At 37.0% G+C, this 144179-nt stretch overlaps 13 protein-coding genes and 1 pseudogene across 21 annotated transcripts; 5 read left to right on the top strand and 9 right to left on the bottom strand.

Moving 5' to 3' along the window:
- Positions 1-10137: 10137 nt before the first annotated feature.
- LOC121795901 (protein ALWAYS EARLY 3-like) lies at positions 10138-20028 on the bottom strand. 7 transcript variants are annotated; one of them, XM_042194564.1, is made up of 22 exons: positions 19846-20028; positions 19424-19595; positions 18959-19082; positions 18449-18547; positions 18139-18201; positions 17398-17475; positions 16828-17014; positions 15996-16261; positions 15555-15918; positions 14940-15014; positions 14242-14516; positions 14105-14161; positions 13654-13953; positions 13395-13570; positions 13008-13290; positions 12539-12763; positions 12017-12166; positions 11753-11896; positions 11445-11663; positions 10947-11051; positions 10761-10865; positions 10138-10640 (listed from the first exon to the last, which is right to left on the bottom strand). In XM_042194564.1, exons 3-22 carry the CDS (start codon positions 19061-19063, stop codon positions 10476-10478), a joined length of 3441 nt encoding a protein of 1146 aa, XP_042050498.1. In that variant the 5' UTR covers positions 19064-19082; positions 19424-19595; positions 19846-20028; the 3' UTR covers positions 10138-10475. The 7 variants fall into 7 exon arrangements, with proteins under 7 accessions (XP_042050498.1, XP_042050499.1, XP_042050493.1 ...); XM_042194565.1 differs by having other exon boundaries at positions 10761-10856; XM_042194559.1 differs by having other exon boundaries at positions 10761-11051.
- A 7496-nt stretch (positions 20029-27524) lies between these two features.
- Positions 27525-32115, top strand: LOC121795915 (zinc finger CCCH domain-containing protein 34-like). Its single transcript, XM_042194584.1, has 7 exons — positions 27525-27902; positions 28009-28154; positions 28638-28703; positions 29536-29655; positions 29766-30098; positions 30169-30486; positions 31144-32115. Exons 1-7 carry the CDS (start codon positions 27809-27811, stop codon positions 31540-31542), a joined length of 1476 nt encoding a protein of 491 aa, XP_042050518.1. The 5' UTR covers positions 27525-27808; the 3' UTR covers positions 31543-32115.
- Positions 32116-32535: 420 nt separating this feature from the next.
- Positions 32536-33456, bottom strand: LOC121796978 (ethylene-responsive transcription factor ERF086-like). Its single transcript, XM_042195727.1, has one exon. The coding sequence runs from the start codon at positions 33454-33456 to the stop codon at positions 32536-32538; it is 921 nt and encodes a 306-aa protein (XP_042051661.1).
- Positions 33457-49284: 15828 nt separating this feature from the next.
- Positions 49285-53127, bottom strand: LOC121795907 (GTP-binding protein OBGC, chloroplastic-like). Its single transcript, XM_042194577.1, has 7 exons — positions 51942-53127; positions 51179-51452; positions 50657-50939; positions 50394-50553; positions 50171-50279; positions 49844-49980; positions 49285-49641 (listed from the first exon to the last, which is right to left on the bottom strand). The coding sequence occupies exons 1-6, from the start codon at positions 53087-53089 to the stop codon at positions 49906-49908; spliced, it is 2049 nt and encodes a 682-aa protein (XP_042050511.1). The 5' UTR covers positions 53090-53127; the 3' UTR covers positions 49285-49641; positions 49844-49905.
- Positions 53128-53301: 174 nt separating this feature from the next.
- Positions 53302-59017, top strand: LOC121795912 (anaphase-promoting complex subunit 7-like). The gene is made up of 18 exons (XM_042194581.1): positions 53302-53465; positions 53580-53648; positions 53717-53767; positions 54430-54576; positions 54663-54725; positions 54914-55029; positions 55458-55542; positions 56358-56417; positions 56619-56664; positions 56898-56971; positions 57184-57234; positions 57312-57512; positions 57587-57631; positions 57714-57807; positions 57938-58083; positions 58290-58519; positions 58590-58650; positions 58731-59017. Exons 1-18 carry the CDS (start codon positions 53397-53399, stop codon positions 58815-58817), a joined length of 1695 nt encoding a protein of 564 aa, XP_042050515.1. The 5' UTR covers positions 53302-53396; the 3' UTR covers positions 58818-59017.
- A 2623-nt stretch (positions 59018-61640) lies between these two features.
- On the top strand, positions 61641-65145 carry LOC121796977 (protein FAR1-RELATED SEQUENCE 5-like). Its single transcript, XM_042195726.1, has 3 exons — positions 61641-61722; positions 62641-63373; positions 63804-65145. Exons 1-3 carry the CDS (start codon positions 61641-61643, stop codon positions 65143-65145), a joined length of 2157 nt encoding a protein of 718 aa, XP_042051660.1.
- A 6614-nt stretch (positions 65146-71759) lies between these two features.
- LOC121796976 lies at positions 71760-77078 on the bottom strand (annotated as a pseudogene).
- Positions 77079-81162: 4084 nt separating this feature from the next.
- LOC121795940 (monothiol glutaredoxin-S4-like) lies at positions 81163-81746 on the bottom strand. Its single transcript, XM_042194621.1, has one exon. The coding sequence runs from the start codon at positions 81644-81646 to the stop codon at positions 81338-81340; it is 309 nt and encodes a 102-aa protein (XP_042050555.1). The 5' UTR covers positions 81647-81746; the 3' UTR covers positions 81163-81337.
- A 16673-nt stretch (positions 81747-98419) lies between these two features.
- LOC121795914 (serine/threonine-protein kinase PBL27-like) lies at positions 98420-103513 on the top strand. Its single transcript, XM_042194583.1, has 5 exons — positions 98420-98954; positions 99315-99505; positions 99674-99863; positions 102121-102512; positions 102588-103513. Exons 1-5 carry the CDS (start codon positions 98813-98815, stop codon positions 103200-103202), a joined length of 1530 nt encoding a protein of 509 aa, XP_042050517.1. The 5' UTR covers positions 98420-98812; the 3' UTR covers positions 103203-103513.
- An 80-nt stretch (positions 103514-103593) lies between these two features.
- LOC121795902 (ISWI chromatin-remodeling complex ATPase CHR11) lies at positions 103594-111283 on the bottom strand. 2 transcript variants are annotated; one of them, XM_042194566.1, is made up of 25 exons: positions 111006-111283; positions 110150-110278; positions 109941-110047; positions 109193-109305; positions 108867-108964; positions 108590-108769; positions 108277-108498; positions 107824-107958; positions 107185-107467; positions 107001-107074; positions 106643-106863; positions 106467-106554; positions 106290-106383; positions 106014-106202; positions 105894-105925; positions 105733-105809; positions 105555-105644; positions 105403-105472; positions 105266-105320; positions 105134-105192; positions 104848-105013; positions 104510-104688; positions 104207-104422; positions 104015-104122; positions 103594-103933 (listed from the first exon to the last, which is right to left on the bottom strand). In XM_042194566.1, exons 1-25 carry the CDS (start codon positions 111198-111200, stop codon positions 103916-103918), a joined length of 3198 nt encoding a protein of 1065 aa, XP_042050500.1. In that variant the 5' UTR covers positions 111201-111283; the 3' UTR covers positions 103594-103915. The 2 variants fall into 2 exon arrangements, with proteins under 2 accessions (XP_042050500.1, XP_042050501.1); XM_042194567.1 differs by having other exon boundaries at positions 104015-104119.
- An 888-nt stretch (positions 111284-112171) lies between these two features.
- LOC121795933 (probable inactive protein kinase DDB_G0270444) lies at positions 112172-113421 on the bottom strand. Its single transcript, XM_042194612.1, has 3 exons — positions 112697-113421; positions 112529-112617; positions 112172-112430 (listed from the first exon to the last, which is right to left on the bottom strand). The coding sequence occupies exons 1-3, from the start codon at positions 113319-113321 to the stop codon at positions 112377-112379; spliced, it is 768 nt and encodes a 255-aa protein (XP_042050546.1). The 5' UTR covers positions 113322-113421; the 3' UTR covers positions 112172-112376.
- Positions 113422-129661: 16240 nt separating this feature from the next.
- LOC121795932 (E3 ubiquitin-protein ligase MIEL1-like) lies at positions 129662-132571 on the top strand. Of its 2 annotated transcripts, none has more exons than XM_042194611.1 (11): positions 129662-130122; positions 130749-130836; positions 130951-131007; positions 131125-131157; positions 131242-131319; positions 131401-131437; positions 131525-131572; positions 131717-131799; positions 131893-131984; positions 132068-132137; positions 132214-132571. In XM_042194611.1, the coding sequence occupies exons 1-11, from the start codon at positions 130067-130069 to the stop codon at positions 132379-132381; spliced, it is 810 nt and encodes a 269-aa protein (XP_042050545.1). In that variant the 5' UTR covers positions 129662-130066; the 3' UTR covers positions 132382-132571. The 2 variants fall into 2 exon arrangements, with proteins under 2 accessions (XP_042050545.1, XP_042050544.1); XM_042194610.1 differs by having other exon boundaries at positions 129667-130122; positions 131401-131444; positions 131532-131572.
- Positions 132572-133578: 1007 nt separating this feature from the next.
- On the bottom strand, positions 133579-134987 carry LOC121795935 (transcription factor TT8-like). Its single transcript, XM_042194615.1, has 2 exons — positions 134679-134987; positions 133579-134197 (listed from the first exon to the last, which is right to left on the bottom strand). The coding sequence occupies exons 1-2, from the start codon at positions 134943-134945 to the stop codon at positions 133796-133798; spliced, it is 669 nt and encodes a 222-aa protein (XP_042050549.1). The 5' UTR covers positions 134946-134987; the 3' UTR covers positions 133579-133795.
- Positions 134988-135450: 463 nt separating this feature from the next.
- Positions 135451-137870, bottom strand: LOC121795944 (CASP-like protein 1E2). The gene is made up of 2 exons (XM_042194625.1): positions 137550-137870; positions 135451-135876 (listed from the first exon to the last, which is right to left on the bottom strand). The coding sequence occupies exons 1-2, from the start codon at positions 137816-137818 to the stop codon at positions 135540-135542; spliced, it is 606 nt and encodes a 201-aa protein (XP_042050559.1). The 5' UTR covers positions 137819-137870; the 3' UTR covers positions 135451-135539.
- Positions 137871-144179: the final 6309 nt, after the last annotated feature.

Here is a 144179-nt window from a genome sequence, read left to right as displayed (position 1 = left end):
TGCTGGACGTGTTTTCACGTCTGAGAGCAGTGCTGAAGGCAGCCGCAAAATCCGAATTTTTGAAACTGATTCAGTTTCGGTTGTTACGTAAATTATGGAAGATGGGTTGTTTTGTTGCGTGAATGAGAAAGAGTCTCCAACGTTTTTTTAAGAAACTAATTACGTGAATATCATTAATATATTGATATGTTTATAATTTAGTGATATGTTTTACGTGAATGTGAATGAGACACCATGTCTCGTTGGAATTAGTTTTGGTAATTTTAGTTAGCATTGATAATATTTTAATCGGTCAAATGCTATGGAACTAAAATCAAAATTAATTTTTATATGGAATATCATTAAATTAATTTATTGTGATTTGACATAGGTTTGATCTTTAATCTATATCTTAGGGATTTTGATAGATTGTTTCTATCTAGATATATCCTAGTTAGAATAGATTTGGTTGTTCAAATAAATCCTATAAATCTAGGATTCCATATTTTTTTTATGGAAGAAATAAATTGGAATTTAATGTAGATTATGTCCATAATATATACTTATCGTGATATAGATAGGTTTGAATTATTATCCTTATCTATAAGATATTGATAAATTTTATTTATCTAGAATATATCTTAAGATGATTTGGATGAGTATTTTTCGACTAAATCCTATTATATCTAGATTTCCTAAATCTAATGGAAAAGGATGAGTATTATAACTAATATTATTATTATTTAATAATAATCGATTAATATTAATTAAAGAAAATATTTGATTAATTATTTATAATTTATTAATTATTAATTAATCAAATTATTTAATTATCTTAGTTTAATTTCATGGATTTAATAGAACTACCTATTAATTTGAAATTAATATAAGTGAACTTTCTGCCTAATTCACTTAAGTGATAATTAAAAGAAAAACCATACCTTAAAATAACTAAGCGATAATTACGATCCCTGTCGTATATGGTCTCCAAAGAATTAGTCTATGTATGAAGCAGTTTCTAATATTAATGCGACTAACCTTAGTGGGAGCCTTAATCCTAAGAAATAGCAAGTTCATTGGTTAGACTTCTCAAAATAAAGTTAAATTTTATCTAGACGTGATTTTCAATATTATCGCGACCCACCTTAGTGGGAGCTTTAATCCTAAGAAATTGCAGAGTTTAGAAGATTAAATTAACTTGTGAGATAACTGTAGAATTTTGTTTGTGGCGTGCGACCTTCCCTAGAAGGAATATCAATACGGAAACGAAATCCTTGGGGTGAATATTCAATGGTACAGGCTTAGGCAACGTTTGGCGGCCATGCCACCTTAGTGGTCTCTGGACTATTCGTCGATGTTGTGACCAGAGTTTTGTTAAATATGAATCGTTTACTTGACCTCCCTAGAGGCGTACTTAATTCTATTTAACTGTTGTGAGAATCTAAACTGTTTTAATGGTTTTTACTCTTCAGAATCTTACATAGTTTGTAACAATAAGCTATTCATTTTCTCAGCTAAATCCAAATCAAGATGTCGTTCAATCCTCTTTCCGCTATTCTTAAAGAACACAAACTCGAAGGTCATAACTATATCGTATGGAAACAAAACTTGGATGTCGTTCTCACTGCCGAAGAGTACAAATATGTGCTCACAACGGAATGTCCACCCGAACCTGCTGCAAATGCTTCTGCAGCAGTGAAAGAAACATACAGAAAGTGGCGTAAAGCCAATGAGATGGCGAAGTGCTACATGTTGGCTTCTATGTCAACAGTACTTCAACATCAGCATCAAGGCATGAACGCTGCTACTGAGATTATGAACAATCTTAATAACCTTTTTGGTACTCAGAATCGAGCGGCTAAATCTTTAGCCTTTCGGAGCATCATGACTAAGGTTATGAAGGAGGGCACATCTGTGAGGGACCATGTCCTCGAGATGATGAGCCACCTCAATCAAATTGAGGTTTTGGGAGGGATCATTGATCCCGAGTCCCAAGTAACTATAATCCTTCAGAGTTTGCCAGCTAGCTATCAGCAGTTCAAGCTCAATTTCGAGATGAACAAGAGGGCTTACACCCTAGCTGAACTGTTGACTGAGTTGCAGTCAGCGGAGGATCTTATGGTCCAGACAAAGGCTGCTATGATGAGTTCTAGGCCGTCTTCCTCAGGCTCTAAGCCAGGTAAGGGGAAGAATAAAGCCCAGAATGTTGTAGCACCAAAGATAGCTAAGGGCAAAAAGAAACGGGTGAACACGAACAAGAAGCAAAGTGGCAAGTGTTTCAAATGCGGCGAAAAGGGGCATTGGAAGCCGGATTGTCCTAAAAAGGTCAATGGCTCAGGTATGCACCAAGCTTTTATTGTTGAATCATGTTTAGCAGTTGTATCTACTCAGCAATGGGTGGTTGATACTGGAGCTACTGATCATGTTTGCTTTGATCCTGATTTAATGCAGGTAACAAGGCAGTTGAATGAAACAGAGATCGAGATCCAGCTGGGCGATGCTACGTGAGTGGCAGCCGTTGCAGTGGGAGACGTTTATTTACGTTTTTCTAGTGATAGAGTTTTAGTGTTGAACAATGTTTTGTTGATACCTTCGTTTAGAAGAAATTTAATTTCAGTTTCTAAACTTGTTTATGATGGATATTCGATTTCATTTTATGATTCATGCATTATCAAGAAATGTGGTTCTTATATCTGTCGTGGTATCATGGAAAATAACCTTTACACTATAATGTCTACACAGTATATGCAACATAAAACTGAATCTAACTCAACATCGAAAGTTTCTCGAAAAAGAAAATCTCATTCTGTTTCAATGAACGAAACGTACTTATGGCACCTTAGACTTGGTCATGCTAACCCTACTAGGATTCAAGCGTTGGTAGACCAAGGTCTACTTAAGGATCTAGAAATAGAACCTTATACAACTTGTGAATCATGTTTGGAAGGCAAGATGACTAAGAGACCATTTAAGGTCAAGGGTAATATGGCCAAGGAAGTACTTGAGCTCGTTCATTCTGATGTGTGTGGTCCAATGACTACTCAAGCTAGAGGCGGCTTTCAATATTTCATCACCTTTATTGATGACTACTCGAAAGTTGGATATGTCTATTTGATGCGTCACAAGTCAGAATCTTTTGAAAAGTTCAAAGAATTCAGGGCACTTGTGGAGACGCGACATGGTAAGACAATCAAGGCTCTACGGTCTGACCGTGGAGGCGAGTACCTTAGTAGTGAGTTCTTGGACTACTTATCAGATGCGGGAATTGAATCCCAATTGACTGCGCCTGGCACACCCCAGTAGAACGGCGTAGCTGAACGAAGGAATAGAACCTTCTTAGAAATGGTTCGATCGATGATGAGTTATGTTAAGTTACCTATTTCGTTCTGGGGACAAGCGTTGCTCACAGCAAGCTATACCTTGAACAACTTACCATCCAAATCAGTACCTACAACACCACATGAGTTGTGGACTGGACGAAAATCTAGTCTAAGACATCTCAGAGTGTGGGGTTGTCCAGCACACGTGTTGGAGAAAGATCCAACGAAGTTGGAGTCTCGTACTGAGGTATGTTTGTTTGTAGGGTATCCCAGTGGAACGAAAGGCTATGAATTCTATAGTCTACGAGATAAGAAGGTATTTGTTAGCACAAATGCCAAGTTCTTAGAAGAAGACTACATGATGAATCATAAGCCCAGCAGTGAAGTAGCTCTTGAGGAACTAAGAGATACTTCAGTTTCCACAAGCAAAGAACCAATAACACAAGTACAATCTATACCTGAGATATCAACTTTTGTACCACAAATTGTAGAGCCGCGTCGCAGTGGGAGGGTTCCCCGTGAACCAGAAAGATACATTGGTTTGGGTGAGTCATTTGACTTAGACTCAGACGGCAATGTATCAGACCCATGGAACTTTAAAGAGGCGATGGCAGATTCAGATAGTCATTCCTGGAAAGAAGGAATGGATTTTGAATTACAATCAATGATAGACAAAGACGTTTATGATTTACTAGTCCTACCTGAAGGTTGTACTGCCATTGGGAGCAAATGGATTTACAAACACAAACGAGGACCTGACGGACGAGTCAAAGTCTTCAAAGCAAGACTAGTAGCTAAGGGTTATACCCAGAGAGAATGTATCGATTACGACGAGACCTTTTCGTCAGTAGCTAAGCTCAAGTCAATCCGAATTCTTTTGTCTATCGCAGCCTACATGGATTGGGAGGTATGGCAGATGGACGTCAAGACAGCTTTCCTAAATGGAAGTCTTGAGGAGACCATCTACATGGAACAACCCGATGGATATGTAGTCAAGGGCAAAGAACACATGGTGTGGAAGCTTAAGAAGGCAATTTATGGCCTCAAGCAAGCATCCCGATCATGGAACATGTGTTTTGACCAAACTGTTAAGTCTTTTGGCTTTGAGCAGTGTCCAGATGAGAGCTGCGTGTACAAGAAAGTTGAAGGTAACAATGTAGTGTTTATGGTACTCTACGTAGATGACATACTGTTGATTGGAAACAGTAAGAAAATGTTGTCAGAGGTGAGAGATTGGCTTTCAAGTCAATTTGAGATGAAAGATATGGGAGAAGCTGGACACATCCTAGGTATTAAAGTTCTTAGGAACCGCCAAAAAAGGATGTTGTGCATATCTCAAGAATCTTACATCGATACGATAGTTAAACGCTTTAGTATGCAAGATTCCAAGAAAGGTTTTCTACCTTTTAGCCATGGAATCACCCTGTCTCAGGATATGTGTCCCAAAACACCTATTGAGATAGAAGCTATGAGAAAGATCCCTTATGCATCAGCTGTTGGGAGTCTCATGTATGCTATGTTATGCACAAGGCCCGATATTTGCTTTGCCGTTGGCATGGTAGCAAGGTATCAGTCAAACCCTGGTCAAGGACACTGGATTGCGGTAAAGAAAATACTCAAGTATCTGAGAAGAACTAAGGAGTATTCTCTAGTTTACCAGGCATCCCAGATACATCCTTTGGGTTACACTGATTCAGACTTTCAGTCTGATCGGGATTCGAGAAAATCAACCTCTGGATATGTGTTTACTTTAGGAGGTGGAGCCGTAATTTGGAAGAGTGTGAAGCGGAAATGCATCGCAGACTCTACCATGGAAGCTGAATATGTGGCAGCATCAGAAGCCGCAAAGGAAGCAGTATGGTTCAGAAACTTTCTTATTAATTTGAATGTGATTCCGAGTATGCCCAAGAGCATCACTATTTATTGTGATAATTCTGGTGCTGTGGCAAACTCAAGGGAACCACGAGCCCACAAGGCAAGCAAACACATAGAAAGGAAATATCACATCATTCGTGATATAGTGCGGAGAGGAGACATTGAAGTGGTCAAGATCGCATCAGAAAACAACTTGGCAGATCCATTCACAAATGCTCTTCCAGCCAGGACGTTTGAACGTCACGTGAAATGATTAGTGTTCGATTGACCTAGACCCGCTTTCAGTATAAGTGGGAGGATTTTGCAGTTTTGGTATACTTTTGAGTATAAGTGGGAGATTGTTAGAGTTTAGTATACTGAAAGCATCTTTGGAATGCTTGTATATGTAATAACTCTTTTATCCATTTGTTACCATTTTATGAGAAAGAATATTTTGTTACAATGTATTTTGCTTAGGTATTGCTTATGTATTTATGAGATGTTGAAATGTGTTTTCCATTTAAATACATAGTTTAAGCAAAATGAGTCTAAGTCTTCTGCATAGTAGACGAGTTGTGAGCAGCGTTCACAGTAGGTAACTTGTCGGTTCTTGCTGAAGGAAAATTGTTTCACAACCTAGATAGGCTTTGACTACCTATCGTGAAAGGTTGCGACGTCAGTCCGAAAGTTTCCTTACCTAAGGAAATGAACGACGTCGGTGTGGTATAGCACTGAAAGGATCAAACAGTGAGATAAGTCTTTCTTGGCTATTTACTGAAAGACGAGGTCTCGGTGATTGTCATTTCTTAATCATTGTTGACATAACATTGAGCATACGATATTAATTGAAAACTACATTGACTTATCAAATGGTGAGGGAATTTCGTTGCCCAAGAATCCTGATAGATTGGGTAATGATCATTAATGTCTAAGTGGTGCTAGTATTGTTATTGCAATGAATCGTGTGCTGGGAGAGGCCAGTATGATGATATCCTCAAGAGGTGTTTAGAAAAAGGTTTTATTATTCAGAAAACTGGCCAGTTGGAATTTATTCCATGAATAATAAATAATGTTTCTAAACTAGACCACTCCTGGAAAAAGAAATTAATTAATAATAGTCAGATAGCAGACTTGATATTAATTAATGGATATTTATATCTTTAACACGGGAAATGATTTAATTAAAGAGGAAGTCCCGGAATACTCGTAATTTCGGTTTGGACGGGCAGTCAATATTATATCTATAGTGGATGATAATAATATTTAAGTTTGGGCTTGAATTAAATTGATTTTAATTTAATTAGTGAAAGCCTGAACTGTGGCCCAATCCAATCCTCCACAGATCCCTGATCTGGCCCAAAATAATTAACTTAATATAAAAGGGAGAAGAAGATAAGACAGATTAATTGATTCTAACGTAAAAATTCGATCTCTACAATCTGTAGAGAGAAATTATCGATTTTTTTAGGGTTCTTCTTCCGTAGAGATTTCTGTCTTCAATTCTTCTCCAGCTTTTGAGGATTTGACAAGCTTTGCCCACACAAAGGTCAAATTCGAGTTAAAAGGGAACAGATCAGAAGATCCGTGGTAGAGACGATTGAAGGAGGAGTTCGAATTCAATTACTTGAATTCATACGGTAAATCGTTGTATTTAATTGCAAAGATATTCAATATGATCTGAGATTATATGTTTATAAACATGTTTCTAGTTTACAATTGGGTTAAAAGCATGTTTAGATGTAAATCGTTCAATCAAACTAAATTGATTTCCGCTGCAAAACCAACAGACAAAACACCATACTGATACCGTATCGAATTTTTCGGTATACCAAAAAATCGGTTAGGTAGTTTTTGATATCGTTACCATACCGTGTTTTCGGTATACCTTACTTTTGTGGTATACTGAACTGTGGTACGGTATACCGTTATAACTGTTATACCAGAAAAAAAAAATCTATTATACCCAAAATATTCAAAATACCGTTTAAGTTTGATTCTTTTTTTATTTTTGTATAATTGAGAATTCTATATTTAAATTTTAGTATAAATATAACATATATATATATATATATAATAATCAATCGGTATACCATGACATACCGAAGCGTCGGTATATATCGACGATTCGGTATGTCGGTATATACCGGCATACTGAAGATTCGGTATACTGCGGTATAACGTAATATAGGAAATCTAATACCGTTATCGTTACCGTACCGTTTTCATTTCGATATTTTTTCGGTCCGGTAAGTCTGGTATTTCGGTATAATTCCCCACCCCTATGTAATGTTGTTCACACTTGACTCGGCGCGAATTTTAAGAAATGTAAAGAAAAGTGAAAGGATAAAGTTAGTGTAATGTAGATTCCACACTTATATACTACTCCCTCCGTCCATGAAATATTGTCCAAGTTTGACTCAGCGCGAGCTTTGAGCATGGTGTGGAATGGTTCCATGGCGTCAAGCTTTTCTTCTATGGTAAGAGCAAAAATGGTATGCTTGAGTTCTATAAGGTAAGTAGGTATGTGTGGATACTCAACCTTCAAATGACATATTTATAGGTTAAAATATTATGCATGTAATCCTTGTAAAACCTCTCACTCACTCCACGTAGGCTTTTCATAGCATGTTTGCTTGATGTAACTGCAAAATTTAGAGGCTCCACTTAATCACACGTTTTTAGCTTTTAATCAAACGTTTAAATGTTCTTTAATTATACATTTTTAATTTAATATCATTTTTAAAATTAAATGACAATCTTGTAAATTTCTCCAAAACTCCCCTTTAATATATTGTATATCATCTGATAATATTGTCCAACTATGAAGTAAACTTTCAAATATATCATGCATTTTAAGTTTTTAACGAATCTTACTAAAAACACTAAATAATAATAAATAAACAATACAAAACAGATTATGAAATACTCCCTCCATTCATGAATAGGAGTCTCGTTTTCTTTTCCTGTTTTGGCCCGTCCGTGAATAAGAGTTCCAATTCATAATTGTTATAAAAGATAAAGAGACATCACTTCCACTAACTCATTTCAATCATATATATTATTTAAAACTAATATATACAAGTGAAACCTCTATTCTATATATCAAACTTTCTTTCACCAACTTTTCTCAATACGTCTTATAACTCGTGCCGAAAAGAAATGAGACTCATATTGACGTAGAAGTAATAAGATTCGAGTGAGGAATGCAGGGGAAATGGCAATACTCGTCTACTAATAAGAAAAGAGGAAGTCATGCCACGTGTCGATACGTTGTGGTTGGTATGCTCCCTTAATTAATTAGTGGGCTAGAATAAAGGGAAATAAATTGAGCCACTATCTCGATGGTCTTGGATGAATTGAGTTGTAGAGTATTAAGTCCATGGCCATGATTAATTAATTATTAAACTTAAAGTAAATTAATTAAGTTAATACCATTGTTATAATTTTGCCTTAAAAAAGTAATCTATTCTTTGATTTTAAATTTCAATATTTATTTAATTTTTATTGAAATGTAGAAAGTAATCAGATTCCTAAAAATAATAAAGATAGTTCAACAACTTTTCAAGGATTCCGATGGTCCATACCAAATTGGCAATATGATTTGGTGTGACCAACTAATAGTTTTTTGACAAGTGTTATCACTAACCATGTGTATTATGGAAACTAAATACACCTAATATATGGAAGATTTCATCAATTTATTGGCCTTTATTTCTTTTATTGGAATTTTTTATGCATATAAACTTTATTTCTTATTTTAAATTTTTTTTATTAAAAATTGAAATTAATTAATTCAAACTTTATTAGTATAGTAATTAATTATTTACAATTTTTAATATATTTATAACATGTTAAAAATAATTTTTAAAAATTAAGAAAGAAAAAAAATATACAGTAAAATGTTAAACAGGGAAGAAAACTTATTTTTTGATGAATATTAATATTCCAAGAAAATTAAATTATAGTCATAATAAATTAGTATACTAAAAGATATTTTTTATTTTATAAAAAATCTATACAAGTAGTGATAAAATGTGACAATTTGAACTTTTTTATTATATTGATTAATTAATATTAATTTTTAATAACATAAAACAAGTTAATGAAAAGTATTAGAGGTGGGAGAAAACTTTAATTTTATTTTTGCTGAAAAATAAACTTAATATGCACCAAAATATTTAGTCGAAGAAATAAAACATAAAAATGCGCAAAGTACTTTTTATGCATTTAGTTTCAATATTATATATAATTACACTTGTTAGCATATTTATAAATCAATTCCAATAATATTATATATAATTACACTTGTTAGCATACTATAAAAAAATGAAAAATAAGAAAATAAAATTTATGTGCATCAATAATTTCAATAAAAGAAGTAAAGGCCAATAAATTAAGGAAATGTTCCATATATTAGGTGTATTTAATTTCCATATTATACATGTTTATTGATAACACTTTTAAAAAAACTATTAGTTGGTCAAACCAAGTCATATTGCCAACATGGTATGCCAAGACCATGAAAACTCCGCCACCGGTTAGTAGACAAAAATATTAGCAAATGAACGAAAACGATGATACATTTTCTTCTATTTTCCATTTCTTACTCTTTTTTTATTGCTTTTGATACATACAAGCCACAAAGAGCAATATTCTCTTTATCCTTCAATACATCTCCTGTTCTGAAACCACCTAATTTACTCTTTACATTTCCGAGCAACTACGATTTTACAAACTCTTCATATTCCAACAACAATTATAAGTGAGCAGAGTAAACATTTTCCATATTTTGTATGCGTTTTCGACGAATATAAACAATTACTCCGGTGCAACCAATCTATAATGTGCAAAAGAGCAACCTGCAACCTATCTATAATGTGCCCTTTTTCTCTGCTGGTTGAACATGAATGAGAGATCAAACTTCCTCCTAAGAAGTGATGTTCACAACAGGTCCAGTTCAGAGTTTAACCAATGAAGAGCTTCCTAAAAGAAGACCACTGAAATTCATTCATCTTATTGCACTTTCATTGTCTCTCTAACTGATTTACAATCTGTTAATGGCATTCCCTACATAACGTAAAATGCAAGTGATGCAGTCGAAGCGACTGCCTTATAGAGTTGATAGAAAATCATGTACAAATATTTATACCAACGTTCTCCATTCATTTTCCCACAACTAGAAAACTAGCTGATCCTCGTGGAGAAAATACGAAGAACTGGTATGAATAAAATCTAACCTATGAATGCACCGAAGGTAGAGAGCTGGGACAAAAATTACAAGTCAAATTTTAAGGACCTAATACCGTTTCTCTTGTTAAGTGACTAAGTAGGTATTAGAGCCAATATCTGGTTCTTGATGATGCCCACACACTTTTGTATCTCGGTATAAACAGGAAGGTTTTGCGAACTGCGTGGCTGTAGGCTTGTCACAGCAGAATCTAGTATCTGTGCCACGTCAGATGGAGGGAACTGTCTTTCTGTACATTTCTGCATTAATAAAAAAATTCCGAGTCAGCAAATGTAGGGGAAATACGCTATCCCAACTCAGTCAGGAACTTGAGTACTTTCTTGAGAGAAAGACATCTTTGCTTTCTGTTTATATTTCACCTGAATCATTAGCAAAGTTGCTACACATTTTGTGATCAGCTCAGAAGGAATTTGGGTCTCAATATCAGATGCATTTGTAGATTTAGGATCAGTTCTCTGCAACAGCTTACAGTTTAAAAAAAGATCATAATAGTTGAGGCGGCGATACATAGAGAGAGAGTTAGATAAGATAAGTAGAAGATTCACCACAGGAATGCAGGAATCGTCTGAGGGAAGCCGGTCATTTACATAGTCTATGGCTTCCTCAATCTTCTCCATGGTATCCTCCATATTCTTGAGTGATGATATTGCCTGTAGAAGTATGATATATATATATATATTTTTTTAAATTAACTCCTATATAAGAGAGGAAATTACAAATAAACTCCTATACTATAGATAGGAGGAAATTACAACTGATGTCAAGAGGGCTCGAACTCGGCACCTCATGTAGAAGTATGATAGTTCGATTTTTGAATGTGCTCCAAGCAGAAGGATATAATTATAAAAAAGGGTAGGAAATAGATCCAAGTTATTCATTTTTTGTTTTTTTTCATGTTCAAGCAACAATGACATAAACTTTGAGAAATTGTAGTACCAACTTCATGCGAAAGAGAGGGCCCAACTCAAAACGGAAAGTTCGTGGATTTCACTTTTAAGGAGCACCACACATTAAAAAGGGTCACTTGAATTTGACTTGTTTACCTGCAATGCTGCATCCACCATCGTCTGAGCTTTTGTTCTCGAGCTATCCACGATTTCATTCACATGTGATCCCAATTCTTGAGTTTGAAATGCAGAACGGTCAAAAGAATTGAATGTGCTATCCAGATCAGCAAGACCAAGCAGCGGCCTTGGCCATGCAAGTGAAAGTTTTCCTTGATATGTGTTTCGTTCTCTCAAGCGGTGTAAAGCTGAAGAGACCTGCCAACGAAAATAATGAAGCTTATAGTTATATCTAAATGCAACAAAATTTGGTCCATAAGACTCAGTATCTTTTATGGGACCTCTACCTGTTCATTGGCTTCATTCAATTGTATAAGTACCGCGGCATATTGCTTTTTAAATGGTTCCGATTCTTTTAAAGGGCTATCACCATCCTTCCGACTTTGCACCACGTCATCGTTCATACGCCTCAACTCGAGAACAATAGCTTCCTGTACATATTACAAGCAATAAGGCCACGTATGCCCTGTTGTTAAATTTCCAATCACCAAAATGTAACAGCTACTTATATATTCAGAAACAAATCATTAAATAATCCAAGGAAACATTACTTTTTTATCAAGAGCACGAGTCAGTTGTGCAAGAGCTTGAATGTCAGTTTCCTTTGCCTGGATCTGCGCTAGTGTACCGGGCTGAGGATAAGTTTGCTGGTACGTTGCGGTATCACCAGTTCCCGGCCTTGTTGAAACATCAGAGGCAACCTGGAGGATAAAATCTATGTGAGATACTAATGCTTTACAGTAACTTGTCATTCTGCGAGTGCAAACTAGCATATTGGATCGAATAGAACATATAGTATAACCAGATATTTCAGGACACAGTATGAAATAAATCAATGTACCAATCATATGCAGTGCAGTGCGATTAATAGAATATGTATACACTGATATAGGGACAACATATCATCAGAACAAATAAACGATGTAATTCGGTCAACAGAGACGATTAACTTCTTATAGTTCAAAAAAACTTGCAAACGCATGCATCAAGTCTAAAAATTCTAATAAGGATCAAGTAGAAATAACATATAACGCAAACCAATGAGAATGAACAGGAAGGAAGAAAAATAATGCCTTTGATTGCTTCAGGAAACTAGCAGGATTAGCTAATAAAGATAGCCGAAAAATATCATCCATATTATCCAGGTTGGTGTTAGGAGAAAGCTTAATATACTCCTTTGCTCGTCCATTCTCTTTCAGTTCATTGAAGCTCTCAAAAAACTTGTCAACTGTGATTGTGTGTCTGCCTAGTATTGCAGGCATGATCTCAAAAGGATTTACAGGCATGCAGTCAATGTCCTGCACGGGAAAAATCAAATAATCATTAAGAAAATAAAATAAACATAATGGAGGCACAAGGACTTCCTTGTACTTCTTAAGCACATAAACTGAAAATTTCTGAATCAGACAAACAAAACTGTTAAGGAAACTTGCATTTTAGGAATGTATGCAATTTCACTACCTAAAGTGGACATGCTGATACTACGACATATCTGAATGGTATCAAAATTGATATATGAAAGGATTAAATAGCATAATTCACCATGACAAATTCAACCCCTAGCTCTTGACGGTCAAATTGAACCCGGCACTTCAAGTGATCAACAGTTAACACACTTCCATCATGAATCTCCCTTGTTTTTGGATGAATAGCAATGACACGCTGACCAACTGATAAAGGCCTTGCAAGGTCAGTCGGTAGTCCGTCCCTTAGACCTTCACGGAGCTCAGTGTAATGTTTTCTGACAGACTCTCGATACTGATTAAGCTTATCTTTTTCTTCCTTCAGGAACTGCTCTGAAAACCGCCGTGGTTTACCAAGTGAACTGCTTGAGCAATAGAGAAACTAGTTATCAGCCCAGTGTTGGTGCAGAACTTGGGTGACCAAAAGCACAAAAGTTTTGCGCAATCGGAAAATGAAATAACAAACCTTCTTATGACACCCCACTCTACACGAGTTAATCTCGGTACATGACCCAATCCAACATGATACAGATATTCAACAAACTCCCTCTTTGCAAACCATGGATAATCAATGGCACTGTAGAACCATTCATAAGTGCACCATCTCCTCAGACGTTGATTCGATAAACAATTAGACAGGTTCTGCTTGCCATAAAATGGACAAGGAGAATGAGTATTTAACTTATATAAGAATATGGATTTAAAGGAATTAAAACAAGCCAAACCTTAAATCTAGGCACTGTATCATGGAGCAAACCAAGTGACAGATTATTCTCATCGTTTGAGATCTTTTCAGATAACTTCAGGTCTTTCTTGGCCAATGGTTTTTTAAGATTCATCTTGCGCCGGCTCAGCATTTTAGTAGGTAAGTTATTGACCGTGACCTGTGTGGCTGATTGGGCGGAGTCACTTCCTTCTTTCTGCAAATCAGTACCAGAAGAGTTTTCTGAAATTTTCATCACTCTCGGGGAACTGCTCTGGGAAGATTTTTTACTCCTCATCAATTTCTTGCCTACATCTCCAACCTAATAAAAAAGCATCATTACTGTTTGATGAGCTCTCAACTAGAGAAGGAGATGAATTTAAGGTTGCATACTTGTATTATACCTTCCAGTAGTCATACTGTGTAATAAATGTCAAAAAAAAGAAGAAATTATACAGCTAAAATAAGAGTACCTCAATCCCTGGTGATCCACTAAGATGAACATCAGCATGAGTTTCAGGCTTTTGACTCTGCAAGAGGTAAAAACCATGCCAAAATTAAATGTGTGAGAATAATCAACAATGAAAGATGAACAATATGCCTTTCTCACCTTAGAAACTGGCGTCTTTTGTTTTTTTCTTGCTTTAGTGGTAGACTGATGGGAATCCTGGTATTCTTCATGAACAGAACCACCATAAAAAACTGAACCTTTTCCAGGTTTTGATGTTTTGCTAGAAGCAACTTCAAGACTCGATGCTAGATGTCCTTTCGTTCTTACCCCTGAGGGTCTACGTTTCTCTCTTGGCTGGTTTGCTGGCGGAGATTCTAATGGCACAGACTCATCAACATGATCATGATGTTCATCTTTAAACAGCACCACTGAATCTGATGTAAGAAAATCAACACTTTGTCAATCTTCATCTGATTATTTTATTCTTCATATTAGTTAAATCATAAAGTAGAATGAATGATAAAGGCGATGCAAATTTTCATCCAGTGTGACAGTCAAAAGTTATTTTCCAAATAAACTGAATATTCCGAAATGAGATGCTGGTTTAGGACAAAAATATTTAACTTCAATTTTACCTCATAAAACTCGTGAACTGCTTGATTTTAAATCAGAATACTTGGATATGACTAATCAACATAATCTTAAGAGTTTGTATGCTAAGAAAGTAGTAGTGACACCTTTCTTGTAATCTACACGAGAAGGTAATAGCTAGGTGAACGAATTGCTAAATACATTTGGCAAACCATCTTAGTCATCTGAATTTCAGTAAACAAGAAATAGTAGATCTGAACACGTACCATCTTCATTATCTGTTGGCATCATCAGTGACAAATCCGCCAATGTTTGCAAGGCATCAAAAGCAGGTCCTTCGTCTGCAAAGATCCATCATAATCTCAAAGACAGTGGAGAGAGATATAGTTCAGTTAAGCTACCAGATACCATTCCTACAACTGAATTAAGTTTTTGCAAGGAAAAGTAGCCCATAAAATATTATGTTCAAACTCTTGAAGGCCAGACAGTTTTCTGAGACATGAAATGCATCCACATTCAACAAGGTCAAGGTGTTTGATTAATGAATCAATTAACTAGTTGGCATCTTTGCATGATGTTTCTTATTCTATAAATAATAATGGGTAGAGCAAGTCGAAAAAATTGTCCAAAAAGAAACATTATCTAAACTGTGGAACTTACTTATAAAAGCAAGTAAACCCTAATATCACGTTTCAATAAATAATAGCCTGTAATTAGTCAGACAATCTATTGTGAATAAATTTTAACCATTCCTTAAAGATGTAATATGGAATTATTTTCTTTTTATTGTCCAGCATACCAAAAGTGGTGAAGTCCATGATCCGTGATATACTATGATTCAAGGGACAAGAATTAATACGGAAGATATATGAATATCACACCTCTTCCAAAGAGAACCTTTTTGCTCTTCTTCTTATTCTGCATAGGGGATCTGGATACCTTAGTGTCATTGACCTCCACATCAAACTTTCTTCTCATTGCACTCAGCAGTTGCTGACCTTCCTCTGTTCCACTGCATTCTTCCTTGATGTCACCCAAATGACTCTCAATATTGTTATCAACTTCATGTTTTCTCCCTTCAAGTTTTTTTCCCTTCTGTCTTGTTGTACCAATACTTACAGATCCAATCAAATGGGGCTTATACCTAGACAATTCACCAGTGTCAGCTTCTGTGCTTCCTTCTAAATCTTCTTCATCCGTGTCTGTTGCCAACTGCTTGGCATTTGATATCTCTGCTATATTAGGCTGTAACCAACATCAGTTCTATAAGGGAGGGGTAAGATATATTGTTTCAATTTCACTAGACCAGGTCAAACTATTACCTTTCTTTGAGCATGCCTAAAAGGCGATGACATTACACTTTCAGCTCTTCTATTAAGTGTACCAGAAACCTGGGGGGAACCACCTCTCTGTGATGCCTCCGCCAAAGCTATGGCTATCTCATGAGCCACTTCATCGTCATCAGCATTGGACTTTAATTTCAGCCCCTGCCTTGTTGGAGAAAAAAATTTCTCCCCATTGATATTTTCATATGAAAATGAAACAGGGAACCTTGGAGTTCTTTTTCCAACAGGGCGAGGTCTGCTCCCTAAAAGAAAATACCATATACAAATTTTCAGATGGATGTCTTGTTGAAGACCAGCATTTAGCAGGCAAAGAGAAAACAGGGGTGTACTTCTAAACTCATGCCAGTTAAAAAAGACGTTAACTGTTGAATAAGAAATAAATTTGCCATAAGGCTCAAGATGTACATTATGCAAAGTACATTCATTATATAACCAATGAAGGGATACAGGGGACAACATCCACATAATTTGGCAAATATTTATTTGAGGGAAAAGAGCTAGTTCAGGGGGGGGGAGGACAGAAGCAAAGTAAGCAATGGAGGCTCTCATGTATAGGACAACTAGATGAAACTCATAAGTACTCCGGAGTAAACATGAGAATGCGCTGGAGAGATTTATACCCTTACATTTTGAAAGCTAAAATACTGTCCACCTTTTCCCTACCTAGGGATCCTACACACAATTAATTCAGAAACTACGCAGCAGATAAGCATAGATCCATAGTTCCAAACAAAGACTGTATATGGAGAATGACTTTCAGCATAGTTACGCACAAAAAATATATTGACTTATCTAGATTCTAACGTACCACCAGAGCGTTTCTTTTTCAATAATGAAAGGCAGCCATAATTTGATGCAGTGATTGGAGATTCTGAAGCAATGTACTCATCTGGCACTTTAGGGGTGGGAGGCTGTACTTTCCCACGAGCACGCTTCTGTGTCTTTTGGGATGATCCTGCTCCATCATTGTTTTCTTGGTCACTATCACTTACTGCCTGTAAATCCAAGAATATATTACATAATTGTCATCATAAAGAAATCAGAAACGGTATCTCGTAACTGACTGATTCATATGATCGAGATATGCTAATACTACCAACATTCCTCAGAAACTGGGTTTTCCATCACCACAAGTCATGAGAATTATGAACAAGTACTTTGTATGTATTGGAATTTAGAGATGGAAGATAAAAATATATACTGAGAGCCAAACCATAAGCGCGCATGTGTGTAGGGGATACCAGAATAACTGGATAATTCCACCTTCTTGTTGTTTGTGTTCTCGCGAATATCAAAATTATGTGAACATTTAATAACATGGAAATGGCTAAAGGGAGCACAAGATTAGATGGCACTGCGAATTAGATTGTAGTCTCACCAGATTGCTATAGTGATCAGTCATCATGGCGATTAACCCAGCTGCAGAAGCAGTTCCATGTGGAAGAGATAAGTATGCCTAAAATTAACAATTATATATGAGTTGAAATTGTTGTTGAAATGGTGCATATCTCAATATGTGTTCTTGGAAAAATCACAACGTCATGTAACACTGTCTACAGAATGACAGCATGGGTTTATATAGATAGTTACTGAAATTTGAAAGAATTTTCTTATAGCATTTGGGGAACCCGTCCTTCCACCAGTAAAGATTCCAGTATACATTTGGTAGTTTGTAGTCAGTAGTCCATACGACCAGTGGACAAAAAGGACTTATACGAACAACTGTCTCACTTTCTTATTTCTAATGAACTGTTGTAAACTTGATGCAATGTCTAATGATACCACAAACCTGAAATCTTATTTATTCATCTGCGACACACTAAGGCGGATTTTTTTCAATATTGCAATTGTTTGAGCAGATAAGCAAATAAGTGAATCAGATGGTGAAATTGCAATGCTCATTGGCCACTATAGATTTAGGGATGAAGGACCTCTAAAAGAAAATAATTTTTTTTTCTAGAGCCACCCCAGCATAAAGCTATTCTATGCGATTAGAACAGCCAGCAATGAACTCCAAAAGGCAAAGAAAAATCTCACTGATGAAAACTAGCTTGATATAAGTGAAGTAAGATCCATAGTAGAAGAACATGGAGTCCATCTAGTCTAAAATCAGAATTACCCGATTCATCGTGTAAAGTGCCTCCACCATTTCTGCTGAATGATTTCTGACAGCACCAGCTACCTGTACACATGCAAAAGAAGAAAAAGAGGCAAGCATTTAGCAATCAACAGATTAGGTCCTAAAAGAACTGTTGCCATCAACTGACTAGTCTATGAGGGATCAAGCCAAACTGGCCGTTGTTTATGATGATGCTATTGTTATCTAGATCATGATGGTCATATTTATTAGCATGTCGGCATGTTGCAGTTATATTTATGGTTATTTTAGGTAACAAATTCCACATTTCACAATATGAGTTTGAACTGACCTTCTTCCAGTCTTTACTGTGCTTGCGGTAAGAGTCATAAAAACGAGTTAGCTCTTCCATGGTCCACCGAGGCCCAAGCATGTCAGACAACTTTCTTTTCTGTGTTTTAAGAAAAGAAAACAATGTGGTCATTGTGTTGATGCTTGATGTGCACATGCATGACCCCAAAACAAAGAACCAAAGAGATGGATTTAAGGATCAACAGTGAGACACTGTACTGGAATCCTGCAGCTTATGATAACAATTCGAGCTACCAAAAACTAAATTTCACTTAGATGAAAATTATTGCACTTAGAAAAGTTTTCCTATAAACTTGAACAGCTTGTTCCTTTGGTGTGAAAACATGCATGGCAAGAAACTATGAAATAAAAGGTTCTGTTTCACGCTTTATGAGTCGGGAAAAAGAAAACAAGAATAATACCATGAGATAAGACAAAGGTCAACAGCAAGAAGTGAGTTATCAGAAAACGTGGTAGTAAAAGAAAAGAAACTAATTCACCATAAACTCACCCGACTGTTACTTTTTTTAGAACTATCTCCATCTTTGCTGGGGGATACCTCGGGGATATCAGAATAGCGCTTATTCACACTTCTCGACTTTCTCGTGGGCCCCATAATGTGCTAATATAAGAACCTAAAATAGCAACTAAATATCATGAGATCAAATTGTTAGTCATCATAAGACTGCAGAAACTCTTTAAAAGGTATTTATTGAACAACAAGTACTTTTAAATCTGGAGAAGAATCTTCTAACTCCTCTCCCAACTACAATGAGAGCCCATACCCACTAAGTATATATTCAAGAGGTTCAAATAAACTAACAATCGGAATTTAATATTATAGCCACAGAACAGAAAGTGAACATTCAAATTCCCATTTTGACAATTAAAATATCTTGACATGTATTACAGCAGAGTCCGATTAGCAAACACAACCATATGTGTCTTGAATCATAGAGAACAGAAAAATAGTAACCCGGATTATCTTAAAGTATACGCTCTAGAAATATTAACAGCATCAACTCATATGAGACATCTCTAGCTCGGCAGGCGCGCACAACTTCACTCAAATCCAAGCAAAAAGGATCCTCAAAAGTGCAAAATTAATCGCATTAGAAAAACTCAAATTAACGATCTTCAAAACAATCCTGAAAAGAAAGGGGAAATAAGAAGAATCTCTGAGTAACTCAAAAAATTCAACCAGACGAATAAAAACCGACATTTATCACTGATAATCAGCTAGACCCGCCAGAAAACAAATCCAAAATCTTTCACTTTAAACCCTATCCATTCGGCGCTCAAATCAGACAAAAGGAAACAAAAAAACAAATTGAAACACAAAAAAACAGCAAAAGAGAGAATATAAAAAAAAGAACTCGCCTCTTCTCCCCCCCTCACCTTTCCGATGAATTCAATTCACAACGTTTGAGGAAAGCTCCAGATTTGAAATTAACGGAGGATTGGTGGCAAAAGGGGTGTGATTACGAATTTTCTGCGATGTAGTGAGACTTTAGAGAGAGAGAGAAGCGAGCGTTTTAGAGAGAGAGAGGCGAGGGAAGAAGGATGAATTTATGATTTTAATTTTTATTTTATTCTGTGAGAGTAATAACCGCGAAACGCTACTTCTTTGTATTTGTATTTGTGCGACGAATAAATCTGTTTAAAAGATTAGCTTAATTTCACTTGAGTCCCTCTATTAGTTTATTTTCAGCTTTTTACCACGAATGTTTTAAATTCAGTTCCCACTGACTCAACTCTAATATTTTCCATTTCTTATAAAGTACTGTACTATTTTAAAATAGAAAATTCAGTTTCCCATAAATAAACAATATTAATATTTGAGAAAATATTTTATTTATATCATTGTTAATCATTTTAAATATATACAGAGTATGTTCTATCATATGAATAATTATTATTCCGAGTATATAATGCTAAACAATGTCAACTTCGGCCCAATTGCCGACGAATCTCAAAAAATAAATTCAAAAAATAAAAACTTACTCTATATGTTGAGGTTCTATTGGCTTTGTTCGCAATGAGGATTCACTTATTTTATTTTATTTTTTAATTTTTGAATGTATAGTTTATTATCAATTCGCTTATAGTAACATATATAACGATGGGTACAAATTATTAACAAAACAAAAAACCTTCAAGTTAAATATTTGTTTTGTTTAAGTGTAATTACGTAAGTTGACTAAAACTATAAAATTTAAATAGGGTTCAGCTGGTACCGGATTTTGAGACTGCTGGGCCGAAGAAAAACATTGATTCAAATTTAGTGATTTTATTTGTGAAAAAAATTAAATAGGATTCAATCTTACATTTAATTATCAAAGGAGAAGAATCTCCTATTTCACTTCATATTTATCGCCACCATCATCATCCCTAAATTCTTTACACTAAAACTCAACCGGTTCACAAAGCATCCATCGTCTTACCTTCTTGTGTTTAGATAAGGTGTGTGATGTCTCTGTTATGATCAAGAAACTCCAAATCTTGACACTTGAGAGAAGATGGTGCCTAAATGCGCATTTATAGTGTTTTGGAGTATAAGGGACTGGTCGGCGCAGGTGGGTTGCCGTAGATGTTGGAGCATTTAAGCATCTTGAGTTCGGAAATTTGGGCGGATTGGGTTGGGTCATTATAGGGTAACTCCAAATCTCCAACCCAAATTAACCTAAAATCGTTGAGTTTTTATTTTATCAACCCAATAAGGTGTCAAACTCATTATCTTTGTACGTGTTCGTGTTGAATCGAAAACTTGAAGCCCTATTCGTAATGATATGATACAATTCAAGTTGACAAATACGATAACAACCTAAACCTGACATTACATAATAAAATCCTACGGAGTATTATACAATTAAAATATGATATAATACGATTAAAACCATATCACAATTTATAAAATGAATTAAAGTATGATATTTATTAAAAAATAATTATAATAATAAAATTTTTTTTAATTGGTTAACCGAATCATCATGTTCTTATTGTGTCATCCGTTAAAGATGTGGGTGTCAATCCTCATCAAGGGGCAAGTGTGTTCCATGTGGGCGGCTGACTAGGCCTTTTATGTGTTGGGCCAAAGAACACTTGGGTCACGATTGGGCTGAACAATTCTCACACATTTATTTTGAAAATACCTAATCCTCTTTTTTATTCTATGCGAACACCTTAGTATTATAAATGTTCAATATAGTTAGTAGGGGTCCCTTATATGCACAACACCTTCTTAGTGTAAAACTAGAGACCAAATATTAGCCATTGGATCTAATTTTTTATGGATGAGATGAGATATTGTACAAATAATTTCCGTCATTCATCCTAAGAGCATTTTACTTCATACCAGGGGCTATTTAGTCATAATACATTATTATAAGTTATTTTCATTTCTCGGGTGAAGTTATTTGATTATAAGATGAAACAATGTAATTATAAGATGGAGAAATTATATCATAAGATGAAGTTATTTATTTTGGACTGTTCAAAATTTGGCTCATTTTAACCGAAATGTTTCCATTTCTCGTGTGAAGTTATTTCATTATAAGATGAAGTACAATGATTATAAGATGAAGTGATTGAACGACGGTAGTGTAGCAACGGCGGTGGAGGCACACTACATCGGGGCCGAGTTGCGGGTGAAATTCAACCCGAGACTGACCTCGAGTCGGTGCCTGAACAATAATGTTGTACCACGAGTGGGGAGAGTCGAGACGCGGCGTTGGGAGCCGAGCTATGGCGGTTACCGACACCGGATATCACGAAACAAGGGTGGCTATAAGTTGCTGAGAGGGGAGATTGATGAAGAGGATTTTTCGGATGGCTATGGTTCGAAATTTGAGACGGGGATGAGTGTGAACGAGTTTGAGCAAGAGCAGATAGTGTGAGAGAGAGAGAGAGAGGCCACACGTGAGTGAGAGGGGGAATGAAGCTGCCACTCGTCGGCAAAGGCATAGGCACTGGAGAGAGATGCAATGAGTGAGATGTAGAAGATGGATGAGGAAGGTTTTAATCGAAAGTTTTCCATTTCTCGGGTGAAGTTATTTCATTATAAGATGAAATACAGTTATTATAAGATGAAGTGATTGAACGACGACAGTGTAGCAGCGGCAGTGGTGGCACACTACATTGGTTCATTTTGAGCGAGAGAGAGGGGGGATGACCGGTGGCCTGCCGCCACTCGCCGGCGAAGGCAGAGGCACAAGAGAGAGAGAGAGGCAGTAAGCGAGAGGTAGGAGATGGAGGAAGGAGGTAGAACAATTTTTGGGGTGAATCACGTATAGAAATAACCAATCTTGCATGTTGATTTCCATTAATACCCTTAAGCAATTATTTTGTGAATAAAATAATGAAATTATAGTAAATTATATTTGACCACAAGATTATATCAGTCAAAATCATATTATAAAAATGGGTGTACATGATTTGTTCTCTAGTTCGGCATTTAAAATTGGTTCGACATTAAATAAAATCCTAGTTAGTAGTATATCATATTTTATGATTTCACTTTTGAATATACGGGATTAGCGTTTAGTTATAATATTCTGCTTCTATTTCATTTCTCAGGCCATCCACGATGGGGCGCCCTAAGGCGCGCCCTATGCACCGTCACGTCAGCATTTTATCCTTCCGCCCTTCCACTTGCAGTGGGGCGCCCTAAGGCGCGCCCTAAGCATTTTACTATTGTTTTGTTATTTAATTTAAATATTTTCAAATATATAAATGCAAACTTATTAAAAAACACAACGATTAACTAAAAGAATGACAAAAAATTCATTGATTTTTAAAAAAAAGTTATACGAGTTAGAAAAAAAAATGACTATCCTACAAAAGCCCCAACTTCCGGCTCAACTCATCGCTCAACCTCTGGAGGCGCTCGGCTTGGGCCGGATCCGTACACTTCATAAGGGCGTTGTGCGTATCTAACAACGTCCGCGCCATCGAGTTTGTTGCCAAATCCGCGTAGACAAGTGTCACCTGGATCGTCGCCGGGATCGAGGTCGGAATCGACAATGGGGGGCAGCGGCCGAGGAGGATGTCGCCTTCGTCTTCTCCTTGTTCTTCGCAGCCTTGACGCCTATGGGACGCCGCCGGGAGGACATCGGTGTGTCGGAACTCTCTTCCTCCGTGCACGTCTGGTTGAGGTCCACCAGACGAGTTCCACTTTCGCTGGTCGTGTAACCACCAGTGTCTGTGGTCTTCATCCTCTTCGCCGCACCGGTGTGCAGAATCCCGCCTTGGAATTTCTGCTTGTCGCTCAAGAACGCCCAAATGTTGAAATGCTTGAAGTCGCCGTACATGGATTGGTACGACGGGAAGCGGCGGCAGGGCGAGTTGGAGACGGCTCCATGTCGGAGAAACCGTACGAATCCGTACTGAAGTCTGGATCGTACTGTGTGTTGGCGTTGAACGACCGATATTCGCCAGGTTGTGTACCCGTCCACCGTGCACCATCTCCAAACATCAGGCTACTAGGACTTGAGTATCCACCGTAATCCATTTTATAGCGTAATTTGAGAGTTTAAAAGTTAATCGAAAAGTTACAAATGAAAAGTGAAGTTGGGGTATATATATAACAAAATTTTTGAATTTTAAAAATTAAAAAAAAAACTAAAACGCGTTGCATCGTCCGTGTCGCCCACAGTGGGCGGACGATGCCCTATCGTCCATGCTTCGTCTGCGGACTAAGCGTCGGGCGCGGACGATGCATCGTCCGTCGTCCGCGGTGCCACAGTGGCGGACGATAGCCTCATTGTGGATGGCCTCATAAGACCACCCGCAACGCGTCACGCAGGTGGCCCGTATTCCGTCACGAATGAACGAGACGACGGCGTGACGCGTTGCGGCGCCCCATCTCATCCCCAGCCCGTTCAGCGTTCCGTCACGCTGTGACGGTTGGCGAGACGTCTCGCCACGTGCCGAGGCGATGTGGCGCACCCTGGCGCCATGCGTGACGCCCACTCGCCAGCCCGCTAGTGGGCATCGTCACGCTGACGCAATAATTCATTTTTAAAAAATTCGAATTAAATAAAAAAATAAAAATTAAAAAATAAAAAATGGTAATATTACCGTTTATAGCCGTTTTTTATTATTTTTTATTTTTTATTTTTTTACTCTATAAATATTCCTAATTCATCATCATTTCACACACAACTACACATCTATTCTTCTCAAATCATCTCCATTTCCTCTCCAATTTTCATCTAACATCTCATCACAAAATGTCCGGCGATGTAAACTCCGGCGGTGGCAGCTCCGGCGGGTGGGATCTCAACGCATTCGGCGATTGGGGGAGCGTGTACAACATATTGGGTGGTTCTGGTTTGTCGACGCCGGGCACCCAGGGTTCGTCGACGCCGGGGGTACCAACCATCCAATTTTGACGTGGATGCATACGTCTGTCCCTCCGCCTCGCGGTATTCGCAGGGATTATCCCAGATTCAGGAGGATTATTCCGTTGAACCCATTCCGGAAGAAGGCCGAGGTGATGGAAGCTCCAGGGCGGAGGCGGAGGCGGACGAGGAGGAGGAGGAGGATCTAGGCCGGCATCCGTACGGCCCCAAAGAAACACCGGCGGTGTACAACTCCTGGATCAGCGTCTCGTACGATCCCATCGTCGGGAATCAACAACCCCGGAAGTGCTTCTGGGAAAAGGTCACCGAGGCCTACCACCAGATTAAGCCGAAGGGGTCCCGCCGCCGCACATATAAGATGCTTCACGCTCACTTTGACCGAGTCGACAGAGAGGTCAAACGATTCTACGCCATCCACAAGAATGAAGCGGCTCATTACCAAAGCGGAGCCACGAGAGCTGACATTCTGAGGTCGGCTTTGCGGGTCTACTTCGACGACACCTGCAAACAATTCAAATATGTCAATGTTTGGGAGGTCGTCAAGGACGATGAAAGGTGGGCCGGCGGTGTGCGGTCCAGCACGGGCTCGACCTTGAAGCGCACGAAACACACGGCGAGTGGCCAATACTCGTCTGGTGAGGGCGGTTCGGGCAGCGGGCCACAAGAGTTTGCCTCGCAGGAGGTTGAGACCCCGACAAAAGATGCCGGGAGGTCCTCCCGTGGGCGCCGTCGGCCGCAAGGGAGAAATGCGACGAAGGCGGCTAGAGGGAGAAGGGGCCGAGCCGAATCAAGCCAGGCGGGCTCGGGTTCGGGGGGACCCCCCAACTCCCTTATGGCCATGTCGGACACTTCCCGCATGACGCCCGCCCAATACCAAGCCTGGCTTAATGGAATTACGTTTATGGCAGCACAACTTGACATTCCGCCTTCTCACGGCTTCAGTGCACCTCAACCGCCTTCGGGGGATGATTCACCGGCAGAGTAGTTTTTTTTATTTTCTATAAAATTGTATTTTAAATTATGTCATTTTTATTTTTTTAGGATTTAAATTATGTCTTTTTTTATTTTTTTGAATTTTAAGTTGTATTTTTATTTTATGTTGTAATTTTATTTTATTTTATTTTTAATGAAGTGTGTTTTTTTAATTGAATTTGGTTGGAAATAAAAATAAAAATGAAATTGAATGAATAGTAAGTTAAAGGACGGTTAAGGGACGAAGAGTTGCAGGTTCCGTCCTTTAGTTAAAGGATGAAGTAAAAAAGTATAGTGGGACCCGCGAATAGTAATTTAAGGGGCGATTTAGTGACAACGTTATGGATGGCTTAACTATTGTCGTGTATATCGGAGCAATACAAAATTTAATATCTTTTCTTATTGTGTCTGCGAATTGAATATGGAGAACCTATAATCACGTGCTCTGCACGCGCGCAATCTGAAGACTTACTTCAGTGACACGTGCGTGTTCCTTAGTGGGTAGAATCTTGTAAGTGCGCAGCTGCTCCTTTATTTTCTTCTTATTCATTTTTCATTTAGTCCAAAATGCATTTTTTGTACTACATTCCACTTCATAATAATTCATAAACGCCCCTCGAGTTTAAGGAAATATCACAACAGACCAGCCAAATATCTAGCCTAATCAGTTCAGTAATATGAATATCTGACAAATTATATGACTCATTATTCTGTTCAATCCACAGTTAATCCTTCCACAATACATTAATCTTTTCCGCTCTTTCAAATTTATTTGGAAATCTCATTGGGGATGTAGACAAAAATAATTATATTCCATATTTTATGCATCCAAGTGCATGAAACTATTTTTTATTAGTACTATGTATTTTTAGGCAAGAATGGCGTGGGAGCATAACCGGTTCTGGTAGAAAAACTTTTTGTGAAAATAATTTCTGTATAATATTTTTCCTGTTTTTCTACTATAAATACAAATCTTGGGTCCACAACTCTCTCACTTTCTCAGTATTCTCTGCTTGAGTCTATAAATATAACTGTGGCTTGAGTAATTGGGATTAGTATTATTATGAATAAATTGTAAAAAAAACACCCAAAAATCCTAAATATATGCATTGAATGCTACCTATTACAGGGATTCATTAGTCAACAAATAAATACACAACTTTATGGCTATTTTTATCAACTTTATGGCTATTTAAATGTGATTCACTTGGTCTTATTCCTAATTAATAGTGCATGTGTCACAGACTCGCAAGCAACCACATTCCAATTAATGTTGAATTAATGACAATCTATTATATATTCTAATGTTATTAGAATAGAATAGAATAGAATGCGTATGACTTTCGGTCGCAGTTATACAAGAAGACTTTTTATATTTTTTCAATATATATTAGCTTTCTTATTTATTGAAAATAATATGATCGACACATAAGCTTAGAAAGTACAATTTTGGGACAAAAAAGAACCCACACATGATTAATGTACACGTAAACTTCAATGCTGGCAAACTCAATGGCCAAAGCAATCTTTCAAATAAAAAAACTGTAGAAAATTAGAAATAATCCATAAGATCCAACATCCATAGAATAATAAAAAAGGCCGAATAAAAACTCAAAAAAAAAGAGACCGAATATTAAAAGAAAATAAAATGTTCAAAAAGTGCACAAAAATCAACAAACACACATTGAGTGTGAAATATATATACAAGGAGAGGAGTGTGTTAAAAAGCAAGCTGAAGCACTCTCTCTCTTTCTCTCTCCTCTTCCCTCCTCTCATTTTCTCTCAAACCACCAAACCCCCTCTCGATCAAAAACCACCCTTCTCTCTACCTCACTCACAAACAATCACATGCTGCTATGTGTTTCTGTACCTACAACGTATACATAGCTCTGTAAATATCTATCTCCGCACACTGTTATGAAACATTTCTGCTGTGTAGTGTAGATACTGTATATATTTGTAGAGAGAGAGAGAGAGAGAGAGAGCGTGTGTGTGTTGAGAGAGTGTGCGCTTGTGTGTATAAAAATATGGAGAGATACAGCGGGATCCAGGCAATGGAGGCAGTACCAGCGGATCCGGTGGCGGAATGGGCGGCAGTGGGCGGAGATACCGGGCTCGAAGGTTGAATTTCATCTGAATTTCACTTGAATTTCAGTCGAATTTTCCTGAATTGGGGGCGAGTTTTTGTAATGTTGAATTCGTGTGGGGTTTGGTTGTTTCAATGCAGAGCCTATGTGGCAATTGGGCCTTGGTGGAGGGCCCGAATCGTACCCGGAGAGGCCCGATGAGCCCGATTGTATCTATTACTTGAGGACTGGTTTCTGTGGCTACGGCAATCGCTGCCGGTTTAATCATCCCCGGGATCGTGGCCCGGTAAATTACGTTGATTTTTCAAGCTATGATTGTTGTGATCATTTGGTAAAGAGCACGATTTAGTGGTGGTTTTGTGTAGATTTGATTCTAATTTGGGAAATTTATACTTTTTCTTGTTTGGTTGGGGGGATCTATTCTGGTTTCTATCAAATATCAGTTATAACTAGATTGGGGAAAGAATTTACATTGTGAATGATCGTATGAATAACACGGGTGAAAATCGAGTCTATTAGTTTGTAATGGTTTTGGTGAAGGCAATGTTGTGAATCGGGTACACAGGTATTCGGTAGAAATAGTAGTTTCCTATATCGATTTGATTTGATGGTAAGTCCGGTAGAATTGGAGTCTATGTTGTGTCGATGAAGTTCATCGTTGTTATGATTATGGTATAGAAATAGTATAAAGTAGGTAAAGATTTTTATTCACTGATCACCTCAATTTGGTGTATACGCACTATTCATTTTTTTTTTATCACTGTTTTAGGCTATGGGAGCTCTCAGAGCTGGTGGAGGTGAGTACCCCGAACGTGTTGGCCAACCAATCTGTCAGGTAAAATTTATAGATAGTGAAATTTGTTTATAAATTAACGTAACGTAAATGGAAAAAAATATTTAACATTTACCAGATAAAAAAATTTCAAAGAAAATTTGATGTCAGTGAGGTGCATTGTGTAAAGTGTAAGCTTTTTTCTAAGATTTAAAATAAAGGTGTTGATGAGGTCAGGCTGAATTTGTACTTTCTATATTGGAAAAGTGTATTTGCTATTGCATGCTAATTTACTAAGTTTTCAGCTCATGCCCTATTTAAGGGTTTTGAGCTGCTGAATGGCAAGAAAAAGCCTTGAAGTTGGCTGAAATGCATGTGCGACATAATGCTCTGAAAGAAATTGTCAACTTAATTTTGTAAAGATTTCTAGCATTTATCAATGAGTTTGATCTCTGACATTAGCCAAAGTGATCTACAAACTATGATCCTACTGCTGTTTTTCTTTCCATATGGGGTATCATCTGGTATTGTCTAGCTTGTGTAAATTTCTCCGAGGTAGTTTTAGATGTTGAAGTGAATGCTGATAAATGTTTACTTACTCTTACCTCTCTCAGATTTCATCTTTATGTTGTCATGCTATAATAAAAACAAAGAAACTTCTTGATTGCAGACTTCTATTTATCCTTTTCTCAGTTGAAAATTTCAAATGATGCTTCTAATGCAAATATCCTTTTTAGATTTCAAATGATTCTGATTGCAGACCAGTAGAAATATTTTCAACCATTTCTCAGTAGAAGCATCCTTTTGAGATGCTCGTGTATTTCATTTGAGCATTATATCTTCTTTGTGAAACTAATCGTTTCGTTCAATTCACGCCTTCACAATGGATTTGTAGTACTACATGCGCACAGGAATGTGTAAATTTGGTGGTTCATGCAAGTATCATCATCCAAAGCAAGGAGTTGGATCTTCAGCTCCTGCAGCACTGAATTTTTATGGATATCCTCTGCGACCGGTCTGCCTCTTTGGATTATATTCATTCTTATATTTTCTATTGCATTATCTACGATTTGTTTAAAGAAAATTATACATCTTGCTAGCTGCTTCATAGTCTTCTTTTGGCAGGGAGAAAAAGAATGTTCATATTATGTAAAGACAGGGCAGTGCAAGTTTGGTGTCACCTGTAAATTTCATCACCCACAGCCGGCCGGGATACCAATGCCAGCCCCTCCTGGTCCTGGGTCTATGACTGCCTCAGCAGCTATGCCGACACCAGCTATGTATCCAGCTGGACCTTCTCCTTCTGCTCATCAACCTTCTCAACAATATGGGGTTATTCAAGGCAACTGGCCAGTTGCCAGGCCTGCTATGCTTCAAGGCTCTTATGTTCCTGGAAGTTACGGTCATATGATCCTCCCCCCTGGAGTCGTTCCTATTCCTGGCTGGACTCCCTATCCGGTAGGTGTTGCCAACAGTATAATGTTTATTGTCCCTACTATTATGCTAAATTCTGGAAGTACATGTACAGGCACCTGTTAGTCCGGCGGCTTCACTAAGTACTCAACAAACAATTGGTGCAGCCCCGATCTATGGGATAACACAGTTGTCTCCTTCGGCTACTGCCTATACAGGGTCATACCTTTCCGTTACCTCTTCTGCTGGCCAATCAAGTGGCAGTCAAAAAGAACAAGCATTACCCGAAAGACCTGGCCAACCAGAATGTCAGTACTATATAAGGAATGGGGACTGTAAATTTGGAGCTACATGTAAATATCATCATCCACCAGAATGGAGTGCGTCTAGGACCAGTTATGTACTTAGCCCAATGGGTCTGCCACTACGCCCAGTAAGCATTCATTTATCTCTTGAAGTTTGCTGTGGTTTTTAATTTCTTACATACGGCATAATAAGATGAGTGGTCACAGTGTGGCTATGCCACTTTTCACAATTATTAACTTTTGCCTTTATTTGAAGCATCTGGGTGTTATATCCTTTTAGGTTGAAAAAAAATCCTTCGATTATATTTTATTTAGGAGGTTTGTGTGATATTAACACTACCATTCTTTTGTTTTCTTGATCTAGTAATGCTTCAACAGAGGCTGTTGCTTCTGATAAACCAAAACCTGCATATGGATGCTCCCATTAGTGCACAGCCCCTTGCTCCAATATTAACTCTGGAAGTCGAGTTGTATGAGTTTTGGTAGATTTGGAGGCTTCAAGCTCATAGAAATCTTTAGTTATTCTTGTCTGCAGACTGTTATAAACTGATTGCAATAAATTGGACAAGTTTCTCTTATTCCTCTTTTTTCTTGATTTTGTCAATTCCTTGGCATGATCTGTTTTGCCTCAGTAAAAATGTTGTTTTTTCTTTGTTGTCAATTCTGTGGCATTCCTTGTTTAATTTGCATGATGGTAGGTGTAAGACACTTTTGATATCCTCCAGTATGTAGAATATAGTCAAGAATCATACCCGTGTTTCTAAATATTGTACGCCATTTCTCAGGGTGCGCCACTTTGTTCTCACTATGCACAAAATGGAGTGTGCAAATTTGGGCCCTCTTGCAAATTTGATCATCCTATGAGATCTTTGAGCTACAGCCCTTCTGCATCATCTCTGACCGACATGCCAGTTGCTCCTTACCCGGTGGGATCAACAACTGCAACTCTGGCTCCATCATCCTCATCATCAGATCTAAGGCCTGAGCTGCTTTCTGGGTTCAGTAAAAACCTGCCCTCGTCACAAATTTCATCTATGAGCAGCTCAAGTGCATCAGTTGGTTCAATATTCTCAAATACTGGGGCTTTTCCTCAATCGTACGTTCAGCAGTCTGGCCAGGGCTCTGTATCTTCAGGTGGTGGCAGTAGTGCAAGTCATGGTGGTGAGACACACGCATCAAGCTGAAGTGGAAGTGCGAGTCTAGCAACTTCCATAAAGCAAAGTTCAAGTTTTTGGTGCCAGTGACCTTCATCCTTTCAGGTCTTAGCACAACCTTTAGCTACTTCCATCATTGTTCATAAATATCACGTGGCCGCCCCCCTTTTGAAATAAGCCATACATACCCAAAAATCATATTTAGCTTTTCAACTTAATCTTTCAATAACAAAAAGCCCAAATCCAACCTCCCCCTTAGCTTAATTCCCATCCCCTGCTCGAATTTTGGAGCTTGTTGTCTATTTATGCTATCTTTTCCGGAACGGGAAAGATGAGTCCTCACCATTCTCAAATCTGGACATAATTACTGTTTCTACACCCCTTTCGTCCCAACTCGATCTTGGAGTGAGCATTGCTTCTTCTCCCCCTTTTTTGATTGGGGATCTTATTCTCGACCGATAAACTTGTAGAAATACAGAAGCATATAATGCTTCCTTTATATGTATGATTTGTAGTTATGTGGTGAATTATGAATTGTGCTTGAATGGTGCTTCACAAATTATCCATCAAAGAATTCAGAGGAAATATTGTGTTTTTCATGTATTTAGGTACATCATTGCACATTACTTACATGTTTCTCTGTACAAATATTAGCAGGAAAAGTAGACAGCCTATTTTAGACTTTGCAGTAGATGTCTGAAAATATCATCTGCTTAGGAGTTAAGGTTGTACATTTTGAAAAGTACCATGCTTAAATGAATTAGGTCATACTGCAGTGCACATCAAACTAAAGGTCTTATCACAAATTTTTTATGTTAATTAAAAGGATCTTACATTTTTTTGTTAGTCCAAGATCACTTAGTTTTCTAAAGCTGCATGTGTATTTATTTCCCTACGTATATCTGTAACCTATTGCAAATAAACTAAACAAACAAGATAGATATATGCCCACGCAAATATTATACCATTGGACTTGCAAACAAAAAAAGTGAATCTTTAACATAAGACTTGCATAACTACCACTCAAAATAGAGACTGTCCCAAGTCAGCTGAATCCCCAAAACAAGGATAAAAAGATGAGCAACTTGCTGCAGAGTCATTGCTATTATTAGTTGCTGCATTACTCATCATTTGATCAAAATCTCCCCTATTCTCTTCCATATTATTGGGATTGTTAATCATTGCTGAGAGCTCACAAGAACTCAGCTCCCACTGCTGCTGGCTATCCCACAATCCGTAGTCGAATTCTTGGTTGTATGTAGATACATCTGCAGACGCCGAATCAAATAGGTTTTCATGATAATTCTGTGATGAGAGAGAGCTTTCTTGCTTCTTGCTTGAGTTGGTGTTAGGAGAAGGGTTCAAGTAGTTGTTTGGGACAATGCAATCCAAGTAGCCAGAGCTTGTGTCAGATTTGGACAAGTTGAAGAAACTTTCTTGATCATCATTGGGTGATGAAGATTCATGGGAATGACACGCGTTGTGGACTGGGCCCTGAGGAATGTCGAGGCTCGCAGTGTTGGTGATGGCATGGTGTTTGGTAGTTTGTGGCGATGGCTGCAAGAAGGATTGGAGTTGAAAAGGGGTTAAGAGGGAGTGGAAAGTGGTTTGATCAGAGTAGATGAAGTTGGTTCTTGCTTGAGTGCCTTTGATGGAGAGGGCTGCCCTATCATAGGCCAATGCAGCCTCTTGAGCAGTGTCAAAGGTGCCCAGCCAGTGCCTCTCCTTGGTGGTTGGGTCCCGAATCTCGGCCGCATACCGGCCCCACGGACGCCGCCGCACGCCCAGAAACCGCCCCGGCTCCGCCTGTTTCTTGCGGCCCCGGCGGTCGCCTGGCTGCACCACTGCCGCCGTGTTGCGCTGGAGGAGGGTGAAGCCTGTGTCAGTGAGGATGGGCTCAAAGACGGTGAAGGGTTTTTCATGGGAGGGTTTATGTGATGACATTTTTGTTGCAAGAAAATGGGAATGAGTTTTTGTTTGTGTTAGTTTTTGTTTTGGTGGTGTGTTTTAATTGACCTCTCTTTTAAAGGCAGTGGTTTGGAGTGTTGGGAGGGTGGCCACATTCAGTGATTGAAAGACAACAATAAATTATTACTATTTGATAACTTTTTGGATTTTTTTGGAAGTACTTGTTTGGATCACTAGAAAAATAGAGAAAAAAAAGTGACCTTTGCCTTTCCGGAGTATAAGATTTTTGATATTGACTAGGATTTCATGATTCTATTCTCTTGACAAAGGGCCTTTCACCAAAATGTGTTGCATTATTTATGCCACTTTAAAGCTCAAAAAACTTGAATGAAATGTGATCATACATATATTATATTATAGTATAAAGTTGTGATCAATGTCGAACCAATTTTAAATACCGAACTAGAGACCAAATCTCATCCATTAATTTTACAATCTTGTGGTCACAATAATTCATCCAAAAATTATTATTTTATTTATATTAAAATGGCTGAAGGGTATAACTGGAAAACAAGATGATTCACCCTTGCAATCCCATCACCACTACCGAATCCCATCTGCGACGGAATCGCTATGATCGTGAGGAACCTGTTGGCGGAAGAGGCGGAGGTGACGGCGGTGGCGATGGAGTGCGTGATGGAGATCGGATCATTCGGGCGGAAGAAGACGGTGGAGGCGGTGATCAACGGCGGCATGATTTGGAAGCTAGCGGAGCTGCAGAGCTCAGAAGCGGGGTTCACGCAGTGCGTGGCGAAGCTGGCGGTGCAATTGTAGGTGGGGGAAGGGCTGCGGCACAGAGAGAAGGGGGTGGTGAAGCAGCTCATATTGGAGAGAGCTACAATATGAGGGTTGTGTTTCGCAATCGGAATGTGCCACCATTGTTGCCGAGGTTCTTTGGGGCTCTCAAGCATAGAGCTGCAACGTTAAATTATTATATTCCATATTTTATTTGTCCAACCATTAATTTAGCAAAACTTTTAATGGTAATGGGTTATGGGGCCACATGGGAATGGGCTGGAGAGGATGCTGGACGAGCTGTTGTCGGTGGTAGAGAAGATGAAAAAATTACAGAGCAGTGTGGAAATCGTCATTATTTAGATTTCGATTTTACTTCATTCAACTAGGCTATAACTTCTTTCAGTTAGATTATTAGTTCATTCAGCTAGGTTATTACTTCATTATTTAATTTTCTATATTATTTCGTTTGACTAGGTCATTACTTCATTTTTTATGTTCTATTACTTCATTCAAATAGTTCCATCACTTCATTCAATTAAGTTATTAGTTTAAATGATTATGGAGCAGATGAGGAAGAGTGATCACTACTTCATTCATACTTGCATTTACATCATTCAACAAGTATATCACTTCATCAAAATAGATTTTCACTTCATTGAACTTCAAGTGCGTTATTACTTCAGTTCACTCTCTTATTAAGTGAGGTTATAACTTTATCAGTGGGGTTATAACTTCATCAACATTGACATACGAATAAATCATAATAAAGAAAAAAAATACTTCATTTTTAAAACACTCCATACAGTCAATTCGCTTTAAAGTTTGCAAAAAGTTTAAATGATTTTATATTCAAAGTGGAATGAAGTGATTAACTACTATAATGAAGTAATTAAGTAATTGAATGAAGTAATAAACCTACTAGAATGAAGTAATAAACTACGAATATAATTTGATAAAATGACCTTCAGTTGAAGTAAGTTGGCTACCTAATTAATGCGAAAATTTTCACAACATCATGTCATCTCATCTATTAAAATCTAGATATAAGGGCCCTAATTTGATCTCTAGTTCAGTCTTTAAGACTAGATTTGTGAATAATGAGACTCGTACAATATATATATAGGGACACATTAAAGATGAACTACTGTATATGCTAACTAAGATCGAATCAGGACCGCACGATTTTAATAAATGCCTAAAAAATGGACACATGACATATTTTGTTTCTTAAAGTGAATCTGTATGTATATAGCAAATTAAAACTATTTTTAATTATATATATTGCAAAAAAATCTATATATTATTCAACATAATCTGTATATAGTTCAATATGGTTCAGATTAGTTATTAGTTAGGCAGTAATTTTATACTCCGTACTATACTTCATGAGCACATATACATGTACTTATATACACACAAGAACACGTCAAGTTGAGATTTTCGTCTTATAAGAGCATCCACAATGGTGGCGAGCGGACCGGCTAGCCGATCTCCGGCGCTCCCTGGTTCGCTCGCCGAACCATCGCACGCTGATCCGCGAGCGCTGACCGATGCGCTCGCCGGTCCGCTCGCCGCCATTGCAGGCTCTGGACCGGCGAGGATTGCAGGCTCTGGACCGGCGAGGGATTTTTTTTTTTAATTTTCTAAACACTATATATACGCGCTTTGCACGTCATTTTCTTTCGCACCACTTGTTTTAACGAGTACTCTCTCTATCTTAATTTCTGTACAAGATCAACAACGGGAAATGAACAACGTTGGTGGTAGTAGTGGTGGTAGTGGTGGGGATGCTGAGGAGTACGAACGTCGAATGAACGAAGCGTTAGAGGCCTATACGAACCGTGAGATTGATCGGCCGATGCAGAGGGCCTTGCAGCCGGCGGTACCTCGACCACGACCAGTTGTCCACCGCCGAACAGTGATTGATCGTGATCACGTAGCTGCACATCAGCGCCTATACGAAGACTACTTCGCACAGGAGCCGCGGTTCAACGCAAACCTTTTCAGGCGCCGTTTTAGGATGAGCAGGGCCCTGTTTATGCGTATTGTTAACGCCTTGAAGCATCGATATCTGTATTTCCGCTTCAGGCACGATGCGGCTGGCAAACCCGGCCACACACCTATTCAAAAGTGCACTGCGGCAATCAGGCAGTTGGCCTACGGAGGCGCGGCAGACATGTGGGATGAGTACCTCCACATCGGTGAGACGACTGCTCTTGAATGTATGAAGTATTTCTGTCAGGGCGTGATTGAAATTTTCCGTGATCAGTACATTCGAAGCCCTACCCCCGAAGACTGCCAGGATCTGATGCAGATGCACGGGGAGAAGCATGGGTTTCCGGGTATGTTAGGCAACATAGATTGTATGCACTGGGAGTGGAAGAACTGTCCCGCTGCCTGGAAGGGGTTCTACACGACCGACTACAAGGGAAAGAACCCCACGATGATCCTCGAGGCCGTATCTGACTACCGGCTGTGGATTTGGCATGCGTATTTTGGGATAGCCGGGTCGAACAACGACCTCAACGTCCTCAACTCGTCGCTCCTTTTCAATGAGCAGTGCCAGAGCGTCGGTCCGGCCATTAGTTTTGTCGCCAACGGCAACCGGCATGATATGAGCTACTACTTTGCGGATAGGATATACCCTAGATGGCCCGTCTTTGTGAAGACGATCAGATGCGCATCAGATGAGAGGAAGGCCTACTTTGCGGAATGACAGGAGTCGGCGCGCAAGGACGTGGAGCGCGCATTTGGTGTGCTCCAGTCTCGATGGGCGGCAATTAGGGGTCCAACTCGTTTGTGGCATATCGAATGCATTGCTGATATAATGTACGCATGTATTATCATGCACAACATGATTGTCGAAGATGAAGGTGTACAACTGACTAGTTGGGCCAACGACGATAATGAAGCCGGTCCAAGCCACGACATGGCCGCCCCCAACGTACGAAGGGGGTCCCGCACGATGAAGCCGGCCTCCTCCAAGCACATGCCGACATGCGCCAAACGGATGCTCATATTTGACTCAAAAAAGATTTAATTGAAGAGTTGTGGGCGCGGAAGAATGCACAACGTTAGTTTTTTTTTAATTATGCAATTTTTTTAAATGTATTTTTTTAATTTAAATAAAATTATTGGATTTTTCTGTATCTGTGTCGTAAATTTAATTCCGTATTTTGTGTGATTGTCAATTATTTATTTTATATAATTTTGAGTGATGTGGCTAGGCTATTGCTGGGCTATTTGATTGTCCTGATGATGTGGAAGGATGATTTTTAGTGCTGATAATGTGGTAGGAGGAGTTTGTGGGTGAGCTATGGCTGGGCTATGGCCGGGTAAAAACCATTGTGGATGCTCTAAATATAACTTACGCAATGCCCCATAAATTTTACGATAAAATATCCAATGTCACATGGCCAAATTCATTCTTCTTGAAAAAGATAATTTTTTTTTACCTATAGGTATTTCCATGATAGTTCTAATTCCACATAATGTCATGGAAGAATGTTTGGATAGAAACACCAAATACTAATTAAAGACTTGTGATTTTATAAGATTAAATAAAGATTATCACAAACATGGTTTTTTTGTCTGCATACGTTCTCGAGAGACTCAAGAACTTGAAATTTAAGGCACCAATTTTGTGTACTTTTGTTGAGATGTCACATGTGTTAATCCTCGTTCCATGCAATTAATATATATAATCGTGTAATAATTCTGTCTTGTTCTTCATTTTTCAAAGGGGGCAGTTAGGGATCTTCGTTCACCAAAATGATTTATTCCAATAATTAAGTTAGTAGCATAGTGTGAACTAATATAATTAATTAGTAACTGGAATATGTTGGATTTCCTAGACAAATGTGTGCAGTACGTACAACGTATGTGGTTAATTTGTGTAAGTTTCTAGGAAATTACCTTTTGATATTTGTGGATATTACCTATAAAAAAAATTTATATGAAAAAATGCTCTTTATTGTTTAAAATGGTAGTAGTAAAAAGTAGAAATTGAAAACCCAATTATGCGTCATCACAAAATGTCACAAAATTATGTTGCTAACATAAATAAATTAAAAATACGTTTAATGTTGGTAGATTGATTTATCTAGCATTATCATAAATTCGGCCATGAAGTAAATAAATAATTAAAAAAGCAAATTTGGTGAGTCATGGAGCGGTGCCTTGTCTAATTAAAAGTGGCTTCAAAAAGGGAATGCAGTCAAAAGGGTGATCAAAGGCTTAAGAGGAAAAAGAATCATGATAACAATTATTTAAAGAACAATTGATGAAACAAAGTGGGCCACTTAGTTAAAAATAAATATATTAATTATTAGTTCTAAGGTTATATAGGTGAAGCTTTTAGCTTGTTTTTTAATGATTAGTTGATTAAGCATATCACATGCCAAAATGACATTGGAAACAACATTAAACCATATGTTATTACAAAAGGGTCAACCCCTTTTTGTCTTTAGCATTTCAAAATTCCATGATGCCACCCACTTCTCTTTTTCCAGTTTAAAACTTTAAATTAAAGTTTATGACTGCATGTTGCCTCTAATAAACTCTTAAATTGATGTATGCTGATGTCATAAAATACGTAATAGAATTATATAGATTGAATGTACCTAGACGTCATCATGGTTCGGGAACCGCCGGTTCCGGTTCAAAAAAAGCATGAATCTGAACCGGCCCGTCCTAGGTTCGGCGGTTCCGGTTCCTGAACTGTGAACCGGCGGTTCACGTGAACCGCCGGAACCGCGGGCTCCTATCCGGTTCCGGGCCGGTTCGGCGGTTCAAGGTATTTTTTTTACATTATAAATTTGTAATTCAAGTAAAAAATGTAAATATACTTGCATAAATAAAATTAGAATAAAACGATGTACAAATGCAATTTTATTGATACAAATTACAACTTCAAAATTACAAATTACAACTTTAAAATTACAAATTACAACTTTAAAATTACAAATTACAATTTAAAATTTACAAATTACAACTTAAAAATTATAAATTACAAAAGACTTAAAGTCTTGATTACAATTTACAAATTACATATTCGAAACAAAGGGGAGAAAAAAGAAATAAAGGAAAAGGACTTAAGCTCAACTTAAATTTAAAATTTAAGTTGAGATGCCTACGTATCCTCAATGCTCAATTGCATTTTGGAATCAAAGTCCACGTAGTTCTCTTACCTTGCTTACCTATTTGGCTTGATCGGAGGAATTGGTTTATTCTTCTTCGTCGGGGAAGTAGTCTTGGTCGGGTTGTACTACTTGATTGTCCCAATCCGGTTCTTGATCTCTAATTTCGGCGGAGCACCAATCATCAAGTAACATGGTGGCTTCTATGTTTTGCCCGGTGAGTCTACTTCTTCTGTCGTCCAAGACGTTGCCTCCAACACTAAAGGCGGACTCGACGGAGACAGTGGAAGCCGAAACCGAAAAGATCTCCTTGGCCATTGATGCAAGGATGGGAAAATCTTTCTCGTGTGATCCCCACCAATCTAGGACGTTGATTTGTTGGGGAACGGGACCTCCTTCTTCCTCATTGAATGAAAAATGTGAGTCAAAATATAAATCTAACTCACTTACCGAATTTGCCGTCCTTCCTCCGCTGCTAAAGCCGTATAGGTCAGCCAATTGGGATTGGGCTTCGACGTCATCAACTTGGAAGAAGCTAAAGTTATGTGTTTGACGGGGGGTCTAGGTCTTACTTGGTGGGTACTGTTGTACTTGGCTTCGTAATCGTGAAAGAGAGCCCGCAAGTCGAACTCAAAACTTCTTTGCAGGGTTGGGAGGTGGGGGAGGTTTATTTGGAATGTTTGGGCTAGGTTTATGTAGTTGTCGTCGTCCTCATCATTCGATTGCAAAGCTCGCAGTGGTTCAAGATCAATAGAAGCCAAATTGTTGTAATAAAATTCTAAAATTTTTAAAGTACCAACTAGTTTCCATTTTGGATCCAAAACTTTTGCAAGCAAAAAAACCGTTGGGATCTCATTGAAATACTTGAGCCATTTTTCAACCATGTAATATAAAACACACATTAATTCAAGATTATTTGCGGAATTTTTCATTGCAGTTTTAAAACCAAGTGATATGCACATGCAATGTTCTAAAACACGAGCGGATGTGCAATAATACACACCCGATAACTCAACGGTGACATTTCTAAAACCTTTGAATAATTTAAATAAACTCATGCTTTGATCCCGACAAGAAGAAGTTAGATATAAATCATCAACAGAGAAAGTTCTATAAAAATCAACCAAATATTCTATATGCTCTGATGTAAAATGCAACATATCATATGTAGAGTTCCATCTAGTAGACACGTCTAAAGTAAAAGTTGTGTACCTTATTTTCTTCGAGTGGCAATACTTCTTCCACGCCTTGCCAATTTGAGGCTTCCAGTGGATCAAAGATACATCTGTTGTAATAGGTTGAATATGTCTTTTCCATAAAGACAAAGCATCTTGTACACATAAGTTTAAAATATGACAAATACATCATTGGTGAAAATACTTACCACTTATCACCGGGGAGCAAGCCGCAATTAAATCGGGTATACTTGCAGTGTTGGCGGTTGCGTTATCAAAACCAACCGAAAATATTTTGTTGCATAACTCATAATCATTCAAAACTTGAATAATTAAGGATGCAATTGCTTGTGCGGTGTATGGGGAAGGAAATTGTCTAAAACCAATTAAATGTTTATTTAAAGACCAACTATTGTCTATAAAATGACATGAAATTCCCATGTAAGAATTTCTTTGGAAAGAATCCATCCACACATCGGAGCAAATATTAAGTTTGTGCCCCAAGTTGGATAGAAATTTTCCAACTTCTCTTTTTTTTATCAAAAAACTGCCGGTTGTTAGATCTTTGAGCAGTTGAGGGGGGAATTCTTTTTGTAGCAACATAAAAACCGGTTTGCATAGTAACTTCATATTTTTTGTCATTAAAAAAATTAAACGGCAAATGCTTCATTGCCGCCCATCTTACCATAGCATCGGTAACATTTTTGGGATCATATTTAAATAGAGGCGTACCTGTTTGAGACGATGAGCCGGAAGGGAAGTTTATTTGGCTTTGGGACTTAGTATGCCCATATTCCACGGGGTGTTTTGTCTTCAAAAGGGGATGGAGAGTACCATATCCCCCACCGGTTCCAAATGGATAGACTTTATCGCAATAGTTGCAATATGCTTTGAACTCATTTGTCTCCACGGTAGTGGTCGGGTCATTAGGATTTGAAATTACCACCGGGACCTTCTTGTAATGTTTGGGTGAAAATATCGGATTTCAACTTTGGTGGCATCTTCTTCTTTTGTCGTCCTGAAGCAGGAGGAGCATCGGCCTCCTCATCATTTTCGCCAACTTGGCCGGCGCTAGAAGGGGAGAATTGATGCGATCCATCATCGCCTTCGTCCGACGATAGATTCACATCATATTCGAAACGCGAAGCCGAATGTGAATGCCCCCCTTGTTGGTCGTCGTCGGCGAGGGCAAGTAACATGGCCGCATTTCGATCTTCTTCCTCCTACTAAAATTATACAACTAAGTAAAAATACTAATACAAAAATAAAACACATAGACACATAGATTTTAAAAATGAAATTATGAATTTAATAAACATGAATTAACAAAAAACAAAAACATATTAGAACTTACTTGCGCTCGAAGAGCGGCTCGCCTTCCCACCTCCTCCGTAACTTGTGCTCTAGTAGGGGCACGTCGACGACGAGTATCACTTTGATCTTGGGCAATTCCCTTGCCCCGATCACCACCACGACGAGACGAAGACATGATATTTATGGAAAATTGAAAGTGGAGAATAGATAGTAGTGTGATTGTGTGAATATGATAACGTGAACAACCAACGTGAGTAAATTATGAGCGCAAATAAAGTAAACAACTTGAGAGAATGAGGATGGGGAATAGAGAAATTGAGATTGAGAAGAGAAATTCTTATTAACACAAGAATGGAGTGAGTAGATATGAAGAGGAGGGGGTATTTATAGGGGAAAATTGTGATTAAATTAAAAAAATTCAAAATTTCAAAATTTTGAAAATCCGGCGGAACCGCCGATTTTGTGTTGAAACCGCCGGTTTCGTCAACGGTTTTCTGACGAAAAACCGACGGTTTTTGACCCGGTTTCTGAAAAGGCTATGGGTAGGTCGGAAGTAGCCTGAAAAGTTGTCGAAAACCGCCGAACCGCCGGTTCCGGTGAAACCGGCGGTTACGGTTCGTCAAAAAATGAAACCTGAACCGGCACGGCGAAACCGGCGATTCCGGTCACGGTTCGAACTGCCGCCGACGGTTCCGGTTCCGGTTCGGAACCGCCGGTGACAGTTCCGGGCCGGTTCGTCCGGTTCGGTTCGGTTTGGGGACCTATAAATGTACCAAACTACCAATTTGATTCGATCTAGTGGAGACACCTATTGATCTTTATAAGGCGTAATTAAGTTATTCCAATTGATCATTATTAAGCGTAATTAAATTATTTATACAAAATATTTAACAATTATTACCGAGTTGGTATAAAACTATATAAAGTTTATAAAAATAAAATAAAATTTTTTATTTGTGTTTCATTTTAATATTTTCTGTCAGCTATATTTAGATGTTGTCAATTTTTTTACTAACATGAGATATAAATAATGAAACAATGATGAATTTTGTGTATCGACATGCAACAATGACGCAACTATTTGCATCAACAAAAAATAATACGCATGAATTTTTCATAAAACAATGATGGAACTTTTGTACCCACATAACTCAATATTTATGGTATCTAAACACATACAATATGATGAAATGCATTATAATGAAATACGAATAAAATTTTGCACTGCTAGTATTATTTATACAAACTTCAAACTTTTTTTTATCGACTATATAAAATGGCGGAATATCATATATCAATGTTGTAATTACAGCCATTATTAAGAGTATATGTTATAGAGAAATTCATCAACAATTTTATTTGTGATAGTATTGTATCATTGTACTATGAGATCGTATATGAAGCAAGGCGAGATATATATGCATCCAATTTACATTAAATAACATTGTACCAAAAAATGCATCATTGAAATGTTGGATTTTATTATAACTTAATTAACTCATCTCGTGACAAGATTAAAAAAATGTATAATTGAAATGTTGTTTTTTTTAGAATCTTAACTCATCTCATGATAAGATTGAAAGAAAAGATGTAGAATTGGAATGTTGGTTTTTTTATTAATCTTAACTCATCTCATGATAAATTTATTTCAAACTAATACGGAGTACTATATTAGTAGTGTCATATTTTTTAAATGTGTTTTTCCCTAAATTTTCCATGGAAAGTATATATGGCACGGAAAAGATCTATGACCCCTTGACTCCTCCACTATATTGTATATAATCATATGAATGCAATCAACTTCATTTTGCTCCCCATATGGGTGAGTTGCAATGGTGACAAGAGAATTGGTTTAGTTGAGATTGGGATTTTTGCACAATGCCCAAAATAATGGACAAAACTTTTGTGTAAATATATTTAAGGCCATCCGGAATTTAGGGATAAAGATTATGACATTCTAAGGAGAGAAAAAGACCTGGACTTTGACTACATTTTAAAACCAATATTTTCTTTGATGTCTTTGACCCCTCTTACTCGTGATATGCTTTGTTTTTGATAAATTGATTCATTTATGTATAAATTACCAGTATTATTCTATAGTAAATCAATATATAAGAGGTTGGAGGATGAATATATTTTTCCATAATATTGGATTAAGAGGATTTTTGCTATGCGTATAAAATTCTATTGGAATCTATCACAAACGAACGCAGACATTATACTCTTGATTAAGCATACATGTTGAATTATGGTCCATATATTATGGATACAATTATGCTATGCATGTGTATGACAAAGCTATTTTATTGTTTGTTTTAAATCTCTATCCTCACCAAATATAAAAAAATTGGTAGATTCAAGATCAGGCTCATATATTCTAATTCATATAGGAGTATTTACTAATTGTATAACAAATTAAATACTCCGTATGGAGTTGTAAAAAATGATACCTAAGCATTACTATTTGATAACTATTAGATTGTAAAAAATGATACCTAAGCATTACTATTTGATAACTATTAGATGGTTGGATTCAAATATGTAATGGTCTCTAATAATGCAATGTATATTATTTTGATATAAAATGGTATTAATGTCATTTTTTGGAGTAGTACATTATAGTTTATGTGATTCTCGTAATATCAACACAATATATTAAAAATGTCAATCTAAGAGCATCCCCATACATGCTCTTGCCAAAGAGCATGGATATGGTCCCGGGCCCACTTTTATTCATTTTTACTCTTTACTCTTCCTCAAGAGCACAACACCCACATCCATGCTCTTCCGCAAAGACATGCTCAAATGTCCCACCATTCTATTATTCAATTTAAAATAAAAACGTTTCCACAATATTAAAATGCATTAAAAATACCCGGAATACTATTACAAATTACTAAAAAATTAAAAATTACATAATTAAAATCATAAAAATTAAAAATTACATAATTAAAGTCCTAAAAATTAAAAATTACATAATTAAAGTCCTAAAAAATAAAAATTACATAATTTAAATCCTAAAAATTTAAAATGACATAATTAAATTCATAAAATTAAAAAAACCCACTACTCGTGGCCGAATTTCGCCCAAATGTGTTTGATTAGGTCTTCTTGTAGCTCAATGTGGGTTCTGGTATCGCGCATTGTGTGTCTTGTTTCGATCCTCTCGCGCACCGGCGTATGCACATCTCGGCGTGGGGGAGACCTCGCGGTTGAGCTTCCGGCTTCATCCTCGTCGTAAAAGTTAGCCGCCCTCGGTCCTTCGTCAGCTATAATCATGTTGTGCAAGATAATACACGTGTACATGATGTCGGCGGTATTCTTAACGTACCACAGCCGAGACGGGGCCTTTACAATGTTGAATCGGCCTTGAAGGACCCCAAAAGCTCTTTCGACGTCTTTCCGAGCAGACTCTTGACGCTGCGAATAAAGAATCCGTCTCGGGTCTTGCGGATTGCTGAGCGTCTTCACGAAAGTCTACCACCTTGGGTAGATACCATCGGCGAGATAGTAACCCATGTGGTATGCATTTCCGTTGACGGTGAAGTCGATCACCGGTGCTACACCATTCAAAACATCATTGAAGAGTGGTGAAGAATAGAGCACATTCAAGTCGCTGTTGGATCCGGCAACACCGGAATATGCATGTAAAATCCATAGGCGGTAGTCGGTGACCGCTTCAAGGATAAGCGCTGGGCCGCCGCCTTTGTGGCCGCTTAAGTATTGCCCCTCCAAGCATTCAGGCAATTCTTCCACTTCCAATGCATGTAGTCAATGCTGTCAAGCATACCGGGAAAACTGTGGACTGTTTCGTGAAGATGAAGCAACCGTTGACAATCTTCGGTGGTGGGTGCCCGAAGGAATTCCTCACCCAAAGCAGAACGAACGCCGTCGCAAAAATTTTTGAGGCATAGGATTCCAGTTGACTCACCCACATGCAAATACTAGTCGAAGAGGTCAGCCATTTGCCCAGTAGCAAGTTGTCGGATGGCACAAGTACACTTCTGCAATGCCGAGAAACTTTGCCGACCGGTTGCGTCTCTACGTGATTGAAAGTATTCAACACGGGCGGACAATGTGTTGACAATAAGCATAAACAACCGTTTTGACATGCGAAAACGGCGCCGAAAGTAATCTTCCGGAAACCGTGGCTGGTCGGAAAAATAGTCGCCAACGAGCCTTTCGTGGGCTCCCTCCCGGTCACGAGGGATGTAGCGGCGATTTGATCTAGTTGGTCGAGGAGGAGGGGCGGGGGTAGCGGCGGCGACATAGGCTTCATAGGCGGCACGATATTGTTCATAATATTCTTGTTCTTCGCGTTCCGCTTCCGCAATGATATCGTTGAAATCCATTTTTGAATTTTTAGAGATAGTTTATTTGAGAGAAGAAGATGTAGATGAGTTGTATGAAAAAAATATGAATGAGATATAATTTGATGTGAAAAATGGATAATGAATGTGTGTATTTATAGATGATTTTCGGATTAATTTTTTTTTAAAAAAATAAAAAAAATTCAAAAAAACAGTAATAAAAAGGATATATTTTTGGGAATCCGAATTTTTTTTGGTATTATTTTTATTAAAAAAAGAAAATCCAACGGCTAATCCATTGGCGAATAGAAACGCGCCACGTCGCCTGCTCAGCGGCATGGACGTGCTCGATGCATCGAGCAGCGCCGTGCCAGCGACAAGAGCACAGCAGCGGACAGGGGTTGTCGCTCCCGCGGCACGGACGCCGTCCTCCGCAGAGAGCACCGATGCAGATGCTCTAATGACATGTGTATGTCAATCCAATTATATTGACGATGTACATGAATTATAGTGACATTTTATTATATATTATATGTTGATGTCGAGCAGATTATCGAAATATATAAGAAATTCAAATAAAATTTTACTATCCGAACCTATACAATTGAGATTTTATTGAATTCCGACCTTATAAACTTTTATTTGAAGTGGAGTAGTATGTTTTGTGAAAAACTTATATAAATCAATATAGTTGTTAGTTATAGCTAATAAAACTCATTTTCCAATAATACCCTTGTGGACATATTTACGCTGAGTTGACGTAGTATCAAAATTGATCTTGGCCGCCTATCATGAGATCCGAAAGACTAAAATTAATGATAATTATAACACTAAAAAATTATCATCCTAAATTCTAATGGGACCGTTTTAAAAAAGACACATTCCTTAATTATATATTTTTGACACATTTTTTATACCTTGTAATTTACATACTCATTAAAAAAAATTCAAGCATAGTTCACCTTTAGGTCATTAATTAATATAAAAGAAAATAAAGTAAGATAATTTCTCTACTCATAAAAATATAATAAGTTACTTAAAACTTAACTTTTTCTTTTGTTACAACTTGTGTCATATTCCAAGGCCCACTCTTAACAAATTGAAGAGTTATTCGTTCGAATCTCAATCAAATAGGATCCAGAATATTTGTTAAACTTATTGAACTTGAATATGCATAACATTTTGAAATCCAAAAACTGTTCCAACTTTATCACTTAAAAATTTGAAAAAATTGATTTATGTTTTACTTTATTTTGAATGGGGACTAACCCTAGAATGCTGTAATTATACATCACATCGAAATGATATAATTATGAGCATGCATTGATTGGTCTAATCTGTTAGACGGACAATTTTATAATTATAAATATAATTGGACAAACTAAAATTGAGGATAATTGTGATGATGATTCGAGGTTGAATCAACATTTTGAAATGATTGTCGGTTTAGGACAAAATCAAGAAGTGTGATTAAAGTGATTTAGTGATAACGATTATTGTCATCAACTTGCTTATAATCATTCTCAATTTATTTATTTTTTAGCTTTGTTACTACTATTTGACAACATGTCTGCGTCTCAAAAATACCAATCAGGAAATGAAAAAGTCGACAAATTCAAACCTCAGATTTAGAAGAGAGAGAGAGAGAGAGTGAGCATGCCTAAAATTGCTATCATTTTCCTTGACTGTCAAATCCTTGTTTCGCATACTTATCATTGTTAAATTTGATTTTACCTTATTGTTAATTTTATTTTTATGATAAAATAATAGTATTTGAATCAATAGAAACTAACTTGGTGGAGTTTGACTGCATGATAATTAATTTGCATGATGCATCTCCTACTATTAAAATTGATTTTTTTTTATCTAACCTGATAAATTTTACACATGGCTATTCAAAGGAAACACGAAGCTGTATTATACTATTATGTGACCAAATTCCTCTTCCCATATCAAAGAATCATGATAATTATCAAGTCGATGCGGGATAAGATTTAAGTGATTTTAACAAATCATAATTACCACGATGAATATGGTACGGTACGCGGTTAGTCATTTTAAATTTATTTATATTTTTGTTGATGCTAAAATTGATTGTAGATCCTAGTCCTTAAAGAGAAAAAAATGTGCGAAAATAACTTCGGTCACAAACAACTGAGAATGTCACCTCAGTTCACAGTTGGTATTAAGACCATCTCCAACAATTTACACCAAACTCAAATCCATTTTTGAGTATGCGACACATTAAAAAGTAGTTTTACTTCAACCATTTACACCAAATTCAAAATTTACATCATTTTTGAGTTTTTGTCTCATAAAATTTTTACAATAACACCATATTTGATATTGTTATAAAAAAACACCAAAAATGAGTTTGAGTTTGGTGTATGGTTGGAGAAGATTTCTACACCAAAACTCATTTTTGGAGTATGGTTGGAGATGGTATAAGAAAAAAATAAGTAAATTGAGAATCGAAAAATTAAACATCAATCTCTAACATAATTAACAAGATAAAAAAATATAAATGGTTAGTCCAATTTACTTCCATAATATTAATAGTAAAATCGATTTGATAGGTATTGATGGAGAGTGAAAATGAAGGGTTACTAGTAACACTATAAGTGAATCTTGAGTGTGGGACACAGTCAAAGATTGCATGTGTTAAGTTAAGGTACAACTCTCAGATTTCCTCCCTATAGATTTTGTTACTTTAATAGATTCTATTAAATTTATCGATTCAGTTATGATTTGAGTAGTTGGGTAAATAATAGTTGGGTAAATAAGTTCTGATTTGAGTAGTTGGGTAAATAATAGTTGGGTAAATAAAACTTAGTTACCACATTCATGTGTTTTAACTCTCTTAGCATAGCTATTGACCCAGTTTTATTGGGCCATTAGTTAACATAGTCCAATCCCACTATGTGTGACAGTTAAATTTATTTGTATCTGGTTTCCCAGTACAGATTATAATTTCAGTGAAATTTTTAGATGATTTTTATGTTAAATTGGAGAATCTGCTAACTTTTACCAAAAAGAATATGGCATGTTTGAGATGAATCCTAAGTTCCTAACTAATTATCCAGTAAAAGAAGTATAATAAGCAAAAGGCAAAGAAAGAAGAGTATCAGCTCATGAAAAAGATTGGCTTACCTTTCTCAAACAATTACCTACAAATCATCTCAAAATTTGGACGATAATTTAAAGAAAGAAAGAAAAAAAGAATGTAAAGATTTATAAACTCAGTATCATCTATACATAGTAACAGTGAAGCCGGGGTTGAGAAGCTTTCGTGAGCACCTCCGTGAGAGAGCACGTGGAAGTGCACAAATTTGCAGAGAAGATGCACACTTCCATCCAACAAGATGACTGTATAGGAATGCAAAGACCAGGGGAAAGAGAGTAGAGGATTTGGGGCTGATCATCGAATCCATGCTCCGAGCAGTGGACACACCAATGCTTAAGTAGTTTAAGATCTGCGTTCGTGCTCTGCAGAAATGCAAGACATCTTCATAGGGCAAAAGTTATAACAAAATAGGACGACTAATGCTTAATAAAGTACAATGTATAGCATATGAAATATGATCATCTTTTGTTAATATGTTTGCAGTGAAAATAAGAAAATGAAATTTGGAGGTACATCCATTTCAGTTATTAATATTGAAAACAAATGAAATAATTGTAGTCATACCTCACAATATTCTTATCAGGTGGTGATAATTTAACCTTGACAGATGATGATCTGAGTCGAATTCATTCATCTGATTCTGCTGTCCTCCGCCTACTTGTGTGGCCGGAGTCTGCACTATCGTACCATACAAGCTCCATCTAGAAGGAATCAAGATGAAAGCTTAAAAAAGATCCATCAGAAAATAGATGCCAATATGCAACAAGTTATGTTCAGTATTCCCATTTCAGATCATTATAGCTAAGTAAAATATTTTGTTCTCAAATCTGAAATCATGGGTTTATTAAGGATTATGTTGCAAGTTAAATAAACCAAAATACTTGATCGTACCCCTCCAACGACAACTGTATCGCCCTCCTTCACGCCTCGTTTCTTGAGGGATTTATTGACACCGCATGCCTCCATAACATGTTGGAACCTCCGATCAGAGTCGTTATACCTGTTCCAGAGACATGGAAGACGTAAACATGAATGTAATAGGGGCAAAGCTAAAGCACAGGCAAGGCGTGCTGCTACAACCACACGAAGAGAACGAAAGGCTTGATCTGTATACCTCCAGTTGGTCATTTGGACAAAACGCTGCAAGCCCGCTCCTTCCACGTGCCACGAACTGGTGCTGCTATCGTGCATAATCTCGAACTCGTCTAGAGGAGCTGCCCGCTCCTTCTGCATCTTGTCAGCAACGTAATTCAAATCAATCGGACCCTCATAACCTGCAACAAAATGAACACACAAAGGTTAAGGTTATCATATTACTTCATCACTGGCCAAAGGACGTTGGCAAACAGTAAAACGAGATTGTGAACAGTTGCTCACCATCTGTATCTGCTGCATTCTTCTGTACAAGCTCATATGCAGCATTCATGACTTCCTTGGTCCCGTTTCTAGTAACTGCGCTCATGCAAAAGGGATCGAATCCACGTGCTCGTAGAGCATCTCTGAATGATGGCCAGTTTTCAGATGTTTCTGGTAGGTCCATTTTGTTATAGACTACTAAGTAAGGCTTTTCAGCCAGCTCAGGGCTGAACATCTCCAGCTCAAGGCGGACTGCATCGAACTCGTATTCAGGCTGATCTGATGAGCCGTCTACTATATGTACCTAACTCCCCGGTTTGGAAGTTTCTAATTAGTTCTAGAATAATGCACTTAAATGTAAAAGCACAGAATTGGCAGCCACAATGAAATTATAATGATATACTTTGAAGTTACAAAACAAAGAGAAATCACAAGATTGCAACTAAACTAAAATACTCACATTATAAGATATATCAAACAAGCATCATCATATAAAAATGATTAAATCTTTATCATCATAACAAAAGCAGTCAGGTAATTTACCAGAACCGAACATCTCTCAGTGTGCCGAAGGAATTCATGCCCTAACCCAAAACCTCGATGAGCTCCTTCTAGTAGTCCTGGCAAATCTGCAACTACCATTGTAGCATCATAGTCAAATGAAACAACACCAAGATTAGGAAGCAAAGTTGTGAAGGGGTAATTAGCAATGGCTGGTTGGGCAGCACTGATGACACTGAGAAACGTGCTTTTCCCAGCATTTGGAGCTCCGACAATCCCAACATCTGCAACCAATTTCAGCTCCAACTCGAGCCACCTGGTCAACAGACACTTTCAGAATATTGGACTAATACTAATGTACCGGTTACAAAAAAATCAGCGGCTATGACACTAGAAACACCATGCCAAAACCAAGAAATATTCAGAAATCAACAAAAAAGGGTCATGACTCTTCATGACACAATGCGTGTTAACCAGATGTTAAAGAGAAAAAGGCATGTTCCAGTATGAGCTGCTTGAAAAAGGATACCATCTATGAGAGTTCTGATAGCTAGTTTTATCCACTAACGACATCTTAAGGCGATATACAAATGGAACTAAATCATTGCATAAATTATATACCAACTCAAAGAAAGCAATTCAGTTCATGTTCTCCCTACATCAAGATGCTTATAATCCCACTAACCAAATACTAGCACAGAGAGTAAAAACAGCAACAAGATGAACAGTTACAAATAACATAACATAGAAGACAAAGCATATATACACATCAAAAAGCAAAACACAAGCAACCAAAGGCACCTACATTTCAGGTCCTTCTTCCCCATTCTCTGCAATCTTGGGCGCCTTATTCATCCCTGTCTTAAATGAGGCATTGCCCCTCCCACCTCTCCCTCCAGGCATAAGCAACGCCCGCTGCCCTGGATGCAGCAGCTCAAAGAGCACATCCCCACCACTCTCTCTCACAACAGTCCCTGGGGGCACCTTGACCACCAAATCCTCGCCCTTTGCACCACTCTTCTGCTGCCCCTGCCCATGGCTGCCCCTCCCCGCCCGGAAATGCACACTCTTCCTAAACGGCAGCAGTGAATTCATAGTCCCATCCACTTCCATGTACACATTCCCTCCCCTCCCACCATCCCCACCAGACGGCCCCCCTAGCGGCACAAACTTTTCCCTCCTAAAAGCCACCACCCCATTCCCACCATCTCCTGCTTTCACAAATATCTTTGCCCTATCGAAGCATCTCATCACTGCTGGCACCCCTTTCTCTTTCTCTTTAACCCCCTCTTCCTCTTCATCCTCATCACCGGACACCATAAACCCTTCATCCCCATAAAAATCACCATCATCATCATCATCATCATCGTCATCATTACCCGATCCCACCTCATAAAGTTCGTATCTTCCATAGTCATATCCCACTTTCTTAACAATTCCTTCATCCTCATCATCAAATCCATCATCCACCTCATGATCAAGACTCAATTCTTCCTCAGTGACGCCAATTTTTGGAGCAAAACCTCTTTTTTCTCCATGGCTTGGATCAATTTTCTTGGTTTTAATAGCTGGGAATTTTATATCAGCGAGCTTGACTACTTGACTTACCGAGTGTGAAGCTAAATCATCGAAACCGAAGTCGTCTTTGGGAGGTAGGCGGGTGAATGTCGTAGCTTCTCCGCCTTCCCCGGCGGATTGGGGCGGATTTGGCGGCGGCCTGAAATTCCGAGATTTTTGCTTTCGGGCCTTCGTGATTTTTGTAGAGACACGTTGTCCACTTGAATTGGTTTCGCGCCGAGATGCTGATAATGGTTTGAATTGCATAACAGTTCCCGAAAATACAGCGGAAAACGCCATCAAAATAAGAAAAAAAAAAGTACTCCTATAGAACTTCGCTCTATGAAATGAATATGATAAACTAGCAGGTTTTGAGAGACGATAACATGGAGCCATGGAGGTGAGGTGAGTACTCTTATCTTCTTACTTTCAAATATTTGCATTTAAGTTGCTTTCTAATTTTAGTTTACACATTTTAGTCCTTGTGAGAATATTTTTATTTGCACACTGTATCCATACTCCTTGTATTGAAATTTGAAAGTAAAGAATTTTAAAAAACTATCAAAAGTGATTTTTGGTCTAAAATAAGTAGTGCAAATGATTTTATAGCAAAATTTTGGTTGAAAACCGATTTCAAATAAGAAGAGCGCTTCCTTCACTCATTGCTCACAGCAGCCACTTCACACAGTACTCCAACTCTTCGATGGATGTTCCCAAAGACCAATTGCACACCCTTCTCGATCATGGCCTCTTCTCTTCTGCTCAAATTATGGTACAAATCGCCTTCCCTTGAATCAATCCCATAAATTTGAGCTCGCGGTCTCGCTTATTATACTTTTTATTTACTAATTACCGGAAGATGATAATTTTTGTTTGCTTGAACTAGGGCTGTTTTGCTGTATCTTCGACATCGATACATCCTGAGACGAGCCCTCATCTTAAAGCTGAAAGCTTGGTACTTTGCGATTGTTATTGTTTTTCAAGTGCGGTGAATTTGTTTTGGTAATGGCTGTGTGGTGACAGGTTCTGTTTGGTGATTCGCTCTTTCGAGGAAAGGAGTTTCGTAGAGCAATTGTAAGACCATGACATTATGTTGAGCTTGCTATTATCACGGAGAGGATCTCCTACTCCAACACTCCTACTCCATTCCTACTCGCTATTATCATGATTTGATGCAAAATTTGTGATTAGCTTTTGTTTTTTATATTTGTAAAATTCCCAAAATCTACAGATGCAAGTCCCATTTTTAAAATTTTAATTTGGATGACGTTTTGATAGTAAAGTAAAAAGTGGCAACCCTTTGTTGTTAGTAGTACATTTAAAGAACGTACTCTGTTTGGTTGTTACTATTTCATGACTCCGACTAAATATTTTGGATGACAATAGGGTGATGATAGATTCTTAACTTCAATTGATAGCTTTCAAGTCCCAATTTAGTCGTTTGGTTCCTCTAAGTACGTAATTTGGTAATGCATTGGGGGATATTGATTCTTTAGAGTTGATGTCAGTGTGCACTTTTGATCCTCCAAAAATATGCACTTGTGACATTATCTTTTGGGAACCAACCATCTTGGACTTCCCACTTAATTAGCATCATCTATAATGCCAAAAACTTGTAACGAAATTTGGGTTTGTAGTTTGTACCTTATAAGCTCTTCTTCTTTATTTCTTAGCATATGCTATTATGTATTATCTGTTGGTCCATTTCCATCTAAGTTTCATGAATCTTTCAACAGCAAGTATATAGACAAGCTTTGCAGTACCACAAAATACTACCAAAACAAAGTGCAAATACGACTCCAACAACCAGGAGCACATTATCATCCTCTAATAGATCTTCTTCTCCAAATTCTAGTAACACCTCAGCAATAAACGAAAATGAGGTAATTAAGTTCATAAGTTCTCCAGATATTTTCATTTTGCTAAAACCAAAAGGACTATCTGCTTCATTTTTTTAATCTCATTGCAGGTGAAATTCAAGGTTGCCACGTGTCATAGCTCACTCGGTGATAACAGAGCTGCTCTCGCTGAGGTTTGTTCTTGCTGCGAGTTAGTTATGTTTAAGGTGTTTATATTTTTTTTTGACAAGTTCTAGGTACTTACTCAGTTTCTTGTATCGATGATGCATTACAACTGAATCTAGCCTAGTGCTTTTTGTACCTTGGATTATGAAACTATAGCATGCAAGATAGTTTGACAAAAGTTAATATGAATTAACAGATGGAAGGAATCCCAAGCAAGTCAAGAAACCTGGAGATGAATCTTATGATGGCAAAGCTCTATCGGAATTCAAGGCATACTCGAGCTGCAATTGGTTGTTTTAAGGAGTGTTTGAGGTTTGCTACCTTGGTATAGTAGTTTTGTACAATCCGCAAGCTTCTTGGCTTACTTCATATAGTGCTAAAAAATGTTTACAGTGGAGATGTTTAACCTTCTTGGAAGACACTCAACCAACAGATTTCTTTCTGAAAATCCTTTGAGAATTGATGCATCTAGTGTCTTTAGATTATTATTGATCCACGTGCATCATTTCTTTTTATGTCATACTTCACATTTGATGATATGTTAAAGGTTTCAACTTGGGTTTGTCCTTTCTGGCTGAACAATGTAATGTTAATAATCTCGTCTCTTTCCCTTTGTGTATGTGAACTTGTAGTATACCTGCTGAACTTGTTTATTGTTACACAACTTACACTTGTTTTAAATCATTATTGAAGAGAATTTGAAGAACTCTACCAATGAACTTGCTTGTTGATGTTGACAGGAATTGTCCGTACATATTTGAGGCCATCATAGCTTTGGCCGAATTAGGTGTTTCTGCAAAGGATATTATTTCTTTGTTTCCTCAGGTTTGTTGTAAATCTGGTTCCTTTTAATTATTATCCCCAGTTTCTGTGATTCTGTACTTTCCAGTTTAATGGGTATATTGGTGCTTACCAGACATTTGGTAGACAACTTTCTCATTTTGTCAGTTAGATTTTTTATCTGAGGCTACCCATATTAGATTAGGTCTCACTCTTAAGTAGTACTACTCTTTTCCTCAGATAATTATTTGGTTTTCATTTCATATAACCTTCTCATTGATTTTTGTTATATTCAAAGCCTTAAAGGAAATATGGGTATAGTATCCATTATAACTAGCCAGCTGATGGTTTGCCATCATAGGCTTTTTATCTGTCAAGGCTCCATTCCTGATAAGCATGAATTCAACTCATTAATTATTCTGAGATCCATATACTTGCTTCTTTAAAGCTAGATGTATTACAATGTTCAGAAATATATGTTGTTCGGTCGGTGTCGTCAAGCAATTCTCTTAACTCTTCTATCATCTTTATTTTGTACAATAATTTATACTCCCTTTGTCCCATTAAATATGAAACATTTACTTTTCGACACGTGTATTTATGTAGTGTTGTTTTGTGAGTTAATGAAGAGAGAATAAAGTAATAGAGCAGAAAATAAAGAGAAGATGGTATTTCCCTTTTAGGAAACGTTTCATTTTTAATAGGACAGAGGGAGTATAACACTAAAATTGATTTTTCTTAATACTCATAGAAGCTCTATGACCACTAATTGTTTTAGGCTACATTAGGTATTTCAAAAATATTTCTTGTTAAGGAGAAAATTCTAAATGTGTACCTCCAACTGTGTTTTTGCATCCCAGACTCCGAGTAGAAGTGGAAGACCTCCTTTTGATCATTTTGATTCAAGTCGATGGCTGCCAGTAAGTTGTTTCAAGAGTAGATCTATTTACATGTACAACATTCGGATGTTAACTTCTAATCTTTTGATGATCTTATTTAACTAAACCATGGATTTTAGTAACAATTTTCTTCCACCATTCTTTTGCTTGCCTTTTTATTGAACATCATATTGCCAAGTTCTTTTGTGCACTGTAATAGAGTTTCCCCTACTTTTGGTGCAGCGCTATGTTGAAGCCCAATGCTGTATTGCTTCAAATGATTACAAAGGTCAGGTTATGGCTGTATATATTTTTATCTCCTGGAAAGAATCTATAGATGAAAATTGCTTCTTTTCTTGTTCAAAATGCAATGCCTGTGTGTGCCACACTGATATTATAATTTGTAGTATGAGGCAGCTTGTTCTTGGGAAGGCAGTTGGCGCTTCACTCGAATATTCTGCAGAAAGTTCACGATTGAACAAACAACATAGTTGATTCTTATTTCTTGTCCATGGCTATCAGGTGGGCTCGATCTTTTTGCGGAACTGCTACAACGGTTTCCTAACAACATCCACATATTACTCGAAATGGCCAAGGTTTGTGGAATGAGGCCTAACAGTTCAAGTATGTTCTCAGTTGCATGCTGGTCTTTGCAGAAGCTTTAGCCTTTCGGTCTCAGTTCGTCGGCCAGTTTCCTTTAGGATGAATTTTTTATGCGAATGCAATTACTCTTTTTGTCATGACAGCTATAGCTTGTGACTTGTGAGTAGTGACACCACTGACACTTTTTGTTAATTGCTCTCTGAAGGTTAAAGCTGTCATAGGAAAAAATGATGAAGCCATTCTGGATTTTGAAAACGTGAGTAGCTTACTTATGATAATCATGCAAAAAGTTTTGTTGTTAAACACAGTAAAATATTCAAATGGCTTCTGCAGGTCCTGTCAATTGATCCATACGTTGTGACTTATATGGATGAGTATGCTATGCTTCTGAAGCTTAAGTCAGATAATTCCAAGTTAAATAAGTTAGTTCATGATCTCTTGAACATCGATCCTACAAAACCCGAAGCTTTAGTGGCCTTAGCTGTTCTGTGGGAAAAGAAGGATGAGAGAGGAGCTTTAACATATGCTGAGAAGGTTAAGTTTCATGTCTTTGAGTTGATTAAATTGCTAGAAGTATTTTGTGATTGTTATTTATTTACCATAAACAGAGCATCCGGATTGATGAAAGGCACGTAGCTGGTTATATAATGAAGGTATTTCAATCTTATTTTCATATTTCCTAGATTGTCTCTTTCTTATTTGGATTTGTATAACTAACAATTTGAGATTATCTAGGGAAATCTTTTCTTGTCTTTGAATCGTCCAGAAGCAGCTGTCATCGCCTTTAGAGGAGCTCAAGAACTAAGGCCTGATCTTCGCTCATATCAAGGTATGTTAAGACAATTGATGTATTACATTCTGATGTTTTTCTGAGATGACTAGTATGAATAGTTTTCAGTTGATGAAAATCATGTAGCTAGCAAGGGGTCATAGTATGAAGCTCTAGAGTTATATTGCAGGTTTAGTTCGCTCATATCTCGCTGTTTCAAAGGTGAAAGAAGCTCTATTTGCAGCAAGAGAGGCAATGAAAGCTATGCCTCAGTCTGGAAAGGCTCTGAAACTAGTTGGGGATGTACATGCTAGTCACGTCACCGGAAGAGAAAAGGTATGCCTATGCTGGCTCACGCACGTGAAACTTTGTAATCTGCTTAGTGCATACAGCAAATGAGTTTAATATTTAGTTTTCTGTTTGCTGATGGAGCTGTGTACATTATGAATCCATTAGTGATCCTGTCTCTAATTTTGAATTAATTATCATACCTAAATTGGTATCCTTCCTGATTAGAGATAATTACGCACATTTTTCTGCAGGCAAAGAAGTTTTATGAATCAGCCCTCAGACTTGAACCAGGTTTTCTTGGAGCCGCGCTAGCGTTGGCTGAACTCCACGTCATGGAAGGTCGAAATGGAGATGCGGTCTCCCTGTTGCAGCGTTATTTGAAAGATTGGGCTGATGATTGTTTGCATGTCAAGCTCGCTCAAGTCTTTGCAGCAACAAACATGCTACAAGATGCCCTTTCACATTATCAGGCCGCGTTGAGGTAAACACTCTGCCGTCGCCCTACTTGTGACATTGCATGATACAACCTGCTGAATTTCGATCCATTTCAGAATAAACCCCCAAAATGAAGATGCCAAAAAAGGACTAGACCGCTTGGAGAAGCAAATGAAGGTCTGCATTATATCTGCTGAGTCTTTGAATATGATGTCATTGCCATTAACGAGTAATTTCAATAAAATCTTGGTTTTTAGGGAATCGATCCTGATGCGCCTGAAGAGGACGAAGATAATGAGGTTGATGATGGCGATGGAGATCATGAAGAGGTTGAGCTATTATGATTCAAACATTGTTACTAACTTCATTCCATAAATCGATTTTGTTGTAAGGTTTCATCATGGCCAGAAATATCATATGTAACATTGCTGTTACGGAATGTAAAATTTCACAATACATAACAGATGAGAATTTGAAAATTCCACATCAGAAATTTCAAAAGTTTCAAAATATAAAAAACTTCGGAATATAAATCTTGTGATCTTATTATCCATCCATATTTATAGAGTACTTGGTGGGCTTGGTAAGTGATCCAATGAGATTTGGATGGATTTTCTGCTATTAAATTAGCCTAATTTATTTGAAACTCTTTAAGAAATTAATTAGTGTCACTATTGCGAGTAATATTGATTTATAATCCAAATTCAGATTATATAATCCATGATCCCTTTAAATTTTATTTATTTCTCGTGTTTAAGATAATATATGTCCATTAATTAATCGGGCTTGCTTGCTAGCTCAGTTTAGTTAATTAACTTTTCTGAAAAAAGTGTTAAGAGTTCTGAAATAAATTCCAATTAGTGAGGCTTATGTACATTATAAACTTGATCAGAACATCTCTTGGGATATTATCAACTCTACATATCTGAGAAACGATTCAACAAAGTAACAATTCATTCTCAAATGTTGATTACCTCTATGCAATATGACATAGTATTGGGTTGCAAAAAATCCGGACATATTGACAAGTGAAGTATAGTATGACAAACATTGTATCAGTCACCGAGATGTGTACTTAGTTTAATTAGGCAATAACTACTTATCTCACAATGATCCATTCAGTGTTATATCACTTTCTACTGTATCAGTCCTCCAAGACAGGAAATGAGTTCATATCAACATTAGTAACGGTTCCCTATAGATTTTCCACCTCTATGAAGGGTATTGTGAAAAATCTTATATAATCATGAGTACCTATTAGTCTATACTGTACAAGCACACTTTGTTCCATTATAAATAACAGTATATGGTTAATTAATCTATTTTCATAAAATTTCAAAATTAGAATTGACAATACACAACAATTACATGTTTTTTTTCAGTATATACCCTAGCAGGGTGGCAGCAATTGGTTTGCCAAAAGCATTAATTTTGTTATACAAAATTAACCAATAAATTAATTTTCAGAATAGCATTAAAGCTTGAGTTGTTCCACGTTAAAAAAAATATCAATCATTATTAATCTTTCTATATGATATACGAGCGCGCATACTTTCGTATATATACTTTTAGCCAACCCATGCATTGTTGTGACGGAATTTTATTACTTTTGTAGGGATGTATTAATATGACAACACTTTTGTAGGGATGTATTAATATGATAACACTTTTTATTGTAACACCATACCACCAATTTAGACCGTTAGATCTGAAGATCGTGTGATTCTCAAGCTGCCACGTGGCAGCCTATTTTAATTAAATTGGAAGATAAAAAAACGTTGAAGGGTAAAATTAATATTCTCTATTTTTAGTTTGTTACCAGATTGCAGTCTTACTATATGAACATTGCAGTGTTACTCTATGAATATTGCAGTGTTACGTGTCTGCATAATTCGTAATAGTTTTTACCTTACCAGATTGCAGCCTTACTCTATGATCATTGCAGTCTTACACTATGAACATTGCAGCATTACTCTATGAATATTGCAGTGTTACGTGTCTGCATAATTCGTAATAGTTTTTTACCCTACCAGATTGAAGTGTTACTCTATGAATATTGCAGTGTTACGCTATGAATATTGCAGTATTGTAAGTAGTATTTGCAGTTTACATATTATCTAAATCTGATTACCAAATTACCCCTAGACAACAATATCCTCTGCATTATCCAGCAATCCGGACTCTATTTCAATAAAATGATCTCAAGCTTCCATGTACCAGATCTGACGGATCAAATTAGTGATAGAGTGTCACTCTAACTATGGTGGTACCCTAATGCTCCCCTACTTTTGTATATATATAATGGCAACATATGAACAATGGAGCAAGGAAATCAACAATTATTCAAACTATAGTTTCATAACTCATAGTGCAACTTCAATACAAAAAGGTTGAAGTATACACATATTATTTATATAGGAGATTTGGAAGCATAAAAAGCTTCACACTCTCCCTACATCTCAATACCAACTATATATATATATATATATATATATATATATATATATATATATAGGGTTTTGATCCATGCAAAAGCATTCTTAATACAAAAATGCAGAACCAAGCATACAAAAGTCATTTTTAGGTCATTGTAAGCTTATTTTTACGTCATTATAGTAAGAATGACATGAAATGGTCTTAACATGACCTCAAATCCAAAGTTTATAATATGACCTAAAACTGCTTTACAATGACCCTCCGTGTTTTTGTTTAATTATTGACCATTGGATTGTCAAATCTCATGGTCAGGATTTGGTCTGGATTTTGTATTGAGATCAAGTTTTGTATTGATCATTTTCCTATATATATATATATATAGTAGTGATCAATGTATAACTAATCTTAAGCGTATAACTAGAGAACAAATCTCAGCCACACATCTTAATGGAACAAATATTATTTATTTTAATTATAGAAAATATGCTGAGGGTAATTTTGGAAATTGCTTTCTTAATTTAAATCTGGATCAAAACATGCAAATCTGCGATCAAATTACTCCATAATTTGCGATCTTTTCTTTCCTTCCAAACCTGCGATCCGATTTTTTCCAAATTTCGTTCCAAATCTTATTACTTCATTCAAATCGCGATTGAATTCAATTCGACGCGATTCAATTCGTTATTCAATCCGTTCATCGCGATTCAAATCAATCATCGTGATTCAAATCAATGGATTCAATTATGAGGTCGGACGAAGATTATTTCGATTCCGATTCATCATCTTCGGGCGAGGAAGCTGAGACTTCTAAAGGTAATCATTATTCGTTCAATTCTATAACAATTACTGCACTCTTGTTCAATTCTATAACAATTCCTACTATTTATTAATATACAATATTTTCGTGTATTGTGATTATGAAAACAGTAGTTTTTGTGATTAGATTTATAGTTGTTTCACTGATGTTAAGTGATTATGAAAATCGTATGGTCTTTGTATTATGTTTACATGGTTAGATTTACAGTTGTTTTGCAAATAAGAGTGAAGTGAAATCAGAATAAGAGTGATGTGTTTTGTGAACAAGAGTGATGTGTTTTGTGAACAAGAGTGATGCCCTCAGAATAAGAGTGATGTGTTTACATCACTCTTATTCTGATTTTACTTCACTCTTGTTCACAAAACACTTCACTCTTGTTCAGAAAACACTTCACTCTTGTTCACAAAACACATCACTCTTATTCTGATTTTACTTCACTCTTGTTCACAAAACACATCACTCTTATTCTGATTTTACTTCACTCTTGTTCATAAAACACTTCACTCTTGTTCACAAAACACATCACTCTTATTCTGATTTTACTTCACTCTTGTTCACAAAACACATCACTCTTATTCTGATTTTACTTCACTCTTGTTCACAAAACACTTCATTCTTGTTCAGAAAACACTTCATTCTTGTTCACAAAACACATCACTCTTATTCTGATTTTACTTCACTCTTATTTGCAAAACACATCACTCTTATTCTGATTTTACTTCACTCTTGTTCACAAAACACTTCACTCTTGTTCACAAAACACATCACTCTTATTCTGAACAAGAGTGATATGTTTTGTAAACAAGAGTGAAGTAAAATCAGAATAAGAGTGATGTGTATTGTGAACAAAAGTGAAGTCTTTTTCTGAACAAGAGTGCAGTAATCTCATTATTAGAGTGCTGTGTTTTTTACAGTGGTTTGCGTACCAAAATGCCCAGATGAATTGAAACCAAAAATTGGACAAAGTTTCATGACCCTTGATCGTGCATTGGACTTCTACAACAATTATGCTCGATATGTTGGATTTGACACCCGTAAAAAGGGATCGAAAAAGGAAAAAGATGTCACTACTTGGATTTACGTGGTGTGTAGCCGAGAAGGTACAAAGCAAAGAAACAGTGAACAATCTGAGGTGAAACGAAAGCGTTCTTCTATTAAGTGCTATTGTAATGCTAAAGTGTCTTGGAAGTATATTATGGGTGTTGGTTATGTTATACAAAGTTTCGTTGAAGAACATAATCACGAGATGGTTGAGGAACGCCATAAGCGTTTTATTAATTTGAACCGTAATTTGGATTTAGTCCATCAGAAATTCATCCTCGATTGTGCTAATGCAAATATTGGTCCAACTTTAAGTTTTAGCTTACTTAAAGAAGTGCTTGGTGGATTAGATTATGTAGGGTGTACTGTTTTAGAAGTGCGCAACTATAGACGTGACCTTAGAGCATATGTGGAAGGAGCTGATGCACAAATGTTATTGAATGAGTTGCGAAGGAAGAAGGAGTTGTGTAGTGCATTTACATATGAGTATGAGGTCAACTCAAAGGATAGGATGACACGATTGTTTTGGTGTGATCCTACTGCCAGAAGAAACTACCATTTGTATGGAGATATTGTTTCGTTTGATATGACATACTCAACAAACATGTATGTGCACACTAATTACTCTTTTGTTAAATTGTTTTCTGAAATCATAACATGAGTGATGTGTTTCTGAAAAAGAGTGAAGTGTTTTGTGAACAAGAGTGAAGTGTTTTCTTAACAAGAGTAATGTGTTTTGTGAAAAAGAGTGATGTATTTTTCTGCATGCTTATATTGATGTGTTTTCTGAAATCATAACAAGAGTGAAGTGTTTTGTGAAAAAGAGTGAAGTATTGTCTGAACAAGAGTGATGTGTTTTGTGAAAAAGAGTGATGTATTTTTCTGCATGCTTATATTGATGTGTTTTCTGAAATCATAACAAGAGTGAAGTGTATTGTGAAAAAGAGTGAAGTATTGTCTGAACAAGAGTGACGTATTTTGTGAAAAAGAGTGATGTGTTTTCTGCATGCTTATAGTGAATTGTTTTTCATTTCAGATACTGTATGATATTTGCTCCTTTTACGGGTAAGGATAATCATGGTCGCCCTGTGACATTTGCTGCTGGCCTTTTGTCCAAGGAAAATGCCAACTCCTTTTCATGGTTATTTAACCAATTTGTAAAGTGTATGGGTGTGGCTCCCAAACTCATTGTAACCGACCAAGACTTAGGAATGAAAGTTGCTGTTGAGGAGGTCCTTGTCAATACAAGACACCGGTGGTGTATGTGGCACGTTATGAATAAAGTTGCTGACAAATTGCCAAAGAACATGCTTGGTAGTGAACAATTAAAGATGGAACTGAATGCATGTGTATGGTCAGAGTTGATAGAACCTGATGCATTTGAGGAAACTTGGCATGCTATAATGGAAAGATATGGGCTGACCAATAATGTCTGGTTTTCATCAATGTTTGCATCCAGAAAATTTTGGGTTCCAGCCTTTTTCCGTGATTTTCCGATGAGTTCGTTGATAAAGACAACTTCTATATCTGAATCACAGAATAACTTCTTCAAAAGGTACTCAAAGTCTCGGGCTAACCTTATGCAATTTTATATGAACTATAATCATGCTCTGGAGACTCAAAGAAGTAATAGTGCAAAGCTTGAATACTATGATTCAACAAAAGTACCTATTTTGCGAACAGGATTGGAAATCGAGAAACATGCATCGACGATATATAGTGGTAGTGCTTATACTGAAATTCAAGAAGAGATAGTATATGCATGTTTCTCTTTGTCTTGTGCAACTCTAGGAGTGTCTACCAATACAGATATTAAAGTATATGACATAAAGGACAATGATTCAAACTCATGGACAGTGACTTACTCCATTGGTGATGACACCTATTTGTGTGGATGCAAAAAATTTGAAAGACTTGGTCTATTGTGCAGCCATATATTTTGTGTGTTGAAACATAATTTTGTTAAGTTGATACCCGAGAAGTTGGATGGAGGAAGATGGTTGAAGTCACAGTTTGTGAAGCCAATACATGGAGGTTTTTGTGATGATCAAGAAATACACCTTGCTGTGGACAAGAAGAAGATTGCATTTAAAAACTTGTATGGATTATTCATTGAAACAGCACAAAGCATTGAAGGGAACATTGATCAAATCAATGCATTCGCTGCAATTATTGAAGAAGGTAGGAAGCAGCTTCTTGGCGAAGATGTTGTTCTGTCTTCCACACAGAAGAGAGCAATGATTGAGAACTTCTATGGCTCACATGTCCCAAACAATATTGAAGTTCATCCTCCTGAGGTTGTTAGTACAAAGAGAAGTGGAAGTAGGAAGAAATCGAAGAGGGAGTCAGCAATAAAGTTAGCAATGAAACCAGGCTGAAAGTGTGGAAACTGTCATGAGATTGGACACCATGATTCTAGGAACTGCAAAAAGGTTAATGAGAAGTTAAATCAGAGGCAATGAGGATTTGTATAGAAATAGTTCACATTGTAGTATTTTTAGAGTACTAATGATTCATTTTATTACACTTTTGAGTGAATTTTATCTCAATGCGAATTTTTAGAGTACTAATGCTCAAGTGCCAGTAAGTTCATCACTCTTGTTCACAGAACGCATCACTCTTATTCTGATTTTACTTCACTCTTGTTCACAAAACACATCACTCTTACTTTGATTTTACTTCACTCTTGTTCACAAAATACATCACTCTTACTCTGAATTTACTTCACTCTTGTTCACAAAACACATCACTCTTACTTTGATTTTACTTCACTCTTGTTCATTGAACACCTCACTCTTACTCTGATTTTACTTCACTCTTGTTCACAAACGCATCACTCTTACTGTCATTTTACTTTAGTCTTGTTCACAAATGCATCACTCTTACTGTCATTTTACTTCACTCTTGTTCACAAAACACATCACTCTTACTTTGATTTTACTTCACTCTTGTTCACAAAACACATCACTCTTACTCTGATTTTACTTCACTCTTGTTCACAAAACACATCACTCTTACTTTGATTTTACTTCACTCTTGTTCATTGAACACCTCACTCTTACTCTGATTTTACTTCACTCTTGTTCTCAAACGCATCACTCTTACTGTCATTTTACTTTAGTCTTGTTCACAAACGCATCACTCTTACTGTCATTTTACTTCACTCTTGTTCACAAAACACATCACTCTTACTCTGATTTTACTTCACTCGTGTTCACAAAACACATCACTCTTATTCTGATTTTGTTTCACTCTTGTTCACAAAACACATCACTCTTATTCTGATTTTACTTCACTCTTCTTCACGAAACACTTCACTCTTATTCTGATTTTACTTCACTCTTCTTCACGAAACACATCATTTAGTGGTTTACAAAACACAACAGTGAATTAAATAGTAAACAAGATATTAATGTAAAATAAGTACTTGTTAATTCACTAATGAAGTTTTCTACAATAGTTCATGAACGCTTGAAGTTTACAATCATTTTTTCCACATCTATGTTATTGGTTTTCCCATATTCTTCATAATGCTTTGATGTTACTGACAACATATTCAGTGACTGATGGTTTTTTTCCGACAATAATAATGCGCTGCAATATTCCTTTGCTTCTTGTAGTTAATCCACACTTCCAATCTTGTTCGCGCTCACCATGATAACATTCCAAATGTCGCATCAAAAAAACTCCGCAATCTTCTACATTTGATGTTGTTCTCCAAGGCATTTTGAGCCTTATTATCCTCACATCCTTTATTGATTTGCTTTGGTTGTGATACCCCATTTTTGTCAAATAATGACAAAAATATAATTTCTGCAATATATCATCATGAATATCAGATGTAGTTCACTATAAAGAGAACTATAATTCATTGTAATCACAAAAATACTGCACTGTATATCGTGTATACTTACCACATTTTCAGGTATGCCACCATATTTGACTGTTATGTCCACATCGTCAGCATTCTTTGAATTGTCAATCAGCACTATACTGTTAGTACTAAATCTGAAGCATATGGTATAGTAATGTTCCGCAGCACAAATTGGAAAGAACACCTACATAGATAATAATAATAATTTCAGAATAAAAACAACTAGAGAATATAATAAAGAATCAATTGTGTTCAGTATTTACCAAATCTACGTCGGCCCATTTGAAATACGGAATTTGTTCAACCTCAGTTTGTAAATTGTCACAGAATCTATCAATTATGGTCAAGAGGTCGACCCCATCAGGCCGGTAAACAACTGTATACAGCTGAAAAATGAGACAAGTTAAATCTGGATTGAAATAATTCACTTTATTTTACTTCACCCTTGTTCACAAAACACCTCACTCTTACTCTGAATTTACTTCATTCTTGTTCACAAAACACATCACTTTTACTTTGATTTTACTTCACTCTTGTTCACAAAACACATCACTCTTACTCTGAATTTACTTCACTCTTGTTCACAAAACACATCACTCTTACTTTGATTTTACTTCACTCTTGTTCACAAAACACTTCACTCGTAAATCTAACCATGTAAACATAATACAAAGGCCATACGGTTTTCATAATCACTTAAAATCAGTGAAACAACTATAAATCTTACCACAGAAACTGCGGTTTTCATAATCACAATACTGTTCAAAATTTATTCTATTCTTACCGTTGGGTATGTTGTGAAAAAGAGGCGCCTCGATGAAGATAGGGACTTGTATTCTTCCATGTTATTTAAATATGAAGCCCATGCACTTATCACACCCACTTCTATTAGCGTATGTGGCAACAGTGAACAGAATTCTCTTTTTGTTACCATTATGACATCATCATCATACACTATGGTGTCCCTGTTCAAACATGTGTGTGTGTTAGCACATCTTTTGTATGTTTTTTTTCTAAATCAGAACTATAATATAAATCTTACTCATTTAATTCATTTGTTGTCATAATCCACAAAAAGACTTGTGACTCTTTCAAGGTAAACTTGGTTTTAGCCTTAACCACTCTTTCATGGAATGGAGATTTCAATGCAGCTGATATTCTCTTCTCAGCTTTTGAACGTATCTCCATTTGTTCAATCCTAGCAGTTACCTGTCAGGGCAAGAATGATATGAAAACATCACTATATAAGACATATAGTTCACTTGATGTTTGTTAAAAGTGTTGGTGAATGGATGAGATATATCATTGTTTAACACTTACAATGTCTGGATTGTAAACTACTATTTCGGTTGAAGGATTTTTGCCAGATACATTTAACTCTGATTGAACACAATCATCATCAGCATATATCTCCACGCATGCTTCTATTGCAGATGCAATTTGGGCATCCACAATGTCGTCCTATTTTCATAATAAGAAATGAAAACACATCACTATCAACACGATTTTTACTTCACACTTGTTTACAAAACACATCACTCTTATTGAGATTTCACTTCACTCTTGTTCACAAAACACTTCACTCTTGTTCACAAAACACATCACTCTTGTTCAGAAATCACTTCACTCTTGTTCATAACACACATCATTCTTACTTCGATTTTACTTTACTCTTGTTCACAAAACAAATCAATATTATTCTTATTTCACTTCACTCTTGTTCACAAAACACATCACTCTTTTCAGAAAACACTTCACTCTTGTTCACAAAACACATCACTCTTATTCTGAATTCACTTCACTCTTGTTAACAAACACATCACTATACACATACAACACAGAAACCTCACTTAACAATGGAACACATCACTCGAAGCACTTTTTTATACCTTCATCTGTGTGTTTTGTGATGTTGCTTTAGCTACATCTTCATAAAATTCATTTGTCTCCTGCAAATAGTGAAATGCGATATAACATAAGAATAAAAAGTCAAAAAAGTAAATAAATATTATGCATTAGTACAGAACATAATACAAATTGTTTTTAGTTCACTCTGAATCAAATGTCAAGTGTTAAAGTACAACAGACCACAATCAAATTGTTTAAAATATCCATGGTTTCTGTTCCAAATCTTGAACTTACTGGTTTCTTTCCCAAGTTAATATCAGGCAAAATTGTTGTGCCTTCATTCACTAATTTGCATTTTTCATCATGGATTTCCATCAGTTTTTCCATAAGCTGAATCCATTCTGGATCATCTTCTTGATCCTCTTCCATAGCTTGTGTCATGTTTTCAATTGGCTTAGAAACAGCTTGGTCCCCTTGATCAACCTCCACACCAACCATCTTTAGTGCATTTATAGCTGCAACTTTGAAGCAATTGATGTCATTGGTATTTGCTGGAGCAACCTTTATATACCTCATCATTTTACTAATTGCATCTGCAGCCTCCCTAATTGAACTTTTAATTTCATCAGTTGAAGGGGGGGCTTCATCAGGTAAAGTTGCTTCATCAGTTGAAGGGACAGAGGTCGTGACAGTTATTGAATCCTTGTTGGCATATAAAGATTCAATGGAGACATGATCAATGATACCTTCTATGATTCCTCTTCCAATGGTGCCTCCATTATCAAATTCCATCTATCCTCTCTCCTTAAGAATGAATTCTGTCCAGTTACGGACAGTTGGGAATCTTCTAACCACCAGTCTTGTTCTGTAGACAACCCTATCTACATAGCATGCCTGCAAAAACAGATCAATCATAAAATGCATTACAAGGACTTCACTCTTATTCTGATTTTACTTCACTCTTGTTTACAAAACACTTCACTCTTATTCTTATTTTACTTCACTCTTGTTCACAAAACACTTCACTCTTATTCTCATTTTACTTCACTCTTGTTCACAAAACACATCACTCTTGTTCTGATTTTACTTCACTCTTGTTCACAAAACACTTCACTCTTATTCACATTTTACTTCACTCGCAAAACACATCATTCTTATTCTGATTTTACTTCACTCTTGTTTACAAAACACTTCACTCTTATTCTCATTTTACTTCACTCTTGTTCACAAAACACTTCACTCTTATTCTCATTTTACTTCACTCTTGTTCACAAAACACATCACTCTTGTTCACAAAACACTTCACTCTTGTTCTGATTTTACTTCACTCTTGTTCACAAAACACTTCACTCTTATTCACATTTTACTTCACTCGCAAAACACATCACTCTTATTCTGATTTCACGCATGTATAAAAAACACATCACTCTAACCATGCATTTACTACTTAACCGTGAAAAACATCACTCTAAATATGATTTTACTTCACTCTAAGCATGTTTTTACTTCACTATAAAGGAGTGGTTAAAATAGAAAACTCACCAAGAGGAAAGTGATTGGTCCAGTGAATGGGGTGGATTTGTTCTTGAGTTTCCAGCTATCATGTGCTGTGATTAGCGTATCCAACACGTAGCTGCACCAATTGTACTGCCTCACATTTGAAATGTTGTCAATATCGTCCAAGATACGGCCAAGAAATTTTCCGTTGGCAGTTGGTGAGATCAGAACATTGTCCAACAGAATAAGAAATATTTTCTTAAACCACTCACCACCTTCTAGATCACTATCAAGCTGCTCTTGCAAATCAGCTGGGGTTATTGCTTTGTTCTTCTTAGCATTGACAATGGTCTTCATCACATCATTCATTTCATGCTTCTTTTCTCTTTTAATCATCAACTCTCCTCTTGGCAGTCCCAGCGTAGCATACACATCCTCCTCAGTGATGTGTAATGGTTGATCATCAACAAGTTTTATTCTGGAGCAGTTGTCATGATTAAAATTTTCAAGTAGTGAAAATGCCATGTCAGCAGGAATACATCGTATCTTCAAATGCACAAGCTGTCTGAAACCCATCTCTTCCAGAGCAGCTTTTTGTTTGGAGTTCATTTTCTCAATGGCATCAACCAGAACTTTCACCCCTATCTTAATGACCAATTTAGGTCTTCTGATTTTACAAGTAATAGATTTGTCACTCTTTGCTTTAGCCTGTTTCTTTCTGGCAGGCATTTCTGGTTTGTCGATGCATTGTGACCTCCCACGCTTTGAGGCTGAATACATACAAGATTTTTGATCAAATTCATGAATACACACTTAATATAGCTCAAAATTATACATTAATAACTATGCCTAATACATAAATTATTACATAACTCACTCTCTGGTTTCTGCATACCATTTTTCTTTTTTGACCTTATTTCGGCAGAAGTTGTTGTTCGAAGAACATCCTGTTGATTTATTGTGCTTATTTCAGTTGTACGTGCAGCACTTTGTAGCAGTCTATCTTCACGCATCTTAGACCTTTTTTCGGCTGCAGCAACTTCATGGATATGAGGAAAAAAATCAATATAGCAAAAAATCAACACATCACACTTGTTCACAAAACACATCACTCTTATTCTGATTTCACTTCACTTTTGTTCATAAAACACTTCACTCTTGTTCACAAAACACTTCACTCTTTTTCAGAAAACGCATCATTCTTGTTTACAAAAGGCATCACTCTTGTTCAGAAAAGACTACACTCTTGTTCAGGAAAAACTTCACTATTGTTCAGAAAACACATCACTCTTGTTCACAAAAACACATCATTCTTGTTCACAAAAACACATCACTCTTGTTCAGAAAACACTTCACTCTTGTTCAGAAAACACTTCACTCTTGTTCACAAAAACACATCACTATTATTCTGATTTCAGTTCACTCTTGTTCACAAAACACATCACTCTTGTTCAGAAAACACTTCACTCTTGTTCAGAAAACACTTCACTCTTTTTTGCAGAACAACTATAAATCTAACCATGTAAACGTAATACAAAGGCCATATGGTTTTCATAATCACTAAACATCAGTGAAACAACTATAAATCTTACTACAGAAACTACGGTTTTCATAATCACTTAACATCAGTGAAACAACTATAAATCTAAACACAGAAACTACGGTTTTCATATTCACAACAAACGAAGATATTGTATATTAAAATTAATAAATAGTAGGAATGACTCACGGTTCGAGCCTGAGTGAAGTGAAACGGAACTTCCTGTTATTTTTTTCTTTGTTCGTTCGAAAGCTACAAAGAATACAAATCTAAATCAGATCTAAAATAAAACCTAGAAATGATTGTTAATCAGTAGGAAACTTACTTTTCGAAAAATCCTTTTGATTTGTATCCATTTGTTTGACAAAGTAGATGATGCTGACGAGTTGAATGCGGTTTAATCGGCGACGGCGACGGCGACGGCTTGAATGCGGTTGAGTCGGCGATTTTCGACGGATTGAACAGAGGAGAACGAGAGAGACGAATTGAATCAGCGCGAATTTCTGAATGATTAACACAATTTTGGATTTAATTCGATGGTGTAATGACAATAATACCCCTGACTTGTTATTATGGAGTAAATTTGTGATTGAGGGAGCTAATATATCATCAAATTCAAAAATTACTATTAGCCATTGATTTTTTTGATCTTGTGGCTATTATTTGTTCTCTAGTTATTTGGTTAAGGGGTGTTTGCCATAGATCATGACCCTATATATATATATATATATATATATATATATATAGAGTCCCATTATTCACAAATCCAATCTTAAAGACCGAATTAGAGACCAAATTTGGGCCCTTAGATCTAAAATTTGATATATTAGATTAGATAATTAAGGGTTATTTTTCGTAGTTCATTACATACATAATTTACTTCAATGCGGGGGTATTTATGTCATTTCACATTGGAGGTAAAAATTTTAGGGTTAAACTCATCCTAAAATTTTACTCATTTCACATTCTCTCCTATGCTCCTGCGCTACTTCTTCTTCTCCAAATCTCCAAATCGATTCATCTCAGGTCAGCCGATTCATCTCACTCCAATCGATTCATCATCAACTGAAATCGATTCTGCATCTTCATCTCAGTAATCGATTCAACATCTTCATGACAGTTGAAATCGATTCAACATCTTCATCTCAGTAATCTCCAAATCTCCAGCCGATTCATCTCACTCCAATCGATTTCATCAGTTGAAATCGATTTCACCAATGATTCAGCATCTCGATTCGCCGAGTTCAACATCTACAGCCACCGAGTTCGATATCTACAGCCGACGAGTTCAAATCCGATGACGATTCAAAAATGACTCAAACACTCAACTCGTCTGCATCAGGTATACACTGTTTTGAAGCTTTGCATAGTTCGAAATTTTAATTTACTTCATCTATTTGTAAATTGGTTTATGATTTTTGTCTTATGAGTTTATCAAGCAGAGCGGAGGAAGGTCAACATAAGCTTCAAATATACTCATAGGCAGGTGGCCAAATCACAGCTGGTCGAGAAAGCAAATCCCGAGGAAAGTTCCTCAGTTGGTCGGTCGGAAGCAAATATTGCAAGTCAAATCACTCCACTAGAAGGTAAAAATGAAGTGATACTATAGTTGTTATGAAGTAGTAAATTCATGGAATGAAGTTAACTGTGTTTTATGAATTTTATTAACTGTATTGTATGAACAACTTAACTGTATTATACGTATATTTTGTGAATAATTAAACATGAATGAACTAAATAACCTATTTGATGAAGGTATAACCTCACGTAATGAAGTAATATAAATCGATTACTTCACAGTACTTTTGATATTTGAGAGAAAATGTATAAAAAAATGTGGCTGCGTAAATCGATTTAGTTTATTTCATGAGGATATTACTTCATTTCACGAGGCAACTTCATTTGATGAGGCTATTAGTTTGGTGCTTGATTTTTGTTTTTTCGATTGTATGTTGTTAATGTGTGCTTCTAGTTCATTTCTGGACTCATTCGAATTATGTAGCAAAAACTAATCTGCATCTTCTTAATTTGATTTATTACTTCATAATTTGGAGACATTGCTTTGTGGAAATCAAATCGCAAGGAAAGTTCGTCAAATGTTCGTATAAATTTTATTAACTGTGTTGTATGCATATTTAGCTATGAAATAGCATTGAATGAACTAACAAACCTATTTGATGAAGTAGTGTTCATAGGATGAAGTAATTGTGTTGTATGCATATTTTGTGAAGAAATAACAGTTGAATGAACCAATTCAGCTATTCGATGAAGTAATAACCTCATGGAATGAAGTAATATAAACTGACATGTTTTGTACGTATATTTAGCTGTGAATTATACTTTTAATGAACTAAAGAACCTAAATCATGAAGTTCTAAACTATTTTAATGATGTAATATAAACTATGTTTCAAATGTTGAATTATTGTTATGTTTTTCTTGTATATAGGTGAAGAAAACGCTAGGGTCTTCCAACTCACAGCTGGGTGAGAAATCAAATTTGTGGAGCGAGATGAAGAGTTTCGGGAGATGTAGTTGAGGCACAGTGATATGCTGATGAAAACATTTGTGCAGTCCGTCCCCACTCCTAACAAATGGGTGGTGCCCAGAATCACGGCTCAGCCCATTGAGATGTGCTTGTGTGTCAATTTTGGATGATTTCTTGTATTGGACAAGTTTGTGTTTTTTCCTTTTTTATGATGGAGAGTTTGTATTGGTTATGGGATTTATATAGTGAGGATGGCGTGGTTTACAACTTTCACCTACTGTATGAATAGTTGACTATTTTAGAGAAAATTAAAACGATTTTAGTTCACGCACAATAATAAACTACTATAATGAAGTAATAAACTACTGCAATGAAGTAATGAACCTACTGGGATGAATAATAGGTAGGTTCAGTCTTGACTTATGAATACGCTATAATAAAGAATAAAAATTTCATTAATGAAACAATTCAAAGTTCACGCAGTCTATTTGATTTAAAGTTTGCCAAATATTTAAATAAATTTAAATTCAAAGTGTAATGAAGTAATAAACAATAAGAATGAAGTAAATAACTATTGGAATGAAATAATTTACTATAAGGAAATAAGCACTTCTTCTTCTCACAATTCTTGAATCACGCCGACCAACCTCGCCGTTTGGCACATTTACGGCTTTGCTTGGATATATCCTTTATTTCTTTCTAAAGGCGTAAAATTTTCGACTACTGCAAACCTTGGTGCTGACGACATCAGGAGGATGGACTTTTATTTCACTAGGACTTGCGAACCATAGAAATTCTAAATCATCTTTCAAGCCATAGAAATTCTAAATCGTCTTTCTCTCGTCACTTACAGACAACACAGCCCCCTCGCAAAGTACTTCTTTTTCCATTCAACAATGATATATTTAAATGTACGTATTTGATCAATATTGCCCTCAATAAGCTGAGCGACATTCTAAAAATGTGCTTGCAAATCATTCCTACTAGCCTCATCCACCACAACAATAACAACAAAAATAATCTTTCAACCAGAATTTAAGTTCATTCATCCATGTTATTACTTCATTTAAAAAGGTAATTTAGTTAATCATAAGTACAACCGATCACGTACTTATGCATACAATACACTTTATATTATCATTTCATATTAACCGACATTTGTTCATTGAACATGTTATTAATCCATCCAACTAGATATTTGGTTCATATTAACTAATGCTATACACAAACTTATGCATACAACACAGTTAAGTTCACGTTACTTCATTCAACCTGCGGATTACTTCATTCAGCCAAACTGTTACTTCATTATAGATTTGTTTATACAACAAACATAAAAAAATCGAAAAAATAACCACCAACAAGGTTCAACAAGAGATTGTTCATCAATGTTAAAAACATATATCAGATTCAGAATTGGCCATAATTGGCTAGGATTCAAAATTCGAAATTGGCTAGAATTGGCTAGAATTGGCTAGAATTCAGGCTAAAAACTTATCAGTATCAAAATAACATCCAATTTGGCTAGAATTTAGAATTGAAAAAACTAAATCAGGATTTCAAACAAAAGCCCTAGCATTTCAGAGAGAGAGATAGCAAAATTCTAAAGGAATTCACCAAATCCCACCGTTGATGCCGCCGGTGTAGTACTACTTCACCGGCGGAGGCAAATCCTCCGGCGGCGGATCGAGATCGAAGCTCCGCATCCACCGCATAATTTGTCGGTGTCGTTCCTACTACATCAAGAAGCTGATGAATTTCACGTGTGGAATTCTCCATGGATGAGATTTAGAAGATCGTGAAAACTGAGACAAATCGCGATTGAAGCAGATCGCGATTGAGGCCATTATCCGGCGATCGTGAATTGAGGCAACACAATTGTCCGGTGATGAAGATCGATGAAGATTGAAGGTGATTGCGAGAAGGAGATCGATGAAGATGAAGGAAATTGCGAGGAGATCATGAAGATTGAATAAGAGATCGGCGATTGAAGAATTGAGAGAAAAATTGAGGAAACACGTATTTTAGTATTTTATGTTTGTTAATAAATTGAGTTCCCAAAATACCCATCAACAAGTTTTTTAGGGATAAAATAATGGTAAATTAATCCTAACCATAAGATTAAGAAGATGGATGGTCCTAATTTGTTCTCTAATTCGGTCTTTAAGATTGGTTCGACATTGATCACAACTCTCTCTCTCTCTCTCTCTCTCTCTCTATATATATATATATATATATATATATATATATATATATATATATATATATAGGATTGTGATCAAGATAGAACCATTCTTAAACGTAGAACAAATGCCAAACGGAGGTCGTTAGATCTTTTAATCCAATGGTGTTGATTTGCACAGCAACTTCCCATTACAACCAAAACTATTATTAATGGGTGAATGCAGAGAAGTGAAAAAATAAAGCATGCATGGACTCTTCTTCGTTTCATTCATTCTTCCATCAACATGTGAGTTTTTTCACATGTTGAGTCCGGAATGTCGTGAAAACATAGTCTAATATGTATGATTTTTAATCTTGACCGTCATTTTTTCCTCATCCAATGAATAAAATATGTAGAGTTCTAGGTTCTACACTTAAGAATGGTTCTATCTTTAACGCAACCCTATATATATATATATATCCTATTCGACTCATATACGACTATACTTAAGTATCCATAAAAACTAGTACTACATTTAACACCATGGTATCAATTAATTAATTATTAAACCCACAATGCACCTGCCCTTTTGAGCATGGGCTTCAAGGACCTCTTGCGGTGGAGACTCATGATCTCATTGGCACCGCCAACAAATTCACCACCTATGAACACCGCTGGCACGGCCTGGTTGCCCCCCAGCCGCAGCAGTGCTTGCTCGATCTCTTGGCCCCACACCAAAATCATAGAAGAGGGACTTGATGGTGTGGCTCATGCAACACTCCGTCTTGCTAAATATCACAATGGGCTTCTCCGACACCATTTTGTTCCCTCTCTCCATTGATGCAAATCAAATGATTCAATGTTACCTTCCAAAAATGTGTTGTGATTTGTATGTATAGGAAATTTTGTTTTGATGTGATGAATATGTGGAGCATGGGATCATATATATAGGGGAAGGAAAGATTTGGGGTAGAATTGGAATATTTGCTTTCTCTCTCTTTTGTTGGAGAACATTGGATTGGAGGGGATGAGAATTAAATATTTTTTATATGGGATATTTGATGATATCTTTTTTTGTGAGGGTCCAAAAATGAGAGTGATTGATGTGTCCTACTTCATAAATAAAATAAAGTAGCAAACGACGACGAATATTTGCATACGAAAGAACGTGTCCTCTGTACGGGTGGCTTATACCACCATGCATGATTTAAATGTTACTTAATTTTTAAGGATTAGGATATGTCTTATGATAGCCACAATTTACTAAAAAGATATTCCCATAAAATATTTAAAGTGGCAAATTTCTATCACATTGGATGATGTAAGAATATTTCGCATTCTTGATTAGTCGATGTTATCTGATATTATTATCCATCAAATCTACTTTATTCTAAACGTTCATGATTTAACTTTTGCAATCTCGAAATAGAAGTGCAATTTATTTGACAAATCGTGTTATTTCTTTATCTTATTTAGGTATAGTTGTCTTTGTGATTTTTTTAATCTAATCATATTCTTAAAATTAATGAATTTTAATTATACAAAATATTCAGACAGTATATATATTGGGTGGTCCAATTGAATTGTGTGATGTGTGTTTAGTGGATGCATCTAGTGAGTCGGACAAAGAAATAAAAGTTGGATTTATCCAATTGGGACCTCTTACTTTTTTTTTCTCCTTGCTCCAAAACATATATTCCACCCACACACACACAAGGAATGAATAGAATATAATTCTTCTTGTGGAAATAAAACCACACTCTACTAATGTTGTTCAATTTATTAAGATCCCAATTACCTTTCTACATGTCATCTCATGTATTTAGAATTGCATTAAATATGAATATATTGCTGATAGTAACCTATTAAATGAAGTAGTATACAAAACCTAATATACACGTATAAGAAAATTACTTCCACTATACATGGGTCCTTCATTCTATTGGATATATATTGTATTTCATAATCATTTATATTCACGTAATAATTGTAAACTACTCCATATAACACGATTTTTAAACCTTTTAATTCTATCCGGCAATCGAAGTTTGTGATGTGGTATTTGGTATGAATAATAAAAATTTAATAAATACGTTTAATGAATGTTCAAAAATCACATCGAATTTATGATTCAGTATCATGATTAGTGTTATTTTTAGCGTGTTATTAAACCGAACAGATAGAATGTTGAGCTATAATTATACTATATACAAGATCGCCTTAAATAGTGCATGTGTTCCATTACAATTTGCAATTGATATTCTCATGTAATAAGAACTTGAAAACTTCTCTCGATCATTAATTAGTTTTTGATCGCTTAACTAACATATATAGTACGGTAAAACTACATAAATTATAATCTCTTAATTACTAGTTGGGTGTGGGTAAATTCTTATATATTCCCACAGCCACATTAGGGTTAGCATTTTTAACATAAGACTATATAACATGAAAATTCTCCAGCATTATTGAGAAATTAGGTTTATAATCTGTTAACAACTATAAACACCTAATCCTAACAAAATTAAAAATAGTATAAAAGCACAAAAATGACATATTTTTATCATTCATGTGGGCACAAAAATATAGAGGCATTTTTTGTGTGAAGGTATAAAAAAGCAGCATTCAACTTTCGCAGCAGCTTTTCGTCACACATTCGAATCTATTAAAAAGAAGATGAAAGAAAAGCCGACGCTTAGAATGTGTGTGTATGCTTGACAGCCGTCCAAGCTTGTATGTACGCCAAGTAATTGTCACACGAGATTCTCTATATCAAGACCTTAACTATAGTAATGAAGTAGTAAGAGACAACAAAACACAGAGGAATCGTCAAATGCTCGATTCTAGAGTAGTATAACTTAAAGCCGCAAGAGCAAGTGTCCATATGTAAGTGGCCCTAAAATGCCCCAAAGAACAAGAGACATCTTACATAACACATCTGTGTGAAGCAGAAGCCATTTATATGTACAACTTATATATGTATACATAATATAAGTGTGTGTAGATTAGTGAATGTCAAACTTGTGTAGGTTTAGAGACAAGTGTGGTTTTGAGCATCCCATACATGTACTCTCATTACCACCGTTTTTATTTGGCAAAACACATCTAGTGATCCCTAAATTTTGATTTTATTGGTTTCATTAGGTTCTCATACAATTTTTTATTTTAATAAACCCTTGTACTTTTAGTTTTTATTTCAATATCCTTGTATTTTTATTTTTGTTTCATTAAATCCTTATTTCATGGATTTCATAAACTTTTCAATTATCTAAATAATAGCAATATTAATAAACTGTAAATTTAATAAAAAGTATTTTGCTAAAAAACACTTGAACTTGACTATTGAAAACTAGAGGTATAAATAAAAATTATATCTGTAATATAAGAATTAAACTAAAGCGAAATTCGTGAAATATACGTTAATTAAAATTAGACTTGGGCACAAGATAAACAAATTAATTCTTGATGGGATTATAATTACAAGGAGTGTTTTTTTAATCGAAGTTAGTACGAGCGACACCAAACAAACGTTGTTTTCCTGAGAAATAATGTAATAATAAAAACTAATAAGGTTGTAATTGCAATATGATAATCTTCAGAGTAATTTCCAACAATAAAATAAAAATAAACTGAAACTGCCTTCCAACTCATAGAAAATGACAGGAAATGTAATTAAGGAGCATTTTAAGATGCCTCGTCGCACACAAATAGCATAACCTGGAAAAAAAGATGGTTTTTATTTTCAACAAAGATAATGGTATGCATGGCAAGTGGATAAGTAACTATATGTATCCATCTATATCACTCTACTTTATGCTACTCCAAATTTTTATGGTATGCATGGCATGGCAAGTGGAGTACTTGAGAAAGACTTAACATTTTTATGGATCTTTATATATATATCTCACTCTAGATTTTCTTTAATTACTCTACCCAAATTATATCTTGTTCGAGAATTTGCTGAAATATATGATTCTCTCCATTGAGATAAAAAAAAACAGATTATTTTTCTGCCTTTTCAATGGTACTTGAAAGCATGGCCTATGCTTTTTGTCCTTTGCTTATCTACAAATACTACTTGTACTTGGGATGTGTAGCCGCCATAAAATTTAATCCCACACTAGGAAATTAAAAATACTATAAAATATCTCGAGCATATATGAAAATGAGCATTAATTATTAGAAAATAAGTTAGATATTATTATAAAAATCACAATGTCAGTTGGTAGAATTATTGTGATAATCTTGACCAACATGGACCAAATTTATGATAAAACCATTGTAACGTTGGTGACGGATATCGCCCAATAATAAATTTTTTACTATAAAATCAATAAATAGTTCAAAAACATAATAGTAGTGAAAATTGATACTACTCCTATTATGGAAGGCATAACGGTATGCTTGGATCGAAATGGTGATTTCAAAACACAGAAACGATCAAATACTACCAAATTAATAACACACAATCATTTTTCTCCGAACAAAATTGTTCATGTCAACATAGTTGAGGTTGCCAACTTAATTTTGTGGTGTGACCAAACATTCCATTACTCGCGTATTCCATATCTCTCATGCCACGTAAAACTCTCTCTTATTATTATACACACGCGCCTGTTATTATAAAATTGATGGTGATGACATCATAATCTCATCTAAGATAAGAATATAATTAAATCACAGTGCAAAGTCAATTAGGGGCATATATTCTAGTTTACCTTATTATATAAAATTTTATCCAGTTGCTTTAGATCACCATTTTTTCTTCTGGACAGTCATCATTATTTTAACTTACTCTATAATATTAAGTCAAAACTATAAATTACTATACATTTAAACCAACTTTTTGCAGAACTAATTATTTTACATGATATATTCAACTTTTCCAAAAGCGTAACAATCGCTCTTTATAGTCAAACTTCTCATCAGTGGATTTCTAGTAAAACTCAAATGTAATTGAGCGAATTAAAGAAAAAGCAACAATATTAAAACTTAAACAACATTAGCTTTACTAAAAACATTAACTCGGTACATATAATGCCAGAGTTAGCAAACTCAAGAGCCCAAAAAAAACCTCCCTCGCTCTCTAACTACTTACAAAAAAAATGCAAATACAAATTGCATTATTTGTTATTTATATATAAATAATTACTAAAAAATTCAAAGCCAGAGGGCCCCAGCCCTCTTGAGCATGGGCTTCAAGGATCTCTTGAGATGAAGGCTCATGATCTCATTTGCTCCACCAACAAACTCACCGCCTATGAACACTGCCGGCACACTAGGGTTGCAGCCAAGCCGCGACAGCGCCTGCTCCACCTCTCTCCCCCCTGGGATCTCATCCAGCTCGTACACCGTCGGATTCACCCCAAAGTCAGAAAAGAGAGACCTAATCGTGTGGCTGATGCAGCACGAGCTTTTGCTGAAGATCACCACCGGCTTCTCCGCCACCATTTTGCTCACTCTATCCATTTTAATTACTCTTCGATTGAGATTTGATGATGCTTTGATTGCAAGAAAGTTGGAGGAATTGATTTGTTTTGGTGTTGGTTGTGGGAAAATGGAGAATGCATGGGGAGCATTTATAGGGTGGGGTGCTACTAAGGTTTTGGAATGTTTAGGATTATTATTTATTGATAAGTAAGAATTTTATTTGGAGGGGGATTGGGTTTGAGAGTGATTGATGTTGAAAAGCACTGAATAAAAAAGTAAAAATCAAATATAAGAAAATACTCATAAAAAAGAGATGCATTAGACGATAACGAATCTCTGCATAATATACGGAAAGAATGAAGACGTGTCATTGGTACGGCTTTACTGTCGTATATATATGATGTTTATTTACTGTCCTATTTGTATATTGAAATTAATAAATTTAACTGAGTATAACTTTTTGGTACTAGCTTTTTTTTAAATAAGAATCTAATGAGTTGGAGGGCGAAGTTGGATTTATCCATTTGGGACCCTTTCTCTTTTGCTATTTCCTTTTTTCTTCACTACAAAAAGGATTCTATTCAATTACAGATGCATAAATGGGGATAGAATTTTCTCAACAAAATTGATAATACTTATAAGGTATATATAGGTTACCAAAAATAAGGAGTTACTACGTACCTTGAAAACATATTAGTATTAAATTTATATATGTGTATGTATATTTTATGTCATGGAATGTAAATGGTCATGAATAAGTTATTAAATAAAATAATTGGTGGTTTTAATTTTGAAGGAAAAGAAAAAGAAAAAAGGAATGTGAGTGTGCATATATATGCGAGATGAGAAGGTCCAATGTAATCTTATTGCCTTTTGATTTGAATGTTTATGTGACGACATCATATAATATCATTTTGTTTTATCTCGAATGATTTACAATGTAAAAGATGTGTCTCTATTTGACGTGTCCCTAATCTATTGTATATCATTGGAGTACTATAATTAAGTTACGGGGCGACTAATTAATTGTTAATTGATCATTCAGTCCTATATATATCTGTTAAAATTTGAGGGAGTATTATTGTACGTAGTAAAAAAATACTTCAGGAATTATGAAACATTTTAATTAAATGAAATTTGTTTTGAGATTTTCATAAAAACAGTTACGGCCGTTGATGTGTAATACTGACCACTTGCGGTTGGAATCGTGCTCTAACAATGCAGTTTATGCGGATCGTACGAGTGACATAATATTTAATTTTGTGAAAATAAATGATATACAGGTGATCTAAGTTTAGAATAGATTATCGTAGTATATTCGTTTTCTCTAAATCAATTTCAGGCGACGAGAATTAGTAGATTAAAGTTTGTTACATCTGAGTTTTTAAATTGATTAATGTTAAACTCACATTAATAAATGAGTCTTCATTAATCAAGTACAGTATTTAAGAGACTTCATAATTATGTGTATAGGTGATGGACGGTAAGCCCCACACATGCATGCCGCCACACCTCATGTTGGGTGACGTGCGATGTGACCATCTGATAGGAGTATTCTAGCCATATTATTTTGTTTAGATATTATAGGGATATAGTCTATCTTCTTTTATTATTTTATTTAGATATTATATGGATTTAGTATATTTATAATATGTGTGGAGTCTTCCATAATATTCAGTTAATCAATCTATGAAATATATTATTTGGCTCAATTCATTGTGCTTAAAGAAACCTCTCCTAAGGCTGCCGACGAGACTGTTCTCGCGCTCAGCCGCCCTCCGCCAGAGCTATCGCCGACCCAACGCGTTGGGCGCTCGATACCTACGACACTCGTTTCTTGATTGTGTGTGAAATTCGAACATTAAGGAAGGCTACCCTTAACAACTGGTGCTTTCATCCCGAGCTCATCCTCCAACTTCATTCTTTCCGTAATTAATTATGCCTATTCACCACCAATATCAGCCCCCGCACCAGATGCACCCTATTATTGCAAAATTTGATCGCCTATTGGACATGATGGAATCTCGTATGGACGCGGTAGATCGGCGCATTGACAACCTTAATCCACCCACTCAGCCCGAGCCAAAACCACCATACGTCGCACACCGCTTGGATCCTCCTGATTGTCGCCCACAGAAGGGATACTCGCCCATCGGGTACCGTGATCACGCGCAGGATGCGCGGGCTCGACACCGCAGCGGCTACGCCGAGAGGGGCCACCTATTTGATCACAGAGATCAACGAATCCAATTAGGGTTCAATCGCCACCAGGTTCACGCAACGCAGCCGCACCGCCCGACGTGCAAGAACCCACCGACGCAGCAGCAGGATCGCGGTTACCCGGCCTTTAATCACCGGGCCCGATGCGCGGAGACGTGCTGGGACCGACCTCACCATCAGGAGGAGGTGCGAGCGCCGCGAGGCCAGTCCGCCTCCCACCAGCCCCGCCACGCTGTCGATCAGCCACCGCGCTTGATCCTCCCGCCGCGGAACATGTACAGTCAGCCCGCGCATGTCACCAATCAGACCCCGTACCAGCCTCCGCGCTTGCCTAACTGTTGAGACCCGTCGGGATTGCGCACGCAGCAGGGATACCCGGCATACGACATATCTTTTGAGAGATTTGGAAGTGATGATCTATGTTGGGGGAGAAGGTCGTCTCTCTCTCATAATAGGTATATTGAGTGCTCAATGCCAAGTCCAGCGATGAAGAAGAAAGCTACTCCTGGTCTTTGTTCACTTGGGAGTCGGTGTGAACCAGATTACCAAGTTAGTGTTGGATTGCGGGAACAAGAAGGATATGAAACATCTGATTCCTCGATTTTAGATGAGCAGATTGCAAATTCTTGTGTTGAAGCCATACTTTTCGACTGCGTTGGTGGTTGTGGTACGGGTGAAGAGGAGCTTGATGATTTTGAGGACTCTGTATTAGAGACAGCAGCAAAGAAGACCACGGAGCGTGATGCCGACAGTTGGGATACATAATCTGTATCAAATGTTGCCATTAGATTGCCTAGTGAGAATCATGGATCTAGGGAAGGTAGAGATGGCATACCCGAAGACCAGCGAGTTTCATCTTTTGTGGAAATCTACCTACCGCACAGCCCCGATATGAGTAAAGAGAATGAGGAAGAGGCATCGTTAGACAATGTAGAGGAGAACGATTCCATTGAGGAAGTGCCGAAGGTCATCGCCTCACTCAATGTTGTTCAAGTGTCATCCGAAAATGTTGTGGGAAATTGTTGGAGCAAGAAAGGAGATGGTGCTTACACCGGTTTGCCCGTCATTGCTTGTGCCGGTGAGGTACCAAGTATGAATCATCGACCAACATCGCTCGAAGGATCGAAAGGATTAGCTGTGGGTGAAGGTGGTACATTTAGTGATATATTTAAGATGATCACATTGATCCCTTTGTGTGCATTCGATCCTGGTATATGTGTCACTTTTAGCAAACGAAATTGTGAATTTCTTGCTACGCAATTGGCAGAAATGGATCTATGTGATGAGAATGAGAAACTGCACATTGACAATGTTTTCGGGAATGCTATGAATATGCTGTCAGATAATGATAATGAGCTGCCACATGAAGGATTTATCAAGTACTTGTTTGCCACAGAGACTTGTAGCCTCGGGCTAAACATGCCAACAAAACCGGTTGTCTTCACAAATGATCAGAAATTTGATGGAGATGATGGGAGACGTTCACCTATTTGGTTTGCGTTTGATCCAGGAGGAGAAGCCTCGCCAAAGTTGTTGCTTTCGACTGTCATCGTGATTCGTGGTTTCCACCTTGAGGACAAGGTGGATTTTAACCGTGGGGGAGTTGATACGAGTATTCTAGCCATATTATTTTGTTTAGATATTATAGGGATTTAGTCTATCTTCTTTTATTATTTTGTTTAGATATTATAGGGATTTAGCATATCTTTTTTGTATCCACACACATTATAAATATGTGTGGAGTCTTCCATAATATTCAGTCAATCAATCTATGAAATATATTATTTGGCTCAATTCATTGTGCTTCAAGAAACCTCTCCTAAGGCTGCCGACGAGACTGTTCTCGCGCTCAGCCGCCCTCCGCCAGAGCTACCCTTAACACCATCAAGGTAAACATCAAGGTAAGGCTACCCTTAACACCATCAAGGTAAACATCTGCGAATATATACATATATAGGGAGAGATAGAATAAATGGCAGCAAGTGCCCATAATGACTCTAACTTATCCCAAAGGCCAGTTTGTAGGGTTGGTTTCTTCTTGGCATATTTTGTTGCAATATCACTCCAACCCAGTTTGATCTATTTATAGGTGAGCATCAATAAAAATTGGGAAATTAAAAGACAAAAGCTGCTAGCTAGATCGATGCTCAATACATTTGTATTGAGCATAAATCTATGAAAATTGCACATTCTTTTCTTATCAAACAATTCAATACTCTAAAATGTACTAGCATTTGTAGAATTCTTCGAATTGAAAGAGAAATAAATATTTGTTGACAAACATAAAAGAATATGTGGATGAGATATGTGAGACGAGAATGTCAAGATTTATATGCTAAAAAGAAAAAGGATTCGAGGTCGGCTCAGGGCATCGCAAAGTTGCTCAACTTGTTTCTTCTTCCTTATTTAATAAATAAATAAGATCATAATTCAAAAGGTCCAGACATCTCTAGAAACTACGTTGCGTTGCATTAGAATTTACCTAGAAGTTTATATCGGGCATATATTAATTGCTAGGAGCTCAAAGGTTCCATTTGGTACACGAAATTGGAATTAAATTGGAATTGGAAATCAATTCCAAATCCTTTGTTTGGTAAAATGAAATTTTTGAAAAATTGAATTTGAAAAATTGAATATGTGCGGTGTGAGTGTGAGTGGTGTGTGTGTGTGTGTGTGTGTGAATGTGTGCAATATGTGTGAATGTGTGCAGTGTGTGCGTGAATATGTGTAAAATGTGTGCAGTGTGTGTGTGAGAATGTGCAGTGTGTGTAATTTAATAAATATTTGGAATTTCACTACTTTTGATATGAAATTCAAATTGTGGAATTGGAGGATTTGAAATTGAATTTCAATTTTAAATCCAAGAATATTTATGATATCAAATACTGGATTTGAAATTGAAGGCTCAAATTCCAATTCTAATTCAACACCTCCAATTCCCTGTACCAAACGAAGCTTTAGGAAAATTGGTCAAAATACTATGAACTTTGGCCAAAATTTAATATTTCTCAAAACTTTTGAAAGTGGTCCATAAAATTGTGAACTTTAGATTTTATGTGAATTTCGCAACATGAACAGGCTCTTAACTTTCCAGCGAAATTTAAGAGCCTAGATTCATAAGTGTTGCCCAATATCATTAAATTAAGGATTAAAGTAGCCACAATAGTAAAAAAAAGACTTGAATTTTGTAAATCCGGAAGAAAATTTTAAGCAAGAGCCAATGGATCTGCAGCTTGGTTGCTTCGAAAATGAGAACTGAAAATATTTGTATTGTGTGGGCTTTGCTTTTATTTATTGGATGGTGGGCTTACTGAACAAAATCTAGTCGGCTAGAATAAAGGGAACAAATTGAGCCCATGGTCTCTTGATTTTGATTCCTTGGGCTTGTATGAATTGAGGTATATTAAATAATTAAATGATTTAAATTATTTAATTAGTTGGGATAATTGCTCATTCATTAAAATCTTGAGTTTAATTAGTGAGCTTGCATAATTAATTTATGTAAATAATTAATATTTGAATTAATTAATACAATCAAGTAATTAACCCTCATATTTAATTAAAGCCAAAAAGCTAACGCTTGAAAGAACGAGACAAAGTATAAAATTGAGGGTTTTGAGAATGAAATAAAATTTCAAATTATTTTTAGTGTGAAAATTTAAGTTGTGGGCTAGGGCTAGAGAACGAAAGTTATGAACATTTTTCAAAAACCCGATCTAAGTTGGTGACACAATCTAAATTAAATTAGCAACAATATTCTCCTATATGATATAGTATCAAATCAAATTTTGACAGACCAAACTTTAAGGAAAATTAATACGCCAAACCCTTGACCTAGAGCAATACGTGTACAAGAACTTCAATTTCACCGTCGACATTTAGATCGACTCAATCACACTTAGATTTTAATTTATTTTTTTGTAATTTACAAGCTCTTATATATGAGCAAAATTTTACCAAATGTTGGGTAGTGATAAATGTACATAATTGTACGTACATAATCAAATCAAACGTTTTTTAACATTTTACATTAAAAATTGATTTATAAACATTAATTGATTTAAAACTAAATTTCATACTAATCATTTTGCAACACTTCGAAAAAAAATTAAAATTTTAACTTAAATATTTGTATATTTAAGAAAAAATATTTTTTATTGAATATTGTATAATTAAGTTGAATCAAGCTTAAAATCATGTTACATACGATTTGACATAAAATTTCTATATCACTTCTTTCTTATTGCTACATATATCACAATAAATAACAAAACTAAAATTTAAGGATATTATGTACATGTACAATTTATGTACACTTATCTTTTCTCGTGTTTTTTTTATATAACTGCAAGTTTTTCTTGTCGTTTAGAAAACAAGATATAGGGGGCTTTACCATTAAAGAAATTAAATCATGTCTCGTTGAATTTATCACATAATACCGAATGATTGCATCAAAATTTGTACTAACCCTTACTTCGCATGGACAGATGTTTTTATTTAACTTTGACGCATAAAATTGACATTCGAAATGTAAAAAAATTGTCAAATTTATTAATACCGAATCATAAAATAAGACATAGTATACTACCATCATTTTATTTTAAATGTCAAAAGTTCACTTAAATGCATACAAAATGGAAAAGTATAATGTACTACCATCATATTTTGAATTATTGATGCATAGCATATTAGCATATTGTCTCAATAAGGATAACATTTCGGATATACTCTTTTCATGAGTGAATGTGTAAGACTGTTTTATGAATTTAAACTTTTAATATATGAGTCAAAATTGGATTCAAACACAATTCAATATCAACATAATTACAAATATATCATTCAATGGGAATTTGAATCTAAAAATTGATTTATACAATTATACCACTTGAATAATCTTATGTAAATTTTTGTATTTTTCCTGGTTATGGGTTGAGATATATAATTTCAGACAAGATAGTAATTTTCACATGTTGCATTATTGTTAAATCAAATCAATGTATGATCAATTCAAATCAACTGTTTCCACGTTCACTCATTTTTTATGCTATTTATTTTGTCCAAAACAAATCATTAGATAAATAAGTCCATAGATGATTGATGCGAATCAAATGATGCTAATTCCACTCCAAGATTTCTCCTATTTTTTATATTAAAATCATATATCAATTAATCATTAAAGTTTGATTATTATATATTAGTTGATAGATTTACATGTGGAGTGACTACAATGAGCCAAAACGGCGGGGCCTGATTCAAAGTGTTCGTTTCCTATTAAGACAATGTCCAAATTCTTTTATCTTATCACCGTTATCTTCATCTTTGAAATAGCTTCGCGTGGGTACCTTGTACGCCTCAATTGGAGCTCGGATGAAGAAGTTATGACCATTTAACGAAGGTTGCGCGGAGCAATGCGAACATGGCAAAAATGCCCGGTTTGGCATAAAAAACGCCCGGGTCGGGCGTTTTCTCGGAAATTGCCGAATTTAGTCTTCAAATTGGTTTCTGGAGCAGTTTCTAGGGGTTATTCAAATATTCCAGACGAGAAAGGAGGGGAAAAGATAGGAGAAAGGAGGGGAAAAGATTGGAGGTGCAATCATTCAACTTCCAACATCCCGGAGGAGATTTGCTACCATCTATGCATCAATTTCATGAGTTCTATGGTTCTTCTTTATTGGTTGTGGATGTGTAACTAAACTCTTACGTTGCTCCTAATTTGTGAAAGATGTGAATTACTTTTGGATTCTATTGATTAGTATTAATTTATGATCTTTTTCTACGGTGCTTTTTACATTGAATTATAATTTCGGCCTGATTTAGTGTTCAATCATGTCTTTTAGCCAATGTCTTTTTAACTTGGTTAAAAGGTGGAAACGTAGATAAAGAGTTTGAGATTTGTTTCGTGTTCACTATATGAATCTTGGATAAGTTAATTTACATGTCTTTACAATAATTGTTGGACATTTAATGTGCTTCCATAGGAATGTTCAATTGATTTTGTAAATGAATCATGTACGTTGGAACTTAGAAGTTGGGTTATAGCTTACTATGCGTCGGTAGGAGTGATAATCCGATGAGTACGAATTTGATCTTAGTGTTCAGCAAGGTTAAATTCAAGCATCTATGAACATGTTCAGTGTGAGTAGAATGAACGAGATTATTACAACTTTCATTAGATTAATCTATAATCCATAGGTTAATTGGTCCATTAAGTTAATTCACATCTGGAGCATATTAGGAGCAATGTTCTCACTCTCTTGGTTATATTTTGTGTTGTCATTTTATTTCTTCACTTGTTTTTGTTTCAATTTAGTTTCTCAATCCAAAAATTCCAAAATTTACTTGCTTTCGAATTAGATAACATTACTCCTCCTAGTGGTTCAACACCATAAGTATTATAACTACAATTGTATTCTTACAGTTAAGTTGTAATTTTAGAGTTATTATTTTAAATTTGAGTGCCAAATTTCTATTGACTTTAAACTCTAAAAATACACATAAATGACAAGACTAATTTTAAATCATATCCAAATAAGAGATTCATTGAGGGGCCTGTATAATTTTTTTCATTTAACCCAAGTCCCACGTGTATTCAATTATTTACACTATATATATTTTTTTATGAATTTTACCACTGTTTGGGCCACATCTCTTATATATGAAAAATAAGAATTTGACCTACTTTTACAAAAAAAAATCGAGGGGGACTTTTATCAATTTTGACGATAACGATACGTCACTGCGTCTAAAATCCAAATATTTATTCCAATGATTTATTTGTTTTGTATTATATTATGTATCTACATGCTACATCGATGTGACACACTACTCAATACTCCTTTTACTAATTAACCATGTAAAACGACATTGACAAAATTCGAAAATTTAAAATACTGAAAATATTGCAGTATTATATTCTAGTTGTACTATCAAACCTAATTTATTTCAATAAAACTATTAAGACTTGTCAAACAAAATTATTTTAATAAATATTTGTAAATTAGTACTAATATTAAATTATAATTTTAATTATAGATTATGAATATTAATTTTTTCTATTATATTTTACTAATTGTTCTGTTTGAATAGTTTATTAGTAGTAATAATCTAAAATTTAGTAAGGAGCCATGTATGACTGTGTAGCATCACGGGAGAGTGATCAATTGCTAACTCAACCTTTAATTGCTAACTACAAATAATTTAGAACCATAAGATTTATAGAGATCTAGTGGTTTATAAATCGCCATGTGTAAATTCATTTTATTATCATTTAAATTTAAAAAGATAAGAAAACTATCAAAATTAAGGTTTTGGATCAAAATGTCAATAGTGTATTAGAGCATCCGCAATAGGCGGGCGATGGCAGGCCCGATGGCGCGCATCGTCCGCGCCATCTATCGTCCGCACCCATTGCGGGTGCGCGCCATAGGGCGCGGACGATAGTCGCGCCCTATACTTCGGTCGCAGAGGATAGCGCGGACGATGACCATCGTCTGCGCCATCGTCCGCCCCATTGCGGCTGTCGCGGACGATGGCCATCGTCCGCGCCATTGTCCGCCCCATTGTGGAGGTCGCGGACGATCAACCGCGGATGATGGCACGCGGTTTCGTTTTTTTTATAAATACCGTTCATTTGTAACATTTCATTTCACTCGATTTCATTTTCGAAACTTACATTTACATAATTACTACGAAATGGATTCAAGCCCCAATAGTCCTACGTTTAGCGCAGGGGCGCATTGGCCGGGTACAGAACCCGGCGATTATCGTTCGTTCGACACCAACACCCATTACGATCCCGATTTCAGTATGGAATCGTATGGGTTGTCTGACATGGAGCCGTCTCCGCACCGCCCAACCGCAGCGGCCGATCCCGACCCGCCGCGACCGCTTCCGCCCCAGCCAGAAAGAAGCGAAACCGGCAGCGGGCGCAGAAGTTGCCGCCTCCCGGTGATTACGATGAGTACGCCCCCGGCCGTACGAACTACAACGATGACAAAACTCTCACTTTGGCCCGGTGTTGGGTAGATATATCGGAAGATCCGATATTCGCGAACAACCAGCGACAGATCGCGTACTGGGAAAGCATCGCGGACCTCTACAATTCGGTCAAGCCGCCGACCGCGTACAAGCGCAAGCGTGAGCAACTCCGCAAGCACTGGGATCAAGTCAAGAAGCAAGTGAACTTGTACGCGGCGGAGTTCGAGAAGTTCACGCGGTCACAGGGGAGCGGCGAGAGATGAGCGACGTTCGAGAAGTTCAAGCGGTCACACTGGTGCGCCGAAGAGGACGAAGACCACTGAAGCTAATGATTACACGAGTAGCGGCAGTGGCAATCACCCGGTTGACCTCAACCGGACGTACATGGATGAAGGGAGTTTCGGCACACCGGTGTCCGTCCGACGTCCTCCCGGTGTCAAGGCTGCGAAGGCAAAGGGGAAGGCGACCGCGACCTCATCGTCGACCGCTGCAACCCAAGCTCCGGTCCCGGTAGAGCTCCCGACCCAGACGGCCACCGCGTTTGAGTCGTTAGCAACAGCGTCGATGGCAAGGACGATGTTGCAGACGCACAGGGCCCTCAAGAAGTGTAACTACCCCCGACGAAGCCGAATATCTCCGGGCGTTACTCGATGAGCTGCGTCGGAAGTTGGGAATTGGTCCGACTTAGTTTTTTTTATTTATTATTAGTTCAATGATCTAACTTTTTTTTATTAAAACTTCGCCGTTTGTTATTTAGACCGTTTTTTATTTACTCGTTACTTGTTATTTGAAAACAGCTAAATTAATTAAACAAAACAATAAAATGATGATGTGGCGCGCCATAGGGCGCACCTTAGGGCGCCCCACTGCAGGTGGGGAGGTAGGAGGATAAAACTGCTGACGTGGCGCGCCATAGGCCGCGCCTTAGGGCGCCCCATTGCTAATGCTCTTAGGGCATCCGCAATGGGCGGACGATGGCACGCCCGATGGCGCGCATCGTCCGCGCCATCCATCGTCCGCACCCATTGCGTGTACGCGCCATAGGGCGCGGACGATAGTCGCGCCCTATACTTCGGTCGCGGAGGATAGCGCGGACGATGGCCATCGTCTGCACAATCGTCCGCCCCATTGCGGGTGTCGTGGACAATGGCCGCGGACGATGGCCATCGTCCGCCCCATTGTGGAGGCCGCGGACGATCAACCGCGGACGATGACACGCAGTTTCGTTTTTTTATAAATACCGTTCATTTGTAACATTTCATTTCACTCGATTTCATTTTCGAAACTTACAATTACATAATTACTACGAAATGGATTCAAGCCCCAATAGTCCTACGTTTAGCGCAGGGGCGCATTGGCCGGGTACAGAACCCGGCGATTATCGTTCGTTCGACACCAACGCCCATTACGATCCCGATTTTAGTACGGAATCGTATGGGTTGTCTGACATGGAGCCGTCTCCGCACCGCCCAACCGCAGCGGCCAATCCCGACCCCGCCGCGACCGCTTCCGCCCCAGCCAGAAAGAAGCTGAACCGGCAGCGGGCGCAGAAGTTGCTGCCTCCCGGTGATTGCGATGAGTACGCCCCCGGCCGTACGAACTACAACGACGACGAAACTCTCACCTTGGCCCGATGTTGGGTAGATATATCGAAAGATCCGATATTCGCGAACAACCAGCGACAGATCGAGTACTGGGAACGCATCGCGGACCTCTACAATTCGGTGAAGCCGCCGACCGCGTACAAGCGCAAGCGTGAGCAACTCCGCAAGCACTGGGATCAAGTCAAGAAGCAAGTGAACTTGTACGCGACAGAGTTCGAGAAGTTCACGCGGTCACAGGGGAGCGGCGAGAGCGCGAGCGACGTTCGAGATGTTCACGCGGTCACACTGGTGCGCCGAAGAGGACGAAGACCACTGAAGCTAATGATTACACGAGTAGCGGCAGTGGCAATCACCCGGTTGACCTCAACCGGACGTACGTGGATGAAGGGAGTTCCGGCACACCGGTGTCCTTCCGGCGTCAAGGCTGCGAAGGCCAAGGGGAAGGCGACCGTGACCTCATCGTCGACCGCTGCAACCCAAGCTCCGGTCCCGGTAGAGCTCCCGACCCAGACGGCCACCGCGTTTGAGTCGTTAGCAACAGCGTCGATGGCAAGGACGATGTTGCAGACGCACAGGGCCCTCAAGAAGTGTAACTACCCCGACGAAGCCGAATATCTCCGGGCGTTACTCGATGAGCTGCGTCGGAAGTTGGGAATTGGTCCGACTTTTTTTTTATTATTAGTTCAATGATGTAACTTTTTTTTATTAAAACTTTGCCGTTTGTTATTTAGACCGTTTTTTATTTACTCGTTACTTGTTATTTGAAAACAGCTAAATTAATTAAACAAAACAATAAAATGATGATGTGGCGCGCCATAGGGCGAACCTTAGGGCGCCCCACTGCAGGTGGGGAGGTAGGAGGATAAAACTGCTGACGTGGCGCGCCATAGGCCGCGCCTTAGGGCGCCCCATTGCTAATGCTCTTAGGGCATCCGCAATGGGCGGACGATGGCACGCCCGATGGCGCGCATCGTCCGCGCCATCCATCGTCCGCACCCATTGCGTGTACGCGCCATAGGGCGCGGACGATAGTCGCGCCGTATACTTCGGTCGCGGAGGATAGCGCGGACGATGGCCATCGTCTGCACAATCGTCCGCCCCATTGCGGGTGTCGTGGACAATGGCCGCGGACGATGGCCATCGTCCGCCCCATTGTGGAGGCCGCGGACGATCAACCGCGGACGATGACACGCAGTTTCGTTTTTTATAAATACCGTTCATTTGTAACATTTCATTTCACTCGATTTCATTTTCGAAACTTACAATTACATAATTACTACGAAATGGATTCAAGCCCCAATAGTCCTACGTTTAGCGCAGGGGCGCATTGGCCGGGTACAGAACCCGGCGATTATCGTTCGTTCGACACCAACACCCATTACGATCCCGATTTCAGTATGGAATCGTATGGGTTGTCTGACATGGAGCCGTCTCCGCACCGCCCAACCGCAGCGGCCGATCCCGACCCGCCGCGACCGCTTCCGCCCCAGCCAGAAAGAAGCGAAACCGGCAGCGGGCGCAGAAGTTGCCGCCTCCCGGTGATTACGATGAGTACGCCCCCGGCCGTACGAACTACAACGATGACAAAACTCTCACTTTGGCCCGGTGTTGGGTAGATATATCGGAAGATCCGATATTCGCGAACAACCAGCGACAGATCGCGTACTGGGAAAGCATCGCGGACCTCTACAATTCGGTCAAGCCGCCGACCGCGTACAAGCGCAAGCGTGAGCAACTCCGCAAGCACTGGGATCAAGTCAAGAAGCAAGTGAACTTGTACGCGGCGGAGTTCGAGAAGTTCACGCGGTCACAGGGGAGCGGCGAGAGATGAGCGACGTTCGAGAAGTTCAAGCGGTCACACTGGTGCGCCGAAGAGGACGAAGACCACTGAAGCTAATGATTACACGAGTAGCGGCAGTGGCAATCACCCGGTTGACCTCAACCGGACGTACATGGATGAAGGGAGTTTCGGCACACCGGTGTCCGTCCGACGTCCTCCCGGTGTCAAGGCTGCGAAGGCAAAGGGGAAGGCGACCGCGACCTCATCGTCGACCGCTGCAACCCAAGCTCCGGTCCCGGTAGAGCTCCCGACCCAGACGGCCACCGCGTTTGAGTCGTTAGCAACAGCGTCGATGGCAAGGACGATGTTGCAGACGCACAGGGCCCTCAAGAAGTGTAACTACCCCGACGAAGCCGAATATCTCCGGGCGTTACTCGATGAGCTGCGTCGGAAGTTGGGAATTGGTCCGACTTAGTTTTTTTTTTATTATTAGTTCAATGATGTAACTTTTTTTTATTAAAACTTCGCCGTTTGTTATTTAGACCGTTTTTTATTTACTCGTTACTTGTTATTTGAAAACAGCTAAATTAATTAAACAAAACAATAAAATGATGATGTGGCGCGCCATAGGGCGCACCTTAGGGCGCCCCACTGCAGGTGGGGAGGTAGGAGGATAAAACTGCTGACGTGGCGCGCCATAGGCCGCGCCTTAGGGCGCCCCATTGCTAATGCTCTTAGGGCATCCGCAATGGGCGGACGATGGCACGCCCGATGGCGCGCATCGTCCGCGCCATCCATCGTCCGCACCCATTGCGTGTACGCGCTATAGGGCGCGGACGATAGTCGCGCCCTATACTTCGGTCGCGGAGGATAGCGCGGACGATGGCCATCGTCTGCACAATCGTCCGCCCCATTGCGGGTGTCGTGGACAATGGCCGCGGACGATGGCCATCGTCCGCCCCATTGTGGAGGCCGCGGACGATCAACCGCGGACGATGACACGCAGTTTCGTTTTTTTATAAATACCGTTCATTTGTAACATTTCATTTCACTCGATTTCATTTTCGAAACTTACAATTACATAATTACTACGAAATGGATTCAAGCCCCAATAGTCCTACGTTTAGCGCAGGGGCGCATTGGCCGGGTACAGAACCCGGCGATTATCGTTCGTTCGACACCAACGCCCATTACGATCCCGATTTCAGTACGGAATCGTATGGGTTGTCTGACATGGAGCCGTCTCCGCACCGCCCAACCGCAGCGGCCAATCCCGACCCCGCCGCGACCGCTTCCGCCCCAGCCAGAAAGAAGCGGAACCGGCAGCGGGCGCAGAAGTTGCTGCCTCCCGGTGATTGCGATGAGTACGCCCCCGGCCGTACGAACTACAACGACGACGAAACTCTCACCTTGGCCCGATGTTGGGTAGATATATCGAAAGATCCGATATTCGCGAACAACCAGCGACAGATCGAGTACTGGGAACGCATCGCGGACCTCTACAATTCGGTGAAGCCGCCGACCGCGTACAAGCGCAAGCGTGAGCAACTCCGCAAGCACTGGGATCAAGTCAAGAAGCAAGTGAACTTGTACGCGGCAGAGTTCGAGAAGTTCACGCGGTCACAGGGGAGCGGCGAGAGCGCGAGCGACGTTCGAGATGTTCATGGATGGTTAATCTTTTCCCTTAATTTCATGATCCCTAATTGACATTTTTTGCGCATTATATTGATACTCCTAATTGACATTTTTTGCGCATTATATTGATACTCATGGATGGTTAATCTTTTCCCTTAATTTCATGATCCAATGTCTATTACTAGTTAGCAATTTAGGGATGAGTTAGCAATATAATTAGGGCTGGCAAATCGTGCGGATTGGGTTGTTATCGGGTCAACCTGATAATCACCCAACCCAATAAGGTCTAACCTGAACCCGACCTGTTAAGGAAACTGTAAATCCGAACACGAACCCGACCTGCTACCTTCAAATCCGAACACGACCCGCACCCGACACGAACCCGTTATCGACATGATATAATATAGGTTGACACGACACGATAACAACTCGAACCTGATATTACACGATTAAAACCTAATATTACACGATTAAACCTTAATTTTTAACCTAATTTGTACAATTAAAATTCATTTTATACTATTTAAACCTAATTTATAAGAAATTAAAAAATTAAAGTAATATATATATTTTTAAATAATAATAAAAATAATAATATTATTTCTTAATGGGTTGCCCGTATCCGACCCGCATCCGACCCAAACCCAACCCGAAATTATCGGGTTCTTAATGGGTCAACCCGATAAGGACACGGATCCAATAAGACTTGACCCCAACCCAATAATTTCGTGCGGATTCGTGTCGAATTATCGTGTCGTGTCGAAAATTGCCAGCCCTAAATATAACACATCCCTAGCATCACTATTTATTTCTACGTACTTCCCTTATAGTATTACAATACAAAAACTACAGTCAAACTCGAAATACTCATGGGTGATCATTTAATTTTTTTACTATCAGAAGCTTTCAACCACAAATACAAATAATACATAACTCCGTACACAAGTATTCTACAATTACTGTATTTTATAAATATTTTCACACCTAAATTCCCCATGTGTTAAGCATGTGAATGTCTCACATGTAAGTGATGGCCGGTCCCACAGTTGAAACAAAGATTAGTAATATAACAAAAAGTCTTTAATTTAATTAATTACTCCCTCTATCCCCGATCAAGAGTTACACTTTTCCATTTCAGTTTGTTCCCAATTAAGAGTCACATTTCATTTTTACCATAAATGGTAAGTAGGTCTCACATTCCACTAACTCACTTCACTCACACTTTATTATAAAATCAATATAAAAAAGTGAGTCTCACATTCTACTAAAATTTTCAACCAGCTTTTCTTTACATTTCTTAAAATCTGTGCCCGGTCTAAGTGTGATTTTTAATTGGGGACGGAAAGAGTATTTTTTACTCCCAAGAAAAAAGGGTCAACATTGTGTCGGACGGTGGTGGCCATTTTATTTTAACATTTTCTTATAAACAATGACTATATAGAGTTATCAAATATTTATTCTCTATATACTAGTATTAATAATTTTGACTGTAAAATACGTATAATAGAAATTGAGTGAAAATAATTGAAGTAATATTATAAATGATAGGAAACATCAGATTATTGGAACATAAAGCACAAATTCACCAGTTTAAAATTTACCCCAAAAGAAGATTACTAACACCTTCCTTTTTGACTTCCACCATTCACAACATTTCGTCAATGAAAATAATTCCAACAAATTAGTTGCAATTTTTTCTCTTTTTTCCGTTTCTTTAACTTTCTCTTGAACAATCAAGATTTTCTTCGATTTGTTGATCTGCTTTTACCTCAGCGCAGATATTAGCTGATCTCTGCTCTCGAAAATATTGGGGTTGGGATGAGCTGCTGCTCATGGCCGGAATTCCCTATCGAAAGTTTTCAAGAATCGAATTTTGACGAGATGGGCTGCTTTGAATGGATAGGAACACGCTTCTGATGGTCGAAATTCGTCATATATATGTATGTATATTGAGTAGCTGAAGAGTTTTTTTGCGGAGTGAGTCGAAAAATGGGTTGTTTTTCCTGCTTCGGATCATCGAAGACGGAAGTAAATAGTGGTAGCAATGGAGTCAAAGAAGTGTCAAAGAAGGATTCTGTTAAAGATGGTTCAGCAGCTCAGTCCAATTCTAATGTAAATAGAGTGAATTCAGGTAATTTGAATTTGAACACTGCAGTAGGCTTTTTTTGTTGTTGAATTTTCAATTCTGTGATGGTTGGTGTGAGGGCTTTTTGTTCATTTGGAAAAAAATTATGATTTGGGGTTTCTTGATCTGTGGATTATGGCGTTCTTGGTGATCTAGGTGAAATTGGGTCAAGAATTGTTGTGAATGTGATTATTGCTGCTGTGTTTTGAGAGGAATTGTTAGTGGCATTTGAAAGAATGAATCTGTAATCATCTATAGTGTAGAAGTTAGAATGAGTGGTGCAGATGACCTATTCGTCGGAGCTATGTGATAAACTGTGGATAAATGATGAGAAATTACATTTTTTATTATTTTAATATTCCACAGATAAACCAGGACTTCGGACTGGTAACGATTCGAAGAAAAAAATGACAATTCCAAAAGAGCCAAATATAGCTGCACAAATATTCACATTTCGTGAGCTTGCTGCAGCGACAAAGAACTTTAGACCAGAGTCCTTGCTGGGTGAAGGTGGGTTTGGACGTGTTTACAAAGGTCGACTAGAAAGCACAGGACAGGTTGGCTACCTTTGTTGCATGTATTATTGAATTTGACATGTGTTATTATGTTCTTGCTTTGTGGTCTATGATGCAATCATGCAAGGGGAAGAAATGTTAGCTGTTCTCCTTCTTTTGCTCTAAGATGAATAGTTATGATTTAATGCGACTCATAGTTATCTTGTACAGGCTGTTGCAGTTAAGCAGCTTGATCGGAATGGCCTTCAAGGGAATCGAGAGTTTTTGGTGGAGGTTCTCATGCTTAGCCTCTTGCATCATCCAAATTTTGTCAACTTGATAGGGTATTGTGCTGATGGTGACCAACGTCTGCTAGTATATGAGTACATGCCATTGGGATCGCTGGAGGACCATTTACATGGTTAGTTACTATGCAAAAATTCTTTTATAATTTGGAGTTAGATTAGTGCATAGATTTGTTAAAATTATCACAATGTTATCAAATTGACACAAGAGCTTGATATCCTTTTTAAATTTTAGCCATTGTTTTGCTTGGACAATTGTTGCTGGAGAATTTTTGCTACTCGAAATAAAGAGAACTCTGGATCCCAGATTAATGTCTTGGAATCTATCAAATATTTGCCAACTCTGTATCAAAACTATGGAACATAATTTGCATTTCTATGAAAGTTTCTCATATGGGGTATTAGGTTGGGAAAGAAGATATTTTATTTTTAATACTGTCTACTGATTCCCTAATTAGATTACGATTGCTGAACAAGCTTGGTTCAGAAAATAGTTCATATTACCACCTCCATAATTAACATAGGAAAGTCACGAGGGGTTCATCACGTTACAGGCTCTTTCATTGTCTTAATTATGTCCTAAGCAATTTTATAATCCTAGTGCCTTACTAATTAGCTTTTGATCACTGAGAAAACTTAATTGGCAGACATAGCTTCATTGCCCCTAATGCAGCAACTTGAGTAATCATAAAATTATTATAACCATTCCATCTGGGGTTGTAATTTCTTCATATTTTTGTCTGATTGGTATAATAGCCGCGCCCGCATCTTATATTTGTAACATACTCTTTACAGTAGACTAGTTTGGATACTATCCTTAGTATTTATTTTTGTTATGCCATTCCACATGTTTAAATTTATTCATAGCATTCTCTTAGAAAGAAAGGCTATTTCATAGTATCACATGAATTTGAAATGTTGTAGCTTTAAGATTTTATGACACTTAGGAGATTACAGACAGGGTGGCTAGTAGGTAGGAAGTTGGGAACGACTCATCTAGCAACTTTGGTTGACTATTTTTAAAAGAAGGGGTTAAGTTTGAAACTAACGTACAATTTTTAAAGGTTCTTGCTTCTTTGCCCTAATTAGTGTACAAATGAGCCCTCCAAATCAAATTCGATATGGTCTGACAAATTCATTTATTTAGGACTGAAGATTTTATCCAACTTTAGGTTTGATACGAATATTGTATTATGCTCCAATAAATATAAATTCATCTTGGCTAATACCGTCAGAATTTTGCTAAAACCATTACAATAAGCTCTTGATTTCCCTTTCTAGTAAAGAACTATGAAATATCATATTATACTCTTGATTTTGCTAATTGCTAAGAGTGGAACGTATTGTGAAATGCAAGTCTCCCAGTCCCAGTTACTAAGAATTTGAATTTATCTCAGCCCAAATGAAATGCAAGTCTCCCAGTCCCTGCACAGTATAGTTATTTGCATATATCAATAGTTGTCTACACTTGTGATCAACTTTAGATATGAATATGATTCCAAATCTTCAGCCAGTTTCTTGAGCTTGTTTGTTCATAGAATTGTTTTTCTCATACCTTTTTGTTATGAGTACATGTTGTAGTTTGTCCTATCATATGAAAGTTCATATACCAGACTAAGACCATAATCTTTTGGGTTTTTAATATGTCAAAAGCGAGACTTCAACATTTAATTATCTCTTAAAGCATTGGAGGGGAAGATCTGTACTAGTAGTCTATTCTGAATCATAGCATCATCATGGAACATGACTATACATAATATGTACTCGAGTTAGTTGGCAATTTTCCATGACTTCTTTATGTAACATTTGGACCTCAGCAGATATAGTGTCTAGCAATTCAATTACACGAGTTAGATTGTTATTCTTGTATAAAATATTTATAATTGACTATTGACTATAAAGTGTTAGAATGTTATTTTTGAACATCATGCAGTACACAAAATTTTATTCTACGAACAATAGTACATCAGATCAAAAGAAGGTGGAACTATAGGATTTGGACCTTACTGATATATATATTACAGGCAGCTAGTTCGTTATGTTTTATGCTGTTATTCTTGACTAAGAATAGAAACACAGCAACAGTGAACTACATCAAGGTCTTCCTGTGATCTCAATTACAAAACATTCTATGCGATGTGAAAAGAAATGTAATAACCTGTAACTCGTGAAGACGTACCAAATATTAACTTGCTTGAACTATGTCGATTGGAATGGAGAACTCTTTACTGGTTGAAAATGTGTCCTTGATTGTTTCTTTAAATGAAACAATGATTTCAGATTTGGTGTGTTACTTTGTGTCTCGTTCTCTCACATTTGTTGTCAATCGTCTTTCAATCTGCTAAACTTGTTCATTTCAATATATCTATATAGATGTTCCACCGGATAAAGAACCTTTGGACTGGAATACAAGGATGAAGATAGCTGCTGGTGCAGCAAAGGGATTAGAATACTTGCATGACAAAGCGAATCCACCTGTCATTTACAGAGACCTAAAATCTTCTAACATTCTTCTTGATGAGGGTTACTTCCCAAAGTTGTCTGATTTCGGGCTTGCGAAACTGGGCCCAGTTGGGGACAAAACCCACGTCTCTACGAGGGTGATGGGGACATATGGTTATTGTGCCCCGGAGTACGCTATGACTGGTCAGCTCACCCTAAAATCTGATGTGTACAGTTTTGGAGTTGTCTTTCTCGAAATCATCACGGGGCGTAAGGCTATCGACAACATGAGAAGTGCGGGGGAGCAGAATCTCGTCGCATGGGTATGTGATTCAGATTTCATTTTCTGTGCGCAATATATTCCTTTGTACTTGATTCTCATCTTGAAATGGACGCAGGCGAGACCGCTTTTCAAGGACCAAAGAAAGTTTCCGAAAATGGCGGATCCTCTACTGCAAGGCCGTTACCCTATGCGTGGACTCTATCAGGCACTAGCAGTGGCAGCCATGTGCTTGCAAGAGCAAGCAGCCACGAGGCCTCTAATCGGTGATATTGTTATGGCTTTAACATATTTGGCCTCACAGAGTTATGACCCCAACGCACCCGGCTCCCAGAGCAGAGGAGGCTCGGGTACGCCAAGGCACAGGGATGCGCGCAGGAATATATCTGATGCCGACAGCCTGGAAGATGTGGGGCGAGGAGGCCACTACGGATCACCTTCTGCACACAAGAACTCTCCCAATTTCAGGATGAAAGACTCGGTTGGGGACGTAAATGCAGGTGCAGAGTTGCGGAGGATCGACACAGGGGGCGGGTCAGGCCGGAGATGGGGCGTGGACGAGCCGGACCGCTCTGATTCTCAATGGGGGAGCCCTGCCAGTGGCGGTCGAACAAGAGAGACTCCGAAGAACCGGGACCTGGACAGAGAGCGGGCGGTTGCTGCTGCGAAAGTGTGGGGAGAGAACTGGAGGGAGAAGAAGCGGACGAATGGCCCAGGGGACGACGCTGTGTGAATAAAATCCCTTGAATTTGTGAATCATTGTTACCAGGTATGGCTGGCTGGCCTCTGAATCCATTGGTGCCTGTTGGTGTTTGGCCGGAAAGGCTACAATATATTGATGAGCCTTTGTGGTTGGATTTTCGTGTATGAAAATGTTGGTTGCAGATTTGATAGGGCGAATGTTTGTCTTAATGGGGTTTTTTTGCTCTCATGTTTGTCTCTGTTGCATGGAAATTAAAAATCTCCAATCTTGTATTTTCCACACACAGTTGCTAACATGTGTGTCATGCTTTTGGACTTCATAATTTCACGTTTGTACTCTTACACCTTTGCTCCTCATATATGTCCACCATTAAAGTATTTGTAATTTTATGTAATATGAAAAAAAAAATTGACAGAATTAATTTTAATGTAATAACAAATTTTTGACATAGATAAGAGACTTTTGATTTCCAAAACAACTCCATTTTCAATAGTGTACATAATAATAACAGTAGTTAGTGGGTCGACGAGGCACCACACCTCGTATAAGGTATACATCTATTCTGAATTTGTACACCATGGAATTCTATGAACAAAAATGACATTTTTATTCATAGAATTCCATCCGTAGACGAGTTATCAACCCTACCAAACATGGCTCTATAATATACTATCATTAGGAAACACAACATTACGCTAGAAACTAACACAAACCAAATCGGTTAGCAGCCCCATTTTGATCCATCATTTCCTCTTCCTTCCCTGCGAAAAAGTTTGGAAAATTTAGGTTATCATCATATAATACTCGGCAGCGATAAGAATATATCATCCAGAGAAACATACCGAGCTCACATAGTCATCCATCGATGATTGCTTCCGCTTCTTCATAGTTGATGGGGGGCTCTCGGCAGCCTGTCTGGCAGCAGCGCGCTTGGATGGGGTTGCATTCTGCTGAGACGAAAAATGAGAAATGCTAAGAAACTGAGCTGAAGATAACAAGGTTATTCAATTATTCAAGTGGTGTGGCATCCCTACCTTGGCTAGTTTCTTCTCTTTGCGTGCCTGCCTCTCCCTCTCATCATATTCTTGGTTTTCCCTCTCTACCAACCTAATTAGTGTATCACATCTCCTTGCAAGTTCTTGAGTCGTACGAGACTTTATAAACCAGTCGAAGCGGAACAATGGTGAAGTACGGAAGGCTGCCTTGAGCTCATCCCAGTTACCATATCCGAGCTTATGAACCATGCATATCTGAGAAGAACAATTACCAGACATTAAAGGAATGATACACGAGATCCAACTTATTCAAAGAGTCAAGATGATTATTCATAGTCTAACCATGAAACGATCACATTCTTCATTGTACAACTTCCCTTTGTTCTGGCCATACAGGATCTTCAATTCCAGCCAAGGGTTTTTATAGCGATCCAGCTTCTTCCCAATGGCTTTCATGATCTCATCTTTCCGTGATATCCTAGCCTCTCCTCTTTCAATGCTTTTGATGATCCTATCATAATCTGATGAAACATATTCACGTTTATTATCATGCTCCACATGCAGTGGAAGAACTAAAAACAAGAGCCACACACAGTATATATATGCTTTCTAAAAGAGAATTAACCAGCTATATTAAGGTTTCACAGTGTAACTAGAAGATGAAACCTCAATGCATATACCATTGAGTTCTTTATATCTATCCTTGAAAGCTTTAGCATATCTTTCAACTTCTTCCTCTGTTTTCCCTTCCATTTCAGAAGCAATACCCCTGATGTCATTCCGGCCATACTTCTCACAGGACCTAATAAATGTGTTAAAGTCTCTTCTGCTCCAAGTTGAAAATCCCTAAATACCAAAATTAAGTAAAATTAGAAAAAAAAAATCAGTTAAAGCTCAAGGTAACTTCAAGCAATGGGTAAGGCAAGTCTCTTCTTGAGGGAATGGGTAAGGCAAGTTAAAACTTACTTCTTCCAGCAACCGCTCCTTCTCTTCCTGCTCCTCAGCGGTCAATGGGTCTCCTACATCTAAGTACAAGAAATATAATCAAGATATAATTCAGGAAAATAAGTAACACAGAGTTGTCAAGAAAGAACAGACCTTCTGGTTCATCCACATCTATGGTATCTTTTACTTGATTCCTTTGATGTGCTTGCTGAATTCAAAAGACAAAGGGTAAGAAAGTGATCACAAGCAGATATGTATTAGGGAGTCTCAAGAGTAAGTTGGACACGCACCATAAGACACCGCACTTCTTTCTCATACAGCTCGCTAAGACGCTGTGTGTTGAAGAACTGGAAATCATGCCTGAAAAAAACTGACTTGAGCCATAACATACATAAATCTTAAATACTCAACAGGTAAAAATAAGTAAACAAAAAACGCTTACAATTGCGGCATGCGAGGAATTCGAGGCTCCTTGGGCTTCACAGGACCACTTTGACGCATTGTCTGCTTGAAGTACTCTGATTCTGAGTAACTACAGATAAATAACAACAAATGGATTAGTCTACCAGGCAACAAACAGACAGTTTAAGTGTGTAATTAAAGAGATAGAATAAACGTACTTGCGTTTCCTCTCTCTTTTTGGTGGTTCAATCCAATTATCACTGACAATTTTCTTCAAATCGAACTTATTTTCATCCTTCACCAATGAAGAAAATACAAATGAGTTGGGGCGAGGATAAGTAAGAATCATAATAGGCAGTAATAAGCAAAGCATCCATACCTTTTCATCATCAAAATCATACAAATCAGCAGCTGGAGAAAGTGCATAACATGTTAATCGAATTAATAAAACATAAATAAATGGACAAAAACCATAAGAGGCCAAGAATATCAAACATACTGTCATCCATTTTGAATTTGATGGCATCTTCAGTAAATTTTTTCATCTTGGCATCAAGTTCAGCTGTTGCTTCTTCTCCCTTGGCAATTATTCGATCTATATCCTCATCTGTAATCGTGCTATCTTTGGAGCTGAAAACCATTTCAGCACCGAACCTTACCATTTGCAACAGCTCATCCTTATTCACAGCTGCATAATCGAAAACCAAAATACATAAATAAATCACATCAATATTGCCAGCGAAGGAAGCAATGTTAGTGGATGCATAAGACTTACTCTTTTGTTCTGCTAGTCTCCCTTGCTGGATAACCAAGGCATCAAGAGCAAGCTTCTTATAGGCCCTTTCAATAACTTTTTCCTCAATAGCGTACTACATAATAGCAAATGATAAGTCATTGAACACTGAACCTCCAGCGCACTTGATATAACCATAAAAATTATGACAAGACAAACCTCAGTGCAGAATCGGAATACTTGAACTTCCTTCTTCTGTCCTATCCTATGAGCTCGATCCTGTGCTTGTAAATCAACCTGTGGGTTCCTGCAATCATACGAGCCTAGCATTGTAACTCAAAAGCCAATTCAATAGCATCCAATAAAACCAAAACGGTAGAGAAGCAAATTCATACCAGTCACTATCATAAAGAATGACAACATCAGCAGTCGCAAGATTGATACCAAGACCTCCAGCCCTAGTTGACAGCAGAAAGACAAATTTTTCGCTTCCTGGTTTATTGAAGCCTTCAATGGAAGCATCTCGATCTTCTCCCCCTGTATTCCCATCAATTCGGCAATAGAGGTACCCACGGAACATTAAGTAATCCTCAAGAATGTCTAGCAGTCTTGTCATCTGATGTATGTAATAAAATAAGTGATGGTTATTGGGGAATCCCTAAATAAAAAGCAACCGAAAACAATATAATAATCTAGACAATCTATAAGCAGTACAAGATTCTGAAAGTAGATGAAGTTGGTCATGGTTCCAACCTGGGAAAATATCAAAACCCTGGAATTGCGTTCCTTTAATTTTGGGAGCAACTTGTCCAGAAGAACCATCTTGCCTGCAACCAAAGGAGATAGAAACCTAAAAGTTAACAAAGCTGAGACAGGAGAACCCAAACTAGAGCATATAGTGTGCGTTTTCCTCCTTGATCTTCTAGCAAAACCTTACCAGCATTTTCAATGAGATGCTCTCCCGTGCTATAAGGTGGGCCAGGTTCCGCACCTTGAAACAAATATGGATGATTACAACATTTTCGGAGCTGCATGGCTATATTAAGAAGGCGTTTGCGTTCTCCACCAGCATTTACCACCTCAAGATCTTTCTGTAGCAATGCCTTATAGTATTGCTTTTGCATTTGGGACATACCAACTTTAAGTATTGTCTCCTTCTTGGGAGGTAAACCTTTCTCAACATCAGATTTTAGCCTTCTAAGAAGGAAGGGCCGGAGAACCTGGTGTGTCACCAAAAGGACTGCATCAGTCAGACAAGTGAATTTCTCAAACAACTGCATCTCAAGAACTTTAATTGATATATCAAATTCTAATAGTTTCTGTGCCCAAAGAAACAGATAACAGGAGGAAGATTTTCACTATACAAGAGAAATGGTATAGAAGCAGCAAAACCACTTCGTTATGCAATACAACAACTTGTATTGCACTTTAAAACATAATTTAGAGTATCAAACACATAGATCTGAGATGCTTATGAATTGGCCAGCCTACAGCTCTCATGCACTTTTTGATTACTATCGAATATAAGAATACCATTTTTGGCACAAAGAATTATCTTAATAGAACAATCACATACCTTGTGAAGTTGTTGGACAACTTCATGTTCATCATTTTCACCAGAAATTTGGAACCACTTGTCAAACGTCTCTGCAGAACTAAATATTTCTGGAAGCAAGAAGTTGAGGAGAGCCCAGAGTTCATGAAGATTATTCTGAAAAGTGCAAAAAAACATTGGGCAAACATAAAACTAACATCACATCTCAATTGAAATAAATATACTCGAATATAAAGCTCAGCTTCCTAATGTATACATTGAAGATTTCTGTAGGACTAACACAAGTTCCTAAAAAGCAAATTAAACTCAAACTAATTAGCCATAAAAAAAATTACTACATTTTAGATATGTAATCTTCCAAATGAAAGCATGATATTATACCCCACTTCAAATTCCGAACCAACTAAAGTAACAGTTATTGTAGAGTTCATAAAATGGCAAAGACTTAGCAACTGTGACACAAAAAAATATTACCTGAAGTGGTGTTCCAGTAATAAGAAGCCGGTAGTTGGTATTATAGAGCCTCATTGTTTTCGAGAGAAGGGAATTCTCATTCTTGATTCTATGAGCCTCATCAATAATGATATAGCGCCAACTAAATCGTCGCAATGTAGTCTTTTCTTTGATGGCCATCTCAAAACTTGTAACACAAACATCGAACTTCCCAGCAACAAGTAACTCCTCGCGAATATACCTCTAGAAAATATCATAATAGGATTTTTAAAATCAAAAGCAGTAGAAACACAAGTCCTGGAAAACAATATCTAAATTGGTATTGCAAGCTTACCCTTTCATCAGGATTTCCAAGGAACTTTACAGCACGCAGCACTGGGCAAAACCTTTTGATTTCATTCATCCAATTTCCAAGTGTGGATTTTGGAGCAACAACCATGTGAGGACCTGTAATTCCTCTGAACTCGTGCAAGTAGCCCATCAAGGATATTGTTTGCAAAGTTTTACCAAGTCCCTAAATTAAATACAACACATTAATATTAGTACAAGAAACCATTATCAATAATAGGGGAAACCATTATGTAGAAAATACAACTACTCTCCATATATACCATTTCATCAGCAAGTATCCCATTAATGCCATTTTCATACAACCGAATCAGCCAATTTAAACCAGCTAGCTGGTAGTCCCTCATCTTTCCCTGAATACCTGCAAACAAAGGTAAAATTAGCATAGGTGATACCATTTTGTATAAAAAACAGTGCAGGGACCCAATACATACTTGCACCAAATTAGAAACTAATGCAGTGGAAAATAAACATAGGGTAGCATTATTACATATACTAGTAAACCATTCTAAAAGCAAACATTTTTAAGTATTATTATGGCAGAAGCAATTCATAACAATGAAAACAAAGAGGATAAAGAAAATCTTACAAGAGGGCTGCACCAATAGTCTAGTGTTTCCTGTGCCAGCTATGCCATCTTCTTCCTCTTTGAGACACTCTTCATCTTCTTCTTCTTCAGTTATCTTTGATGCATGGCGGCCCCTAACAATTGGAGAACACAAGAAACATAAGATTTACTTAAGAAGCAACTAGCTTGGCTACAGAGGATGACTATGTTAACAATGTGAATATCCTTAATCAGTTCCATCTATTACTGACCTCGGCCCCCATGCTAAGGAATTCACTTCCACAACCACCTCTTAGTTTCATGATTTTCCTAAAATATCTACTTCTAAGGCTGCCAACCTGTCCAGTTGACAACTTTTTGAAAGACTTCAACTAAGCCCAATATTATTTATCTTCCTAGAGCCTACCACAGTGTAATGCAAAATAAAATTACAAAAAGAGAGGAGACAAGACAAGGATTTCTACTGACAAATTTTAGCACCACTACATCCCTTCTCAACTGTCAGCTGCTCAACCATGTATAAATTGCGCATAAGCAAGATACAACACATGCCGATCTACCAAGATCTTAGAAACTCGATCATGTACAACGGTTAGGTGCAACCCAAACCCAACCCAAATTTATTAAACAAACTTTTTTGCAAGAGATTCTCATCATTATTAGCAGCTATGAAGCACAGTGAAATACTTACCAAGAAAATGGTAATATTAAAGTTTCAACCTATGCAGCCATACTGGAAAGGTAATCAAGTCAAAATGGCATTACCCACCTGCCTTTTCCCTTCTTCTGAGAAACAGACTGATCACCCTTGGCAAAATGAGCAAATAACTCTGTTTGCTGTAAAAGATAGTTCAAACGACCCTTTCCTTTGTTGTTCTGTGCCAAAGTAGATCAGATCACTTATCATATGATCATATCCAAGAAGATAATTTAATGTACACATCATATCAAGTACTAATTCATACTCAGAAAACACACCATGTCAGACTCAATAGCAGCATTCTGCACGTCAAGTATTTCTTGTATTTTCTGCTTTTTTACCCGCTGCATTTCTTTAAGCCTTGCTCTTTCGCGCTTTGAAATTTCATTTGCAACAACATCCTCTTCCTAAAACCACAACTAAAAGCTTCAGCAAAGCCCACTCGATCATTCCAACCATGTAAAGCATCTTTAAACAGCACCATAGATATAATGATAACAAAAAGAGAACACTACAGAGTAGCTCATAAATAAAATATCAACTGTATCCTAAAGTGGGAAATACAATACTAATTTTGAAGATAATAATTATCTATTTTTGTTTATTTAATCTCCAAAGTTAAACAAATTGTAAGAAAAACTTAAACTTATTGTCTAACAACTAAGCATATGTTTGGTACTTGAGATTAGCCAAACCTAAGATTGAGTGCCCATTTGGTAGGGCGGACAAGTATGTAAGATTATTAACGCAGAGACCCGTGTTAGGAGCTGTGGCCAGGCCAAGCCAAATCAACAATTTACATTTCGACCAGTTTCACTATCGCACCAAAAGGATGCAATATTGTATCTGTATTGGGCAATGGACTCCAACAGCCTTGTTGAAATGGGCATTATTGAAGCAGCAACGGGGTAGGAATTGGATGAGGGAAATAGCGATGTCGAAGCAACAGTAGCAGCAGTGAGTGAAAGACAAAAATGTAATTTTGCATTCCAATCTACGAAATAATCTAGACTACCACACATCTTTTTTTTTCTTAGTCTTAAATCTAGACTACTAAACAGCAGACCGATCACAGATCCGTCGAGCTACACCGTGAATTGAAACAAACAATAACGAATTATAAAGTAATTTAACCTCAATGTCATCTTCGTATTGATCGGCAGCGTTAGGAGCATCCTCGTCGTCGGAATCTTCGACGGTGCGAGCCACCGCCTGGAGCTCGTCATCGTCTTCTTCGTCATTGACCTGGTCCCTGGCCACCTCCTCCTCAGCCGAGGAGCTAGTCATCGAGTCGTCGGATGAGCCCTTTGCACGCGAGGGTTTCGCCATCTTCTGTATTTCACCTCAGCGTCGAACAGTAGCACAGTTTTGCGGTTTGGGGGAAAAGAGGTGAAGAAAAATGGAAATGTAAAATGGAAATGCAACCGACCAATTTCGTTGGCGGTTTGGGTTTTTATATTTATTGGGCATTTCCCGCCATTTGTTTCGTGGGATCCCGCCACTGGGTTGGCCCAATATGGGCCTATTCCTGATTTTAAATCTACTCAAAGCCCAATAAGAGATTCCTTTTATTCCTTTTACTAATATGTAAAGAACTAAAAGTTTAAAAATTTCATGATGTGTTCTCTAATGATTTTTTTACAAGTAAAAGAACTTTAAAAATGGTTGGGGTGTTAAGCTCCTCCAACCCCATTTTTAAATTTGGTTTAAGAAGCTTTAGTGGAATTTGAACATCTTTTTATTTTCACATGGAGAAGAGCATTAGTTGCTTGCATTTATGATATTACAAAACCTAGAATCAAAGAGTTGACATGAAAAATCTTCCAAGTTTGAGTGTTTTGCACACTCAATCTCTATACAAAGGTTAATTACTTTTAGGTCTATTGATTTGAATCTTGTTTCTTTTAGACATAGGTCCCCTAAAGGTGTCACTTTTTCCAGCAAGGTGTTCTTGCTGCATATGGCACAACTGATATTGTTGGGAATTTGTCGTGTTGAGGGATGCTTCAACATCGGTCTTAAAACTGTATATAGACGTGGATAAGTGGATTATAATCAGAGCCATATTCATTCGAAAAATGAGAAGAAACATTACATATATCTTGTAAACATGTAACATTACTAATCTCTTCTGTGGATAACAATTGGCAGTGCATATATAAGTAAATATAATTTGTGTTGCATGATCCAAGTATATTTTGGTTTGAGCTGATTTATCTAACTTAGAGTTAGGCTGTTCATTACATGTTACGCCCGATGAAATATATTCGATGCCATGTCTATTTACTCATCCCCACATAAAAAGCATCAACAAAACACAGGAAATTTGCATTAATACATCAAAGCAACTGAGATTTTCTCCTCACCAAGAGATAATAGTCTGAAATTTTGATATAGGGTGTGTGACAAATTCACCATTATGAGTAATCAAGTACATAAATACAAGCCTAGAGATGTTGACAAACAAAGAAGGATTGAAGAATGCCAATCTCATGAATTTCTTCTTCAGTTTCCCTTGACATCAGCTGCTGCTGCTGCTGCTGCTACAACGTCGCCCTCCTGAAAAATCATTGACAACGAACATCCATTGTCGTAAATCATAACATTCAAATTCAAGCCCAAATTTTGAGTAAACGAAAAGTGAAATAGAGTCATACACTTTGATCAGCAGGTTTCTTCTCTTCTTCTGCAGAAGGCTTTATTTCTTGAGCCAACTCTTTGCTCTCCTCCACCTTGAGGCTCTCTTCTGCAAACCACAAAAACACATAAATTTGAATCATTAATGATCAAAAACCACCTTATTTAAGTAATTCTGATATACAAACCTTTTCCTGCATTCTCTTCTTCCTCTGCAATTGCAACATTGCTTTCTCCCTCAACGACGACGTTTTCGCCTAGGGGGATCTTCTCATTAGCACTAGAAGAAGAAGGAGCATCTTCAACTTGCTGAGAAACCACCTCCTCTTGATCAGCCTTGACCTCATCTTTCTTCTCTTCCTTCAATTCCACATTCTTGATCTCTTGCACAACCTCAATGGCTGCAGGGATTTCTTGCTCCACCACTTCAGGCTTAACCTCCTCTTTTTTCTCTTCCTTCAATTCCTCATTCTTGATGATCTCTTCTTTCTTCTTCTTCTCCTCCTCCACCTCAACAACCTTAGCAACAGCAGCAGCCACTTCAATCTCCTTGTTCTTCTCTATCTTGATTTCTTCTTCTTCATCATCCTTGGCCTTAACAGCCTCGGATTCTATATTCTTGGGAATCTCAACACCTTGGTTTTCATTCTTCTTCAAAATTTCTGAATCCTTAACAGCATTTGCAGTCACATTTACATCATTTTTGGGGATTTCAGCCTCTTGTTTTCTGATGCTCCTGCTCTTGCTCTTGCTCTTGCTCTTGGTGATGGTGTTTTGTGTTGCAACAGCATGCTTTGATTCTCCGCAACCCATTTTGTGTGTGTGTGTTTATGAGGATGAGAGTGAAAAATGGTTTCTTGAAATATGGAAAGAAAGAGAAAGAGAGGAAAATGGTGAATTTTTTCCCCTCTGATTTCTCTCGTGTGAGTTTCTTTTTATTCCTACAATGTTGTTCTGGTTTAAATGGGTCAAGTCACCGGTTTTGCCGTTGCTATTTTGAAGGCTCAAATTTGTTCATGGGGAATTGAGTGGACAAGCATTTTACCAAAAACAATTACTGCTAAAAAAGGCGTTTTCAGAAAATATGTGAAAATTAATAGTACTAGTCTAGAAAAAATTTAGATTTAGTATTATATATACGATAAACCTTTTATAAATTAATATTGTTGGGACCATATAATTTTATTAATTTAAAAGAATATATACAATGAACTAAACTTATAGGGGTTATAACATTTATAAAAAAATTCAGAGTTTTAGTAATTCATTTATACATTAGTTATTGATTACAAATAAATTAAAATACAAATTTTAATTACTATTCAAAGAATATATATTCACATAATTATTTTAATTGGAAGTTTGAATGGTGAATTTATATGTACGTTAAAATTGGCATTTCATTTGAGAAAATATGTGAAAATTAAAGAGTTATTTAATGGGAAATTTTTTCAATGATTAAAAATTTAATGTTGTTACCCCATGAGATGGGAAAACTATGTCCCAATCAGCGATAAGTGGGACTATTGTTCCCTCACACAAAGTGGAAATATATCGAATATAGAACTTCTCGAAATGAGAGTTTTGAGACGTTTAATTTTGGTGTGAAATACTCTGAATTGTTACTATGTCTATATACTGAATGTTTGGATATTTTTGGATAGACCAAAATTATGTTTTTGGGGAAGGGGAAAGAGAAAGTGACTCCATCTCCATGGAAATTGGGGTTTTCGAATGTTGGGAATTTTGTTTGTCATTTTGGTACAATGCATTTGGATGGTATTGCCCATAATATTGCTATTTTATCAAGCATGTCTAATTATTGACGTGCACATTTAGAAAATATATTTACATTTTTTACATTTCATAATATTTTGTCTTTAAATGCTGCAGGCCCTAAGACAGCAGGATAGGATAGAAATGAAGAATATACCTTTGCGTTGCGAATTAATTAAACAATTTTCAATATAGAAAAATGTAAGTAATTAATTGATTTGCAGGCTGTGTGACAATTCATGAAGTGGATGATACTAATGTTTACACCTTTTTCCCAATAAACCAAATCAATTTCTATGCTGAATTGAAAACCTATAAATTATTTTCTCAGTTTACAACTTCTTCGTGATATTTTAAGAGTTATTTAGGATTTGTCTGGATGGATTTTTCCAATAACAATTTTTCTTAATTTTCCAGATGGAAGAAATTTGAATTTTTCCTCTTTTTTCATTGTTGTGTATATTCACAATTTGATACTACCATTTTGGCGTTTTTCTATCTTTTCGAATTAAATTTATTAGTTAACAATTTTCTGTTTTATAATTAATGATTACCGAATATAGCCGATTATTCGATACTTCATGTGTTGAAAAAAGTAAAAGAGTAGTGAGAAATTAACAAAATTGTATATACAAAAGGAGGGTATTTTTGTCATTTTCTATCATATACAAAAATTAAGGAACTTGCCTGTTTTAATTTTACATTAATTTTACATTATAACCCTTCATACTAATTAAAGAATAAATAATAATACTTTCAACTAAAACTCAAAAGGAAAATACTTATATTTTTTTTCTAACAAATACTGTATGTTTTATTTTCAGAAATTTAAACAAAATTGTTTTAATTTCAGAAATTCAAACAAATATTTTAACATCGTATTTTTTCTAGCTCTAACAAAAAAATACGGAGACAAGTTAAAAGAAGCAAAAAGAGAACAAAATAAAAAAAGATAGTGAATATATTAATAATTAAATTAAAATTTATTAAATTCAATATGAAATTTAAAAATAATATAATAATAAATTATATTATAAAATTATTTGTATATTAATTTTGCTAGTACACTATATTTCTCCCCCTTTCCGTCAACCACTTAACATTTTTTACTCCACAAAACAATTAAGGAGTATAAACTAATTTTCCATAAATTTATTCAAATTATCCTTATATTCTAAAAATTAATTAATTTATATAATTCTAATTTAATGCTAGTCTTAACGAATATTGAAGACATGGTAAAAATTCCTCAGATGGAACAAACATGTAGCGGAATTGAACATGAGAAAATCTCATTCTTGCAAGAAAGAACTTGTCATATACATGTTTGCAAAATAACAAGAGCTGACAGGAGTTTCAAGAAGAATACGTCATTCAATAAAAACAAGGTATAGGAAAACAAGCTTAGTCTGAAGGTTCTGAAGACAAACAACTTTAGAATAACAATGCGATTGGGCTTACGAAGTCAAAATATTGCTCACGCGAATGATGAGTAAGAAAAGTTGTTGTCAATCAACATATCTGAAAATACAAGAGCGAAGCTCGTGCTCATAGAAATTGGAAGTGAATAGCGAACTGATGTACCCAAGATAAGAAGTGGCACATTGCTTTGCAATGCAAGTAGCTCAAGGTATCTGAAAGTAAATATCTAACCATGATCTTTGAACTGGAAATGGGTCACAACTTTCATAGAAAAAAGGAGGTATTGACACCCCGCTTTGCAAAACGCAGGTCGATCAATAGTGTTAAACAGACAGGAAGGCATTTCCGTTAAGGATGTTCAAAGAAAGAGATTTTCTGGAAATTCAAGTAAGTACTACTGATTAAATTTGTCTATTTCATCCATGTGGTGGGGATATCTTGAGTCCGTCGAAGGTATTCAAAAGAAAATGAATCGATGCACGAAAATCCATGTAGGGAAAGTCATCAACTAGAGCCACTTATTGTGAGATCTAACGTCATTAGACTAAGTTCATATCTCAGATCGAGCATTTCTATAAGGTCTCATGAAACGTGATGGGATCAACACTTGCTTTCGGATCTTACATGAGTGGCTTGGCCACAATGAGGATCTATCTTGTGCCCTTCCCTTATAGCACAGTTCCTCGCCTTTCTTTTTAACAGTTGTCCCTCTCGTGCTCTTATGCATTTGGGCATTGGCTCTTCTTGTGCAAAAGTCGTGTCGCCTTAGATCCCACGTTCGTGCTTAACTCTTATCTAGCATCGTCTCAAAATTGATGCTCGGGAAAGCAATAGTAGGATTTATGGTTCATCCTTTGTAGTCCCAGTTTGAACTACATTCGCTAGGGAGAGTACTTATTCCCTCTCGGTTCTTTCTATTTTCTTAACTAGGTAAAATATTCTCGTCGCACTTTGTTTTAGTTATCTCAAAATTTCCCACTTCTTCATCTTTCAACTTGTTTGGTTGAACGTCTTGGAGTATTGATCGAGTCGATTACTTGGAATGATCTAGTGAAAAGTCTTGATCTTTACTGAAGAAAGGTGTGGATCTCAGAGCATGAAAGAAACTGAGGCTCTGATACCACTCTGTCACGACCGCACTTTGCTAATGATAGCAAAAGCGGGAAATCCGTGACTAATAAGCGGAATTAACGAAACGAGGAAAGAACTCAAGGGACTTGCCGAAAGGCCAGTCAATTGATACCATAAATTAGAAGCCAAGTATTTGATTACAAGATCTCAAAATATAATAATTCATCATATCAACTAAATCAGAGTTCGAAGGTGAGACTTTGAAATTCTCACTTGACAAAAGTACAGCGGAATAGGTCCTTACTAAACGACTTCGTGTATGAAGACACGAATCGTAGAGAAATCCGCTTGATTATTTAATAGCATCGACTCCGATCAATATTCCTTCCTCTTGACGTTCAACCTGCACATTTATAAATACATGCAGGGCTGAGTACAGGAGTACTCAGTGGACACGTGCCGAAAACAAAACATACATATATAAGTTGTCATCCATCAACAGTATCACACGGAGGTTTTTCTTAAAAAGGCCCGAGCATACTAAATTCTTTTGTGATCTTAAAAGTCCGACTGCAGTCTAAGTTCTTGGTGTATCCTGCCATGTCTGAGAATCTAGTGCACCGTGAAGGTGGCCACCTTCAACAGTACCCTCGCCGGCCAACCTCTCTAGGATGGCTCCCGACTCTTGCGCGCTATATTCCAAATCGTAACGTTTTGGCGTAGCCAAAACCAACAAACATATATCTCTAACAGACAGGTCTCGAAAACAAACATTTTATGGCATGACAACAACTTCAAAATGATCGCATATCCATTTTTGAGAAAAAAGTATTTCATAACTTCAAAACATTTGCTTTATATCCACACTATAGTGCTGGATATTAAAAGAAAGCCCAACTGATACGCTTATCTCCAATTAACAACTCTCGTCTGGCCTCACTTGCCCTTGAATAATTTATCCTTTGAAAACAAATAGCGTAGCACGCTAATTAGTACTTGAACTATTTTTCCTGATAAAAGAATGCATGCATCCTATAGGATAGCACCTACGTCTTAGTCTCGGCTTTTATAGGATTTATCTTAAGGCCGCCCATGGCGTCGCGGGGTGACGTCGGTCGGCCCTTCACGTCTCAAACTTTAATATTTCCAAATTCTGGGAACTTGATAATTTTTTCGGGAATTAAAATAGTTAAGCTCCAAGCTCAAATAGTTCTCGGCCCAATTGATTATGAATTGCTCACTGGCCCAAATCCTTTAATTATAGCTTATGTGTAGGATTAATTCTTTTGGCCCAAATATAAAAATTAGTACTGGCCCAATCAAAGATTGGAATAGGAACCAAATATACCTCTTTTCTCCATCAATCGATATTCCTCCCCCAAATCATCATATGAGAAATTTCGGAATTTGGGTCTCAATACGCTGACCTTTCGAAATGAGGGATTAATTACGTTGACCATTCGAAATATGGGTCCAAGGCATACGAATTTTTCGGAATAAGGGGTTTTCACCTTTTTATATTTATTCTCTTCATTTTTCTTATTATTTATCTTCCAATAATTATAAATTGTCTAAACTATCCTTTAACCCAATTTCTCAAAAATTTCATTCTACTCCCTCCAAAAAATCTGCCCTCCATTCTAAAATTCAATCTTCTCTCTCAAATTCTCACATTTACGCGCCTCCGCCTCCACCCTCCACTTCGCCGCCGCCTCTTCACCGTCTATGCCTCCACCCTTCGCCATCTCCGCTTCCACTCTTCGCCGCTTCCACCATTAAATTATTACAAAAAGCAATTGCTCATTAGAATTAAAGAAGTAATGCAATTTTTGTTAGAGTGGACAAACTGTAATGGACTAAATTAGTATTGTGAAAGTATTCTGGAAGTATGCTTCTGTGGAAGTATTTTGTTGATAATCTATGATTTTGTGGAAAATTAGTATTTTAGTTGTTGCTTTTGTGGAAGTAGTAGTGGATGATAATCTACATATTATTTTTTATGAATTAACTAAACGAGATTAAAGTGGGAGAAACAATCATAAGCAAAAATACGAAAATGAGGTTAAATATAATTACAGTATCAAATTTAATAATCACTAAATTCCTAATCGTTAAGCATTTTTCATAACTTCAAAGCGAAAATAATTTGTTGTGTGAGAATATGAGAGAGCATATTGATATTTAGGACATTTGGAGGAAGTAGAATGAAATTTTTGAGAAATTGGGTTAAAGGATAGTTTAGACTTTAGACAATTTATAATTATTGAAAGGGAAATAATAAAAAAAATGAAGAGAATAAATATAAAAAGGTGAAAAACCCTTATTCCGAGAATTACTTAAGCTAATAAATCCGGTTTATCTCGAAAGGAAGAAACGAAATTCCGGGGCGTCACAAGTATTTTGCCCAACTTTTATCTATGAATGATTGTTCTATCTAAAATTTTATTATAAATATTTTAAATAAAATGAATAAAAAACTATTTCATTAAAATAGTATGAATGGTTATTCTATCTAAAATTTTATTATAAGTATTTTAATAAAGGTGAATATTTTTAATAATAAATTCAATTACATAGTAGTATTTTTTAAACAATATAAATTAATAGAAAAATTTTATAATCTCCTACAATTACAAATAGGGTTAAATTACTCATAGATATATGTAATTAATGATGCTTCCAAAATCAAATTGGTCTTATCCTATTTAAATTTGAAGGGTATTTTGTATATGAGATTTTTGTAAATTTATCTTTACCCAAAGTAAAAATAACTATCTACTCCATTAATGGTGTATTTATGTTAAAGATGAGATAATATTATAGTCTCGTCAAAAAGTACTTTTATCGTTTGGTTATTATTACTAATTATCATACGATAATCAATCTAGAATTAAATTATGAGACTATTTTAGTTGGGGTTACAATAACTCATTATTAGATTATTCATATAGGATTAAGATGTGAGACCCAATCTCATAAACCAAACATAATACATATTTAATCATAAAATAAAATCTTTCAAATAGAACGAATCATATTGTACTACTACTGTTATATTTTCGAGCATATGCATTTGCAATTTTTTTCACAAATAATTGGTTGTAATTAACTGAATTGATCAACTAACTGGAAAACTTTACTAATCAAACTTGTCCAAATATATCTGTCGAGCTTTCAAATGTATGTACATCAACAAGTGGAGTAGTAATATTTTTTGAAGCTAAGAAAACACTGGATTTGCATAATAAAGCAAATTATCCACTTATTGCCTATATTTTCGGTCCAATTTATGGGCTAATAATGGCCTCATGTATACCTACTTAATTAATGGGCTGCTGTTAATTCCCAATCGTATCTACATTATATGAGCAATTTATTTTGACAAGTAATTGCATTCATGAAACATGAAATCTGGATTCATTTATAGGCGGCTATTAAATATGTATAGATCGATATGGATAAAGTGTAATAAAAAACATGATGTATATATATCATTAAAAAGTCTCATATTCATTAATGCTTATTCTATAAATAGATTGGTGCCCATACGTGATGAAAACTCTTTCTCACTTTCATGATCGACTTCAAAAAAGAAAGGCATGAGCTAATTAACTATATATGCAAATGCAATTGATGTTTCATCATCCTTGAATGGGCCATTTTAATTTTACTCCATTTTACAAAAGACAAGGTTTATATAATAGTACTTGCTCCAAATTACAGTCATAAATAATACATGGATATAATACTCATTCAAATCACAAAGTTTAGTCAAATATTGTCCAGTCCTATCAAAACAAAACATCAAATTATGAAATTTTAACTTTTTATAATTATGTCATATATGTACAAAATTATGTCTTTGCTTAAAACGGTGTTATTTCATAAAAGTAAGTATCTTTCATCTTTTCCTTAAATTGTTTTATTTTAATTAAACGATTTGAACATCTTTAAAGATATCGTTTTGTACATGGATGGGATGATTGAGAAAAAATAGAATTTTGTGATTTAATATTCTATTTTTATTAAAACAATGATATTCTGAGCATCACTTAAATGTCATAATTTGACATTACGTGAGTTAATTAATTATTATCTCGATTATAAATGTGCATAATAAACTAATGCTATAAGTTGGATATTTTATAGAATAAAGCTTTGCGGCCACATTATGGCCAGCCATAAATTAAGTAAATAACAAAAAAAATTGATTTTTTTTCAAATTTTTGGTTTAATACTATTTGATTTTACTTTTATATCATCTTCATTATATGTTACTCAACATGTTAGTGTTGTTCTTTCGTAGTTTTTGCTCAACTTATTACTACTGTCATTTCTTGATTGTTGCTCAACGTATACAGTAATTCGTGATATTAATGTGTTTTACGTAATGGAATTCAAAGATAAGTATCAACTCACAAGTCCATTCACACACATATAAGTTTATATCGATAATTTTTATTTTTTTATACATGTAAATGGACTAAAATAACTTTTTATGGCCGGCCACATTATAGCCATTTAGCATCACTCTATTTTATAGTAGTTCTACTAAATGAAAGTGCGGAGCATGCCGTATAGTATTAGATATTTAGATTGCGTCATGCTCGTTTGAGAACGAAAAATTTGTAATATTGTTATTCATAAGATTTTTATTTTTGGCCATAATGTGAGCAATAGTCAAAACATTTATTATATCCACGTCATGATTTCAGAAAACAATGAATCCATGTCATAAATATATTATCCAATAAATAAAATGCTCGAAATTTGAGAAAAAAACTATGGCGTCATCGCCTCCAAGAGTACTCGCATGATTTTCGGGACTTTGAGTGCACCTACAGATATATGAATATCAAATTCTTTAAAGTGAGCTCCGATCTTCTTTTAATTTACATTTTGTTGGAATTTATTTATCATAATATATTCAAGAATACATAATTGAATATGAATAAAGCAAGATCTTTGAACATCATGTATTTCACGTATTAACCATACACATAATGGATCGGAAACTTACATTTATGATCCACAGCGGAAGCGATTGGGGAAGACGGAGAGAACTTCCTCGGACTTTGGTGTAGTGGCGCAACTCCAAGGATTTGTTTCTCTCTCTTTCCCTCGTTTATGTGTTCTCTGTAATGTGTGTGATTTGATGAGATCCCACACTTGTATTTATAGACAGAGAGAGGACAAACCCTAATTATAAAACATTAAAGCCCTTTCCATCAAAGTGGCTATTTAATTAGGACGTTTCTTTTTGACCAAGTAATACTAAAATCAAATTAAATAATTGATCATAGTATTTGATTTGATTTTGTTAGTCAATAACATAATAATGTCAAATTCATGACAATCAAAACCATATATATTCTTGACTAAATTAATGCTAATCAAGATATTATTATATATAAATATCTCAATTTCCTTAATAGCAATACACTAGTAGGAAACATATATATTAGTCAATAATTAGTGACTAATTAGGAAACGTCTCATTTAAATCAATATATTCAATTGATAGCTAATTAATTAGGGAAAAATGTGTCTTATACCAAGTTAATGTATTATACTGAAAATCCAATTCTATTTAGGATTCTATCACATGTCACATATGTGAGACATAAAACTTACATTCTCCCACTTGGCGAACATGTGGGACACAAAGTTTTCGATTCTCCCACTTGTCACACTTGACAGAGCCACAGTAAAATAGACATAATAAACATAAGGCGCGCATAATATTGGACTTTATAAATACTTTCATCATTGGCAAACATAAGTATTATATTAGAGAGACTACTAATGTGGGTCATGGCGGGCGTATATCATTCAGTCGACATAGTTCCTTCCATGTACCACATCACCAATAACCGCACTAATATAATCTATAAGTGACACAACGTCCATAATTGTCTTATTTCAAGACCTCATGCATTAATACTAAAACCGTATATATGCATATCAATAATAAGTTTATGCAGGAAAAATAGAAACAACTTTATTGAATTCAAAATATCCATAACTTAAGTGTCTGAACCGACATGGAAACATAAAGAGTAGACGTTTCCATACCCAAGACCCATTCTGTTAACTTATTCCATAAATGTCTTAGGCGGTAACGCCTTAATCAATGGATCAGCTACTATAAGCTGTGTGCTTATATATTTCATAGATATTCTTTGTTCCCAAACTTCATCTTTCATGACAAAAAACTTTAATTCCATGTGTTTAGCTCCTTTGAATACTTGTCATTCTTATAGAAAGATGCGATTGCACTATTATCATAATATAATTTCAAGGACATGGATATTGAGGAGACAATACCAAGGCCTGAAATAAAATTTTGCAATCATTAATGCTTCAAAGCAATCCATAAATTCAGCTTTAATGGTGAATGTTGAATTAGAACTTTGCTTTACACTTTTCCATGATATAGCTCCTCCGGCCATAAGAAAAATGTAACCAAAGGTTGATTTTCTAGAGTCAACACATCCAGCATAATCTGAATCGGAATATCCAATCACTTCCAATTGATCAGATTTCCTAAACGTGAGCATAAAATCTTTTGTTCCCTTTAAGTATCTCATTGTCTTCTTTGCAGCTCTCCAATGTTCAACACCAGGGTTACTTTGGTAACGGCCTAGCATTCCAACTGCAAAGCTGATGTCTGGTCTAGTACAGACTTGAGCATACATCAAACTTCCCACAATAGATGCATAAGGAATATTTTCCATCTCTTTACGTTCCAATTCAGTTTTTGGACATTGATCCAAACTGAACTTGTCGCCTTTATGAATTGGAACAACACTTGGAGAGCATGCACTCATCCCATATCTCTCTAAAATTCGATCTATGTAGCTTTTCTGAGACAATCCTAACATTCCACGTGATCGATCGCGTGATATTTCTATCCCAATCACGTAGGATGCCTCACCCATATCTTTCATGTCGAAGTTTTTAGAGAGATAATTCTTAGTGTCATGTAGTAATCCAAGGTCACTACTAGCAAGCAATATGTCATCAACATACAAAACCAAAAATATGAACTTGCTCCCACTAACCTTGAGGTATATACACCGATCAACGGTGTTTTCTTTAAAACCAAAAGCAGTAATAGTGTCATGGAATTTAAAATACCATTGTCGAGAAGCTTGTTTCAGTCCATAAATTGATTTCTTAAGTTTGCAGACTAAATGTTCATTCCCTTTCTTAATGAAGCCTTCAGGTTGTTCCATGTAGACTTCTTCTTCCAAATCACCATTCAGAAAAGCAGTTTTCACATCCATTTGATGTAGTTCCAAGTCAAAATGGGCTACAAGTGCCAAAATAATTCTAAGTGAGTCCTTCTTTGATACAGGAGAGAAGGTCTCTTTATAATCAACACCATCTTTCTGAGTGTAACCTTTGGCAACAAGTCTGGCTTTAAATCGTTTGATTAAACCGTTCATGTCGAATTTGGTCTTGAAGACCCATTTACACCCAATGCACTTGTGTCCATCAGGCAATGCGACAAGGTCCCAGACTTCATTAAAATCCATAGATTTCAACTCTTCTATCATGGCATCAACCCATTTATTAGAATTATGACTTTTAATGGCTAGTGAATATGAAACTGGATCGTTGCGTATTCCTATATCACATTCAGATTCTTGGAGATAAACCAAATAGTCATCAGAAATGGCCGATCTTCGTTCTCGTTGAGAACGCCTTAGTGGCACTTCTGGAGGTGGCTCTACCACATCTGTTTCAATGACTTCGGCATCATCATTAAGTGGTTGGTCATTCAAGTGTTCAGTATTGTTAGGTTGTTCAACAATATTTGGCACACTTGATTCTTGAGGAATTAAGGGAAGAGGGAATTCTACCCTTATATCACTAATGACCGCATTACGAGTGTAAGTACTCTCACTGATCTCACCATTCTCAAAGAATCTTGCATTTCCAGTTTCAACAATTCCCATGCTATGATCACGACAATAAAACCTATACCCTTTGGATTTTTCTGGGTAACCAATAAAGTAACCACTAACTGTTCTAAAATCCAATTTCTTTTCTTGCGGGGAGTATACTCTAGCTTCAGCTGGACAGCCCCAAACATGAAGGTGCTGTAAACTAGGTTTCCTACCTGTCTAAAGTTCAAAGGGAGTCTTTGGCACAGCCTTACTAGGAACCTGGTTTAATATATACACTGCAGTTCTTAGAGCATACATCCACAACGATACGGGTAAGGTAGAATTGCTTAACATACTTCTAACCATTTCCATGAGGGTTCGGTTACGTCTTTCAGCAACACCATTCTGCTGAGGCGTACCAGGCATTGTGTATTGAGCACAAATGTCATGCTTTTCTAAGTATTTGGCAAACGGTCCAGGTAATTGACCCATTTCAGTGGTACGACCATAAAATTCACCACCTCTATCAGATCGAACAATTTTCACCTTTCTATTTAATTGCCTTTCAACCTCAGTCACAAAATGTTCAAGTGTTTCTGCTGCCTGAGATTTTTCATGCAATAAATAAATATAACGCGAATAATCGTCAATAAAGGAGATGAAATACTTTTCTCCACCAAAAGTTGGGACATCAAAAGGTCCACAAATATCTGTATGTATGATTTCAAGGAGCTCAGTGCTTCTTGTGGCATTTTTCTTATTGTGTTTGGTTTGTTTACCTTTAATACAATCCACACAAACAGTAAAGCTTGTAAAGTTTAAATTCGAATGAATATTATACTTTATAAGCCTCTTAATTCTTTCACTGGAAATATGATCCAGTTCCTTTATGCCATAATAATGATAAATTTGAATGAATATTATCCTTTAGACGCTCCTTTAGTTGCAATGTGAGCTTGAGATGCACTCATTCCATGCTTCTTCAGCTTTTGCTCATCCTGGACCAACATGTTTATCAATTCATAAAAGTCCACTTATCATTTATAGTGATAATGAATTGGAAATGGTCCATATTGAGGAGGTAAGAAGGTTAGGAAAAATTGGACAAGGAAACCCCCGTCCACCGATAATCCTAACTTTCCTAGCTTGGAAGCGTTATTCATGTACATCACATGCTCGTCCATGGTCCGAGAACCATCATATTGCATGCTCATGAGATCCTTCATAAGTTTCCTGCAAGAGACTTATATGCAGTTTTGAAGCGATCTTCAACATTCTGCAAAATATTCTTTTGCAATGTCAGTAGTTGAGAGATTTTATCTACAACGAACATTCTTATGAACTGTAAACTTAGTCCTGTTAGATTTTACTCAAGCATTATGAGTAATCAACTAAACTACTTTGATCATAAGATAATTGGCTTATCATTCAACAGTGTTAGGTCCAAGTCCATTACTCCAAGAGTGAACTTAAGTTTCTCTTTCCATTCAAAGAAGTTAGTTCCATTAAGTTGGGAACGTTTGAGGTAAACATACTAGTAGAAAAAAAATATGTTTTTACATTATAGGAGCAATTAAGAGATGAATGCTCACATATAAAAGCTTTGAATAATAACACGAACATTAATTTGAAAACCCATATCATGAGGCAATTATGAAAACTCCTTTGGGTAGTCTTCATACAATAATAAAAAAATCATGCTTTTAATATCCATATCCCAGTTCAATAATTGAGTAATAATAAATTGGCGTTACCTTTGGGTAATCGACACCAATTTAAATTATTAACTCCATTAGTGTTCATTATGTCGCAAAAGACTATTTCCTTTGGGAATCTAGATTTTTTATGACAAACAAACTATGTAGATACCGAATAGCCACAACAAGCATGATGATTAATTGCATAAACAAATTTTCATATTAATTTGACTATAAACTCTTCTTATTTTACCTCACTTTGGTGATGGCAAAATAAACATAATATAATCAATGTATAGTGAGTAATTGCTTAAGCAGATTTTCAATTAATTTGATTATAAACTTTTATTATTTTACCCCACTTTGGTGATTGCAAAATAAACATGATATAATCAACAAACATAGTGATTAATTGCTTAAACAGTTTTTCATATGCATTTGATTATAGACTCTCCTTATTTTGCCTCACTTTGGTGATTGCAAAATAAACATAATATAATCAAAGTACATATTAAAACAAGAATTGAATTATGTAATCATTCATTCTACCGCCTTCGGTAGATTCACAGTCATGAAATATTTAATTGAAATATCAATTCACCAATACATATATTCAAACTTAATTTATATACAGTATACACAATCAATATACCCAAATCAATTCCATATAGATAAAATGAATCAATTTGGAAATAAATATTTCAAAACATGGAGACCATTAATTCTCGGGATTGAGCATACAGATATGAATTGTCAAAAAATATCAACTAAAAATATCCATAATCGAAACTATGCAAACAAGATTCGGTTTATGAAAATCTAACATGCTCAAAATCAATATAATTCACAATTAAATTATGCGGACCAAATTAAACATCCCACTGTATTGATAGTCATGCAGAAAACAATTTTCATGGAGATAGGCAATCCGTACATAATTGCCCAATTGGTCATGTGGATTCTTTAAATCCACAATTACGTGATGCGCTAATTGAATTCAATAGATTTGAATTCACAATATGCTGACCATATTTGAAAACAACCGATTCAAATAATTTATCAAAATTAAATTCAAAAATATGGTTTACAACAATACGAAAATACATGAGTTCTCAACCATGCTCTGATACCACATGTTGGAATTTATTTATCATAATATATTCAAGAATACATAATTGAATATGAATAAAGCAAGATCTTTGAACATCATGTATTTCACGTATTAACCATACACATAATGGATCGGAAACTTACCTTTATGATCCACAGCGGAAGCGATTGGGGAAGACGGAGAGAACTTCCTCGGACTTTGGTGTAGTGGCGCAACTCCAAGGATTTGTTTCTCTCTCTTTCCCTCGTTTATGTGTTCTCTGTAATGTGTGTGATTTGATGGGATCCCACACTTGTATTTATAGACAGAGAGAGGACAAACCCTAATTATAAAACATTAAAGCCCTTTCCATCAAAGTGGCTATTTAATTAGGACGTTTCTTTTTGACCAAGTAATACTAAAATCAAATTAAATAATTGATCATAATATTTGATTTGATTTTGTTAGTCAATAACATAATAATGTCAAATTCATGACAATCAAAACCATATATATTCTTGACTAAATTAATGCTAATCAAGATATTATTATATATAAATATCTCAATTTCCTTAATAGCAATACACTAGTAGGAAACATATATATTAGTCAATAATTAGTGACTAATTAGGAAACGTCTCATTTAAATCAATATATTCAATTGATAGCTAATTAATTAGGGAAAAATGTGTCTTATACCAAGTTAATGTATTATACTGAAAATCCAATTCTATTTAGGATTCTATCACATGTCACATATGTGAGACATAAAACTTACACATTTCTCTTTAAATAACGATAAAAAAAGCTCCCATTTCACTAGGTTTTAGAGCATCCACTACGTTGTCCCCCCACCGTCTATTAACCGTCCTTAAACTACTATTTGAGGGTCACACTGTACTTTATTCCTCCATCCCTTAACTAAGGGACGGAACATGCAATGCTCCGTCCCTTAAATTACTATTCATTCAATTTCATTTTTTATTTTTTTTCCAACCCAATTCAATTAAAACAAACGCACTTTATTAAAACAACATCTTCCTCCTTCTCGTCCTCGCTCGCCTGGGGTTGTACACGGCCTCGACCACCTCCACCGTCTCACCCACCTCCCGGCGTGGGATCAACGGGAAAATCCTCCCGGATCTGGGATAATCCCTGCGAATACCGCGGGGCGGAGGGACAGGCATATGCATCAACGTCAAAATTGGGTGGTTGGTACCCACCCGGCGTCGCCGAACCCTGGGTCCCCGCCGTTGACGAACTAGAACCTCCCAGTGTGTTGATCATGGTCTCCCAATCCCCGAAGGCGTTGAGATCCCACCCGCCGGAGCCGGAACCGTCGTAGTTGCCGTCGTCGGACATCTTGAGTTGTTATATAAAAATTTGAGAGGAAATTGAGATGATAGGAAGAATAGATGTGCAGTTGTGTGTGAAATAAGGATGAGTTTAGGAGTATTTACAGAGTAAAAAAATTAAGTAAAAAATAAAAATAAATAAAAAAACGGTATTATTATCGTTAGAAAATTTTTTTCCATTTATTTTTATTTTTTAAAATTTTGAATTTTGTAAAAAAAATATTTATTGCGTCAGCACGTGACGACGCCCACTCGCGGGCCGGCGAGTTGGCATCACGCACTACGCCGGGTCGCGCCACGTCGCCTAGGCGCGTGGCGAGACGGCCCGTCGCTTGTCTCGGCGACACGGGACGCGGGACGGGGCACGGGATGGGACGGCGAGCTGCAACGCGTCGCGCAACGGACCCGTCGCTCCGGGACGGGTCGCGGGACGCCGGCGCGACGCCGGCGCGACGCGTAGTGGATGCTCTTAAAGACAACATGTCTAAGATAATTACAGCCATAAACAAGCAGGAAACATAAATAAATAAATGAAATGAAATTAAGTCTTCGAAGAATGCACGTGTTTCTGAGTTTTGTTAATTGGAAAGTTAAATGAACCCATAAATATGGAAAACTTGGAAATTTTTGTTTGGAGTGTAATCGCAGATTTCGGAATTGGATTCTGAACTATGATAACTTCATCTTCATCCAGTTATGTTAAGAATGGTTTGAGTAATGTAAAAAGTACAATTTGAAAATCATACTAGTACTTAATTTCACTGATTGATTTTAATTGCACTTATCAAAGGAGCAAGTAATTAATCAATTATTTCATACTCAATTGAAATTGAAGATCCGAGAAGGAGTTTGCAGCCAATGAGAGCTCCTGAATTCACATGGCCAAAATTGAGCATCTCAAAGGATTTTAACTGTCGTCAAGAAGCAGTTAACTTTAAATTCGTGAAGAGATTGCTTTGAACTATGATTGGGTAGATTGAGCGGTGCTGGGCCCCATCCGACCACCCCACTCCTCAGTCACTTGCACGCTACCTTATCCTCTTCCCCAAAATTATTGTTATAAATGGTTGAAGGTGCTTCCAGATTTGGCAAGTTAAGAATATTAATAATAAAGTGTCTGTTTTGCCATTAATGATCACGTATATATAATCTGTCCCTGTCCATTTGACTCCATGGCCCTCTCTTAATTTGATTTTATTGGAGTTTTTGAGCTCGCCCCCATCTTCTTCTTGCATCCCACTTTCACTTGGAAATGCTAATGGAAGGCAGCCACAATGATCGCCTCACCTTTGGCAAGATGGGTTATGGGTATTCTCCCTCTCTCTCTCTCTCTCAAAATAGATGTTCATTTGCTTATGCATCTTTGATCTTATGACTGCAGTGTTGTAGTGATGTTGTTAGATTGACATTGATGTAATGATTTGTAGATCTCTATATCTTTGTTTGAGGACATAAGTATTAGGAACATAAAAAAGATTTCATTTTGGGATATAATCAATCTGTGTAGAATCTTGTTGATGTTCCTAGTGTTTGGTGCCAATCTCCACTGTTTAAGATTCTTACTCGATCTTGTCCAGAAATAGAAATTCTGATAGTTTAAAATGGAGTCTTTCAATAGATTCTTTCTGATTTGGGGAATAAGTGCAGCACACACATCACCATGTATATGTATGTGTATTGAGAGTAATTCTGTTTTTGAAGTTTTTAGAAATAGTTTAATTACTAGACCCAAATCATTCATGTGAAATGGTTGTTCAAATTCAGCTGAGATGGATTCAATTATGGTCTGGTTTAGGTATTCATATTGTTAGGACAAGTTTGGAGATGGTTGTTAAGATAAATTTTATATGCATTGTTAGGATAAATTAGTGATTTGTATTCTATTGAGGGTTTTGATATCATAGAAATCCAAGTTACTGATTGGATTTATATAGATGCAAGCATTATAGAAGAAGATGCAAGATTCGAGCTCCATGCTGCAATGAAGTCTATGATTGCCGTCATTGCCACAATGAGGCCATGGTACGAATTCTTTAATGATATATACTGCATATCATCGTACACTCGGCATCTCTCATCGACCAAATCCCAATTTAATATGTGAATTTTGTTGCTTGATCCTTGTTGAATCAACAGAGTATGCAGCGCAAGATTTATGATCGTCATGATCTAGTCCGGAGCGATGTGAAACAAGTATGTCCTTTGCAGAAATGTACTCTTCTTGCTTCTACACTTGACTTATTTGTTTCTGCCATTCTTGTTTTGCTTGATTTCTTATTGAAATTGATGAGATTATTGGTCCGATTGCAGGTTATTTGTTCTGTTTGCGACACTGAGCAGCCTGTACTTCCTTCCTCTTAACCTGAGTCGTAGCCAATTCTTTCCTACAGTCTGTATATTAATCGTCTTTGTCTTCATCTTATCCAGGTTGCACATGTTTGTGTGAATTGTGGCGTCAATATGGGGGAGTATTTTTGCGAAATATGCAAATTCTACGATGATGATGTAATGTGATCTTCAATATCCCTCTTTTCTATGTGCTATGACAAAAGGCTTTAAACTCTAGCTCTTTCTTGCTTGATGCAGATTGAGAAAAAACAATTTCACTGTGATGATTGTGGGATCTGCAGGTTTGTGGAACGAACATGTGTATTCAAACTTGTTTAAACCAAATTCGAAAGTATGTTAGAGCTGATTTGTGCTCGTGGGGTCTGCAGGATTGGAGGTCGAGAGAACTTTTTTCACTGCAAGAAGTGTGGTATGGGACTTCATACAGCCATATGTATTGTTTGAAAACACATTCCATGAATGGTTTTCTCCCCTTGTTTTCGGACGCTTTGTTGATTATCTTCGACTAAATAGATGACTTATCTCCTCGTCTCCGTTCTTGCTAACTATGCAGGCTCTTGCTATTCAATTAGTTTAAGCAACAACCACCTCTGCGTGGAGGATTCCATGAGGCATCACTGCCCTATATGCTATGAGGTTTCTCTTTCTTTCTTCAAACTTCTGAGAACCACAACACTGGTTCTATGTACTTAAATATACTGCAAAATCTGTGATTCTTGCATTCTACAGTACCTATTCGACTCCCTCAAAGATGTAACGGTGATGAAATGTGGACACACCATGCATTCTGAATGTTACGATGAGCTGATAAAGCGTGACAGGTAATGAACTGTCTCGTCTCAGAATCACTACCGCGTCTCTGCTTGTTTTATGGATAAAATATCTTCTCGCACGTGGCTGGCAGGTTCTGCTGCCCAATATGTTCCAAGTCGATCATGGACATGTCTATGGCGTGGAAGAGAATAGACGAGGAAGTAAGTCTCCCTACATATACTGTAATCAACAGCTTAAAACAGTTATTAACTCGAGAAGACACTTCTTTTTGTGCAGATTGAAGCGACCATGATGCCCGAGGAATACAGATACAAGAAGGTATGGATTTTGTGTAATGACTGCAACGACACGACTGAAGTTTACTTCCACATAATCGGCCAGAAATGCAGCCATTGTGAATCGTATAATACTAGAACAATTGCTCCTCCCGTTCTTCCTCAGTAAAACAGTTTTAAAACTCCATTATTTTGCTACAAGCTGGTGCAATATGATTGATGTCGTCGTTTGCTGTCATTTTTATACGTGTGGTGATTGATGTACACTATTGTGTTGCTCTTCCTATTAATATGGGAAAAAAATGTATCGAGCTCAGTGACTTTGGATTGATGTATACAAAGTTTTATTGGCTTGTTTACCTTTTCAGCTTATGTAGTTTTTTAAGTTGCTCGAAAATGATGTTTCATCTTGCTTACACTGCATTGTTATGTGGTGTGGGTAAATTATCACGATGAAATTTACAAAACATTAATTTATGATGTTTTTAAGTTGCTAGATAATCGCATGAGATTTACAAAACATAATTAGAATATCAAGATAGATCATAGTAGAACTTTGTTCTTGTAGTACTAAAATTTATACAATTTGACATATATGAATGAAAAGTTCAGAAAGTGAAAACCATAAAAAATGGCCTTTCCATATATCTATATATCGCATTATTGGCCTACCTTTGTACTACTATTTCTTAATGAATTATGCTTGCAAGGAGTAACTCAACGACAAAAAAAAAAGAAAAGAAAAGAAAAGAAAAGGAAAATATATAGCAAAGAGTAACAATCTAATCGGATTGTCTCAACCTACTGAGCTTCCTCCTCCCCCTTCCGATCAGTCGCGCAAGCAGCACCGACTGCATGCTCTGCGCATCCCTCCTTCACCTCCACCACCTTCTTAATAGCCTTACCAATCTCCCCCCCCCCTGAAAACGCCCCATATTCATGGCCTAATATGCCTGTGGTCCTCATCCTGTCACAACTAGTCCTTCTCTCCTGCTGCCTCTCGAGGAAGCATTCTCTCGTCTTGGCTCACCGTTTACCCCAATGAAAACCTGATGATCCATATGCAGTTCACGATCCAGACCTTTTTTTTATCACAAGTATATGTGCAAGTTTTTCTGTGCAAAATGGCTTCGGCTAGCTCTAGAAATGGAAATACATGGACATGAACCAACCATGGGAACATCAGAAAACTCATTCTACAACTTGGGTTTCCATTTTTTAGATCAATCAAAGGTGACAAGGGAAGAGAATGAGAATTTAAGCAACAAAGAATTTGCCAATGTGGTAAATAAGGTTCTTATGAGACAATGGGACAAGAAGTAGTAATTCCTTCTCAAACAAACATATGAAATGAGCTCCATACAAATGTCATCAAACAAATGCAAGGAATAAAACTATCAGATTTAGCAAAATGAGAGGTCTTTGAGCACAAGCAGACAAGCTACAATCAATAGCTACAGCAATGAATCATTCTAAATCATATCTTCGCATATTAAACTCAACCTTGTTATACTTATAACCTCAATTCTAGTCAAGAAACTTTATAATCTATCACATATGAATTAGAATCCAAAATTTCTAAATCAACTTCTGTTCAGTAAATTTAATGAAGATAGTATATCTTGTCTCATCTTATCAATAGAGCTGCCTCCATGACCTCCAAGCTTCATTGTGGCAGTGAATGTCATCACCTTCTCGTCACTAACATTAATCCATGCCTCCATAACTTCAGCTTCATGCCTCTGTAGAACCCTCAGTATGTTGAGCACTGAGCCCTGCCTAGAGGGCAGTTGAATGGCAAGAAACACCGCAGAGTCAGAGATGGTAAGATTGGCAGAGTTGTGATCTGTGCATTTTGAGAGACTAGGCCTTTCCACCCTGTGCAGTTTGCTCTGAAATTTCTTCAGACCTTCCAACCTCTCTGCCTCTTCTTGAAGGCATTTGATATAGTTTACTGTATTGTCTAGTATCCTTCCTTTGCTGGGCTGTAACATTTCACACAGTTCAAATCTAGATTGAGAGATCGGTGGTATGAGCAGTTTCATAATGTGAATATGGTCAAATTTCTTCTATCTCACACAAATTAGAAACATAATCTTCCGTTGAACTCTCATTGAGACAATCCAGTGGCAAAATTTGTGTGAAACTCCAACAACTTGTAATGCTCGAATCATGAATATATTCACACACAATCAATCGATCAAATATAAATTCAAATGCAATCAGGCAATAATCTTCTAAAACTGAATACAATCACATAGCTCAGCAGAATTCACTAATCACACTGATTCAGTTTATTTAGCCCCAAACAATATCGCAAAGCACAATTCAACCCTTACATCTAATTAGCATTAATGAAACTTGCTCCCAGCAACAATAACAGCTACCAATTCAACAAAATTCGATCACACACACACACACACAGAGAGAGAGAGAGAGAGAGAGAGAGAGAGAGAGAGAGATGACCTTATGTGCTGTGAGAAGGGAAGGAACCATTGATCGAAGAAGAGAATAATTCTGAGTCAATTGGTCCCTTCTCTTGCGCTCACTCTGATTTTTATCGGATTCAACTTTCTGCATCTTTCTCGAATTTTGGATGTTTTGTTCATTATTGGGGATTTCCGGAGTGGAGAAATATGATAATGGTGGGATTGCAGAATCATTGTATCCCTCCATAATTCCGAGAAACAAATCTCTGAGCTCCTCTTCATTGCATATAAAATAGTAATTCATTTTCTTTTCCGGATTGTTCCCCTTAGAATGATACACTTCTTCAAATAGAAACAGCTTCGTCTTTACTTTATTATCTATTCATTCAAATCACAAAATAACACTATATAAAATTACGGTCTAAAGATGAAGAGATTATTAATTTTATAATGAAATTTAAATATAACATTTTAATGCAGGGTATAATTAACTTATTCCAAATGGAAAAAATAAAATAAGACTTTTAATTATAGACCTACTGAAATGAATGAGATAGTCGCGTAATTGGAACAAAGTTTTAAAAATTGTTTTCTTTTCGAAATGAATTTTTTTTGTTAAATAAACTCAAATTTGAGTTGTGAGTCTTATGACACATAATTTTCCTTACTAGAGGATCCATAATTTTCTGGGTTGGGCTTATAAACCAAAATAAATGTTTCATGGAAAGTTAACTGGAGAACAATCAGGCTTATTTAAGTTTAATCCTGGAAATAATCTTTAGAATAAAGAACAATAACACACCCTTCCATATAAAAAAAAGAAACATTAGTTAAACTAGTGTCTTATAGATATGCAACATAATTATCAGGAAAACATTTCAATTTCAAACACAGATTTCTAGTTTTTGCGGTGGAGGTTGTGGATAGCAAGCACCACCAACAAGAAGAAGGCGATCGAGGCAGCAATGGAGAGGCCAAAGGAGACTGCCCCCCGGCGGCAGAATTTGTCGAACACATTGCACACCTTGTTCCACTGCAAGCGCGAGTTACCCTGGTAGGCGATGAGGCCGATGGCGCCTCCGGATCCGATGGCAGAGAATAGGAGCACCACCATTACTAGGTCTAACAAAATGATCAATTTTGTGATTCCCTTTTTGCCTTTTCTATTTGCTAGGCTCAGGACTAATGAAATGGCTGCATAGCCACATGCTATGCAATTTGCCACCATGAAGTACCTAACACAAGACAATTTCATAAAACATTACTCACATTAATTCACCCTATAATCACTATTTTATTGAACTTTGTTTCACACACACATAAAGATTGACGTTGATATTATCATGTTGTACCAATTTTATTTCAATCTAACATTAGAGTCAATTGCAATTTCATGTGAACCTAAGGAATTAAGGAGGAAATCAGTAGTAATAAATCCAACATTTTTCATCATCTACTTTAATAGTGCTACATTCTTTGATGTCATATTAAAATAATTTACTAATAAGTATTGTAGGTCAATGTACTCGGATACAGATGATTGAAAACTAAATATAGTAGTATGACGTTGGATAATACGTACTCAATCGAGCTATATTGATTTTTGTTTTTTAAATCTCATTTTCAAAGGGATGACACATAATGCAATTTAATTATAGGATATTCATGTAATAAGGTTTTGTGACATCTGGCGTGTTGATTGTGAACTAGCTAGCTTTAGGTCTTGCCATTGAGAAACTAAATTTAGTTCTACTAACATTGATATTTTCCAAACATTCAAATACGATTAAAAACGACAAATAATAATATTTAACTGGTGTGATATTTGCCGCACAACCAACACAATTAAATGCAGACTTCAATAGTGATAAATAACACAATGATGTAACAACTAATTATTTATGAATAATTATGTAGATCCGTAGGGTAAAACTAAAAATTAAGCAGTGATTCTTATCTATTAGTACTAACTATCTTAATTAGCTCTAACTACAATCTAACCTAAGAATCCAAGATTCTATACAACTCCATTAATATTATCAGTCAGTTGTACAGGTCTTTTAATTTCCTTGTAGTAATTAAATAAAATAAGGTTCAAGAATTCATATTTTGCCAACAGTTTAATTAAGTCTAACGCTTTAAATCTAGAGTAAATAGCCATTTAAATCACTAAGTTTGGTCAAAATATGATCTATCCCATAAAGTTTGAAATCTGCTAATTAAATCACGAAGTTTCTATTTTTCTAGTTTATCCCATAAGTTGAATTTTAGGTGGAATCTTATTGGACATGGATTGAGATTTCAAAATGGATTGAGATATAAGTCATGAAAAAGATGCGTGTATAATCAAAAGAAGCTTGATGTTAAAGTTGAATTGAGATTTCAAGATGATTTCAATGTAGAGATGCAAAAATTCCACCTAAAATTCGACTCATGAGATAAACTAGAAAAATTGAAACTTCGTGATTTAATTAGCACATTTAAACTTTGTGGGATAAACTAGATTTTGACCAAACTTGGTGATTTAAATGGCTATTTACCTAAAATATATTACTATAAGCTTTTCCGGCGTCTACGAATGCATATTGCTTAGGAGTTTGGACATAAACTCTAGAATCTAAATCATGAGAATGTTATTAAATATATTAATTTCCTAATATAGTTCCTATATGAACGAATATTTCCCTCTCATTGGGATCAAACCAGCCCGCGTAGACATTATAGAAGTATAGTTAATGTTAGTACTAATATTTTATAACTTACTAAAAAGTTTCTTATATTCGATGATCATGAATAAAATCATCAAATTTTAAATTGTGTCTAAGATAAAGTTGAATTCTATTACAATTTCAGAAAGATATATGAAACCATAAACAGTTTTTAATTTCAACATTAAGTATGCACTTACTTAAAGGCCGACAAATAGTGCCATTTGGCGGTGGCCGGAATGGTGACCGGCGGCAGCGTGGGGACCAGAGTCATCGCCACCATCTTGGTCTCCTTGCTGACGCCGAGAATCACCGCGGCGGCGAGGCAGAACGCCAGGGCCAAGAACCTCAAAACGACGTCGCATCCACTCATACTTCTCTTGTTAGCCATTGCCACCTCCCTATCTCTTATAGTTATACTACCACTCTCAATTCCTCCATTACTGCTGCTTTTGTATTGAGAATCCATATTTAATTTTCTAAATATTACAAATTTAAGTTTCTTTCTGTTTTTGTAGGGGACGAAGTGAAGGAAATATGATGAGAGATAAGTTGAGAAGTATGTGCGAGCTGCCACCGCCTCTTATATATGGAGCGGTGCTAGTGTAAATCAAGACTTCATGTTTGTTTGTGTGACATGGAATATGTGAATATTTATCTAAATAAATAAATTTATGCCTAAATGAGAACTAGAGTTTAATTATGGAAGCTGATGCAAATGATTAATTAGTGAAATGTTGCCGGGGTGAGCCTTGTCCCACATATGTGGAGGTGTAGTAGTACTCCCTCCGTCCATGATTAAATATCTCATATTTACCTGTAACGCTCCGAAATTTCGTTCCTTTCTTTTGAGATAAATCAAATTTATTTGCTTAAATTAATTTTTTATAGGAACGTGTAATCGTAGAATTCTCATTGTAATCCCGACTATTGAGTAATCTAAGTATTTTCGTTGAGAAAGATAAAGTGCAAGGAAATTATTATTTCAATGATAAAAGTGAGAAAATACTTTTATTAGAGAAATGTGGAAATGCTCAAACAAATAGAGGTACATGGGATGTAATTGAGAATACAATAATTATGTACATACATCTTTATACGGTACAAGAATGAATAATGTACAGCTACTACTACCCTAAGAGCATCAGCAATGGCAGACGTCCACGCGGAATTCCTACCGGCGTGTGGGAATTCCGTGGCGGACGTCCACCATTGTGCGTCCCTTCCATGGATACGGAATTCCGCGAAGGAATTCGCAGTTCCGCAGCATTCTGCGGAATTCCGTGCGGACGTCCGCCATTGCGTTGACGCCCACGGAATTCCGCACGAAATTCCTGTTTAATGCATTAAATATTTTTTTTCGATTCCTATATATACATCCCGTTGAACTTCATTTCATTCGCACCACTTGTATTAACAAGTTTCTCTCTCTCTAAATTTCTTTTATATATCCGTAATGGCCGGTAGTGGTAGTGGGCATTATTGAAATGTATTTTTTAATTTGGTGAAATGTATTTTTTTATTAATGGAATATTTTTTCCTATTTGTGTTGACTATTTAATTCCGTAAATTTCTTACTTTCGAAAATTGTTTAATTTGTGAATTAGTGAAATTTTTTTATTGTGGGAATTCCTTCGGGAATTGCGCGGGGAATTCCGCCACTGTGCAGTGAGAATTCCGTATGACGTGGCAGTGCAGTAGGAAGTCCGTATGACGTGGCAGAAGGTGTTTTTGAGAATTCCGCGGGGAATTTCGCTGGGAATTCCGCACCACGCTCTAAGGGTTTCAAGACCTAAGACTTGGCTTCAAGCTAGAAATAAGAATGGAAATGCAGGCATGCTTGGAACAAGATTCTCTCTTCTTCTTCTCTTCCATCCTTCTCGATTTTCGACCTCCATAAGACTCCAAAAAGTCTTGACAGCCTTGGACACCAAGGAAACCTGCATTTTTACACAAAAGAGGTTGGAATGAAAACTCATAAGTAAAGGGAAGTGGGAAGCAAGCCCAAATAAGAAAGATTAGGGAGTAGGCTGAATGAGACGGCCAGAGAGCTACCAACTAAGGCTGTAAGATTCAGCCAAGCTGTTCCATTCCCACTTTCATCATCTGAGAATCAAAACCAAACTGCCACAAGTAGGAAGGCTCAACCACAAGCTCAAAATAGAAGAGTAGAGTTCCCATTTATCGAGGTTCAAGGAGCCAGCCAAGAGAGGGAATCTATTTCCCAGAATTTCACCAAAGAAGTAAAAACATTTGGATTAACACATAGTAGAGATAGAGCTGGCAGCCCCAAAATAGGAGGCTTTGTCCCCAAGTTTCAGTCACAAACAGCCAAGAAATGTGGCTATATCGGCAACACCGTGACAATTCTTTGGTAGAACAACGCCGGTCACGCGGTCTCACGGAGGGAGCAGCCGCGGTGGTGACAGTAGGCTGAGGGCCACCACGAGGACTCCGCTGCGCCAATATCGGCAACACCGTGACAGCTCCACGGAGTGGCGACGGAAAACTGATAGGATGTTGTATCCTATCAATCAACAATAGAGCACTTAAACAATTATGAAGAATAAGATAAACCCTAGTTGAGGTGCTAGGGGGCGATTTCCGCCAGAACCGGGAATGAGAACAAGTAATTAACTTTATTTCTCAATGAATAAAAGAGTACATAGACCTCTAATTTATAGAATACTAACTAGATTCAATAAAGATAAAGATTGCATAAAAATAACTAACTAAAATAGAAGATATGCTAAATAAATAAAATAAGAAGATATGTTGGAGATCTTGCGCGAGATATGCTTGACGAGATTCACAAGATCGAGGACCCTTTCAACTCTCCCGCCGTTGAAAACCACCTTGCCCTCAAGGTGGGTCATGAATTAAGAACACGAGTGTCTCGTCCAAGGTGGAAATACTCTCAAAATCTCCAGGGTCAAAAATACGAACTCCTTTCATCGCACCAAAGCAAAGAGTTTCATGCCCCCGTCTCGTACGAGTCGTAGCGAATGTTGAAGCAGGAAAGAAAGACGACGATATGTTGGAGATCTTGCGCGAGATATGCTTGACGAGATTCACAAGATCGAGGACCCTATCAACTCTTCCGCCGTTGAAAACCACTTTGCCCTCAAGGTGGGTCATGAATTAAGAACACGAGTGTATCGTCCAAGGTGGAAATACTCTCAAAATCTCCAGGGTCAAAAATACGAACTCCTTTCATCGCACCAAAGCAAAGAGTTTCATGCCCCCGTCTCGTACGAGTCGTAGCGAATGTTGAAGCATGAAAGAAAGATGACGATACCCGCTCCTCCAGAAACATCAAACTCTCCACGAAGAACTCCATCGCCAGCGACACCAAGTTCTTCTCAAGGAAAGCATCTGTCAAGCACATGGGCTTAACATCCGTGCCCGGTGATTCAACAGCATGATCCTCAAAGAATGCATTCACAACCTTAGATGAGTGTTCGGCAACACTAGTAGGGACCTTTTCCTCACGTCCCTCAGAATTTGCAGCAACAATGGTTGAGGCTTTCTCATCCCGCTGTAACTCAGACAAAGTACAACTAGTAGCCGGCTCTTTAAACCCTTTATAATAAAGATCCAACACACCATCATCTATCTTGGAGAGCCAATGCAGAAATATCTCCACCTGAGAAGAATTTGTAATGGCAAGATTCTCGTTCACAACGTTGGGTGAGTGAACAAAAATTCGAAGACTATTAGGTACGGCGTGGTTTGGGAGCCCTTCTTGTCGCGGAATGCTACGGCCATTGTAGTATGGATCAAGGAGGCCCGCTGCATCACCGGAAAACCCTCGAATAGGTCGTGCCACACCCTGCAATCCACCGCCATTATCGGAATCAACGTCCTTTATTTCCTCCATAGCAATGATAGCAGCTGGCTCAGTTTCGGCAACCAGTTGACGAGAAGCACGACTCCACTCTGTATCTTCACAATACGTGAGCAAGGAATGACCGTGTTGTGCAGTAGTCGGGCTGTCAGGCAACTTCATTCCCTTGCTGTCATAAAGGGTGGCAGGTGGCTCGGGCTGGACCTCCATGCTGGAACTGGTGGCTAGCAATGATGCTGATGGTAGAACAACCACTGGTGACAACACATTAACTTGGGCGGAGCTGATCGGCACGCCAGCTACGGCGCCGTCCTTGGAGTAAGGGAGCCGTTTAGTGTGTGACTCGGCATGTGACGCAGCGAACTGTGGGGCTAGCTTTAAGGCATCCTTTCGGTCTACATCATTCTTATAGAAATCTGGATCAAAGTGATGACGAAGGGCCAACAAAAACTCTTGCCAAGATGCCTCTGGGTTGTTCTTTTGAAATAAATAGAGCCATTCGGACGCCGGAGAATCTATTAATAGAGGTACCAGTTCCAGTCGATCTGATTCTGGAGTTAAGGATAAATTGAAATACCTCTCAATACCATAGATCCACTCAATGGGATTTTCACTAAAAAAACGAGGTGCCACAACGCCGAACAATAAACACTCGCGATCGATGGCCTCGCTCAACTGCCTCTTCAGGTTACCGAGTTCTTGCAGGATAAACTCATGTACGTCGTCGGACGAAACCTTAACAGGTATGCTGGTAGTCATTTGAACGATACAGAAGTTGAAAGCTCAAAAGGGATAAAAAAGAGATGGTGCGTGGGATTTTGTATAGAAAAAAGAGAAAGTATTGGTTTGGGATTTTGAGAATGTGATGGAGGAAGAGCTCTCAATGGAAGAAGCACCAATTGATAGGATGTTGTATCCTATCGATCAGCAATAGAGCACTCGAACAATTATGAAGAATAAGATAAACCCTAGTTGAGGTTCTAGGGGGCGATTTCCGCCAGAACCGGGAATGAGAACAAGTAATTAACTTTATTTCTCAATGAATAAAAGAGTACATAGACCTCTAATTTATAGAATACTAACTAAACTCAATAAAGATAAAGATTGCATAAAAATAACTAACTAAAATAGAAGATATGCTAAATAAACAAAATAAGAAGATATGTTGGAGATCTTGCGCGAGATATGCTTGACGAGATTCACAAGATCGAGGACCCTTTCAACTCTCCCGCCGTTGAAAACCACCTTGCCCTCAAGGTGGGTCATGAATTAAGAACACGAGTGTCTCGTCCAAGGTGGAAATACTCTCAAAATCTCCAGGGTCAAAAATACGAACTCCTTTCATCGCACCAAAGCAAAGAGTTTCATGCCCCCGTCTCGTACGAGTCGTAGCGAATGTTGAAGCAGGAAAGAAAGACGACGATATGTTGGAGATCTTGCGCGAGATATGCTTGACGAGATTCACAAGATCGAGGACCCTATCAACTCTTCCGCCGTTGAAAACCACTTTGCCCTCAAGGTGGGTCATGAATTAAGAACACGAGTGTATCGTCCAAGATTGCATAAAAATAACTAACTAAAATAGAAGATATGCTAAATAAATAAAATCAATGCTTGACGAGATTCACAAGATCGAGGACCCTATCAAGAACTTGTCGGAAGGAGCCGGAGATAGCGCATGCAGCAGTGCTGCTTGCCGGAGGGAGAGCTCGGCGGAAGGCTCGACAAAGAGAGGAGGAGCGCCGTTGTTTCAATTCTCAGTTAGGAATTTGGAAATTTGGAATTGTGACAAGGGAGGGAGTTGACCGAAGAGGGGTGAGGAGAAGAAGCTGCTGCATCACTCCAATTTAGGGATTGTAATTTGAAAATAGAAGTGATTGGGGAAGAAGAGAAGAATCGGTGAAGGAGGGGGTATAAATGGTTCCTCTAGTGGATTAACTATTTGGGCCAAGGAAATTATTTAGGTGGGCCGAATGAATTAAATGTTTGAGTTGAGCCCATTTAAGTAGAAATAAGAAATGTTGAAGGAAAATAAAGACCGAGACTTCCCTCTTGAGAATTTGGGCTGAACCCATTTTTAATTGTGGACATGGAGTTCAAATAATGTAAAATGAACTCAAGGAAATTTATTAAGAAAGTGGGCTAATTATTAGATCGGGCTGAAATTAATAGTTGGGCTCGAAATGTTTTAAAAGAAAGTGGAGCATGGACCAATTTTAATTGGCAGATGGGCAGAGATTTATTTTGTTGAGCTTGGAAACAAATTATGTTGGGAAGAAATTTATTTAAGGAATTGAGCTTGGAGCTTAATTAATTAATTCCCGAATAAGTTACTAAGTTTCCAAAGATGGAAAATGTTAGTTGGAGACGCGAAGGGCCGACCGGCGTCGCCCCGTGATGCCATGGGCGGCCTTAAGAAAAATCCGAAGAAAAGGATTTAAGAAGGGATTTTCCAAGAATCCACATTTTATTAAATAAGTGTCCAAATATTTATTGTAGAGAAAATAGAATTTCTCCAAAGTTAGTAAAGTGAATAACTAAATTCTGCAGAGTTGTGAAGCCGACGTAGGATTAAGAAAAATCTTATAAGCCGATACTAAGATATATGTGCTATCCAATAGGATGCATGCATTCTTTTTTCAAGAGAAATAGTTCAAGTACTAATTAGCGTGCTACGCTATTTATTTTCAAAGGATAAATTGCTCAAGGGCCAAGTGAGGCCAAAGCGAGTAATTAAGTTGAGGAATAAGCATATCAGGTGGGTTTCTTTTAATATCCAACACATTAGTGTGGATATAAATCAAATACTTGTGAAATTATGAAATATCATCTTTCTCAAAATGGAGCTGTGATTATTTTAAAGTTGTTGGCATGCCATAAAATGGTTGTTTTTTAGGCCTATTTGTTGGGGCTATATGCCTTGGTTTTGGCGACGCCAAAGCTATATAACGAATTCGGTTCTCAATGAGACCGCAAATCCTGT

This window comes from Salvia splendens, chromosome 3 (assembly GCF_004379255.2).
Source record: "Salvia splendens isolate huo1 chromosome 3, SspV2, whole genome shotgun sequence".
Taxonomy (NCBI): domain Eukaryota; kingdom Viridiplantae; phylum Streptophyta; class Magnoliopsida; order Lamiales; family Lamiaceae; genus Salvia; species Salvia splendens.
This window is presented reverse-complemented; position numbering and strand designations above follow the sequence as displayed.

Bases quoted from the DNA above. Each gene is read 5' to 3' on its own strand.
- LOC121795933 (XM_042194612.1), bottom strand. From the start codon at position 113,321: ATGGGTTGCGGAGAATCAAAGCATGCTGTTGCAACACAAAACACCATC. The intron at 112,618-112,696 runs GTTTGTATATCA...TGTGGTTTGCAG, and splicing joins AGAAGAGAATGCAGGAAAAG to AAGAGAGCCTCAAGGTGGAG. The intron at 112,431-112,528 runs GTATGACTCTAT...ATGATTTTTCAG, and splicing joins AGAAACCTGCTGATCAAAGT to GAGGGCGACGTTGTAGCAGC.
- LOC121795940 (XM_042194621.1), bottom strand. From the start codon at position 81,646: ATGGATAGAGTGAGCAAAATGGTGGCGGAGAAGCCGGTGGTGATCTTC.
- LOC121795915 (XM_042194584.1), top strand. From the start codon at position 27,809: ATGGAGAGATACAGCGGGATCCAGGCAATGGAGGCAGTACCAGCGGAT. The intron at 28,155-28,637 runs GTAAATTACGTT...TCACTGTTTTAG, and splicing joins ATCCCCGGGATCGTGGCCCG to GCTATGGGAGCTCTCAGAGC. The intron at 30,487-31,143 runs GTAAGCATTCAT...GCCATTTCTCAG, and splicing joins TGGGTCTGCCACTACGCCCA to GGTGCGCCACTTTGTTCTCA.
- LOC121795935 (XM_042194615.1), bottom strand. From the start codon at position 134,945: ATGAATTACTATTTTATATGCAATGAAGAGGAGCTCAGAGATTTGTTT. The intron at 134,198-134,678 runs GTCATCTCTCTC...GAAATGTTACAG, and splicing joins CCCTTCTCACAGCACATAAG to CCCAGCAAAGGAAGGATACT.
- LOC121796978 (XM_042195727.1), bottom strand. From the start codon at position 33,456: ATGTCATCACATAAACCCTCCCATGAAAAACCCTTCACCGTCTTTGAG.
- LOC121795907 (XM_042194577.1), bottom strand. From the start codon at position 53,089: ATGGCTCCATGTTATCGTCTCTCAAAACCTGCTAGTTTATCATATTCA. The intron at 50,940-51,178 runs GTAAATTACCTG...CCGGGGAGTTAG, and splicing joins CTGAGAGATGTTCGGTTCTG to GTACATATAGTAGACGGCTC. The intron at 50,554-50,656 runs GTGAGCAACTGT...ATTTTGTTGCAG, and splicing joins GAATGCAGCAGATACAGATG to GTTATGAGGGTCCGATTGAT.
- LOC121795932 (XM_042194611.1), top strand. From the start codon at position 130,067: ATGCTAATGGAAGGCAGCCACAATGATCGCCTCACCTTTGGCAAGATG. The intron at 130,123-130,748 runs GTATTCTCCCTC...GGATTTATATAG, and splicing joins TTTGGCAAGATGGGTTATGG to ATGCAAGCATTATAGAAGAA. The intron at 131,008-131,124 runs GTATGTCCTTTG...GTCCGATTGCAG, and splicing joins TCCGGAGCGATGTGAAACAA to GTTATTTGTTCTGTTTGCGA.
- LOC121795902 (XM_042194566.1), bottom strand. From the start codon at position 111,200: ATGGCGAAACCCTCGCGTGCAAAGGGCTCATCCGACGACTCGATGACT. The intron at 109,306-109,940 runs GTGGGTAATGCC...TCCAATTGTTAG, and splicing joins CAGAAGAAGGGAAAAGGCAG to GGGCCGCCATGCATCAAAGA. The intron at 105,473-105,554 runs GTAAGCGTTTTT...AGTTTTTTTCAG, and splicing joins ATTCCTCGCATGCCGCAATT to GCATGATTTCCAGTTCTTCA.
- LOC121795944 (XM_042194625.1), bottom strand. From the start codon at position 137,818: ATGGATTCTCAATACAAAAGCAGCAGTAATGGAGGAATTGAGAGTGGT. The intron at 135,877-137,549 runs GTAAGTGCATAC...GTCTTGTGTTAG, and splicing joins CACTATTTGTCGGCCTTTAA to GTACTTCATGGTGGCAAATT.
- LOC121795912 (XM_042194581.1), top strand. From the start codon at position 53,397: ATGGATGTTCCCAAAGACCAATTGCACACCCTTCTCGATCATGGCCTC. The intron at 53,768-54,429 runs GTAAGACCATGA...ATCTTTCAACAG, and splicing joins AGGAGTTTCGTAGAGCAATT to CAAGTATATAGACAAGCTTT. The intron at 54,577-54,662 runs GTAATTAAGTTC...ATCTCATTGCAG, and splicing joins CAGCAATAAACGAAAATGAG to GTGAAATTCAAGGTTGCCAC.
- LOC121795901 (XM_042194563.1), bottom strand. From the start codon at position 19,063: ATGGGGCCCACGAGAAAGTCGAGAAGTGTGAATAAGCGCTATTCTGAT. The intron at 18,202-18,448 runs GTCAGTTCAAAC...GCATGTGTACAG, and splicing joins ACAGTAAAGACTGGAAGAAG to GTAGCTGGTGCTGTCAGAAA. The intron at 16,262-16,827 runs GTACGTTAGAAT...ATTTTCTTTTAG, and splicing joins GAAAAAGAAACGCTCTGGTG to GGAGCAGACCTCGCCCTGTT.
- LOC121795914 (XM_042194583.1), top strand. From the start codon at position 98,813: ATGGGTTGTTTTTCCTGCTTCGGATCATCGAAGACGGAAGTAAATAGT. The intron at 98,955-99,314 runs GTAATTTGAATT...AATATTCCACAG, and splicing joins TGTAAATAGAGTGAATTCAG to ATAAACCAGGACTTCGGACT. The intron at 102,513-102,587 runs GTATGTGATTCA...AAATGGACGCAG, and splicing joins AGCAGAATCTCGTCGCATGG to GCGAGACCGCTTTTCAAGGA.
- LOC121796977 (XM_042195726.1), top strand. From the start codon at position 61,641: ATGGATTCAATTATGAGGTCGGACGAAGATTATTTCGATTCCGATTCA. The intron at 61,723-62,640 runs GTAATCATTATT...TGTTTTTTACAG, and splicing joins GGAAGCTGAGACTTCTAAAG to TGGTTTGCGTACCAAAATGC. The intron at 63,374-63,803 runs GTATGTGCACAC...TTTTCATTTCAG, and splicing joins ATGACATACTCAACAAACAT to ATACTGTATGATATTTGCTC.